The sequence below is a fragment of the Caretta caretta genome, chromosome 2 (genome assembly GCF_965140235.1).
Source record: "Caretta caretta isolate rCarCar2 chromosome 2, rCarCar1.hap1, whole genome shotgun sequence".
In the NCBI taxonomy this organism is placed as follows: domain Eukaryota; kingdom Metazoa; phylum Chordata; order Testudines; family Cheloniidae; genus Caretta; species Caretta caretta.
This window is the reverse complement of record NC_134207.1, coordinates 152,336,412-152,460,875: the sequence shown is the minus strand read 5'-3', so window position 1 is coordinate 152,460,875 and position 124,464 is coordinate 152,336,412. Positions and strand designations below refer to the sequence as shown.

The following is a 124,464-nucleotide window of genomic DNA, read 5'->3' as shown; positions in this document are numbered from 1 at the left end:
CAGATCCTTTTGCGAGCCCATTTCACCTGGGTATTGTTTCCCACAATAGCGGGACCATTCCCCCGCTTACATAATGGCTCAAAGCAAAAGAAAAAAATCATTCTCTGGCACAATAGGGCCAAATTTCACAAGATCCCCTAAAATTTCACAACAATGCTAATCATTTGTATCCATGAAAAATCCTAAGGCTATGTCTATACTTAAACTGCTACAATGGCATAACTAACATGTCAGTGTAGCCACTCACTAGTTAATCCACTTTCCTGAGAGGCAGTAGGCCTTCCATTAACCTAGTGCTGTCTAAACCAGGGGTTAGGTCAGTTTTACTACATTGCTCAGAGGTGTGCATTTCTCACACCCCTGAGTGACATAGCTGGGCCAATTTAGCTTTTTAGTGTAGACCTGACTTTAATTCTCATCCCTTTCACCCCCAGACAGCACTGGATGAAGGCATAGACAGTGTAGGCCTGTGCCTAGGGTCCCAGCTCCTGAAGTCATGTGATTACATCAGTATCTTAGCTTTCATTGTAAAACATTTTTCTAACTCTTGTGGGTGCAAAGGAAAGCTTAAAAATGTGACTATGATATCTGCCTGTGTCTGTGAACAGCCTAGAACAACAGCGCTGATGTGTGAAACACCCCCATGTGCAAGGGCAGAGTGTTAATTGCAAGATTCCCTGCTCAAGAGGTGGGGGACTTGCCAAGACCACCCCAGCAGAGGACTCTGTAAAAGAAGAGCTCTAGAGGCTTTGCCCACCCACTCAGACACATGCTGACTACTGGGACAAGTGGCACTGGGAGGCCCCTGCTGCCGTTACTGGCAAAAGAAGGGGACCCCGTTACACTGTCCCTGACTCTCTGGGAGTGGAAAAGGACACTCTGCCACTGTCACTCCAAGTGGGGGCAGAGCCATGGCGTAAGAATGGATACACCAGAGCTCTTCCCTCACCCATCACTCCCCATGTTTCTTTAGAGTGCCTTAAAGCCTTGCTGTCCCCAAACGCACAAAATGTGGCCAATAGCTGAAAATATTTGACATAACATTTACCATGCAGCAATATTATTTCTGAATAGAGGTTTTCTCTGTAGGTTCTCTAGGATCCATAGGCCTTGGCAGTCCAGGTGGCCTGGCTCAGAATCTCATTGCTCCAAGTTAAAGTGAGGGAGAGAGCTTGCAACCAGTTTCAGCAGCTCATCTTTTGGGTTCCCCTGGCTTCAATTGCTGCATTGTACTATAGCTAGCCCAGCTTACCAACCTGCACTTCTGGCTCTCTGTGATCCCTTGTTGCTGCTGGACTCCAGCTCTGGCTCCCCCAGCTCTCTGCTTCCCTTACTTGCAGAGTGCTGCAGTTTCCTTAGCAGTGTTAAGACAGAATGTCTTTGCAAATACATGACATGGGCAGCAGTCAGATATGCTGATCTGTTAATAAAAAAGAATATGAGATCACTGTTATGGTTTTGCATTAGCGTGCAAGTTTGATGAAGTTAGGATACATATTGTTTTTTGGTATCTGTTGGAGATGTAAGTGAAAACCTTATGGAGCGTTGGAGTAAGTTCTCTACAGTGTTGTAGGCAGCACGAAGGTGGAAAGGAATGTACAAATCTTTCCCCTTATTTCTATTCTTTTAAGGTTTTGCGTGAATGGGGTGTGTTCTGATGCAACCTTCCCTGTCACTAAATGTTAGCAAACGAAAACCATTACAATAAAATCACAGTTTCATTGGAAAATGGTATGTGGGATGACTGTATTGAAGGGACCATCAAAGCCCTATTATAATGAAAAAACAGCTTTGAGGAAACTCCTGTGCAAATATAGGTGACTCGAATACTAAATTCAAGATAACAATTTGATAGATTTGTCTAGGACTATGACTCCTTGTTCAAAGTGGGATGATTTTGGATATCACAGGGTTATAGTAGCTGACAAATTTATATCAGGAGCCCAAAGACTTTGATATATTCTGTATGCAATGATAGAAGCTATGAGCCAGGAATGGAATAAGATGTTAAGTGATGGAATTAATGAAGAAGTGCAAAAAAGGACAACAGGTGCCAAAAGGTCAATTGAAAAAAATAGATTGTGTAGATATAAGAAGTAAATAAAGTTATAGGTATAGAGCACCTGTGCCCTATGCCTAATAATAATAGTATGCTCCAGGCCACATAAGGCTCAAAAATTACATTAAATTATATGCTAGGAAAGGTTTGTGGCAAATAGTCTTCCCTGAATCCATTCAGATCTCAGGGATGCCTTATTCTGCAGTTAAATTCTATAGGTCCTTTAATGTCCTGGGTATTATGCAGGAGGTCAGACTAGAAGATGTAATGGTCCCTTCTGCCTTAAATTCATAAATTGTTACTCACCATTGCTATTACACATTGTGTAAAGTTCCCCTTTGATTTTTCAGTGCTCCTGAGACTTATTAAAAGGCAATGGATTCAGTACTGTATAATTTATCTGGAATGGTGGGTATGAATTAGAACTGGTTGGAAATTTTCCATCTCCACTTAGTTTATTCAGAAATGCAAATTCACTGGAGTAAAATGCTTCAACTCATCTATTGCAGATTTGACAAAATTTTTGCCAAAACATAGGCAGGCTTCCACTGGAAGCTTGATCTTGTTCCAAGGTTAACAGTACTGCTGAAGGGAACCTGTAGGCTGATAGACTCTCCGGTTGCTAGGTTTCCCTTCTATCCAACCTGGGGATGAACTGTGGTTGTATAGATAAGGAGGCTGTTGTCTGTAGAATCCCTGCCTCGTTTGTTGCAGAATTGAGATGTGTGTACTATTTGTGTGTAGTGGGACAGGCAGGTCTATGCCTGACCAAAGCCAGAGGCCCACCCCTCAGCTGAGAGGGAGGAGTCATTGGACCCAGGCCACAAGTCAGTACTGGGGACAATAAATGAAATAAACAGGGACAGGAGAATTAGTGGGTGCTTAGCACCCATCGGCAACCACGCTCCCCTCCCTTCCCCCAATGCCTCCCATCCAAAAATCTGCCAAATTCTTGGGGAAGGCACACACCCAGTTGGATTTTAGGGCATTGTTTATTAGGTGGCCATCTTGGTCTGGATAAGAACAAGGTGACCTCCATGTTGTGACAGTTTCTTGTTCCCCTAATCTGGGCAAAAGGCGTGAAAGTGAAAAGAGCGTGAATCAGTTGTTGCTAAGTAACTGGTTTCTATATAAACAAATGAAGGGCAGGGTCAAGGGCTCTTGAGCGCTGGAATCTTTGGTGCTCAGGTGTCCAAAAGCTCTCTCTCTGTGGGGTGGTACACCTTCCACATTGGTTACTAGTCTGCAGTAGCCACTCACTGAATGAAGTTGTCATCTTGGGGTTTATTAGTTATTTTCCTTTGGGAAGCAGACGTGCACTCTCAGACTAGATCCAGTTAGTCAGATCTGACATTCACCCATAGATGATGCAAAGAGGGATAGGGTGGGTCTGAGATAGGGTTACTTACCTGGCTTCGGCACCTGTGATCTACCGTTGGAGATCGCAGCAGACTGGATTCTGCAGCCTCGCCACCATCAGTACCTGAAGGAGGTAGAAAAACATCTTTGCTTTATTGAGTGTGTGTGTGTGCATGTGTATGCTTATATTCCAAATTTCCAGTGTCCTTAATCCATTTCCCTCTCCTTCCTTCCTTCTCCTTTGGTAAATAAAGTGTTGTTGTGCGTTCATATCCATGTGGTGGTTTCTTTTTTTCCAGCTCCGATAGATGGGCTTAAGGGGGGATCCAGCTGGAGGTATACTGTAAGGCTCCACAAAGTCTTCTGGTCAGATAGGCTCCCTAAAAATCCTTACAACGGGAGTTTGTGAACTGTGCCAGGTACACTCCTGTGCTTACAGCTCCATGGAGGAGCTGCCAACTAATATCCCCAATAGGCTGTGGAACACCAGAGTGGAGTAGAGACTGGCCCACCAGGGTTCCCCACCCTCCTCAGTTGGGGCAGGACATGAAGGCCAGGAAGTGGATGATACGAAGTACCAGCTTGTACAGATGTTTTCTGGGCGTGGCTCAGAGACAGACTGGCTGGATGTCATTCAGCTGACTCAGGTGGCATGTTGGGGGAGGCTTGCAGGACGGAGCTCATTGATGAGTTTTAGGGGGCCAGGTTTAAGGGGTGGGCAGGGAGCACCCTCCCAGATGACCCGATCAAGAAAATCGGGACGCAAGGCTGCCCTCACCTTCCGGAGCACACAACAGGAAACACACACTGTGGGCAGTCCCATGCACTGGCTGAGCACCATGGGGTCCACCCAGTCTCTATGATTGTAGTCCAGGAGATCTCCAATTCTGGTGACACCAGCCAGGATCATCCTCTGATGCACCAAAGTGGACTCCACCACCTGCACACAAAGGTGAGGGTTGTGTGGCAGAGCTTCTGTGAGAAGATTGTCCCCCTCAGTGGCTACAGACTTAGTTACTGAAACTAGCTTCCAGGTCCTAAGGACATCCTGGTAAAAGACTGGCGGCTCAGAAAAGTCTTGAGGGTGACCTCTTGGGTTATGACAAAAGTGCCGCCAGTCATATTGGAGGCATCAGAGGGAGAAGCACACCAGTATGCTCCATGCCGGACTACTTGCAATGTAAAGGAGTCTCTGCAGGGCCTAAAGGTGGAAGGTGTGGACCTGGCTGCAGATGCATAACACGTGATATGCCTTTTGCCCTCCCCCTGTTTTTCTCCAAGGTGTAGAAGAAACAAGACCCACAATCAATCCTCCAAAGGAGCTAGATGCAGAATTGAATGAAAAGCAGCCCTGGCCCAATGGTCATCAAGGGCCTGGAGCTCTTCCTGCTTCTCCTGACACGCTGCAGAGAGATGGATCCCTGGGGTGAACGGACAGGTGCTTCTCCAGCTCCAAAACCTCTCAGCCCCAGGTGTCACTGCAGAAGAGCTGAGCAAGTGCCTTCTCCACATCCTATACCCACTGTGCCAAAGGAAAGGTATGCCTCTGTCTCTGCCAGGCCAGCCAGAACTCCTGGAAGGACGCTGCAAAGTCCATGCCCTCCAACAGGCTGTTACTGAAATGCCAGTAGGCCAGCCCCAGCTGCTCAGGTGTCAGCACCACCATCAGGTGGTGGTCCGAGAATGGGATCAGTTTGAGGCTGGAGAAGTAGGCCTGCAAGTTGTTAAATGAAGAGACATAAATGCATTCCAACTGTGAGTGTGGCATGACTCAGTGTCCTCAGACATAAGTGCTTTTCACTGCAGTATGTAGCTATATGTTCGATACATGCTACCACCAGTGGCATGTAGTGTAGCCATAGGCTCCGGCTGAGTGGGTGAGATGAAATGGTGACCTAAAATTGTGGATCAGCAGTTTAGAGAAAACACTATAGCCCATATCTTCTTACTAACCCTCCCAACAGCCCCCTTTTGTAAAAATTGATGAAGAGAATAAAACAAAACCCTATGCAATTTCACAAGCAAGCTCCCTCACAGAGCAGGAACAGTTTCTCACCATTACCTTTTGAGAATGCTTCACAAGGAAGAAATGGAGCTACTCTAAGACACATGAGCCCCTCTGTGACTCACAGTTGAGTCATCATCTCATAATCAACAGGCAACTGATCATCATCCATTGTCAGAAATAGAGTATCTGCCAATGCAACCAACAGGGTCCCTGTTCTGTACCCAGATCAGTATCTCATTTTACAAAGGCCTAGATTTGATACTAGATACTGTGAGAGTTGTCTTGCCACAACACTTGCAATAATCATAACCAAAAATGGAAGATGGTGATAATTGGTTAGAATGTCAATGTGAAATGAAGATTTCTTGAGCAAGCTGCACAGATGCCTCTTTAAGTGAAGCAGACTATCTCCTCTCCTACAAAGAGGCATTAACCATCTCTACTAACAGTGGGTCCAGCACTTCCCCACAGGCCAGACAGGAATGATATGGATCCCAATCACAAGTTATTGTATAAAGTTCTCTCAACTTCCCCAAAGTGAGACACTGGCCATAACTCAAGCAGAGAAGATTGGCATTTGTCCCCTAGAGAATTTGCCCTACTCCCATGGAGGCATACAGCCATGACTACCTTTGAGTAATTTTATCTGCAAAGTAAGAATAAAATTCCTGACAACAGGATGTACTCACCTCAATAGCCAAGCAGAGGAAACCTGGATTAAACGTGTTGCCCACCATAAAAAAAAAAAAAGATTAACTCACTCTTTGCAGTTGTCTTCTTTGTTTACTGCAGAGACACAGCAAAAGACATTAAAAATCTTTATAATCAATTGGACAATTTAGGTGTGAGACTTCTACTGTTGTTCTAACTGTCTTTGCTCTCAATTTATTTGTCACAGTTAATCTGTAATCCAAGGTGACCTATGAAATTAAACTAGAAAGATGCCATTTAGAGGCCCATCAGGAGAGGTGATCGTCTATCTTAAATAGAACGTCATGACAAGTGTCTAATTTACAACTTTCTCACCTTCAATTCCAATCCCAAAACTAAATCCGAAGTGTGCATGAGGACTGAGATAATCCCATGGTTACTATAGTGACCATGAAATCCTGGGCTGTTTCAGAAGTCATGCTTAACCTGGGCATTGAAGGCACTCTAGTGTCACTATGGGTTGAAGAATATCTGGGTTTGCTGTGTCTCTGGGTGACTGCTTAGATAGAGTTGGCTGAATTCAAGAAGGGATAGCATTTTGGACAGAACGAACAGGCAGAATTTTAAGGGTGTTGGACTAGGATGAAATTGGTCAGATTGGGATAACTGTACTGAAGAAGATGGACTGAAGAGGTTACTGTATGGGGGTAAGTGTGGAAGGAAGAGTCTTGGATGGAGGTAACTGTACCAGAGAAAGAAGAAACTTAATTGGGCAGTAGTTGGATTGGATTGGAGAAGAGGCTGGGGTGGGCTATGATACTGAAATGGGAGAAATAAGGTGAATGAGTTTAGCTATTGGGGTGGAAGTGAGAATAGGGTTGTGACCAGGATCCCAGGAGAGCCAACTGAGGTCACTCAGTTAGGGTGAACTGCAAAGAATGGGGCAGACAATCCACATAAAGCTGGTGGATATTCCAATACCTAGATTTACCAAGACAGCATAAAACAGTTTCTGTTATATCTCACTGGTTACTCAGAATCCATCAACACAGTTCCCTTAAAGTAACCCAGCCTCAGGCCTCCACCCAGATACCCAATTCAAGAATGATGAAGATTACTGACAATCTTATTTCATCATATAAAAAAGAAAAGGTTTTACCAATCCAAAAGGATCAGACACATTACCTCCCAGGTTAATGAATATTCCAGATCTTACCCAAATACATGCTTACAGCCAATTCTTATTAACTAAACTAAAATTTATTAAAAAAGAAAAGAGAGAGTGTTGGTTAAAAGATCATGAGTTCATTTCTTGAGGTCCAGATTCATAGCAGAGATGGTGAGCTTTGTAGCTGTAAAGAGTTCTTTTAGAAATAGTCCAAAGGTTATAGTCCAATGTTTATATTTCAGGGTGGTCCAGTCAGAACTGGGATCTCAATCTTGGACCTCAAACTTTTCCCCGATGAAACTTAAGCAGATCTGAGATAAAAAGGATTGGGACCCAAACATCTTTTATACAGTTCAGGCCTTCTTTGACAGGTTGGAGTCCCTCAGGGAACAATAGGCCCTCATTTCCTAAGCATTGTCAATTATTTACACAGATTAACATAAGGCAATTGCCTTTTTTTCCACCATTCACAAATGATTTGCTATACACTTTAAAGAGAGATGAATACAGCGATTTCCTATGTTTACAGTTCTTTTGATCTCTGAATAAACAGAATACAGCATAGACAGGGATTGTTTGATTACATTATTAATCTTTACCAAAATATATGTGTAAATATACAAAAACACAAACATTATCTCCCCATATGTTTTTAAGGGTTGAATTTGAGTCATTCATCCTGCAGGATGCTTAACCTTTTCTGGTCATGCGTCACAAGAGTGTATCAGATAATTATAGGTACTGACGAGCATGGATTTTGAGGTAACGGGCTTGGGTTAGAGAGGGAAGCAGCAGCATGGGGGATATATATAGTGGGGTGGAGGGAAGTTGTTTGATTGTGGGATTACTGTATTTGGGTGAGTACTGAGGTGGGGACAAGGGGCTGTAGCGTAACAAGGACTCCACAGATGTAGGAAGACAAGGTTATGTTGTGGGAATGGAAGTAATAAGTGGGGTGGGAAAGGAACAGTAATGAAGCTCTAGTGTGGTGGTGACTGTAATGGCTGAGGGAGGGCCTGTAATGTGGGGATGAGAGTACAGAGTTGGAGGAAGAGGCTGTAATATGTCTGTACTGGGTGACAGGAAGAGACTGTGCCATATGCAGAGTCAGATTAACCCATTACTGGACCCTATGCAAACATAAATTTTGGGCCCCTGCCTTCTACTGTGACTAACAACAAACAGCCAATAAATGGAAAGAAGGGGGAAAAATACCCGCCCATGATGTTCCCTCCCATGTGCCACTGCAGTAAATTCCCATCCAGCCTGTTCACTTACTGCTGTTGGAAAAGGAAGCTGTTTCTTTACCTAGTCCCTCCTGTCTCCTTGGCTCTGTTGGGAATGGCACAATGAATCTCAAGCATATGTGAGGACTATCCCTGCCCACTCACGCACAGATGCAGATTTGTGCATGAACTAAAAGAACTTCACTCGAGTGAGTGACATTGGGACCTGGCACATGGGGTTGTAACACCACTCAAGTTTGGTCTGGCTACCCCTCCATCATGATGGAGGAATAGCCAGGCCTAATTTTGAGTGAGTGGTGTTGCATTCACAATGCCTCTCAAATTTGGCCCAGCTGCCCCTAAAGTCATGACGAGGGATAGCAAAGGCAAATTTGAGTGGTGATGTGACCCCATGCATGAAGTCACAACACCACTCATTCAAGTGAATTAAATTATTTGAGTTTGCGTACAAGTCTGCATCGATAAACAAAAAACCACAATTTGCCCCCTTCACTACAGTCTGGGACCGAGGCATGTGCATAGTTTGCCTATGCATTAATGCAGCCTTCACTCTATGAGTGACTTGGGTGGGGAAAAAGGGTTACAGTGGGAGGGTGGTAGGTGGTGTAGATCAGGGGTGGGCAAACTTTTTGGCCCGAGGTCCACATCTGAGTATGGAAATTGCATGGTGGGCCATAAATGCTCACAGTTCCGGGCCAATGGGAGCCACAGGGGTGGTGCTTGGGGCAAGGGCAGCGTGCCCTGACTGCCCCTACGTGTAGGAGCCAGAGGCAGGATGTGCCGCTGCTTCCGGGAGCTGCACAGAGCCACAGCATTGGTAGATCAGGGCAAACCCTGGACCCTGCTCCCCGTCACGAGCTCGAGGGCCAGATTAAAATGTCTGAAGGGCTGGATGCAGCACCCAGGCAGTAGTTTGCCCACCCCTGGTGTAGAATGTGGGGGTGGTTGTATTGGTTTGTGGGAAGAATAACTGATTGAATGAAGGAAAGGGACTGTAATTTGGGGGTGGATGTACTGTATGGAGGAAAATGTCTGTAGTCAGATGGTGAGTGCAGTGAGCTGTGGTGTGGGGGTGAAATGGGGGGAAGAGATAGTAATTTGAGGTGAATGTCCTGTGTTTGGGGGGGGGGGAGGGATAACTCAGTGGTTTGAGCATTGGCCTGCTAAACCCAGGGTTGTGAGTTCAATCCTTGAGGGATTTAGGGATCTGGGGCAAAAATTGGGGATTGGTCCTGCTCTGAGTAGGGGGTTGGATTAGATGACCTCCTGAGGTCCCTTCCAACCCTGATATTCTATGATTCTATGAGACAGTAATGTAGAGGTGACAGTAATGGGCGGGCAGGGGGCTATGGAGATGACTATCACATAGGAAAATAGGATGTAGACAAGTGTGGAAAGAGGCTGTGTGTGAGTGGCTGCACTAGGTTGGGGGAAGGGGTGGTTGTGTGTATGTGTGCCCTGGGTTGGAGGAAGGGGCAGTAGACTGTGCATGTGAGTGTGGGATGCACTGGGTTGGGGGAAGGGGCAAAAGTGTGTGTGTATGCACTGGGTTGAAGGAAGGGGGAGTAGAGTGTGTGTGTGTGGGGGGGGGGGCGTGAGTGAATTCACGGGGTTGGGAGGCAATGGGGAGGCTGTCCTCTGTGTGTGTCTGCACCAGGGTGGATTTGATTTAAATCATGATTTAAATCACTAGTCAGGAAGACTCGATTGAATAGTGGATTTCTACATAAAAGTGCATACTTGTTGGTTGTTATAATCTTAATACATATTCTTCACAACTCAGAGATAGATGTAGGTTTCATTTTTAGAAGGTACACACTATACATTTTTAAAGTGATTTATTTTGAAAACTGTTCAGATTAGTTTTACAGCTATATCAGAAAATGAATGATTGTTTGGTTATTTCATTTACCAAAAGTAATTGAAGCAGATAGTTCACCTCCCAATGACTTCATAAACATCTCCAATTCAACAGGTTAATCATTAATATTTGGAGGATTTTCTTGCCATGCTGTCTTAGGAGGAGAACACCACCAGACGGACATTTAAATTGTTTTATTTAACTAAAACAACAACGTTATGTATTGTGGATTTTTTTCTTCAACAGCAAACATAATATTTTAACAAAACAAGCATATGATTTTTGAATTTAGTTAAACATTCAAGTTTTTTAAAATCACGTTTGGTTTTGTTAAAATTGTTTTTAACTAAAATAGTTAAATGAAATATTAAAAAAAATAATTATTGAGTATGTCAGCCAAGTCAACATGAGAAACTTAAAATATTCGCTTCTGCACCTAATGCCGTTGTCTTCACCTTCATTTTCCTGGTGTTGTTCATAATCTGGAAAAGAAAAACAAGCTTTCCTGCTTTTTGAGGTCCCAAACAATTTCTCAGTTTGGAATGAATTAATCCAAAGGAAGAAAATATTCTTTGTACACGGGCAGAAGAAGCTACTGCTGTTGAAAGTGAGATTATCACTTCAACAGTCTCTGAATCCAAGTGCTTAAGTGACTTCCAGTGACTTCCTCTATTTCACTGGTGTGACTTTCTTTAAAACATCATCAGCAAACATCTATTTCTTGAATGGTTCACCTTTAGCTCTGAAGTTTATTATAGTTGCCATTATGGAGGGATGATTGCTGGATATCCATGTCATAGCCAACTCCTCTTCTTCAGCAGATAAGGTTTGACCCTTGTACTAAGTGTTCAGAATATTTGCAAGAAAATGTGCTTGTCCCATTCGTTTTTTTAATGCTTGTCATTTAACTGTCATTGCATATTTCTCTTTTTAAAATCTCACTCAGTTCCTTCCAAATTTCAACAGCTTCAGCAATAAAAAAGCTATTTCCCTGCATTTTGTTCAAGGCTACAGAATATATCTCTTAAGACCAATGTTGAGAACTTTGGCTGTGATGTTGCCATCTATTTTTTCACGATTTTGTTCATAAACTGTCATCAGATTAGGCCAGTTCTTGCTATAGTGCTCAAAACCGTCCACTACTGAGTTCCATCGTACGTCTTGTGGGAGAGTTAGCTTGGTTCCTCCCACTTTTTTCAGAGCAGCTGCTGCAAAGTGGTTGTTACAGAAGTATTTTGCAATTTCAACATTAGCCTTTATTTCTGGAACACTGAAATCTTTGGCTAGGAGGTTTCAGAGTAGCAGCCATGTTAGTCTGTATTCGCAAAAAGAAAAGGAGTACTTGTGGCACCTTAGAGACTAACAAATGTATGTGAGCATAAGCTTTTGTGAGCTACAGCTCACTTCATCGGATGTGCACTGCACATGAGCACTGCAACCGTACGTTATTCGCTTGGGACTCTCTTCACTCTCTTCTAAATAATTTCTTCTCATGTTGGATACATTTGCACCGTTGTCTGTGACCAAGCTGAGTACTAGACATTTGAAATTTTTTTCACAGTTTGTTATAGCTTTTACTGCTGCAACTTGTAAGTATTCTGCTGTGTGTGCATTTCCTGATGTATCAATTGTTTCGGTAAGGAAAAAGAAAAGGAGTACTAGTGGCACCTTAGAGACTAACCAATTTATTTGAGCATAAGCTTTCATGAGCTACAGCTCACTTCATCGGATGCATTCAGTGGAAAATACAGTGAGGAGATTTATATACACACAGAACATGAAAAAATGGGTGTTGTACACACTCTGAGGAGAGTGATCACTTAAGATGAGCTATTACCAGCAGGAGAGCCGGGGGGGTGGAGGGGGAGAAAACCTTTTGTAGTGATAATCAAGGTGGGCCATTTCCAGCAGTTAAAAGGAATGTCCGAGGAGCAGTGGGGGGAAATAAACATGGGGAAATAGTTTTACTTTGTGTAATGACACATCCACTCCCAGTCTCTATTCAAGCCTAAGTTAATTGTATCCAGTTTGCAAATTAATTCCAATTCAGCTGTCTCTCGTTGGAGTCTGTTTTTGAAGTCTTTTTGTTTTAATATTGCGACCTTAAGGTCTGAGATCGAGTGACCAGAGAGATTGAAGTGTTCTCCGACTGGTTTATGAATGTTATAATTCTTGACATCTGATTTGTGTCCATTTATTCTTTGACGTAGAGACTGTCCAGTTTGACCAATATACATGGCAGAGGGGCATTGCTGGCACATGATGGCATATATCACATTGGTAGATGTGTAGGTGAACGAGCCTCTGATAGTGTGGCTTATGTGATTAGGCCCTATGATGGTGTCCCCTGAATAGATATGTGGACACAGTTGGCAACGGGCTTTGTTGCAAGGATAGGTTCCTGGGTTAGTGGTTCTGTTGTGTGGTGTGTGCTTGCTGGTGAGTATTTGCTTCAGGTTGGGGGGCTGTCTATAGGCAAGAACTGGCCTGTCTCCCAAGATTTGTGAGAGTGATGGGTCGTCCTTCAGGATAGGTTGTAGATTTTTGATGATGCGTTGGAGAGGTTTTAGTTGGTGGCTGAAGGTGATGGCTAGTGGCGTTCTGTTATTATATTTGTTGGGCCTGTCCTGTAGTAGGTGACTTCTGGGAACTCTTCTGGCTCTGTCAATCTGTTTCTTCACTTCAGCAGGTGGGTATTGTAGTTGTAAGAATGCTTGATAGAGATCTTGTCGGTGTTTGTCTCTGTCTGAGGGGTTGGAGCAAATGCAGTTGTATCGTAGAGCTTGGCTGTAGACGATGGATCGTGTGGTGTGGTCTGGGTGAAAGCTGGAGGCATGTAGGTAGGAATAGCGGTCAGTAGGTTTCTGGTATAGGGTGGTGTTTATGTCACCATCGCTTATTAGCACCATAGTGTCCAGGAAGTGGATCTCTTATGTTGACTGGTCCATGCTGAGGTTGATGTTGGGATGGAAATTGTTGAAATCATGGTGGAATTCCTCAAGGGCTTCTTTTCCATGGGTCCAGATGATGAAGATGTCATCAGTGTAGCGCAAGTAGAGTAGGGGCATTAGGGGACGAGAGCTGAGGAAGCGTTGTTCTAAGTCAGCCATAAAAATGTTGGCATACTGTGGGGCCATGCGGGTACCCATAGCAGTGCTGCTGATTTGAAGGTATACATTGTCCCCAAATGTGAAATAGTTATGCGTGAGGACAAAGTCACAAAGTTCAGCCACCAGGTTTGCCGTGACATTATCGGGGATACTGTTCCTAATGGCTTGTAGTCCATCTTTGTGTGGAATGTTGGTGTAGAGGGCTTCTACAGCCATAGTGGCCAGGATGGTGTTTTCAGGAAGATCACCAATGGATTGTAGTTTCCTCAGGAAGTCAGTAGTGTCTTGAAGATAGCTGGGAGTGCTGGTAGCGTAGGGCCTGAGGAGGAGATTGTCTACATAGCCAGACAATCCTGCTGTCAGGGTGTCAATGCCTGAGATGATGGGGCGTCCAGGATTTCCAGGTTTATGGATCTTGGGTAGCAGATAGAATGTCCCAGGTCGGGGTTCCAGGGGTGTGTCTGTGCGGATTTGTTCTTGTGCTTTTTCAGGGAGTTTCTTGAGCAAATGCTGTAGTTTCTTTTGGTAACCCTCAGTGGGATCAGAGGGTAATGGCTTGTAGAAAGTGGTGTTGGAGAGCTGCCGAGCAGCCTCTTGTTCATATTCCGACCTATTCATGATGACAACAGCACCTCCTTTGTCAGCCTTTTTGACTATGATGTCAGAGTTGTTTCTGAGGCTGTGGATGGCATTGTGTTCTGCACGGCTGAGGTTATGGGGCAAGTGATGCTGCTTTTCCACAATTTCAGCCCATGCACGTCAGCAGAAGCACTCTATGTAGAAGGCCAGTCTGTTGTTTCGACCTTCAGGAGGAGTCCACCTAGAATCGTTCTTTTCGTAGTGTTGGTAGGAAGGTCTTTGTGGATTATTATGTTATTCAGAGGTGTGTTGGAAATATTCCTTGAGTCGGAGACGTCGAAAATGGGATTCTAGGTCACCACAGAACTGTATCATGTTCGTAGGGATGGAGGGGCAGAAGGAGAGGCCCCGAGATAGGACAGATTCTTCTGCTGGGCTAAGAGTATAGTTGGATAGATTGACAATATTGCTGGGTGGGTTAAGGGAACCATTGCTGTGGCCTCCTGTGGCATGTAGTAGTTTAGATAGTTTAGTGTCCTTTTTCTTTTGTAGAGAAGCAAAGTGTGTCTTGTAAATGGCTTGTCTAGTTTTTGTAAAGTCCAGCCACGAGGAAGTTTGTGTGGAAGGTTGGTTTTTTATGACAGTATCCAGTTTTGAGAGCTCATTCTTAATCTTTCCCTGTTTGCTATAGAGGATGTTGATCAGGTGGTTCTGCAGTTTCTTTGAGAACGTGTGGCACAAGCTGTCAGCATAGTCTCTATGGTATGTAGATTGTAATGGATTTTTTATCTTCAGTCCTTTTGGTACGATGTCCATCTGTTTGCATTTGGAAAGGAAGATGATGTCTGTCTGTATCTGTATGAGTTCTTTCATGAAGTTGATAGATTTCCACTCCATACTCCACTGCTAAATGCAGTGCCTTGCATAATGACAGGTTTCAGAGTAGCAGCCGTGTTAGTCTGTATTCGCAAAAAGAAAAGGAGTACTAGTGGCACCTTAGAGAAACTATTTCCCCATGTTTATTTCCCCCACCCCCACCCCCCACTGCTCCTCGAACGTTCCTGTTAACTGCTGGAAATGGCCCACCTTGATTATCACTACAAAAGGTTTTCTCCCCGCCCCCCGCTCTCCTGCTGGTAATAGCTCATCTTTAAGTGATCACTCTCCTTACAGTGTGTATGATAACACCCATTTTTTCATGTTCTGTGTGTATATAAATCTCCTCACTGTATTTTCCACTGAATGCATCCGATGAAGTGAGCTTTAGCTCACGAAAGCTTATGCTCAAATAAATTGGTTAGTCTCTAAGGTGCCACTAGTACTCCTTTTCTTTTTGTGAATACAGACTAACATGGCTGCTACTCTGAGTTCTGTAAGGAAGACATTCCCTTCTTCTGTTGTCACACAAGCACATATGTCATAAAAATAAAGGGAAGGGTAAACCCCTTTAAAATCCCTCCTGGCCAGAGGAAAACTCCTCTCATCTGTAAAGGGTTAAGAAGCTAAAGGTAACCTTGCTGGCACCTGACCAAGATACTTTCAAAAGCTGGGAGGAGGGAGAGAAACAAAGGGTCTGTGGGTCTGTCTTTATGCTGCCTTTGCCAGGGATAGACCAGGAATGGAGTCTTAGAACTTTTAGAAAGTAATCTAGCTAGGTACGTGTTAGATTATGATTTCTTTAAATGGCTGAGAAAAGAATTGTGCTGAATAGAATAACTATTTCTGTCTGTGTATCTTTTTTGTAACTTAAGTTTTTGCCTAGAGGGATTCTCTATGTTTTGAATCTAATTACCCTGTAAGGTATCTACTATCCTGATTTTACAGAGGGGATTTCTTTACTTCTATTTACTCCTATTTCTGTTAAAAGTCTTCTTGTAAGAAAACTGAATGCTTTTTCATTGTTCTCAGATCCAAGGGTTTGGGTCTGTGGTCACCTATGCAAATTGGTGAGGCTTTTTATCCAACATTTCCCAGGAAAGGGGGGGGGTGCAAGTGTTGGGAGGATTGTTCATTGTTCTTAAGATCCAAGGGTCTGGGTCTGTAGTCACCTAGGCAAATTAGTGAGGCTTTTTACCAAACCTTGTCCAGGAAGTGGGGTGCAAGGTTTTGGGAAGTATTTGGGGGGAAAGATGATTCCAAACAGCTCTTCCACAGTAACCAGTATTTGTTTGGTGGTGGTAGCGGCCAATCCCAGGACAAAGGGTGGAATATTTTGTACCTTGGGGAACTTTTTGACCTAAGCTGGTAAAGATAAGCTTAGGAGGTTTTCAAGCAGGTCCCCACATCTGTACCCTAGCGTTCAGAGTGGAGGAGGAACCTTGACAACATACAACAGGATCATTGTGGACATTGTTCCACCCATCAAGACTCAGGTTAACAATTTCACCCTCTAGACCTTTTTTATTTTTTTTGGACACTGCTCAATTTCTCTTTCATACACTTTATCCAGCAATTTGCCTGTGACATCTGCTCTGTTGGGTGGACTGTATCCTGGTCTTAATGACTGAACCATGTTAATGAAGTGTGGGTTCTCAATCATATGGAAAGGAGAGTTTGTTGAATAAACAAACCGGGCAATTTTTTCATCAATTACCTCTTTTTGTAATCTGCTGGTTCTTATCACAAACTTATCTATGGTTGTTTCTGGATGATGGAGATTTTTTTTTCTTTTTGCTACAGGTGATATACTGTGGCTATGTGACATACATGATGTGACTGAAACACTATCATTGGCAGATAACTCTGAAACTATAGAAAATGATGGTAATCTTGAAGGTGGATAGTCTTCAGAATCCTGTATGTTGAGGATGGATTCTCCTAAACAAAATAAGTCAATGCATTTATTTAATTATTATTACCATATTGCTCATTTAGTATTACTCATTGCATTCACTGACAGTACTACGTTAAAGGTGAAATTGTAAAAGGGAGATCTGCCTATTTCGGCTATTTTTTTAATCATAACTGCATCTAAAATGTACCATAGAGTAACAATTATATTTTTTGCACAAAAATAAGAATTCAAGAATAGTCCAGAAGGAAGAAGGCAGTCGTTAAGAAAGAAGTATGAAATAAAAAAAGTTTACCAACCTGAAGATCCTGCATGTTTGGACATGTTCCTTTCATCATCTTCAACGCAGCTTCCTCCTGAGAAGGAACACTTCTCATGATGTTATGTTTCAGAGTAGCAGCCGTGTTAGTCTGTATCTGCAAAAAGAAAAGGAGGACTTGTGGCATCTTAGAGACGAACAAATTTATTTGAGCATAAGCTTTCGTGAGCTACAGCTCACTTCGTCGGATGATGCTGTTTCATTCAGGCAACCAGGCCTTGCATTTCTTTGTTGCACTGTTTGCATTTTGCACGCATGCCTGTCTTACCCACAGGTAAAGGAACTTCATTAAAATATTCCCAAACTGGGTCTCTTTTACGGCCTGCTGCCATTATAGGTTTTCCCTTCTAATGAGAGAATGGTACAGTAGATCTCAAATCAATGAAGGCTACTCTCAGAAAGACCTCAAGACTTCTGGAATATGCTGCTCAAACAGTTTCACTTTTGTTTCTAGTGCCTGTCCCTCCCGTCTCACATTTATCTCCAGACTTCTTCTCCTTGTCCAGATCTATTTCATCCCCAACAATCCTTCTATTCATTGAACTTTTTGGAACTTTGCACTTTTAGAGAGAGGTAAGGGATTGACTCTGGATACACAAATTTGCACCTCTATATATTATCTATTTATTTATTTTAAAACATTTTTGCTGTTAACAAGCATGTTACCTCTGGAGACACAAATCCAGTTTGAGAACAGCAAAACTAAGCATCTCTGATGGTATCTTCTAGACTGAGCACTGAGTCCCATTGGGTAGATAGAAAGATTAACCTAAATAGTCTATACAGAAGCCCCTGGAACTCCATGAGATTGGGTCTCTAATCTATGAACTATTGGAACTCATTTACAAAACTTTTCTTACATGAATTGTCTCATACTATAGAATTAGAATTTATAATCCCTATTCCATGATGAGATATCTTTGAGCTATAGTGTATCTTAATTAAAACTATCTTTAGGTAGGTTTTTTCCTCAAAAAGCATTTTATCAAAAAAATTCAATTTAAATAAAAAAAATCTAATTTTTAATTTTTTTTTAAAAAAAGAATTGGTTTTTATCCACCCTGATCTGCATAGATGGGGGGGGGCTGTAGTGTGGGGTGACTAACGATCAGGGGGATTGGATCAGGAGTGAGGGGGGTTATAAGGTGAGTGTTTTCAGCCGTTCCTATTCTGAACGACAGCCACCCCTGCTGCCAGCGGACATAGAAGCTGTGCTCTCCCCTGGCCACAGGAGCAGCCCCGCTCTGCAGCCACCCCCAGGTCATATTACAAACTGCTGCCTGTCACAATTTGCTGTTTTGCTGTTACTGCGCATGCACAGTAATATCTGCTGAAGCCTCGGCCTTCCCTGGCCTTTACAGTCTGCTCCCTCCCTGTTGCTCTTGAGGGCTAGAGGGGTCAGAGGAGGCAAATCGGACGGGAGGGTTGGGCGGAGACTGAGCAAGGGGCTGAACTGAATGGTGGGGGTCAAACAACTGGGGGCAGGGGAAGGAGAAGGGCCAGAGCAAAATCAGTGATGGAGATAGGAGCTGGGGTTGAGTCAGTGGCAGAGGGAAGCCCTGGGATAGGGCGGGGCAGAGGGGATGAAGTTTATCCCCGATGAGGTGAGGTGAGCCATCAGCAGTGTTTCTAAAAATGAGTGTTGAGGGGCAGAGCAGAGGGGCTTTCCCCTCCACACTTTCATAGGACAGTACAGCTCAGCACCAGCTTCCCAGGGCTGTGCTCTTTAAAGGCACAGTGTGCTCCAATGCCTAGGCAATACGGGCTCTTCCCTATCTGATACGATGTATTGAACTGCTGAAGGAAACTTGATTCAGCTAAAATATTTTACATATACTCAACCCCTCCAAAAAGGAAAATTGTCAGTGTTTAATACAATCCCTTATCAGTTTATATGTCTGTTTAAAGCCTCATAGCAGTTCACAAATTTGTCTTAAGTGGTGGTCTGATTGCCTGAACTGGATCGCCTTTTTCTTGTAATCCACTGTAAACAGTGTGTCACGCCTATATTTACTTTTTAAAATGTTATTTTTATTACCCTTAGCACTTCATCATTTACCTTTGTTAACATAGCGTAGATGGATATCTTTTGTGCGATTCAATTGATATTTTTAATAGCAAATAATCCCTGAAAATATGAATAGTTGCTCGTCACCTCAGCAATCACATTTCACGGTAATTCTAGTATAGCTCTTCCTGTTTATATTGGGATATTAGTTATTCATTCTAAATATTTGTTCTTTTTTCATTTTTTATATACCAGTTTATTCTTTGGAATCATATGACATCAAGGCAGGCTGATTTCCTGGTTTGGTGTCAAAACTTCTTAAGTTTCCTTTGATACACCAAAGGGATTGCCTTTATAAACTGTTATTTTGCCTCTCTATCCAGCACCATAGTGCTTTTTCCCATGTCATATGTGTGTAGAACTTGGTTCCCATATATTCACCACAGGCCAGAATTTTAAAGGTTGAAAGCACCTAGATGCTTTTGAAAATCTCACTAGTTGCCTAAATACCTTTAAAAATCTGGCCCGAAGGGCACTATACTATCTTTTATAAAATCCTCCTCAAAGTCAATTTCTACTGTATTTTTTACTTAATATAGGTTAGCTATACAACCCCAAGACAGATTGACAACCACAAGTATTCAAAAATCATGAATTATATTTCCAAAAATCATGACATTAAAGTAGATAGATAAATACGTTTGGGGTTCTTTTAATTTTCCTTTCTGTTTTTGAGCCTTTAGGGCACATTAGCTCAATACTTTTGCTGTCACCTCACCCTAAGAATCATATACCTAAAAGAGTTGTACATTCCCATAACATTCCATACCATTTTGGACTTCCAGTAACATGTGATTTCTACCAACTACAAAAGCAGTTTCTCCTCCCTTGGTGTTCACACCTCAACTGCTAGAAGAGGGCCTCATCCGCCCTGATTGAACTAACCTCGTTATGCCTAGCCTGATTCTTGCTTGCATATTTATACCTGTCTCTGGAAATTTCCACTACATGCATCTGACGAAGTGGGTATTCACCCACAAAAGCTTATGCTCCAATACGTCTGTTAGTCTATAAGGTGCCACAGGACTCTTTGCCGCTTTTACAGATCCAGACTAACCACGGCTACCCCCTCTGATACTTGACTACCTTCTTTTGTAATTGAAAATGTATTAAAATTCCTTATTTCTGTAAGTAATTCCCTATCCTGAAAATACCGAAGTGCACATTTTACTCTCCTATTACTTCATTTGTTGTACAAATAAATGTTGATTTTTCTATGCAATTGTTTATATTTCTAATTGCATATTTTAATTTCATAGCCTTTTATGTATGCTACATATTTGATTATGATACATTTCAGTGATGTTCTTCTTTCTGACAAGTTTACTGTTCTGTAATGCTAAACCCAAGGATTTGTAAGATGATTTATCCAGTTGCACCTTGCATTGGTTGGCTCGGGTGGCATAGTGCTGACCTCACCTATTTTGCCTTTGGTGAAACTATGTCTAGACATGTCTGCATCCGATGAAGTGAGCTGTAGCTCACGAAAGCTCATGCTCAAATAAATTGGTTAGTCTCTAAGGTGCCACAAGTACTCCTTTTCTTTTTGCGAATACAGACTAACACAGCTGTTACTCTGAAATATGTCTACACTGGCAACTGAACGACAAAACTTTTGTTGTTCAGAGATGTTAAAAAAACACACCCCCAAAAGACAAAAGTTTTGCTGACAAGTGCCAGCGTGAACAGCTCTTTGTCCGCAGGAGCACTCTCCTTCCAACAACACTAATGCTGCTCATTGGGGGTGGAAGTTTTATGTCGGCAGGAGAGCGCCTGCTCTGTTCCTCTGGCTCCCAGCCGCGCCGCCGGCGAGTGCTGGGGGGCAATTCCCCCCAAGCCTGAGAGCCAGGGGACTTCAACTTCAACTTCCCACAGGAAGTGGCCAGCCCCTCCACTGCCCATCCCCTGCAGAGGCCTGGGGCCCCACACAGCCCCTCCCTGCTCCTGCCTGTGGAGGCCTGGGACCCCAGGCTGCTCTGCTCTCCTGGCTCCCAGGCTTGGGGGGAGGGGGGAACCGCCCCCCAGCACTCGCCGGCGGTGTGGCTGGGAATCAGGGGAGCGGAGCGGGCTGGAGCCGGGTTGCTCTACTTACTGGTGAGTGCAGGCCCAACTGCTTCTGGAGTCATCAGGGGAGTGGGGGCGGGGCTGGGGTGGAACGGGGCGGAGGCTTAGGGAAGAGCCAGTGCGCGGTCTGGAGCAGCACACAGCTGCGCAGGGCACCAGGGAATTTGGTGCCCCAAATTTCCTGGTGCCCTACACAGCTGCATGCTTCACATATGCGTAAGGACGGCCCTGAACCGTGTAATGCTGTTACAAAAAAGCAAACATCATTCTGGGATGTATTAGCAGGAGTGTTGTAAGCAAGACATGAGAAATAATTCTTCTGCTCTACTCTGCACTGATTAGACCTCAACTGGAGTATTGTGTCCAGTTCTGGGCGCCACATTTCAGGAAGGATGTCGACAAATTGGAGTCCAGAGAAGAGCAACAAAAATGATTAAAGGTCTAGAAAACATGACCTATGAGGGAAGATTGAAAAAATTGGGTTTGTTTAGTCTGAAAAAGAGAAGACTGAGAGGGGACATGTTAACAGTTTTCAAATATGTAAGAGGTTGTTACAAGGAGGAGGAAGAAAAATTGATTTTCTTAACCTCTGAGGACAGGACAAGAAGCAATAGGCTTAAAGGGAGCAAGGGAGGTTGAGGTTGGACATTAGGAAAAATTTCCTGTCTGGGTGGTTAAGCACTGGAATAAATTGCCTAGGGAGGTTGTGGAATCGCCATCATTGGAGATTTTAAAGAGCAGGTTAGACAAACACCTGTCAAGAATGGTATAGATAATTAGTCCTGCCACAAGTGCAGGGGACTGGACTCGATGACCTCTCGAGGTCCCTTCCAGTTCTATGAGTCTATGAAAAACACAGTGAGGACAAGGCACTTCAGTTTGAAGTGAGGAAAAGGCCTGAGAAAATGTCTCTGAAATAAGAGCTGGGGCAATATACTGATATGTTTTGCCAAAGTGGGTAAGCAGATCAGGTTGAAAACTTGATCAGTATGTGTAACTGCCAATAGGGAGGGGGAAGGCTGCATAAGAAACAATGGAAGTTATTCTGCCTAACAGCTTGTGTTTAAAATGTATTTCAAATACTGTTTACAATGCTTTGCACTAGTTTCAGTGTTTCCTGTACATAAAATGTTTGTTTACTATAGAAACTATATGGCCTAATCTACAATGGAAAGAGACTAAGAAAGAACATCTTCATTCAGAGTTTTACATAGGCTAGCCCTGCAGTTTAACTCTGTGGAACGGTTTTCCAGATTACCAAAATGTCTGTCTTTGTGTCCAAATTGAAAATGCAGGTTTCACAGTAGTAGCAAATTGTGACAGTGCACCCCCAACCATCGCAAGGCCCTGCCCCGGGAGCTGGGGAAAGGGAGAGCCAGCTAGTTGTGACAGGTTTCAGAGTCTGTACCCGCAAAAAGAAAAGGAGGACTTGTGGCACCTTAGAGACTAACCCATTTATTTGAGCATGAGCTTTCGTGAGCTACAGCTCAGCATCCGATGAAGTGAGCTGTAGCTCAGGAAAGCTCATGCTCAAATAAATGGGTTAGTCTCTAAAGGTGCCACAAGTCCTCCTTGCCTAATTGTGTCAGGCCTTCCCACCTCAGTCCCCATTCGCCGCCCTGGCCCAGAGGACGGGGAAGGCGAGGGGTAGCAGAGCGCCAAGGAGCACCACGCTGTCAGGGAGCGCGGGGTGTAACACTACACCGGCTGCCCTCCCGCGGGCGGAGCGCCGAGCCCCCCTGCCAGGCCGGCGAGGCCCGCGCCGGGGGCGGACGCGGGGAGCGGGGCCGCCAGCTGCCCGGGGCTCGCACGCCGCGGCGAGCGCTGCCGATGGGGGAATGCGGGGTTCCCACCCAAGTCCAGCTGTTTCTCCGCGCCTGCGACCAGGGCGACTACGAGAGCGCCCGGCGCCTGCTGGGGCTGCCCGGGGGCGGCGCGGAGGCGGCGGGCGGCTCCGCTTGCGGGGCGGAGGAGGCGGCGGAGTTCGGGGCAGGGGAGGCGGCAGCGCCTCCCCCCTCGGTGCCAGTGGACTGCACGGACGAGGCCGGCAACACGGGGCTGCAGTTCGCCGCGGCCGGGGGCCACGAGCAGCTGGTGCGGTTCCTGCTGCGCAAAGGGGCCTCGGTGCAGAGCCGGAACCACTACGGCTGGAGCCCGCTCATGCAGGCGGCCAGGTAGGGCCGGGCCCTGCCCGTATCCGCTCCCGCGCAGCCACTGAGCATGCTCCGGCCGCCCGAGCCCAGCGCTAGGGTGCCTGGGGCTGGGTGGGGACCGCCCTGCTCCGTGGCCGGGGGGCGAGAGCGACTGGAGCGCAGCGGGGCCCTGGAGGGCAGAGGTTGGGTGGCAGCGGCCTGGGCAATGCCTCCTCTCTAGCAGAACGGCTGCTATTGGGGCTGCTCCTCCCCCTTCCCCCCGCCCCGGTTTGACCTGGGTTTGGTGTTCATAAAGGGGCCCTGTTGTTTCTTCATTTCAAGGAAGCCAGTTAGAAAACAAAACAATCCCCACGTGCCCTGCTGAAGAGCAGAGGAAACCTGGGGGAGTGGTCAGCACAGAGCAGAGACGTTCCTTCCTGAGCATCGTCACTTACACACGACCTGGAGTGTGTCTGTTCCTCCACTTACCCGTGGTTAGAGCCCATAATAAACAATAGTCAGTTTCCCTAAGAGTAGCCAAAGTATCATAGACCCAGTCCTTTGGGAGAATCAATCTGCACTCTGGACAGATCAGGGATTCTGTTTTTGATCATTCAAACTATTAGCAATAGCTCCAAACATCTTGTAAATGGGGTCCTCCTGGGGAGCCAGCTGTGGTCACTCAGTTAGGGTGAACTGCAAAGAATGGGGCAGACAATCCCCATAAAGCTGGTGTATATTCCAATACCTAGATTTACCAAGCCAGCATAAAACAGCTTTTTTATTGTTACTCAGAAGTCCAAACAACACAGTTCCTTTAACGTGATCCAGCCTCAGGCCTCAGTCCAGGTACCCACGTCAAATATGATGAAAATTTCTGTAAATCTTATTTAATCATATAAAAGAAAAGGTTCTACCAATCCCAGAGGATCGCACGCATTACCTGCCAGGTTAACGAATGTTTCAGATCTTACCCAAATAGACTCTACAGCCAATTCTTATTAACTAAAAGCTAAAGGTTTATTTATAAAAAGAAAGAAAGGTGACAGTTAAAATTGATTAAAGGAATCAATTACACACAGTAATGGCAAAAATCTTGGTTTAGGCTTGTAGCAGTGATGGGATAAACTGCTGGCTTAAGTCAAATCTCTGGAGTACATCCACATCTTGGATGGGTCATTCAGTCCATTGTTCAGAGCTTCAGTTTGTAGCAAAGTTCCTCCAGAGGTAAGAAGCAGGAATGAAGACCAAATGGAGAAGATGCAGCTGCCTTTTACAGTCTCTTGCCATGAGGCCTGTGCTTCCTTTGTTTCAAACACAAGCTGCCCAGTACATGGCTTGGAAGCCTTAGAGTTCTCTCCATAGGCATGTCCCTGCATGATTTTAAGTTTGAAATACAGACATGTCTATAACTCATAATACAAACATATAAACAAGATTGTCATATCTGGCAAATAATAACATTTTTGCAGATATCTTGCATGGCATATCTGGATGATTACTTCTTGGGTGTTACCTCAGGAGCCAACATTTGAAATCCAGGCATAGAGTCAATACTTATAACTTTAAAAACAAAAATGGTACATGCATACAGATAGCATAATCATAACCAGCAAATCATAACCTTTTCATAGACATCTTACTCTACAACCTTTGTACAACATTTTCTGCAAATATATAACAGTAGTTGCAACAATTATCTATATGGTCAAATTTGTATCTGTACATGTAGGAGCCATAATGTGCACTTCTGTATGCTGGAATATTTTTGCTTTTAAAAAAGTTATTTTAAAATATTAGTTTAAACAATCCCATAACTTGCAAGAAAGTTACATTTTGCTCGTGAGGAAAGGCACAGCAAGTGTGAAATTGAATAAATGTCAGAATTTAGTGTTAGCACATTTCTTTTCTCATTGGCCTTTAGTTTATTATAATTACAGTAAATAGTGGTACAGGTCATGAATAGAGATCTATAAATTACATAAATTTTACCAAATCATAAGTGAAACCTGTATTTTTAAAAGTGATGTACAAATAAAAAATAACTGTTTTGCACCTCTTTCTTCCCCTGTGGGAATACAATATGCCTGAAAGTTTATTTTATTTGGTTTTGTTTCTTTGGTTGACTTAGAGAACTTGATCCAAAGCCCACTAAAGCCAGTGAAAAGACTCCTATTTCAACGGGCTTTACCTAATTTTTCTAAAAGTCTCACTGGACAAAATGGAAGACTATTAGTTTATAACTGTCAATAAAGAGAATCAGATTTCATCTGCTGTATCAGTCATAGAATTTACTATAGCATTTGTCACTGTACTGTCTAAGGCCCCAACCCTGCAAATGTTTGCATGTGTTATCTTTAAATGTGTGAGTACTTCATAGGTCTTAAGTCTTTTGCAGGATTGGATTGCAGAACCTAAGAGTTTACTAAAATAATCGAGCACTTGATTGAGAGGGAAAAATATTATTTTTTAGTCCATTGCTTTAAAACATTTGAAGAAAAAAATCTTGTCAAGAGTCAACAGCTGCAGCTAAAAACCACAGAAAGCTCCCAATGTACAAGTCCTTCAACTAGTTCTCAAGTAAGAACAGGGAAGACAAAATTTAACAATCCTGGTATTTCTGAAATAAAAAACAAACAGAAACCTTCTCTAAAAACAATAACACTGCAAAAAAGGGCACAAGACTTCCTCAGGTCACTTTTTAGAAACTGTCATTTTTTAAAATACTGCACAGAGATTTCTGCTTCATTAAAGCTCATGGAGAAAACTGAAAGTGGCTGGAGAATAGCCTTTGTCTTTAGTGAATTATGTCAGTGGCACAACAAAAAATACTAAGGAAATTTATTGCTTGCACACCCTGTACTTTCACTGACTAATGCTTTCTACAGTCCTTAAAAAGATAAGCTCCAGATCACAGACACTTACTCATATACACCTCTACCCCGATATAACGTGACCCGATATAACACGAATTCAAATATAACATGGTAAAGCAGTGCTCCGGGGTGGGGGGGGCCTGCACACTCCGGTGGATCAAAGCAAGTTCGATATAACGCGGTTTCACCTATAATGCTGTAAGATTTTCTGTCTCCCAAGGACAGCGTTATATCGGGGTAGAGGTGTACTTAACTTTATTTATGTACATAGTCCAGTTGAAATCAGTGGGACTGCCTATGTGTGGAAGTCAGTTGGGTGCACAAGTATGTGGAGGATCAGGGCCATATTGGGGTAATTTATTGCTTGAAGATTATTTTCTCTGATACATTTCTTCCACAACTATTTCATATGTACCAGAGAAATATGGATGTTAAACCCCACCTGTTAGCATAGTTAGTTCCCTTCTCCTCTTTATTCTAATAATATGGTGATTCCTCAAATATATTATAATTGTATTGCTGTAATGCACAAAGGCCCCTTTTGGGTGCAGAGCTCCATTGTACTAAACACTGTATAAACGTATGTAGGAAGACACCTTAGCTGTGTCAAGCAGCTTAAAATAGATATTGTTTGCTGGTTGTTTATAAAAATATGGGCTTCATCTCCATAGCTGAGCAGAGAAAGGGGAGTTCTAACTCACCTTTCGATTTTCACATCATGGGGTCTGCTTTGGCATAAATTCCTGCACAGTAAGTGGAATAGGCCCCTTGGGGGTCATGGGCAGGTAAGAATAACAAGAGAACAGTGGTGCTCGAGCCAGGACATGCAGAGGCAGATAATAGTTTTGTGGGGCCCTGGGCCAGAGCAAATGGGGGCCCCTCCCTACCCCTTCCACGCAGGGTTAGGGTTGCCAACTTTCTAATCACACAATACCGAACACCCTTGCCCCGCCCCTTCTCTGAGACCCCGCCCCACTCCATCCCCCCTCCCTCCGTTACTTGGTGTCCCCCACCCTCACTCACTCACTCATTTTCACTGGGCTGGGGAGGGTCCCTTTTTGACCAGGTGTTGCAGTTGAAAACTGGACACCTGGCAATGGTCCCCCCCACATCCTGGCGCTCCTCCCGGGAAGCGGGGTCAGAGTGCGGGGGCTGAATTGGTGCCTGGGGGATAGATTGGGTTTTATATAAATGGAGAATCAGGCTTATTATAACAGAAGTGCATATTTTATCACAATCTATGATCCAGAATAAATACTTTCCTTAAATCTGTACTCTCAGAGTATAAGCGTAATGTCAAATCCTATGTGGAAAAGGAACAAATTATTTTATGCTAATTGATGATACACGATCACTCTCAAATGCAAATTCAAACACCTTATTAAATTTACCATAAATCAACAAAGTTAAACATTTCTGGTTAACTTTTATATATATACAGTAATACATGAATTACCAAAAAATACTCTTATGTGACAAATATAAAATTATGATCATTTACTGTGGTAAGAAAGGGCAGCATGTTTTATGGGGCAGATGATAATTGTTGTACACTCAGCTACTGGTAGCAAAATCTGACAGGGAGGCATTTTCTGGCTATGCTGTCATTGCTTTTCCTCTTGGAACTTACGAAAACCTCTTTTGTCAGGAGCCAACGGGGGAGATTGTGGGGGAGAGAAGGTGAGGCAAGAATGAGGGAAATATCCTGATTCTTATGATATAAAAAAATATCATGGTAGTGTTTAAACAAACAACAAAACAACCCCCCCTTCCTCCTAACCCTCCCCCCCATACTTGCCTGTTTCCAATCTCCTGCAGGATACTGCGACTGAGATATTTATTAAAAGCCCCACGCATTTGAAACTGAAATTATTGTACTTGAACATTTCCCCCTTCCTTTTGATTTGTACACTGAACGCTAACTTTACCTTTTTTTAGTATCTTTCACCACAGCCAAGCTTAGGTCTTTCTGGTTCATCCCCAATAATAAATATTCTGTAGTTGTAACTTTTTTGTCTCCCCCCCCTCCCCCCCCACAGGATGGTTAAGAATCTCTCTCATTCTCTCAGAGCTATATTGGCTCTGCAGAGCTCACAGCAGTAGAAGCTTATTTATAGGAAGAAAAATTGAATTTGAAGTTTTGAACTACTAGGCCAGTTGTTAATTGGACTGGTAATTTAAAAGAAACAAATAAAACCTCCCTTCTAAACTTTCAAAAGCTTGGGGGTGGGGAGAAGTTTGTGGTGAAGAAAGATTTCTATTTGGAAAGTGAAATAACCCCCCTAAAAGTGACTATATCTGATCATAGGGATTTACAATGAAAACACCTGTGCACAGTGGCAGATCAACCAGTAATAGTATTAAAACAATACTTTTATTTTTTTAGGCCCTGATTCAGGAAATTCCTTAAGTATGTGCAGAATTTTAAGCATGTAAGTTCAATATGGGATTATTCACATGTTTAAAATTACTCATATTCTTAAATACCTTCTTGATCTGGGACATTTGTGTTTTGTTCAGATCTTTACAGTTCTGTGGATTCTTCTAAATCATGGAATCATAATCGGGATTGGAAGGGACCTCAGGAGGTCATCTAGTCCAACCCCCTGCTCAATGCAGGACCAACCCCAACTAAATCATCCCAGCCAGGGCTTTATCAAGCCCGACCTTAAAAACCTCTAAAGAAGGAGATTTCACCACCTCCCTAGGTAACCCATTCCAGTGCTTCATCACCCTCCTAGTGCAAAAGTTTTTCCTAATATCCAATGTCAAAGGATGGGGGCTGGGCAGCGGTGATAGCCTTGAGTCCAGATGGTACATTTTCAGTTGATGTAGGTACAATATGAGAGGTTAGCATACTGGATATCTGCTGTAGCAAAATTTTCTCACATGCTCTCTATAGAAGATATTTGTTACAATAGAATTGGTTCTTTTTTCAATTCTTTTTCCTCCTCTTAAGGTTTGGACATCTAACCGTGGCTCACATCCTGTTGGAGAATGGTGCTGATCTCAATGCACAGAATAAGCTGGGAGCCAGTGTACTTACAATGGCTTCTAGAGGTGGCCACGTCAGTGTCGTGAAATTGTTGCTGGAATCTGGAGCTTTTGTTGATAATTATGACCATTTTAATACCAGTTTGGTTGACAACAGCAAAGAGGAACTTCCCGATATAACACCACTAATAGCAGCTGCACAGCATGGATATGAGGCAGTGGTGCACTTGCTGCTGGACTGGGGAGCTGATTGTAATTACACTGTGAAGACTGTGGGCTGGAGTCCTCTAATGCTGGCAGCTGTTAGTGGAAAGGTGAGCTTGGCACAACAACTCATGGACAAGGGAGCCAATCCTAACCACCTAAATGTGCTGCATAAAACACCTTTTGAAATCTCCAGTGGCTTCAAAGATAAAGACATGAAAGATTATTTGGAATCACTAACAACAATCAGACGCCTGACAGGTATGGGCTACTATTCTTCTGGTTTCCTTGCTGCAGGGCTTAGGTTAGACATTTTGAGACATAAGAATACAGACTAACGGCTGTTCCTCTGAAAAGAATCAAAGAAGTAGTTATTAATGTACATTTTGTACTTCGAGGCGCAGGGATCGTGATCTAGATGTTCTTGGAATGGATTTACTCACCTTCGCCTGCAAGCAGATTTCCTCCAAATAACATGGAGGCATGTTGGTATTTCCATAGTTTTATGGCAACAAGACTGTGAATTTGACTTGAAAAATTAAAACAAAAAAATTGGTGTTCCAAGTGGGATCCTATGTGTGCTCTTTTAGGGGGAAAATAAAAAGATTTACCCAAAGAGGCAAAGATGTTGAAAAACTGAAGACAATTCAGAGAAGCGCTACAAGAATGATTCAAGTCTACAAATCCTGCCTTACAGTGAGAGACTAAAGGAACTCAGTCTTATTAGTTTAACAAAGAGAAGGTTAAGAGGTGACTAGATCAAAATCTAAATACATCTCCGTAGAGACAAGAAATCTTATACTGGAGGGCTCTTCAGTTTAGCAGACAAAGGCATAGTAATGTTGGAATGGAATGTCTAAATGGAAATAAGACAATTTTTTAACAAAGAAAATAATTAACTTTTGGAACAGACCACCAAAGAATGTGGTAAATTCTTTATTGGTTGAAGGCTTTAAAGCAAGAGTGAATGTGTTTTTAAAATATATACTGTAGTTCATCCACAAATTGTTGGGTCTGATGCAGGAATTGTTGGGCAAAAGAAATTACGCCAGCAAAATATATGTTGCTCAGGGGGTGTGTTTTTTCACATAAGTGCTAATGTAGACAAGGCCTTAATCTCTGCCACACACTGGTTCTAGCTATATACTCAGACACGAAGGGCATTTCTCTTGAAAGGGGCAAGGCAGCAGAAAGGGACACTCACATGAGTTCTGCAGCTCTTAAGTCTCTGCTAATATGCTGTAAGATGGCTGGCTGATGCACCTGGAGAGGGAAGGAGAATTCACCCCCTAAACAACAGGACACTTCAAATTTTCTTCTCAGGGTTTTTTTAAATCTGCAAAATTAAAACAAAAAACCCAAAATATTCTGACTGCCCTTCAGGGTGTTGTCTTAACCCTTGTCTCCAGGGCTTCACAGTCCTTATATGCCTTTGTCCAGGGGGTCTCCAGCTGAGGTTTTCTCCCAGCCAACCGCAGTTCCCTGTAGGTGTCTTCCTATCTGGACTTTAACTAGACAGGTGCAAGGAGTTCCCCTTTCCAGGTCCTTTTCTGACCCAGAGTCTCTCCTTTCTGGCCCTTTGCCTCTAGTGCATGTGACTAGAACCAGGTATTACCTACTGCTCCCAGTTTTAAAGAGACCAAGGAATTCAAATTCTTCCTTTGGTTCTTCCTCCCAGCATTTGACGCTATGCAGTATTTTGGAATTACTTCCTGTGAAGTCCAGTTATGGACAGAAAGCTGTCTGTGTAAAAATGGCAACTTCTAACTTAGTAGGTCTGTCCAGCTTTTCTTGATTTCATTTCAAATATGTCATTACTTTATACTCCTGTTAGCACTGACGTGCCAATAACCCTCTGGAAGAGGGAGCTGGATTTATTATCTGACTTGTATACACATAACAGAATATATCACTTTTTTCCTTAATTATGTGGTGCCAACAGTTCCTAGACACTTCACAGAAATTTATGAAGACAAACTCCATGCCCTAAAAAACTTAAAATTGGAATAATTTCATTTGCAGAATTGTGATCCGCTGACTGCTAGATGCTGGGACTGGACAGCAGGGGATGGATCACTTGATAATTGCCCTGTTCTTTTAATTCCCTTTGAAGAATCTTGCACTGGCCACTGTTGGAAGACAGGATACTGGGCTAGATAGACCATTGATCTGACCCTGCCATTCTTATGTTCTTTTATCATTGATAAGGATGGAAATGAAGGCCTTGGAAACGGAGTTTAGAAAAATAATTTTTTATATGGAACTGAGCAAATTTGATGTGGAAATCCATGAGTAGGAATGAAAATGGAATGCCACAAAGCCATTTTTAGTTATGTTTCAGAGTAGACATGCACTTTGGGAATATTTACCCCAGCGCAGAAGCCCATACATTTTATCCCAGAAATTCACACTAATGCTTTGAACCTTATTGTGGACTTTCTGAAGTGAATGTCATCCTTTAACAGATATTTTACTCTTCCAGAGAGTATACATTTACTGTATAAATTTAAAGATTTCTTTCCCTTATACAGAATAGATGTTGAGTGGCAAACAACTCTACTCAGTCTGTAGTCCTGATCCTGCACTGAGAACCTTGCAGGTGGACCTCTGCTCCCACAGGGCCTATATTATTTTCTTTGTGCTGTCTTCTTTACTGATCAAATAGAAGCCGAAATGTACATAATTATACGTAGAATATTGTGACGGCGGTCCCAGGGAGCCACAGTGGGGTACTCAGGGTGAACTGCAAAGAATGGGCCAGACAATCCACAAAGCTGGTGGATATTCCAATACTTAGATTTACCAAGCCAGCACAAAACAGCTTCTCTAATATCTTACTGATTACCCAGAAGCCAACAACACAGTTCCCTTAAAGCAGTGGTCACCAACGGGTCAATCGCGATCAACTGGTAGATCCTAGAGGATCTCCCAGTTGATTGCGATCTCCGGTGGTGTAGCGTGGCTGCCGCTAAGGCAGACTCCTTGCCTACTCTGGCCCTATGCTGCTCCCAGAAGCACCACCCCTGCAGCTCCCATTGGCCAGGAGAGCTGCAGGGGCAGTGCTTGCAGAGAGGGGCAGCGCGCAGAGCAACATGCCCTGCCCCTCTCCCCCCCCCCAGGGGCCCAGAGGTGCATTGGCCCCTTCCGGGAGCAGTGTGGGCCGGCGTAGGTTGGGAGCTTGCTTTGGCCTGGCTGCACCTGCTGCAGACAGGGAGCAGCCGGAAGTAAGTGCTGCCCGGTGGGAGGCCACACCCCAACACCCAGCTCTGAGCCCCCTCCTGGAGCCAGCACCCCAAACCTCCTCCTGCACCCCAAGCCCCAGTCCTGACCCCCCTCCCAGAGCCAGCACCCTGTACCCCCTCCTGAACCCCAACATTCTGCCCCAGCCCTGACCCTCCTCCCAGAGCCAGTACCCCATGCCTCCTCATGCACCCCCTCCCAAACCCCAACCTCCTACCCGAGCCCGGTGAAAGTGAGTGAGGGTGGGGGGGAGCGAGCGACAGAGAGGGGGGGATGGAGTGAGCGGGGCAGGGTTTTGGGGAAGGGGCAGGGCCTTGGGGAAGGGGTGGGGTAGATCCTGGGTTGCCCTTAGACTCAAAGAGTGATCTTGGGCATAAAAAAGGTTAGAGACCACTGCCTTAAAGCAACCCAGCCTCAGGCCTCGACCCAGACACCCAAGTCAAATATGATGAGGATTACTGAAAATCTTATTAATCATATAAGAAAGTTCTACCAATCCCAAAGGATCGGACACATTACCTCCCAAGTTAATGAATACTTCAGATCTTACCCAAATACATGCTTACAGCCAATCCTTATTAAGTAAACTAAACTTTATTTAAAAAGAAAAGAGAGAGAGTATTGGTTAAAAGATCAATGTACATACAGACATGAGTAGAGTTCTGAGATCAGATTCATAGGAGAGATGGCGAGCTTTGTAGTTGCAAAGAGTTCTTTCAGAATTAGTCCATAGGTTATAGTCCAATGTCCATATTCAAGGTGATCCAGATGAGACTGGAGATCTCAGTCTTACGACTTAAGCTTCCCCTGCATGAAGCATCAAGCAGATCTGAGATAAAAAGGATCAGGACCCAAGGGATTTTTATACAGTTCCAGGCCTTCTCTTGACAGCTCAGAGTCCTTAGGCAAACAATCAGTAATCATGGAGATTTTGAAGTAGACCTATTTCCTAAGCATTACCGGTAATTAGCTACATGGATTAACATAATGCAATTTATCCATTAGGCAGTTTATCGCAAACTTTAAAGAGACATATAGACAATGACATTACTTCACCCAAGATTCATCTAAATGTTCATATTCCCTTTTGATCTCTGCATGAATAGCTATAGTGACAGATAGGAAAGTCTGTTTGCATGGATAACATCTAACAAGATATAAGTGAACATATACAATTTGTATCACCTCTAATTCTCTTACAATACAGGTTTGCATTTCACAATTCTAGCCTATCTAACACGGAATGGCTCTAATTACCATTTGCGTACTTTTCTAACATGTCTCTAGGTTGACTCTGGGTCGTTTAGCCTGCGAGCCGCTTAACCCTTTCTGGCCATGCGTCACACTTTGTATAAGATTTGTTGCAATTATATAACAGTGTTAGCAACAATGATTTGCATGGTCATACTCTAATCAGATAACATCACCAATATATTTTTACTTTTTATGCTAAACTAATTGTACTACAAATTTTTGGCTACATGACTCAAATTTTAATACAGATATTTGTATTTTCTCAGATAATGACAAGAGGCAGCCTGATGTCTTTCATGCTTTGAAAATGGGTAAGCATTAAAAAAAATTCACCAGCACATCTGTTTCTTGAGACTGTAGGGCATTGTACTTGCTAACATGGGAAATTGAGACAGTGTGTACTGGAGTTATAGGCTACTTTGCCCTTTCCTTACTATTTAGATAAAGATATGAACAAAAGCTACATCAATACTTAGAGTATCGAAGGACGTAAAATCAGAGGTTCTGACAAGCTAAAAGAGACATTCACTGCCTGTGATTTCTTTTGACACACTGGGAGGATATCAAAATGAGAAATCCACTCCGACATTTTCAGGACTCAATTACAAGGAAATACCAAGGTGGATAGGGTGACAGTCATCAAGAATTCTTCTTGCAGTGTTGCAGGAGGACAGTACTGTAACAAGAGCTGTGCCATGCTGATTCTGTCAGTCTTTCAAAGTTTGTATATAGTCCCTCAGTTCCTGCCAGTAGACTAGATGATGTGTAACTAGATTAATCTACCTTTGCCCTGGCTGAGACTGATGACCAGGCTGTCAGGGGATGATAGGGTGGATGCTGATGTCCCAACTGTTATTGACAATCAACTTCTCTAGATGACAACACTGGAGTATCTTCTGTATCCTCATGAGACCCCAGCAAGTCCAGGATATGGCTGTCAACATGGATGAGACTTTAAACCTGTAGACTCCATCAGTACAGGAAGAGACCCATGCATTCTTGAGCATGGCCCTAATCAAACTGACCATCTACATACACCCTTATCTGATATAAATGTTATCAAGAAGTATAACACTTAGGAACACAGGAAGAACCCACCAGTGACTAGAAAGATAAGCAGATAAGAAATTAAAATCCAGTGTACACAGCAAATAGACTACCCAAACAAAGTCAAAACAGATACATTAAAATATTTCAGCCTTATGCTGATCAGTAGAAGTCAGCAGTCAACCATTCATGCAAAATGAGTTACCTAGTCTACATCATAGCAACCTGGCTTGCTGACACCATTTGTCCCATGCTAGGTCACTTGGGCCCACCAACCCAGTCCACAGAATGCAGATTAGTAGGTGATATAGCCATAATTCTCACTTCCAGGTTCAAGTGCAGGAAAAATATACTTGAAACAAAATCTTTGCAATTCATCTATCTGACCTATAAGACCAGAGACAAATCCAGTGACTTTTTAGAAGAGCAGCTTGTGATGCTATCTGACATAGTAATGAAGAGCTGAAGATCTGTTGTCTTAAAATACCAACATTCAAATGGATGATGCCACAGATGCAGCAGCACAAAATCTCTTATGCCTGCTATCAGGTGGGTTCTTTACCTTTCTTCTGCAAACCTGAGGTGGTGTGGTCTAGGTCATTAAGGACAACAAGTCTGTAATATACTAAGTCATCAAGCAAAGAGGAGCAACAATAGCAAAGTGTTGTGGCACTCAACAGTGAAAAAGTTCTTGAAGGGCCTAGCTAATGCTTTTCTACCAGTCAAAGACCCAGTTGCCGTCTGGGATCTGATGCTCACTATCCTATTGAGAAAAAGAGGCTTCCTGATGACGGTGACATGAATGAGGAGAGTGAGTAAACTATAGAGTCTTGTGCCTGACCCTCCATTTCCAGTTTTTCACAAGGCCATGGTTGTTATATGTACCCACCCCAAGACCTTAATGAGATAATTAACTTTCTGGTGTGTGTGTGTTTCCCATAAGCCTCATGCACCTGATGAAGAAGTTAGACTTTACACTGTGGATTTTAAGAGAGCGTTGAGTTATTACTTAGATAAATGTAGGGTGTTTAGAAAATTACTTAGATTTCTTTTTATTCCATATGAGAAACATTGTAAGGGAAATGTCATTGTTTCTTGACATCTGTCCAGATGGATTAGATTGTGCACAGAGACTTGTTTTTATTTTAGCTAGTGTTCCCAAATTAGAAGGACTTTGTGCCAGTTCAACAGGAAGTACCTCCTGTGGTTGTCTTCATCACATTCAAACTGAGAAGCATAAGATTATGTTTACACAATGATAATACCTAAACTTACCTCCAGATCTGATGCTTTTACAATTGATGTTAAATTAAAAACTCTTCAGCCCACCATTTCTGGAGTTTGTACTGCTTGTCAAACTAGTATTACTGGAAATGGGCAGATATTCCCCTGACAAAGAAAGAGATGATACTTGCCAATAACTGCAGTTCTTCAAGGGTGTTGCTTCCCTACATTCATGCTATCCACCCATCTTCCCTTTTTTCCTCAGAGTCCTCTCAAATCTGTTAAGGTGCTAGAGTACAGTAGAAGTAACACGGCCTCAGAGGCTAACAGGCTCCTTGGTGGTAAAGTTTTGACACCACGTACAGTCATGAAAGTGAAACAGGATTTTAGGCCTGGTTTAAGTGCAAATCAAATTGCAACCTTAACTACAGAGTCAGTACCAATGTCTGCATAATATTTAATATACCATTTAATACACCTGCTCTAGGGATTTATCCTTGGAATTATGGGATAGTGCTGTGGTGCACAGGAAAAGACTGGAGGGAGCAATTTGTATGGATACACTCCGCCAGTTTATGCAAAACAGGACAGATACGCTGATCAGCTGAAGGAACAAATAGCACTACAAATTCTTAGTTGTAACATTTAAACTTGAAATAGTGCAGTTCTCTAATTTAGATGGAGCTATAGTGTATGTGAAGTAATTATATTTCTGTTGATGTTGCTATTTCATTTAATTTTCATAGTACAATAAAACATTTTAAAGGTGATACATATTTTGATTCTTTATTTTTCTTTTTAAGTAAGAATATTTTTGTCAATGTTAGCAAATCAAAATATATATTAATTTAGAGGCTGAGAAATTGTCTAGTCCTAATATACAACATTATTGTGTTTTGTGACTTTCTTCATAGGAAATTTTCAGCTGGTTAAAGAGATTGCAGATGAAGACCCAAATCAAGTTAATATTATTAATGGTGATGGTGCTTCTCCACTGATGATTGCAGCTGTAACTGGACAGTTGGCTCTTGTACAGCTGCTTGTTGAGAGAAATGCTGACATTGACAAACAAGATAATGTTCATGGCTGGACAGCCCTAATGCAGGCCACATACCATGGGTAAGTGATTTTTCCCCTTGATTAGTGGTAGGAGAGGGTTTATTCTACTTCCTAGATATGGACTCAAAAGTAATCAGTTAGATATTGGTTCAGAAAAGCAGAGGGCAAGCTAACTAAAAATTCTAGATACTGATGCCAAGGAACAGTAAGTCCTATGCCGGTGAGAAACAGGCCTCTCTTAGGTGCTGAAACTTGTAGTATTGTTGATGTGATTTTCCTTGGTGCTAGCTTCAAAAGAAGCATCAATTTTGGTATTGGGACCCTCAGGTTTCTCTAGTGGGCCTTGTCTCCAGTAAGTGGCTTGGAGACCCAGGGTACCAAGCTGGTACCAAGTGGAACCCTGTCAGTGCGGATTAGCACTGGGTCAGAAGCCTCAGTCTCTAGTTCCATCAACCACTCCTCACCCCATGGAGAATAAGAGGAGGAAAGTACTTAGGGAGCCCAGTTATTGAACCAGAACTCTCTTCTGAAGAAATAGCAGAAGAAGAAACATTGCGACTATGGATCCAAGAATTGAATGGCAGATCTGGGGACTTCAGTGCTGGAGACCCTGAGTGCCAAACTTGTTCTGCAGATAGCCAGGAGCATTCTAATTTGTTGCAAAGATTTTGATGTGAGGGGTCCACTGTTTTCCCCCCATCAGCAGTGATGCCTCACTTTCTATGTTAGAAGGTTCCTTACTGGCGCCAGTCCCACAGAATTGAGAGCCACCTAGGTTGTCTATAGACAATATCTGGACAAATTCTAATTCAGGAAAAAGAGTGTGGCATAAGAGGGAAGAGATGGAACATTAACACTCTTTCACATATGTGACCAATTCTTTTTTCCTTAAAGAAATAAAGATGTTGTTAAGTATTTGTTGAATCGCGGAGCTGATGTCAATCTACGTGCAAAAAATGGATACACAGCCTTTGATCTGATAATGCTACTGAACGATCCAGGTATGTTATGTCACAGAGCCCAAAGGAAATGCTTGCAATAACAGTATATGCAACAAAGAAAACATCCCTTCTAATTTAGAAAATACACTTGAGTTGTAGAAAATAATCTCCCATGAGTTCCATGTGACAGAGAGAGATTATTTTCTGGAAACAGTATGCTTACTGGATTAAAGGGTCAAATAGAAATGTACGGAAATATATGGGGTATAGCTTGTCCTTTTAGAATCTGTTTATTCCTGCTGCCTGATTTTTCAAGTGTGGTGTAAAAATGCAATGTTTGTGTCACCAATGTCTTTTCAGTGATGTGAATTATGATGGCCCAAAGACTCTCCTGTGATATCACTAAAAATAGAGAGTAAAAATATAGAATAATTATGAAGGTGAAAGCGTCCACTTGCACTGATGTTTTAGTAACCAACAGTAAAAGGAAAGGAAAGAGTGGGTGCCATCATCTGGAAAGTGGGGAACTCCTGGGCAAATCTCTTTTTTAGTTTTGTCAGATCGAGTAAAAGTCACATTTGAGGAGTCCAACATCTTTTTATTGAAAAACATCCTAGAAAGAAAGGAAAAACACCTTAAATGAGGCTTTGTTAAAATGTTTTTAATGTTTCTGTTAAGCTATCAAATAAATGACTTTAGCTTACATTATTTGGCACTTTTCTGTTATTCTTACCTGTATCTGAACTGGCTTTTCTGAAGTCAAAGAATACTGTTTCTGATGGAATTAACCTTTGCTATCTCTGTATTTCCTTCACTCCTTCCAAGAGAGAGAATGAACGAACAGGCAGAGGACTTCAACAAAATAATAATAATAAAAAATAATAATCATAATAGAGAAGGTGAAAAAAACTGAACGCTAAATAGTTCTTAGTTCTGTTATCACCTAGTTGACTAGTGTTGAATGGCAATCAGTAGAGCTGTACTGACATCTTGATTGGACAGTGTTCCAAGCTATACTATGGGTTATTGACAGTACATATTGTGACATGTTGCAGCATCACAGGCAAAAACGTAGAGAAAGAAAATGAATTCAGGAAAGCTACTGCTTTGACAGGTCCTTGGCACTCGTGCTGATACAGTGCAGGCAGGGAGCAGAGAGGAGGACTGCAGCAGAAGGCTGGGTGATCTGCAGGCAGTTAAACCCTCAGGCTCACAGATCCCAGTCAGCCAGGCAGAGCACCTCCCACTCCATGATCTTTTTCATTCTGGGCATCACAACAGAGACTCCTTTCTCAGCTGTGTTCTCTAAAGTTTCCCGCTATTGCAGAATCACTTGTGGGAGCTCTGGTGTACACAAGGGGCTGAGGATTGTCAGTTCTTTAATAACTGACAGGTACCTGTATTTTATCTGGATTGGTGCTCTCACTAGTAGAGCTGCACCCAGGGCAGCAATAGTGGGGAAATTTTGGGTGGGGGGGGGAGGAAATCTACTGAAGTGTTTTTTCTTGTGGTGAATGTCAACTTGCAGAGCTGATGAAGGCTTCTGGTTTTCTACCCAGTCAGGCTACTGTGTAGGCCAGTTCATTCCTTCTGAAAGTCTCTTCTGGTTCTGCTGGAAATAAGAAAGTTTTACAGAACTTTTTTCAAGCATCAGCACTGCAAAGACACACATATTTAGTTCCAAATACAAAATGTCTATGCTCCCCTAAAAGTCATGTTATTCCACTCCTTGTGCTTACTAACTCTGCACACTCAAGTCTCCCTCCCAGCCACTGTCAAATCTTCCACTAGTCCATCTCCCCTTAGATCATCCTGTCCCTTTCCACTGCAGCATGTAAAATAATCTGGGATTAGATTTTCAAAAGCGCTTAAATTAGCAAAACCAGTCCCCACTGAAAGTCCTAGCTCCCTTAGGTGTTCCTAATGCTCTTGGATCTTGTCTTTGTGACACGTTACTGCTCAGCAAACCAGAGTGTGACTCTAGAGTGCACTAGCTTTCTGTGCAGTAACATCCCATATAGACATTGCTACAATACACAAAAGGTCCACAGTGTGCTTTGACATATGGCTGTTTGAAACAGGTGGCCACACAGTAATCCTTAGACACTTTTGCAGATCCCATCTCTAACCCTTGTGTATTTCATTAAAAACTTTGGGTGAAATCCTGACCCCTGTGAAGTTAATACTAAAACTCCTATTGTCTTCAGTGCTGTCAAGGACCCACACTTTGTTTTGAGAATACGTATTGCCAGTACAAAATACTACTTTGCTAATATATGTCTCGCTTATGGTTTATTCTCCTCTATTTTTCCCCTTCCATTCACTCTACTTTGTTTTTTTCTGCTTTGTGTCTTGGTGTATTCTCGATCATTTTCACTATCTTGTTTCCCATAGATTAATTTTTACACAGTTTTTAATGGCTTTTAAAATGTGCAATTTATTTTTTCTCTAGGTTCATTGTCATTTTTTTTGTCTCCCAGATACTTTTTTTTATTCTGTCTCACTCTTCAGCATTTTTTCTCTTCAGCAGTCTCTCTCCCTCATTTTGCCCTCCCATCTTCACCCTTATATTCATTCTTTCCTCTCCCTCTTTTTTCTGTTTTTTCCGTCCTTTCTTTCTTCCACGTCTTTTCATTCTTTTGTTGTGTAATCTGAGCATTGCTCTTCCCTCTGGAATTTGTCTTCAAACTTCCTCCCTCCAGCCTATGCTCAAGGAAAGAGAAGAGAATATCCTTTCTCTCTGCTCTCTTCTTCTGTCTCAGGTAAGAAAAAGTACCTTCTTGATGTTTTTCTTAGCCCACATCAAGCAGCTGTTAGGTTCATTTGTTAAAGTGATTCTCTTGATTCTGACTGAGCAGAGCTCTCTTCTTGCTGTTCAATACTCTTTAGTCTAGTTCTAGTGAATCAAGCACTGATAATGCTTCTGTAGATCGGGTGGTATAAGTACCACGGTGTAAGTCAGCAGCTCACTGCGCGCAGGGCCACCATTCAATATTTGTGGTCAATCCACCTTTGTATCTGAATGTTACAGAAGTTTCACCTGGACAAGAATAAAGAGGGAGGGCAAAACAGGGAGCCCTTGGCACCAGAATTTTAGACCTGTGTGTCTGGTGCTGTTGCCTTACACTCTCACAGAATGCATAGGAGCAGCTTCAGCACATCAATCCTGGTTATACATTTGAGATGAAAGGACATTTACAAGTAAAACAAAACAAAAACTGAATTTGTTTTTTCTAGACACAGAACTTGTACGTCAACTAGCATCAGCCTGCATGCAAGTAGACAAAGACAAGGGTAAGCAGAACAACAAATCATCTTTGCCCTGTTCTAGAAGTAGACAATCTTTAAATACCCCGATGTTGCCAGATGACAAGGGAGGATTAAAGGTAAACAAATTTCATATGTACTCTCTCTTTGATGATTTCTGCATAAATAACAAATGTACAATTTACTCCAAGGTATGAAGTATGGAAAGACACCATGCGAAAGTGTTTGGGACCTAGGACATAACTAACATATTTGCTTTCTGCAAGCCAAGTATACATTAGTCCTCTTTGATTTTCTAAGATGTGGATTGTGGTAGACTTTTTGGCTGCTGGAGTGGTGGTAAGGACAGGGGGTGGAACTGTTTCTTTAATTTTAGAGGAAAGTTGGTATAAGCACCCTTACAAAGAAACTTATTCTAGAGTGGGAAAAGTCACTGTATAGTTAAGGTTATAACTGAGTTTCCATTTCAATCCTGATTTTGGTTCTCATTCTGAAAAAAGTTGTATTGGCCTAAAATTGGTTAGGTTACATCTGCAGCCAAGTTAGAAGTTTTCTACAGCATTCAAAGTGAATGGGATATGGGGTTTAATTAGTATTGTGAGCGGAAGAGGGGGATGTGGGCTGCTCTTATCCTGACAGTAAGATCAGTTCCCTTCACTGCAGCTCCAGCTCTGCCCATCCCCTCTCTGCCAGAGGAGGAGGCTGAGGCAGGGGCAGAGGTGTAGCAGTAGGGAGGACCAGAGCACTGCTTCATGCTCTGCAATAGAGGGAACTGCTCTAAGTATCAGTGCAGGGCCAGCTGTCTGGCTCCAAAGCTCAGGACTTGTGTGAGGAAGGGAGCCCCTGTCCTGAAAAAAAAGGGACATTAGTGGAGTTCATCTCTGAGAGTGGTGTCAGATCTACATGTCATCCTCTTTCTGTGGTCTCACATGCTGCATCAAGGGTAAGGTGATGGGAGCATTCAGGCAGCCACACCAGACTGTCCCCTCGTAGCAGTCCCAAGTGTTGGAGTTATGATTCCCATCCTCTCAGGTAGTGCTGTATTCCCTCTGCCTGGGACTGCAGGTGGGTCACCAGCTAAGGGAAGCTGTTAGAGGAGCTGGGCTGGCACCACAGCACTAAAGTTAGTTTTAGAGGCAAGTCGTCCATGTGCCAGACAGCTGAAGCTGCTGTAGGAGGAATATTGCTACCAGCTCCACTCTGCCAGCAGCAGGCAGGATAGGTCTGAACTCTGCATTCCTTACAGACCCCCAGCTCCTAGCTCCTCCCTCTCTTTGTTCCTTCTAGGCTCCTTGCTAGGCTCTGAGGGGGCAGGGAAAGGAAGAAAGCAGGTGGTAGCAGAGGCATCTCAGCTCTATTATATAATGGAGTCTGTGCACTCATGTTTGCATTCCATGCAGGGATCAGAGTAGAGACTCGAAGATGAAGAGCATAACCAGGAGCTCTTTGAGTGGGACCCAGGATCCCAATATGGTTGCAGAGGAGGCAGCTAAGCTGGGTTGGTAAAAGGAGGAACCTCTGGGTGAAGGGACTGCTGCATCAGATATGCAGCTTTCTATTGTAAAATGTACTGATGAAGGCTAAGTTTTGTAGGCTGGGGAAATATGGATTCCATCAATGGCTCCTGAAAAATTTGGGAAGCACAATTATTTAACTTCCTCAGTATCTGGTGCATTGGCCATCTGGATCACATGCTGCTGTAATGCACTATAGCCCTGCAGACCTTCACCACAACGACACTCATTGCATATTTCAACCCCCAAATGAGACTCACCTGATTGGTAATTATCCAGAACAGCTGGAGCAATTCCCATTTTTTGCAGAATGTCTAGTTGGCAGCCGGTATCAAGTGGAGTGCCCCCAAGGGTCGGTCCTGGGGCCGGTTTTGTTCAATATCTTCATAAATGATCTGGAGCATGGTGTGGATTGCACTCTCAGCAAATTTGCAGATGATACTAAACTAGGAGGAGTGGTAGATACGGTGGCAGGTAGGGATAGGATACGGGGGACCTAGACAAATTGGAGGATTAGGCCAAAAGAAATCTGATGAGGTTCAACAAGGATAAGTGCAGAGTCCTGCACTTAGGACGGAAGAATCCAATGCACCGCTACAGACTAGGGACCGAATGGCTAGGCAGCAGTTCTGCGGAAAAGGACCTAGGGGTGACAGTGGACGAGAAGCTGGATATGAGTCAACAGTGTGCCCTTGTTGCCAAGAAGGCCAAGGGCATTTTGGGATGTATAAGTAGGGGCATAGCCAGCAGATCGAGGGAAGTGATCATTCCCCTCTATTCGACATTGGTGAGGCCTCATCTGGAGTACTGTGTCCAGTTTTGGGCCCCACACTACAAGAAGGATGTGGAGAAATTGGAGAGAGTCCAGCGAAGGGCAACAAAAATCATTAGGGGTCTGGAACACATGACTTATGAGGAGAGGCTGAGGGAACTGGGATTGTTTAGTCTGCAGAAGAGAAGAACAAGGGGGGATTTGATAGCAGCTTTCAACTACCTGAGAGGTGGTTCCAAAGAGGATGGTTCTAGACTATTCTCAGTGGTAGAAGATGACAGGACAAGGAGTAATGGTCTCAAGTTGCAGTGGGGGAGGTTTAGGTTGGATATTAGGAAAAACTTTTTCACTAGGAGGGTGGTGAAACACTGGAATGTGTTACCTAGGGAGGTGGTAGAATCTCTTTCCTTAGAAGTTTTTAAGGTCAGGCTTGACAAAGCCCTGGCTGGGATGATTTAATTGGGGATTGGTCCTGCTTTGAGCAGGGGGTTGGACTAGATGACCTCCTGAGGTCCCTTCCAACCCTGATATTCTATGATTCTATGAATAAGGGGAGCCCTCATATCTGTGATCTGGCACTGTACTGTCAGGACTTGCTCACCACTGAGCTACAGAGCAGACACTTTATTCTGAAGTTACATCGCTGCTACAGTTTAGCCCAGGTTTCAAAAACAATTCTGCCCCACCAGCCTGTGGTTGTGCGCCAAACCCAGAAGTGTCATGCCATCTACAGAAGAACTGCAAATAGCGTATAAGGCCATCTACTCACACCCCAACCACCACTTCTTACCTGTTACATGAATGCTCTGAATTGCTGGTCTTGTCTCTTTCTTGCCAGAGTTGCTCTCAGAGCCACCACCACTGCCAATTTGCCACTCACTTTCAGGGACCTTGCTGAGCAAGGAACAAGAACAGAGTTTTCATCCTGGCTTATATTTTGAGAAAAAGGACAGGAAACAGTGCTGGCATCATGGGATTAACAGGATTTACCCCCAGAGAATTATGGGAGTTTGACTTCTCTTCTGGGTTTTGAGACCCTCAGTAGCTGTACTGGAACTGTAGAGAAGGTAGACAGAGGGCAGATGGACTGCAGTGGTGTAGTATAGTGATAGCGTTGATGTGAGACAAACTGTACCTGAAACTGCCTGGCTCATATGGACATTGTACACTGTAGATACTCACAGGGGAACCATCCCACCAATTTAATTCCCAATTGTTCAATTATTCCATGTAGGCTAGGCCTTTGGAAGAAGTTAATAATTGCACAATATTGCTCCTTATGTTGCTGTGTAATATACCTTATGAACATAAAATTATTCACTTACTATCAAGTGATGTACTATGACCAAGTACTTCCTCTCGTTGTCCTTGTAACAGTGACCAGGCTGACACTGCCCACATCTGCAGGATCCACAGTAGTCAGAGAGAGCTAGGCGTCACTGCTTCCCCTAGTGTCTCTGAACTGTCATATCCTGTTTATCAGGTCCCCAGCTTACTACAAAAAAACCTGTAGGGTTTGCCTGGAAGCTCCAGTCCTTTCAATCCATTTGAAAGCACCAATAAAAGTATATGGATGTTTGTATTTTAATGCTTTTTCTACCATCAGAGCCATCCCTTGGGAAGGGTGAATTGGGGTGACTGCTCCGGGCCCCACGCTTTGGGGGGCCCTGTGGGCCGGTGCAATTGGCCAGCGAGGTCAATCCCGGAAGAGATGAATCTGTGCATTCCACCCCCGGCCCTGCACCCCCCTAGGGATGGCCCTGTCTACCATAATAAGTTCCTTTGCTCAAGAAGTACAAAGAATTTTTTAAAAATAGTCAATACACATCCCAGTTTCATCAGCCTTTGCTCTAATGCAAAACCTTAACAGCCATCTGTGCATTGTTAAAATAGAATAACTTTACACAGATATTGATGTTATGACAGTAAGACGTGCTAGATCTTGATACTGGAGAGCATGACGTTAGAGTATGAAGTTGTGAGTTGATTGGAAGATTAAATTACAGTACTTAGTACTGTAGTTTTAAAACTTCCCACCCAAAGTACCTGAGTAAATGCACATGCTTCGCTTTCGCAGACAAAGTGACTATAGTGGAAAAAAATATGGAAAACTATTTACTAGGTCCAAAAATTGATGAGGTAAATCACATCCCTTCAAATTCACAATTTGACAATGAATTTCCTATGATAGAAAAAATGTGGGGGGGAGACTGAGAGAGATTTTAAAATGGAGCTTGAAAATTCATTCATTCATTTGTTCATTCATTTAGATGTATTCTACTTCAGTGTAGCTTTATATACATAATATTTTGTATGTTAAATTAGTTTTACTTTTTATTAATGTAATAAATACTATAAATCAGATGTTCATGTTAACACAGACAAACCTGTAATTTTTTATACATCTATATCTACCTATATCTGTACATAAAGCTGCAATTCAGTCTAGGGCAAAGGTTCCCAAACTTTTCTTATTGCGTACCCCCTTCCAGATCTACCAGCTGCCCATGTACCCCTACCTTTCTCATCACTGGTACTTTGTGTGTTCTTCTTAACACCCCATGTCTTTAGCCATCTATCCATATTTCACGGTTACATACCGATATCGGAGCTACATATACAACCAAAAACAAAACCCCTGCCTAAGTTCTGAGCTCAGACTGGACAGTTGCTGGGCAACTGAATCCACGCTATACTGTGATTAGAGGTGAAGGCTCTGTACGTCAGCATCTGTATCTGTGTTCTCGTTGGTACATCCTGAAGTAAATTAACTACCACATTTTATGTAACAAATTCCCATGCAGTTTTAAAGCTTCATCTGAGTAACCTATTATGAAAATGTAATAAATTAAATAATTAATAGATAAAATCCAGCATTATACAATTTCTCCCGTGTACCCCCCAGAGATGTCTTGTGTACCACCAGGTCTAGGGTATTGGGTGACATTGATAAACGACTCTGTCAACTCTTGTAGTTTATCACTAAAACTCCTTGTCAGAATTATAGCTTTGTGCGAAGCTGAATTAATGTAACTTTTCTTTTACTTATATGTTAGAACAAAGTTGTCCTGTTTTCTCATCCCCCTAGTCATGGTGGAACAGAATGTCCAATAGATTCCGCAAGCTGAAGTTGACCCAAACATTGCGTCATGGATTTTCCACCAGTCAGTCTGTGCCTTTTACTGATGAGCCCGAGTCATCTCTGAATTCCACAATAAAAGCCACTTCACAGCCAGATGTGAACAACTCTGGAAACTGTGATGCTGCAACAGCTTGGACCACAAATGTCAAAGCTAGCGGTAAAGTCAGAACTGCTTATATGATATATGGGAAGTGTTCTATCATCTGGTAGTTTAGGTGGTACCATATTTAATGTAATGCATTTGCTACAGATGAAAACATGTAATAAGTATGCAGTATGTGGAAAGATGCTGCACAAAGAGTTATTTTATCAGACTTGCACTGTTTTTGGTTAGTGATTGCCGTTGAGCAATAAATTTAGCATCACCCATGCTTAATATCATGTCATGCCATTAGTGCAGTGGTTCTCCAACTTTTGTATTGGTGACCCTTTACACATAGCAAGCCTCTGAGTACGACCCCCCCTCTTATAAATTAAAAAAAAACACTTAATATATTTAATACCATTATAAATGCTGGAGGCAAAACAGGGTTTGGGGTGGAGGCTGACAGCTCGCGACCACCTGAGAGGTCCCGACCCCCAGTTTGAGAACCCCTGCATTATTGTATGCTAGAAAATACCCTTGAAATGGGCAGTTGATTCATATTAGAGAGAGAAGGTGGGTGAGGTAATATTTATTGGACCAACTTCTGTTGGTGAGAGAGACAAGCTTTTGAGCTACACAGAGCTTTTCTTCAGGTCTGGGAAAGGTACTAAGAGTGTCACAACTAACTACAAGATCGAACAGATGGTTAAGCACAGTGGTTCTCAACCAGGGGTACATAGAGGTCTGCCTGGGGGCACATCAACTCATATAGATATTTGCCTAGTTTTACAACAGGCTACATTAAAAGCACTAGCGAAGGCAGTACAGACTAAAATTTCTTACAGACAATGACTTGTTTATACTACTCTATATACTATACATTGAAATGTCAATACAATATTTATATTACAATTGATTTATTTTATAATTATATGGTAAAAATGAGAAACTCAGCATTTTTTCAGTAATAGTGTGCTGTGACACTTCTGTATTTTTATGTCTGATTTTATAAGCAAGTAGTTTTTAAGTAATGTGAAACTTTGGGGTATGCAAGGCAAGTGAGACTCCTGAAAGGTTGAGAGCCATTGGGTTTAGCATAAGTAGTTAGCACGTATTCTAAGGGAATGTGCCAGGATGGGTAAGGAATGGTGTCCCTAGCTTCTGATTGTCAGAGGGTGGAGACAGATGGCAGAAGAGAGATCACTTGATCATTACCTATTAGGTTCAGTTCCTCTGGGGCACCTAGCATTGGCCACTGTTGGCAGACAGGATACTGGGCTGGATGGACCTTTGGTCTGACCCAGTATGGCCATTCTTATGTTCTTATGGGAATATTCAAGGTGAATTGGCCTGTTAACACCCCTGTTAGTCATAGAACAAAAAGGGGGGTTAGTGGGTTTGAACCCTGCAGTTTATGATGTAAAATACAAAAACAACAATGGCCCAAATTCATCTTGGATACGTTGCCAGGAAAGTCAATGGAGTTGCATGAGGGATAAATTTATGCCATTGTATTTACTGAGTGAAACTGTTGTGGCATACAATACATTTGTCAAAGTTATCCTTGGGAATAAGCATTTGGAGTTTTTAAAAATATCCTTGATGTGTTTTTCAGGTGTGTGCACAAGAGCAGGAAAGGATGATGAATTATTGACAACCATGGTATGTTACAGTGCTGTCAATGTGCTCAACACTGAGTAGAACATCATGCAACTCTCACTCAATCATTTACAATCCAAATTAGATAGGCAGTACAGTTCACTCATATTATCATACAAATGATACAGCGGTCACCATTAATAAAATAAACAGCATTTGCTGATGATCACTAGACAGTTGTATCCAAACTGCTGTATTTTTTCTCTTTAGTGAGAACAGGAAATAACTGCAGTATTGCAGATGGTATGGATTGGTAATGCTTGGTAAATATTGACTTTTATAGCAAGTACAATCCATTAGTTGATGGATGAACTTCTTATGGTCAATAATGACTTAAAAAGAGATCACTTGAATAGTTGGTTTATTGCTGAAAAGCCACATGAAATACTGTGTTCTAAGGAGGAATTTGAATGTAGTAAGGGATGTAACTCAGACTTATTTCACAACCATTTACATGAATTAACATGCTCTGTTAGATAAAAGGGTAAGCTATAGTAAAATTCACGAAGAACAAGGCATCGTGCATTTTCAGCAATTTTTTACCTATCTCAAAACCTTCACTTTTTGGAGAAAGTTACAAAGAGGGTATAATATAGATTCCTCCTCTCCTTTGTTATACTCCAGCTTCAGATTCTGTTATAGCCTAGAGACTGCATTATCTTCAGTTGATAACCCCTTCTTGGCAATTGTAAAAGATCAAATTACCCATGTTGATTTCATTAGATCTTAAAGAACCATTTATTTGATATGAGGGACAATGTGTTGACTGAGGGAACTGGGGTAGAAGAGGGCTTCAGTTTTTCTTCTTATTCTTTTTTAGGAGACCCCAAAGGGACAGAGTAAGCAATTGTTCATTCTTTCCCAGGGTCTCATCTAGGAACCCACAGAGTTTTTATCTTGTCACTCCTCCTGTTTATCATTTGGAAGTGACTAATTAACTAGTTAACACTCCTGTTGACTTCACTAGGAGCCAGGATTAGGCCCAAAGGAAGGAATGAAATAGATTTATACTTAACAGGGCAACTTGCACTATTTAAGTGAGCCAAGTTCAGTATATTACATAAAGCTAGTGTATGATAACAGCTTTAATGGTCATTTGCATTGCTTCTGTTTATTATTCTGTATTGTACATCTTCAAAGATGTTTATGTCTTGATTAAATTGTTCTTTTGCCTGTTTAAAATACCCTTACTCCCCCACCATCCTTTTATTCTGATGATGAATATTAAAAGTCTTCCATTCTCTACATAGCTTCATTTCCTATTTTAAATGCATATAATTAGAGTCAAATACATCTTTCTAAAAAGAGGTAATTTCTTTTTCTTCTCAGTTAAGAAGTGGTGCTCCATTTACTAGGCTACCTAGTGATAAACTGAAAGCAGTTATTCCTCCTTTCTTACCTCCTTCAAGTTTTGAGCTGTGGAATTCTGACCGAACACGAATGAACAAAGATGGCAAGACTGAACAGATGAGGACTGCCTTGCCACAACGTGGGATCAAACATGATTTTAACAGCAGTGCAAACTCTGACATAGTAAGTGAATGTATTGTACAACAAAATATTGTATATTGTTACCTCCAGGAAATTTTGGTTGATAAGACACAGTAGTTTGATGCTGTCCCTCAGACTTATGGTCCTCTTGGATTCTTGCAACATGTAGCTGTGAGAACATCTTGTAGAATCATGTATTTTCCATTGCGAGTTTTTTAAAATTTCTATATCTTTAGAATGGGTAGTCCCTGTAAACTCAGCTACTCAGGAAGAGAAGCATTAGTAGAGTAAGAGCTTGCATGCCACACTTTTCCTTGAATACAATAAGCTCCAGCACTAACATGGGTTTGTCACAAAGTTCTGAGGTGATCATAGATTCCAAGTGAGATGGTTTAGTCCTCAAAGTACGCTGCCTCGGTGTATCAGAGCAGGGGTATTTTGAGTTGATAATGAGTTCTAGAAGGAAGGAGGGGGAAAAACAACTGAACTGAAAGAAAACAGATCAGTTACCTGTAAGTCAGTCATTATAAAGATCACAGCAGCATGAGTGGATAATGTGTGGAGGGAGCAAAGCAAAAGAGGACCAAGTATGGAGTCAGGGAGGCATTCACTCAAGGGCTAGAGGAGTGGAGAAAGACCCACCAAACCAGAGACTGAAGGAGCAATCAGACAGGTAAGAGAACCACCATGAGAGGAGATAACTGCAAAAGCCACTGGAAGATGGGATTTCAAGGAGTAAGGAGTGGATATTGATGTAAAAGAATTCAAGGAGGATGTTGATAGAGTTGAGACTTTAGGATTTGGCCAGAAAATCATTAGAGCCTTTAGTGAGAACACTTGCTGTGGAGTGAAAAAGGTTGAAGTGGGATTAAAGAGGTCAGAGGAGAGGAACTCACAGCAGTAGTTGTGGTTTAGTTAGAGGGGATGGTAGTGAAGCAGATAGTGAGCCCAAGGGTGTTTTCGTAAGATGGGGGAATCTAGAGCAGGACTTTGTATTAGATAAATTTTACATGTGATTTTATGTACCGATCTTGAGACTTTGTATTGCTCATGTTATACTGATGACATTTTTAGACAAAAATCAGAAGAAGAGGACTATTTTTATATTACTACTTTATTCCTTGTTGAATTAGGATTTTGTAATGTTCAAGAAAATAATCATATTCATTTCTGATACCCATTTTGATCCTCAGAGAAAGTCACTATCCTTTGTGGTAAGTAAAATTGTGTTTAAAGCTTTATCTGCCATTTCTTCAAGAAAGAAATTTTAAAAGTGTATATATTTCTTGCTCTTTTAGACATCTGTTACCAAAGGAACTAGACCCATCAAATTGCCAGCCTTTGCAAGAAGACCTGCTTCTCCCTCAAATTCAAGCAACTTCAACCACTCGCCACACTCTTCTGGTGGATCCAGCAACATCGCTGGAATTAACAGACATGGTGGAGAACTCCATAATAGATCAGGTGGATATATATTTTTTAATTTCATATATAAAAATTAAGACAGATTCAGCTAGGTAATCTAAATTCACAGGTAAGGTAGAAATTACACAAGTGCCTGCAAAACTGCCATTAACTTTGCTGGAACAGGAACCACAGACAGTCACAGTAGGGGACTGTAGCAGATCGAGCACTCACCGCCACCTCCTGCTGGTTATCCGGGAATTAGCTCATTCCAGCACTCGGAGTGCCTCCTGCTAGCCGGTGTCTCTCCTGCCTCAGGCCCCCGTGTCCCTCCCTGATCCCGGTGCCATCTTATCTTGGGGTGCTGCCCCACAGCAGTGCCCCCACACTCTGGGTCTCCCCTCCCAGGGGAACCCCCAACCCACTAAGCCCACCTTCCTCATCTAGCCCCGTTTCCCTGGGGCAGACTGCAGTCTGTAATGGCCACTCATCACTGGCAAGGGGCTTGGACCAGCTTCCTCTGCCTATCCCCGGGCTGCACCTCTGTAGCCCCAGTCCCTCCTTAAGTCTTTAACAAGGCCTCAGCCTGGGGAGTTGCCTGGCTGGAGCTCCCCAGCTCCTTTTGCCCTTCTCCAGCACTGCTCTGCTTCAGGTACCCTTGTGCTCCCAGGAAGCTAGGTCCTTCCCACTCCACAGCTGAAGTGAGTCTCCCAGCTCCTCCCTTAGCCCTTCTTATGCCAGGCCCTGATTGGCTGCCTCAAGCCCACTTATGATTGGCTCCCAGGGCAGCCCTTTTCCACGGCTGGATTTAACCCGTTCCAGACTGGAGCGGGGTGTCTGCCACGCTACAGGGACTATGGGCCCAGTCATGCATTTGGAACCACAGAAGCTGACCCTGAATCTGAGGAACCTCAGTGACTTTAATTGGGGTACATCCATGTAGCTTAGATTGCAGGAGTGGGTATGCTGTCCTAAAGGACATGTTTCTACCTTAATATTTCTTTAAAGAATTTTAGTCTTTTTTTTCACATATCACTTTTTTTCTGGATGAAAATTTCTGATGTTTTAATTAAAAGAAAGAAAAATCAAACTACCAGCATTCATGCCAAGCCTATCCAAAAGAAGACATTCCAGGCATAAAAGCTATTAAAAATACATGCCTGCTTTATCCCATTTTTGCATATATTATGGTAGACTTTCATAGCATGATCGTATAACATTGGATAGTGTAAGATACTGAAATTGAAAAATATTTATTTTGTAAGTATGGGTTAAGTCTGTGGAGATACATACATATTTCATAAAGTAATTGTGGTAATTTTAACATGCCAGAAAAGATTTTGACTTCAAAACCTGTTGTAGTAATTTAACATGTGACAGGTTCCCAAAACACAAAACAAAAGATCATATCACTAAGAAATGTATCTGATACACATCTCTGGAAAGAATCTAAAGATTAAACCATTTTCTCAATATAAAGAAATATATTTGTAATATTTTGACACAGAACAGAGGGTACTGGCACCTGTCCTCCCAGGGGCATGAACCTGTCTGTAGCCAGCTGAGGATTCTTTACTGATTATCTCCAAAAGAGCTGCATTTACTAGGACGTATCACTACGTGAAATTCTGTGGCCACCGTTATGCAGGAGGTCAGACTGGATTGTTGTAATGCTTCTTTCTCGTCTTGAAATCCATAAAATTAATACTTCTTTTGTCTGCCATTTTCCTCCGCAGTTCAATGGGGTTATATTATTGCAGCTGTAGACTGGGAGTTTTTTCCATGTATTTTCATCTTGAATGTAAAAGGTGTTTTTCACCAAGAGGGGAATAAATGTAGTTTAATCAGAATTGCTAGGGATTTCAGATCTGGGGTGGATAGAAACACCCATTTCATTCTACGCATAGATCAGAAACCACTTCAGCTCATGGTGGAAAAGAGCTGAATTATCCTTCTCCATTGCATCAAGCATTGGCCACCCCATGTCCTCATGAACTGTTGCTGGGTCAGATAAAGCCTAGCCTTACTAGGGGGATGCTATGATTTTTGCATTCAACAACAGATGATCATTGGACATTTTTGGGTTGTTTTAGAGTTTTCTCCTCATCTACCAAATATATTTTATTATTTGTACCAGGGTAGTGCCTAGAGGCCCCAATCAGGATTGGGACCCCATTAAGCTAGGTAATGCACACAGATTAAAAGATGGTCACTGCCCCAAAGGGTTTACAGTGTAAACTCTCAACCATGAGAAGAAAGAACCCTACTGGATACCCTCTGTAGCTCTGAAATGTTACTGCCACTGCCCAAATTCTTCTGACAGCAGCATCTTCTCCCCATATTTTATTATCACCTGAGAATTAGATGGGCTTCTCCCTATTCTCTACCTCTCCCCAGCCAATCTGCTGAGTCAGAAAACTAATGTATAGATGGAGTCTAGCAGCCCTACTCCAGTAGATCTCTGCTTAGTTGATTTAATAGTATGCACCTCCTCCCAAACACAAAAGTGACCCCCAAAGACCTATAGGGAGACCACCAACAGGATCTCCAAGGGGCTGGCCTATAAAAGGTCTCCCACCTTGGGGAAGAGAAGACCAGGAGCAGCAGAGTGGTAGAAACAACGTGAATGTGTTTCACAAGCCCAGTGACCTGGTGGGTTCATCAGAAACATCTGAGTGATTTTCCTGCCTGCAGGCAGTGCCCCTCAGTAGGATTTGAGGAAATACTTGCAGCTAACAATGTTTGTCTGTCATCATCTCGATCACTTTGCTTACATGCATCTCTTTTCTCCACACTTTGTTTGTATCTTTTCATATTAAGAAATTCTTCAGGATAGAGACCAATGGTTCAATTCTGGTTCTGTTAAAACCAGTGAAAATTTTGCATAATGTCAGGTTTCAGAGTAGCAGCCGTGTTAGTCTATATCTGATGAAGTGAGCTGTAGCTCACGAAAGCTTATGCTCAAATAAATTTGTTAGTCTCTAAGGTGCCACAAGTACTCCTTTTCTTTTTAGTGAAAATTTTGTCTTTAACTTCCATAGATCCAGAATTTCACCCTATGTCTTCATAAGGCCCCTCACACAGTAAGACCCTGTTACAGGGAAAGCTGGTCCTTTAAGGAGAATTTAGGTCTATCTCTTAGCAGTGCCTAATTTCGTACTGGATCATGGGACTTCAAGTCCAGGAAGCATTAACTGAGAGTGAGCAAGTCCACTGGGAAGGAAGAAGCATCCTATCAAGAGCTTCATGCTGTCAGTAGTGGGAGAGATTCAAGAAGAGTAGCAGCTGCTCAGGGAAACTCTCCAGGATCTGGTGTCTATATCAAGGCTGACATGTTTCCCTGTGAAGGAGCCAGAAACAAAACCTGTGAGAGGCTTGGCTGAAGAGACCTGAGCAAGACCTGACCAGAGACAGGCATTGTAGGGGATGTCCCAAGGAAGATAATGGAGAATGGCAGTCTTGGGTTTGGAGCAGATTGCTGCTCATGGTGTAGGGGCCTGTAGTAAATGGAGGGCACAAGACACCTCCTAGAAATGTCATGTGCAAGCTCCTGCATTGAGGAGAAAAAGGACTGTTAAGCCTGAGGTATTACAAAGTCTTACTGATCCCTGCAGTGTAGATTATTGTCAGCTCTTGATACAAGGGGAGAAGGAGGTCCCCTGTGTCAAAGGGTGAAGGACTACATAGCCAGTGAGGGGAAAAGGACTGCTGAAGCCAGAAGCACCTATATTTGTGTGTTTGGACTTATTTACCCTGGAAGGAGAGAATTTTTACTTTGACTGTTGGGCCAGAGAACCAGATCATCTTATTAGTCCAGGAAGACAGTCTCCAGTGGAGGAAATGAGGCAACAGCCACACACCTGACACTGAAGAGAGAAACACAACCTCAGCATGCCCCAGTTGTGACTGGGACCTTTTGGCGCAACAAGTAATAGTAAGACCAGCATGACTACTCGTGTGTCAACTAAACACTTCCGCCTTGCTCTCCTCAACCCAGGCAGCATTTTCAAAGACGTTTATGATGCCTGACATCCTTTGTCCAGAAGGCAAACCCATCTCTGTTAGCAGTACATAAACCTGGAACTGGTACCTGGAGCCTGTTGTCCTTTAGGGTTCAGTGACATGGATAATGAAAAAAAGTTTGACTTTGGATAAAAATAATTGAAAAACGTTAAATTTCATTTGTCGGGCATCCCCCTCTTCTCCTGTCCTGCTGGAATCGCAAAACAGCAGGCGAAACCTGGAGACAAAGAGTCGTGGAAGCCCAAGGATATACATAGACTGACCCCCCACATCCAGCCTTTTAGTCTTTGCTTTGCCGCTTTCCTGGAAGCATGGAGAGCAGCTCTCAGCCTTCTGTCTCCAGCGCTTTAGATAGTCTTTGCTGGCTTTATCTTTCCCCTCATTTGTCTGCCTTTCAAGTATTTTCCTTCTCCTGGTGTCTCTGTTCACTTGCGCTGGTGGCAAAACAGGCTACAGCCACTGTGTTGATACTGCCCAAAGGTGGTGGCTGCCTTCCCATATTTTTTGCTCCTACTACACCTGATACGCTAAGGGCTACCACAGGATTTTGGGACCAGCAGATTAATAGGTGGGCAGGTGAACAGTTTCTGATAATAATGCTTTACCATTTATATTGTGCTTCATGCATTCAAAGCACAGTACAGAGATTAACAGATAAATGAGGTGGTGGATAAGTATTATTGTCCTCATTTTACAGATGGGGAAACTGAGACAGAAGGTTGAAGTTAATTACCCAAGGCCACTCAGTGAATCAGTAGCAGAGCCAAGATTAGAATTTAGGAACACCTATACTCATGTATCAAGTCCACGCTGCCTTCAAAGTATCTGCAACTCTTTTTCCCACTCCCCCGCAGCAGTGGGAATTTCTTGCACTGAGACCAGGGATTTGGTGGATTTTCCCATTCTTGCTAGTTTGCTTCTACTTTCCTGCCCCCCACAGGCCAATCCAAGAAAGACAGAAGGCTTTCCTGGGAGCCTAACTTTTCCCCCGGAAGAAACAGTAACTCCTACAAGGACTACCAGCACTGGTGTGGAGAGATTTTTGTCTATGCACTGAAGTTTTTTGGAGGGTGTAGGGCGGTGGAGGAGGTGGCTAGAACGAATCTGTTTTTTTTTTTAATTATATCAATTTATTTAGTATGTTGCTTGTTGGTACCTAACTTTTTTTTTTTTTTAATTTATGGTTCCTCCTCAGGTGGCAGTGCAGATAGTGTTTTGTCTCAAATTGCAGCTCAAAGGAAAAAAGCAGCAGGCTTACCTGAACAGAAACCCAGCCAGCAATATAGCTCAATCCACACAGCTGCTTCATCCACTCTTCCTGAGCTGCAGCAGTGCACTCAGATAGCTGGCAATGGACGTATTGCAAAGGTATATATATGACTTTTAAGTTTTCCTGTTGCTAAAATACCTAATACTTAACAAAGCAGTTAATGAAACATGCCTTAGTTATGTGTGGTAGGAAACACAATTACACAACATATAATGGGGCTAAAATGTGTGAATGTCTGACACAGGGGTAGAAACATGTCAGCTCCACCAAACTTTCCCTTAGTAACAAATCTGTACAAAGGCAGGCAAAAATAAAGGGAAGTTTTTATTTATTTTCTGCTTGGTTCATTTTAAATAAATGTAATCACAGCCCAGACTTTAATAGATTTCCTGAAAATAACTCTGTCAGCCTGACATGGGCCTGCTTAGCATGCAAAGCCCCCTGAATCTGACTCTGCTCAGCAACTAATTCTTTGGAACAAAGTTTTCACAACCAGACTTGAATATGCACAAAGGGGGTTAGGAGGCAGCGTTTTCCTGGAAATTTAAAAATAAATAAATAGCAACGTTGACATCCTTTCTCTGTAGCAGAGGCAGTAAAACAAGATGGGATATGCAGCTGTAGTGGAGTATATGCCCTTTCCAAGAATTAAGGCTCCGATTTGGCAAAATACTTAAGCATATGCTTAACTTTAATTTTGAAGCCAGTGGAACTTAAGAACATGTGTGAGTGCTCTCCTGAACTGGAGCCAGAGAAAAAAGCTTGTGTAATGAGGAAGAGATAACCCAAACATTTTTCTAGGGAAGCAGAATAATATAACTTTAAGCTTTAGCTTCATGAAGAAATTTATCTGTAAGCACTTAGAAAATGTCCAGCTGAAGCTCAAGGTTCATAAACAGCTAATTGTGGCAAACAATTCTGATGACCTTTTGCAATACTATTACGAGTCAGAGCCACAATTCAGCAAAGTACTTAAGCACATACCAAAATTTAAACACATCAGTGGGACTGTTGATGTACCTTACTGAACAGGGGCCTTGGTGGAAAGAGGGAATCCAGATTAAACCCTATTATGTCCGGTGATCTTGTTACAGTTGTTTCACACTGCTTTCACTCTAGTGACTTCAAGACAGTTTTTCTTAATTTACACCAGTCTGTGATCAGGATCAGGTCCAGTATTCTTAGATTTTGGTAAAGTTTTTGATGTGGTCCTGCCTGAGAATCTAATGGAAAAGTTAGAATATTTTTTTGCAACAAATTCCGGGGAATGGATACAAATTGACTGATAGACCATTAGTGGAGAGAGAGAGAGAGAGAATATGCATGTCATTTTGCAGGGATTACTTTAGCACTCAGTATTGTATTAATATTATTATAATTGATCTAGAGCAAGGTTTCTCAACTTCAGGGCTTTGGAGCTGTGCTCCGGCTCCGCTCCAGCTCCAGGCAAAAACCTGCAGCTCCACTGCTCCGGAGCTGCTTCGCACTCCAGCTCCAGGCTCCGCTCCAAAGCCCTGCTCAACTTCTCCTCTGCTACCCCCAAACCACTATTTTTTTTCTTCTGTGATTGTATAAACAAGAATCTTTTATGCAGTTTCAGCTAAAAAGGCCAAAAATGCTATAATAGGAACAGGACTGCATTTGTGATTTGTGTAACTGTAATAATATCTGTAACATCGTCTGGCAACCATATGTCTGATAGTTTTTTGAGAGTGTGTCAATGAGGATCCCAATGTAGGTGCACATGTGGCTCATGCACAAGTCTTTTGAATAGCAGTGTCTATTGAGGCTATGCATGCGCCCTGTGCCTCCTTGTGGTTTTGTGCAAGAGTATAAAGGATGGAGCTGCCACAACCTTCCCTCAGTTCCCTCTTGGTAGCAGGCAAGGAATCCAGTGAGTGTCTGAACCACTGCCCTTTTCAGAGCTTTATAACCTTTGTTTTATTCTCAAATCTACTGTGAGAAGAACACTGTCCTCCCCCTTAATCTGTACTTAGGGTCCTACCAAATTCATGGCTGTGAAAAACGTGTCACAGACTATGAAATCTAGTCTCCCCCGTGAAATCTGGTCTTTTGGGTGCTTTTACCCTATACTATTCAGATTTCATGGGGGAGACAAGCGTTTCTCAAACTGGGGGCCGCGACCCCAAAGGAGGTTGTGGGGGGAGGAGGGGATTGCAAGTTTACTGTATGGGGTCGCCATATTGCCACCATTAGTTCTGCACTGCCTTCAGAGAACGGTGGCTGCTGGGCAGACACCCAGCTCTGAAGGCAGTGCCTCACCAGAAGCAGTGCAGAAGTGAGGGTGGCAATACCATACCATGCCACCCTTCTGTGCTGCTGCCTTCACAGCTGGGTGGCTGGAGAGTGGCAGCTGCTGGCCAGTGTCCCAGCTCTGAAGGCAGCAGCACAGAGGTAAGGGTGGCAGCACTATACCATGTTATCCTTACTTCTGCACTGCTGCTGGCAGGGGCGCTGCCTTCAGAGCTGGGCTCCCGGCCAGCAGCTGCTGCTCTCCGGTGGCCCAGCTCTGAATGCAGCGCCACCACCAGCAGTAAGGCTGGCAATACTGCAACCCCTCCACAATAACCTTGCGACCCTTCCACATCCCTATTTTGGGTTAGGACCCCTATAGTTACAAGAGTGAAATTTTAGATTTAAATATATGAAATCATGAAATTTATGATTTTTAAAGTCCTATAACCATGAAATTGACCAAAATAGTGAATTTGGTAGAGCCCTATCTATACTTGATTGCTATTGGCATTAAAAAATTAATCTAAATTAATCTGACTACTCCCTTGTCCAGCGAAGTGAGACATTTTGCGCCAACCACCTTCTGGACTCTAAACTGTCTGGATTCAAACCTTGTCCATCCTACGATGGCCTTATCCCCCAGACAGATGGACACACTTGATGCCTTTTATGCCTGTCACAGGTACTCAGTTTGCTGGTCTATCTCCTTGAGGACCCGTAAGTCAAGGGACGTTTGTCTCAAGCTATACCTATTGAAGAAGTCCAAGAGGGTCCCTTTGGATCCGGAGGCAGTAACTGCAAAGCCAGAACTGAAGAAGTCACCTGGTGCCCCCTCAAGCAGGCACCATGCTCCGGGATCCAGTAGTGAGAAGAAGACACCCAAGAGGGTGCTGAGAACACTGGGACTGGCTACCTCAGTGCCAATGGCCTCAATTCCACCAACCTTAGAACCAGCAGTCTCAACACTGGCAGCCTTGACATCGACCCAGATACCAAAGGATCCAGCATGTACGCTCCCCACACTTCAGCCCTTACCACCCAAGAGACAAGCCAATATGTAGTATAAAGATTGCTTCAAACATCAGGCTGGTTCTTCCTGAAGGAAGCATACCAAACAAAACTACTCAAAGTATTTTGCCACCCTAAGGGCAGGGGATGCAGGCCAGACCACGAGTGCTGTGCAGGAGTGATGACACTGAAGATGACATCGGTACTGGTGATCAAGCCAACCACAGCCTCAAGATTCATGACACTTGAAGAATCAACAACACCTCCCAAGGCCTGCTGCACATTGAGACCTTGGTGGCATAGGTATCATCAGTACTGGGGCTGTACGTCCCACATCACCACCGTTTGAGGAGGTATATTCCTCATTCCCTTCATCAAGCTATTCATTTTTGCCAGTGTCAAATATGGAATCAGGAAGTGACCCCAGAAGGAGACCAGAGGTCAAGGCTCCGCCTCAAGCCTGATGTGAATGGCAGTAGACTGCCAACTGCAACTGGACCAGTATCCATATGCCACCCTGGCCATTTTGGTCTTACTGGGAAACATCGTCACATGAGTCCTGGAGCAGATCCCCTTTCCACGCTTAAAAAAAGTGAAGGAGTTCTCACTCACTAGTGGTATTGTTTGTTAATGAGGCCTCCCACATCAGAGTGAGACTGGGATCAACCGTAACCAACAACAGAGGGACAAGAGGAACCCCAGACCTTACCCAAGGAATCAGACAAGGCAGTGATACTGGTGTCCACTTCAGTGACTGGTGATTTCATGGTATTCCATGATCCCCTGACCATGGAGACCCTGGGCATTGAAACCACAGTGATACAGTAAAAGTCCCACAACCTCATTGACATCTTGAACTCTATGACAATGGCCAATATCACCCTTTCCATCAGCAAGGGTATACTCAAGCTGGTGAAGGGGCTTTGGCAGACTTTCTGCCACATCCAAACAGGTGGAAAAGAATATCAAATATCTCAATAGGGCTTTGAACACTTCTATGCCCATCCATACCCAGGGTCCCTGGTGGTGTCAGCAGTGCAAGAGAAGTCCAAAACTAGAAAGGGCACCCTGAAGGACAAGGACACTAAGACACTGGACTTCTTCGGACACAAGGCATACTCCTTGACCTCATTACAACTTCACATGGTGAACTGTCAGGCCCTGTTTGAAAAGTATAACTTTCTCACATGGGTGAAAGTGACTCCCTTCCTATCCAAGTTCCCACAGGAGTATAGGGAGAAACTGAAGGAGATTATAAAAGAGGGCCAGAAGTTCATTAGAACAGCATTGCAAGTGGCTATGAATGCATCCAGTGCTGCTGCTAGATCAGTGGTCATGGCCATAGCCATTATATGGGCTTGAAGTGTCTAGTGTCCCCAAAGAGGTCCAATCCACTATAGACTATAGAGGGGATAGAGCTCTGGAGCTCTTCAGCAGCCTCACTGATGAAGTGCGCCATTCACCTAAGGACTCAAGGGCCAAGCTAAGATCCCTGGGGATCTGTACCGCAGCCCCTACCACAAGCCCCATAAATACCAGAACCAACAAAGGCAGTGAACACTGACCTACTCTCAAGAGTGACAGCATCCATCATTCCATCCCTTAAGGCTAAGGACTGGTTTGTGACTTTTGACTTACAGGACTTATACGTCCACATAGACGTCTGTCCAGCCCACAGGATGCACCTCAGAGTCACTGTCACCAGTCATTTGACTTTTCACAAGGACAAGGTGAAACCAGATTCTAGGTTCATCACCACGGGGTCTTTGATTGAGATGGAATTCTATACATTGATTTACCTGTTTTCTTCCTGAAACCTCACTGTGCACTGGGAGAGAAGAAGTTACACACTCTGGATGTTTTCAGAGCCTTACTCTATTACATCAACGGGACCATGCTGTTCAGATGTTTCCCCAGTTATTTCTAGTGTGGCGAGGCACCTCCTTCACTCATCGGGCTCAGCATTTCCCCTTTGCCCATGCGGGGACCTGGTGTAAATCAGTCCCACTCCAGAGAGTTTTTATTCCTCATGGGGGTGGTTATTTTCTGATACTTACAAGTTGGGCCACAGGGTAGGCCAAAGCAGTACTCTTCAGCCAAACAAAAAAAAACAAATTCATAACACGAAAAGGGAATACCTTTCCCTTCTCCCTCACTAGGCTGTTGCCCTGTTATACTGGCTTCTGGGTGCCAGTTCTTCCCCACACAGCAGTTAGCTTGGTTGCTGCCCCTACAGAGAGTAGAGGAGCCTTCCACCCAGGAGAAGCCTTTTCTCCCTGTTGCCACTACCCTTGCTGCATCTTGTCTCTCCTCTCTCTCTCTCTCACAAGAAAGAGGGGGTTTTAAATGTCACAGACAGCCCATTCATTGGACTCAGGTGTCCCTAGTTGACCTGAGGTATTCTCTTTTCGGCTCATAGAGAAAAGGGCCTTTACCATTCTGTTGCTGATACACCTGCCTTCCACCACTCTCTCCTAGCTGTCCAGCCTGACTTTGTCACACTGGGGATGGCCGGCGATTCCATAAGTCAGACCATCTCATCACAAAGAGTATCTATGTTGATAAAAACAGTGCATCTCACTTTGTTACCACTGGTTGGTCTAGACCTATAGAATGCTAAGGGTCACTCCACTAGAGCTCAAGCAACATCCTCCACCTGCTTCTGATATGTATTGCTATCTGAAATCTGCAAGACAGTGATGTAGAGTAACCCACTGACCTTGCTGAACATGATGCATTGGACTTAGATGCTAGGTCAGTTGCTAAGTTTGGGGGAGCAGTACTGATGTTACTATTTGACTAGTGAAGCTGAAACTCCTCAGTCCCACCATCTGACGAGGATACTGCTTGCCAGCCACTTACAGTGTGATCCTCACTGACACACACTGGAATAATAAAGAATGGTACTTTACCCTATAGTAACTGTAGTTCTTTGAGAGTTGTTGGAATTGTGGGATCCACAACTCCCCTCTTTTGAAGCCCATAGCAAACATGGGCTTTGAATTGCAAGGAGGAAACTCACAGAAGGTTGCAGCCACTCCACCATATGTTCCCTCACATGGGAAAATGAGGAGAGACAGGCGCATGTGTGGCCCCAGCTGACGCTGCTATTCAAAAGACACCCCTGTTGCACACATTAAGTGCATGTGCCCCTACCGTCGGATTCAAAATCTTGAAGAACCTCAACTACTTAGGGTAAGTAACCATTCTAGGTTGAAAAAAAAGGGCTCTAACAGTTTTACATATTATAAAAATGAAGCTCGTCTGTATTTCTCACAGAACTACTCAGGGCCCAACTTGAGGGTCACAGCCGCAAATCTGAGAATGACTAGTGTAGGAGGTGTAGTGATTTTACGTTGATCAAGGTTGCAGGCAGTGTCAAACTAGAAGAGATTAGAAAAGCCGCGCAGAAAGGAAAGCAATTGAAGAATAACCTACAGGACTAAGGATTAGAGAACTGAGCATAAATCACTGAGATTGTAATTAATTTAGGTAAATGCAGACAATGCACTTGAAGAAAAAAACCCTCTGAAGAACAAAATGACAGATAATAGGATAGAAAGAGGTAATACAGAGAGGGATTTGGGGATTCAATTTGAGAGAAAAAATTAGATATGGGCTTGCAGCTGCTGCTGCAAAAAAGCAAATATCGTATTAGACCAGCGGTGGGCAAACTTTTTGGCCCGAGGGCCGCATTGGGGTTGCGCAACTGTATGGAGGGCCAGGTAGGGAAGGCTGTGCCTCCCCAAACAGCCTGGTACCTGCCACCTATCCACCCCCTCCCACTTCCCGCCCCCCTCAGAAACCCCGACCCATTCAATCCTTCCTGCTTCTTGACCCTTGACCGCCCCCTCCCAGGACCTCCACCCCAACCGCCCGGGGACCCCACTCCCATCCAACTCCCCCTGCTCCCTGTCCCCTGACTGCCTCCCCCCACCCAGAACTTCCGTCCCATCCAACCACCCCCTGCTCCCTGTCCCCTGACTGCCCTGGGGACCCCCTGCCCCTTATCCAACACCCCCGCTCCCCACCCCTTTACCATGCTGGAGCCAGCCACCCTGCTGAGCTGCCCGGCAGGAGCAGCAGGCCAGAGCGCTGGCAGCACGTCGAGCTGAGGCTGTGGGGGAGGGGCCGGGGGCCAGCCTCCCCGACCAGGAGCTCAAGGACCGGGCAGGATGGTCCCACGGGCCGTAGTTTGCCCACCTCTGTATTAGACTATGTAAATCATGGCTGTTTGACATGCAGGACTAAGGAGGTAATAATATTAATAAGTAATAATACAATTTCCAAAGGACCAGGGAGCAAATTTGTCCCTGCATAAATTCCAAGATGTGCTGGTGGCTAGCTCAGGCTAGGGTGGCCTAAGAGCTTCACTAACTTGCAACCCTATAGCAATGACCTATATGAGCTTCTGCAAAGATACAGAATCACTAGGATATTATGTCTTATGTGTGCCTTATAGCCCCCTTGCATCAGTCTAACTAGCATAAAGGGGCCTTAAGACAACTGTGAATCTAGGAGCCCAGGGGAAAGTCATCTATATTCCTTGGGCCCATATATAATGCAAACTTTAAACTAGGTGGTGCATGGCTTCAGAGTAATTTGTAAGATGAGGTGTAATGGCTCTGTTTGGCAGGGTCTGTTCAGAAACATGTATGCTCACATTCATCATCCATGCCATTTTTCCATTTCCATGCTGTCATATATTTAATAAATATATGTGAAATGAATATATACAGAACAGTTTGTCACTTGCCCTCGTGTTATATAATCATATAAATACTAAGGATGTAGTGAAAAACTTCACACATCATGGCTCCAGTTCAGCAAAGCACTTAAACACATCTCTGACTTCTAAACTTTTAATGAAGTCCTATTGATGGTGTGACCAGGATTCCAGGGGAGCCAACTGAGGTCACTCAATTAGGGTGAACTGCAAAGAACGTGGCAGACAATCCCCAAAGACGGTGGATATTCCAAGACTTAGATTTACCAAGCTAGCACAAAACAGCTTCTATAATACCTCACTGGTTACCCAGAAGCCAACAACACAGTTCCCTGAAAGCAACCCAGCCTTAGGCCTCCACCCAGAAACCAAGTCAAATATGATGAGGATTACTGAAAATCTTATTCATCATATAAGAAAGTTCTACCAATCCCAAAGATTTGGACACATTATCTCCCAGGTTAATGAATATTTCAGATCTTACCCAGATACACACTTACAGCCAATTCTTATTAACTAAACTAAAATTTATTAAAAAAGAAAAAAGAGTACTGATTAAAAGATCAATATACATACAGACATGAGTACAGTTCTTGAGATTAGATTCATAGGAGAGATGGTGAGCCATGTAGTTGCAAAGAGTTCTTTCAGAAATAGTCCATAGGTTATAGTCCAATGCCCATATTCAGAGTGATCCGGGTGAGACCGGAGATCTCAATCTTATGACTTAAGCTTTCCCTGCATGAAGCATCAAGCAGATCTGAGATAAAAAGGATTGGGACCCAAGGCATCTTTATACAGTTTCAGGCCATCTTGGGACAGCTCGGAGTGCTTCAGCGAACAATAGGCAATTATGGGGACTTTTGAATAGATCAATTTCCTGAGCATCTCTGGTAATTATCCACACAGATTAACATAAGGCAATTTATCCATTCGACAATCTATCACAAACTTTAAAGAGACATATAAACAATGACATCATTTCATCTGAGATTAATCTATATGTTAATATTCCCTTTTGATCTTTGAATCAACAGCTATAGTGACAGACAGGAAGTGTCTGTTTACATGGCGAGCATTAAAAAATATATGAGTACACCCATACAATTAGTATCACTTCTAATTTCTAACAATATAGGTTTGTATTTCAAAGTTCTAGCCTATCTACCATGGAGTGGCCTTAATTACCATTTACATACTGTTCTAACATCTCTCTAATGGCTGACTCTGGGTCAATTATCCTGCAGGATGCTTAATCCTTTCTGGCCATACATCGTACTTTGTATAAGATTTGTTGCAATTGTATAACAGTGGTAGCAACAATGATTTGCATGGTCAGATTTTAATTAGATAACGTCAGAGATGGTCAATCAGATGATCTTAAGTATGTTGTTGAATCAGGGCCTAAATTATGTTTTTAAATCAGTAGTGTTTTAGTTAAATCTGTGAATGAAAAACTTGTATCCAAAGTTAAGATAATGTTATCCTTTATAAACAGTTATTTAAATGAACATTTACATCTCTTTTTGTTTGGAGTGGGGAATTACTGCTTTATTCTAGTCCTGAGAGATTAACAAATATCCTTTCCTTTTGGGGTGAGATTTTCAGTTGGTATGAATCAGTGTAGCTCCATTGACTTCAATAAGCACAATCTTAAAGATCTGTTTAAGTGCTTTGCTGAATTGCGACCTTAATTAAAATAATTAATTGAAGGTAGTTTTAGTTAACAAAAACATTTCTGTTTTTAACTGTAGCAGAAACTGGAGATGAACAAAAGACCTCCATCTGGGACCTCATCTACATCTAAAAGCACATCACCAACTCTCACACCATCCCCGTCTCCATCCCCATCCCCTAAGGTTCACAATGCGGAGTCCTCTCTCTCTTCCTTTCACAGACAAGCCAAGAGCAATGGTGGCTCCAGCAGTGGAACTATTACTGATGAAGGTGCGTGGATCACTATTGTCAAGAAAATAAAGTTTTAGAAGCCATAATGATACTGGTTTTGTGTATGAGGGGAAAAAATGAGTCTTGTTTCCTTTTTAGAAATTTAAAAGTATTCTGTTTCTAACAGTTTAAGATTGGCAGCTCCTTAACTCTTAACTCTTCAGCTGCTCCATCCCCCAAAGCCTTTGAGTCCCATCCACATGGAAGAGTTTCTTTGGTGTGTGATGGGCAGGACTGATCATGTAGCAGCGCTACTCTGCCCCACATCCTCTATTATGAATCCTCTTTTCTACACTTTGCACAGTGTAATTTGAGCGTAGCAAGTGCCTTTTTGATTACGTTCCAAATGGAACTGAAATGGATATGGTTCTTTTTATTGAACAAATTCATTTAAACGCTACATTATCTTATGATAGTTTGGGTTGATGATGTCAGCAGGTACTAATAATCTTTAATTAGAGCAGTGCATTATTTTTATTTTATTGATTTATTATTCTTTGAGAGAGTGAGGGTTTTTAAAAAAATGTTTAGGACTTTCCCAGTTAGATTACAACTTTTTAAGTTGAAATTTTGGGCCTAAGCTATTGTCCTGATAAAAATTACCCTGTTACGCTGTTGAAAATAGAAAATAGTTGATTTTGATATTTCTGGAAATTGGATTGTTAATATATGAGTCCTCTTAGAATTTTAGGTAACACATCCTTAAACGTTTTGTATCATTTCTGTTGATGCACTGTATTCATTTTGAGAAAGTCAGGACTGATTCTACTTTCACATATTCTAATTTTATTTTGGTGGTTTAATTCCATTTACTTTAGGGAGTGACTTCCAATTTATATTAGCATAAAGGGGAGCAGAATTTGCCTCACTAACTGTTCTTGTACTGCAGACTGGCTGTTATAGAGAGGACCTACTAATGGAGGAAATCTTTTCATATTTTAGTTCATGCAATTTTAAGGGGACGTCTTAGTAGTGTAAAAATTTTAGGTTTCCAATAACCTAGAGACAAAAGACTCATAGACTTTAAGGTCAGATGGAACAATCATGATCATCTAATCTGACTTCCTGCACATTGAAAGCCACAGAACCTCACTCACCAACTCCTGTAATAGGATTGCCAGGCATCTGGTTTTCGACCAGAACACCCAGTCAAAAAGGGACCCTGGCGGCTCCGGTCAGTACTGCTGACTGGACTGTTAAAAGTCCAGTCGTCGGTGCAGTGGGGCTAAGGCAGGCTCTTTGCCTGCCCTGGCTCCGCATGGCTCCCTGAAGCAGTGACATGTCCTCTGGCTCCTAGGCTCAGGGGCGGCCAGGGAGGCTCCTCATGCAGTCCCTGCCCTGAGCGCTGGCTCTGCAGCTCCCATTGACCGAGAACCACGGCCAATCGGAGCTGCGGGGGCAGCGCCTGCAGGCGAGGGCAGCACACAGAGCCTCCCTGGCTAGCCTTGTGCTTAGGAGCCAGAGGACATGTCGCCGCTTAAGGGAGTGCCTCGGGCAAGCGCCGCCCGGAGCCCACCTCGCACCTGAACCCTTCCCCCAGCCCTGAGCCCCCTCCCATACCCCAATCGCCTGCCCCATCCCTGAACCCCCTCCCGCACCCAAACTCCCTCCCAGAGCCTGCACCCTACACTTCCTTCTATACCCCTACCTCAGCCCTGAGCCCCCTCCTGCACCCCAAACCCCTCATCCTCAGCCCCATACTAGAGCCCAGAGCCCCAGTCAGAGCCCTCACCTCCTCCGCCCCACACTCCAACCCCCTGCCCCTGCCCTGAGCCCCCTCCTACACTCTGAACCCCTCCGACTCAGCCCAGAGCCCCCTCCTGCACCCCGATCCCCCTGGCCCAGCCCAGAGCCCCCTGTTGCACCCTGAGCCCACTGCCCCAGCCTGGAGCCCCTTTCCACACTCTGAACCCCTCAGCTCCACCCAGAGCCCTCTCCTGTACCTGAAACCCCTCATCCCCAGCCCCATACCAGAGTCTGTACCCTCAGCCGGAGCCTTAACCCCCCCCGCTCCCCAACCCCCTGCCCCAGCCCTGAGCCCCCTCCCGCACCCTGAACCTCTCATTTCTTGCCCCACTCTGGAGCCCAGCCCCTAGCCAGAGCCCGCACCCCTCCCCCAACCCCGAACCCTTCTTGGCTCCACCCCCTCAGCCCAGAGTCCCCTCCTGCACCCCAAACCCCTCATCCCTGGCCCCACCCCAGGGCCCGCACCCTTGGCCGGAGCCCTCACCCCTTCCCATACCCCTGCCCCAACCCGGTGAAAATGAGCGAGTGAGCAAGACTGGGGGAGAGCAATCGATGGAGGAAGTGAGTGAGCGGCAGTGGGGCCTCGGAGAAGGAGCAGGGCCAGGGCGGGGTAGGGAGTGGGGCAAGAGCGTACATGTTTTTGCAATGAGAAAGTTGGCAACCCTATCCTGTAATGGACCCTGACCACATTTTGAACACTGACTGACAGGTTAACCACATCCCTGAAAGCCTTAGAACCAGCTGAAACTCTTCAAATCTGGCATCCAAACTGCTCCCCCTACAAAATCGTGGAACTGTGTCACAATCCCAGACTTGATGCTTCTGTGCTACAGTAAAATATGTTCACAGTAGGTCTACTCTGAGATTGAGGATTAAGACTCTATGGCTACACCAATAGTGCTGTGGCACTATAAGCTTCCTCACCTCCAATGACATAAGGGTTCAGAGACCCTATGGCAATGCCAGAGCCGCAGTGCTGAGCTTACTCAGTAGTAGTGCACACACACTCAGAAGCCCTATGATAAGTAAAATTAATAAACTAAAAAAATAATAAATTCAAAGGGCTTGTTACAATACTTAAGATTTTCTTTATTTCACACAAAAAAGTAGGCAGTTGATTTGCACATATTCTTATAATATAGTTATGGTGAGCATAGTGTTTAAAAGATTTGTGTGGTTTCTTTTTAGGCAACCAGTTGGTGGACCATCAAAAACCTGTCCACAGTTTGAGAACCTCTGACATAGAGAATCATGAAAGAAGAAACCATGTGAGAGTAAAAGGAGTTTGTGAAAACTTGGAGAAAGGTAATCTCTCCCGTGCAGAATGTCATTGATGGGGCTTTAAATCTGAGCACAGTAGAAGTATTAGTAGATAGATCCCTCAGAGCCCTCTTTCTCTCCAGTGACATAACTGATAAAATTATACATTATTATCAACAAACAAGTTCTGGTGAAAAAGGGCTAGAGAGCACAATATCTTCTGTGAAAGCCCAAAATCCAGATATTTCAGGATTGTTCAGAGAAATGAGAGAACTAGTTAAGGAACTGAGGAAAAAAGGGATATAAAATACAAATGGGGTTTCCTAATTTACCTTATCTTCTCCTGTAAGAATAAAACCTTTAGATTTTACTGCTGACCACTTTTAAGCGTTCACAATCAGTTTTACTGCTGACCACTGTAGTTCACAATCTGACCCTTTGCTTTTAAAGATCTAAGGATGTCTACACTAGACTTTTCCCTGGGATCAGTCTATGGTATAGAACAAACATTTGTAGCCTGGATCAAACGTGTGAGCAGTGTCCTCACCAGCTTTTAGAAATATGTCAAGTATGTTGAATTAATTGGCAGTCAATTAACTTGAGGTAAAAGTGTCTAATGAAGATGAGCTTTAAGATGAGGACTGCTTCCTGAGTTGTCCACAACCTTGAAGCACCCCTCATTTGTAAACAAGGATGCTCCCAAGAGGGACTTAAAGGAGGAATCAGTCCTTCAAGATATCTTTTATTTTAGTTTGAGTTTTTGTAAAACTGAGAGGGATTTCATAACTGCTAAGGCCAGAAGGGACCATTGTGATCATCTAGTCTGACCTCTTGTATAACAAAGGGCCATAGATCTTTCCCAAAATAATTCCTAGAGCATAGAAAAACATGCACCCTAGATTTAAAAATTGTCAGTGATGGTGAATCCACCATGACCCTTAGTAAAATGTTCCAGTGATTAATTACCCTCACTGTCAAAAAATTACACCTTATTTCCAGTCTGAATTTCTCTAGCTTCAACTTCCAGCCATTGGATCATCTTATACATTTGTCTGCTAGATTGAAGAACCCATTATTAAATATTTGTTCTCCATGTAGATACTTGGAGAATGTAATCAAATGACCCCCTTATCCTTGCCTTTGTTAAGCTAAATAGATTGAGCTTTTTGAGATATAGCTATAAGGCATGTTTAATCATTCCTGTGGCTCTTCTGTGAACCCTCTCCAATTTATCAACATCCTTCTTGAATTGTGAGCACCAGAACTGGACACTGTATTCCAGCAGTAGTCACACCATAGCTAAATACAGAAGTAAAATAACCTCTCTAGTCTTACTTGAGATTCCCGTTTATGCCACTCAGGATCTCATTAACTCTTTTGCCACAATGTCGTATTAGAAGCTGATGCTGAGTTGATTATACACGATGACTCACAAATCTTTTCCAGAGTCATTGCTTCCCAGTATAGAGTTCCCCATCCTCTAAGTATGGCCTACATCTTTGTTCCTAGATGAATACATTTACATTTGGCCATATTAACATGCATATTGTTTCCTTGTGTCCAGTTTACCAAGTGATCCAGATTGCTGTTTATCAGTGACCTGTCATCTTAATTATTTACCACTCCCCCAATTTTTGTGTCATCTGAAAACTTGATCAGTGATGAATTTATGTTTTCTTCCAGCTCACTGATAAAAATGTTAAATAGTGTAGGGCCAAGAACCCATCTCTGCAGGACCCCACTAGAAACACACCCACCTAATGATTTTTCTCTGTTTACAGTTAAATTTTGAGAGCTATCAGTTAGCCAGTTTTTAAACCATTTAATGTGGGCCTTGTTAATTTTATATCATTCAATTTTTTTCATCAAAATCTTGTTTGGTACCAAGTCAAACACCATACAGAAGTCTAAGTATAATATGTCAACACTGTTACCTTTGTCAACCAAATTTGTAATCTCATCACAAAAAGATATAGTTAGTTTGACAGGAACTATTTTCCATAAAGCCATTTTGATTTGTATTAATTATATTATCCTCTTTTAATTCTTTATTAATCGAGTCCCACATCAGTTGCTCCTTTATCTTGCCTGAGATTGATATCAGGCTTACAAGTCTATGATTAACCAGGAAATCCTGTTTACTCATATTAAAAATTTGCACATTAGCTTTCTTCCAGTCTTCTGGAACTTCGCCAGTGCTCCAAGACTTTTTGAAAATCAATGTTAATCGTCCAACAAACTCCTGAGTCAGATATTTTAGAACTCTTAGATGCAAGTTATCAGGACCTGCTAATTTAAAAATGTCTGACTTTAGTAGCTGTTGTTTAACATCCTCCAGAGATGTTAGTGGAATGGAAAGAATGTTATCATTACCATGTCATCTATTTTTTCCCCAAATATGGAACAGAAATCTTTATTGAAGATATTTGACTTTTCTGCATTATTACTGATAATTCTACCATTTCCAGCTAGTAATTGACCAATATCATTGTCAGGATTCTTTTTGTTCCTAATATAGTTTAAAAACTCCTTATTGTCCTTAATTCTGCTGGCCATATATTTCTCCTTGTGTCTCTTTGCTTCCCTTATCAGCTTTCTACAGTTCCTAACTTCTGATTTATATACACTACTCTCAACTCCCCCTTTCAGGTCCTCTTTGGTGTGATTATATTAATGGGGGAAAGAAAAAGATAGTTAAAAGTGGAAGAGGAAAATATAAAGAGAAAAATGTTTGTGAGAGGATTGCAAGTCTCATTATTTAAAGTAAGTCTGTAGGATCTCCAAGGGAAATGTTTTTACAATAATATTATTATTATTGTGTAATTCCATAATTTACATTTTTGTAATTTTCAGTTTGGTTGCTTATTTTACTTTGGCTTCTCAAAATAAATTGTCTTTTTTGGTAGAATGGCAGAAAGAAAGTATAAATCAGGTGAGGAGACGAAGCTACAGAAACTTCTAGGACAATATGTCCAGTCTAATATTAGCAGCGATGACTATTTGTAGAACTCTGTTGATATAGTTTAAATATTTAACTAAATTGTGATAAAATTTCAAAGTGTGTTTGAAAAAGATTTGTAGCTATCAAGGCCTCCAAGTTTTAATTTCTCTAGATCTTGCAAGGGAAACCCAAGCCCACAGATTGAAATTCAATAATCGGATTGTGCAGGTCTTTGTTGTGCAGGAGAAAGGGAAGAGCTGTTAGGAAGCCAGTTATGGCTTCTGTATTCTTAATCTGCCCCAACCCTTCACTTACTGGACCATATGCAAACTATGATTGACACCAATTGCACAAAGCAGCTCAGGTGTTGCAAAGAGATCAGAACTTGAACAGGGAATCTGGCCCCAAATATTTAAAAGCAGTTTCCAATAAGATTAGTGTACAGAAGGCAGCATTTTATGTAACAAAGCTGCATATTATGAGAATAAGAAATATGTTTATCTTGACTTTGAAACTTGATATTTTTAATTTTCAAGCTGTCCTAAAACAACTTCAAAGGAGAGTCAGTCGTTTGGAATTATTAATGACTGATTTTTTCAAAAAATAGATTGTTACTATTTTTCTAAGAAGAACAATCCCTTAAGCACTCAAGTTATTGGAGTTTAGAAATTTATTCTTGATGTGTGGAAAATTGATACTGTTTGAGTTATGCAACATATCTCACTTGCAGCACCATGACAGATATTTATTTATTTTTCTTCTGTCCAGCTAAGATATAATTCACTTATTTTTCTGAGGCTATTATAATACGTGTTCTGTTTTCTTCCCATATTTTTGGCTAAAATACATTAGGCTATTTTTTATGTCGTCTTTTAAAACTGAGACATAAAATAAGGAAAGGAAAATCTAAAAGACTTAGGTAAGAAAGTTCTTTGATGCTAAGGGATGCTTGAAGATTCTCTGTAGCCTGGTGAGTAAGTCATTCACCTTGGAGGTAGGAGATGTGGAGTCAAACTGCTCATCTGAGTCAGGCAGAGAGAAGATCTGAATCACATTTCCTGCACCTCCCAGGAGAGTGACTTAATCATCACGCTGTAGAATCACTTACTCTGACCCAGTGAATAATTGTGTCTTTATACAAAGTGGAACAGCTTCAGGGGGAGAAATTGGGAGCAGACCTCCCCAGAATAGCCTATAACCTGGTAGTTAGGCTTCGCATCTGGGAGGAGAGAGATCTGAGTTTAAAAGTCCCTTCTGCAGAGTGGGGATGCTAACATGGGTTTCCCACATCCCAGGCAAGTACTTTAACCATGGGGCTAAAGATTATTGTGGATAGACAGACACACACATACACAGTTTTCTGAAGCTGATCAGACCTTTTCCAATTTGCTGACAAATACCAAAAACATTTTTTGAACAATACTGAATATTCAAGAACAGAAGTACCACAATTCTGGGCCAGACCAATGGTCCATCTTTCACACTATCCTGCTTCTCACAGTGATCAGTACCAGAGTTTCAGGGGAGTGTACAGAACAGGACGGTGGGAATAATCCAACCCGTGTTCCTCTTCCAGCTTTGGGTAGTCAGAGGTTTAGGGTTGTCTGATCATGGGGAGGCATCTTTGACAATCTTGATAATAGCCATTGATGGACCTGTCCTCCATGAACTTATCTAGTTCCTTTTTTAACCCAGTTATACTTTTTGACCATCACAACAGCCTGTGGCAATGAGTTCCACAGGTTAATTTTGTGTTGTGTGACAAAAGTACTTCCTCTTGTTTGTATTAAACCTGCTGCCTATTAATTTCATTGGCTGACTCCTGATTTTTTGTATTGTGGAAAAGAGTAAATAACACTACTCTATTCACTTTTTCTGTACCATTCATGATGTTAGACTTTGATCATATCCCATTTTAGTCTTCTCTTTTCTAAGCTGAACAGTCCTAGTCTTTTTAGTCTCTCCTTGTATGGAAGTTGTTCCACACCCTTTATCATCTTTGTTGCCCTTCTCTGAATCTTTTCCAGTCCCACTGTTTCCTTTTTGAGATGGGGCAACTAGAACTGTACAAAGTGGTGTGGGTGCACCATGGATTTATATAGTGACATTATGATATTTTCCTGCTTTACTTTCTGTTTCTTTCCTAATAGTTTCTAATATTCTGTTAGCCTTTTTTACTGCTGCTGAGCATTAAGCTGAAGTTTTCAGAGATCTATCCACTGTGACTCCAGGATCTCTTTCTTGAGTGGTAACAGCTAATTTAGACCCCGTCGTTATGCATGTGTAGTTGGGATTACCCCGCTATTCTGATTTTTTTGGTTTTCTGGCCAAACTAAAAAATCTATTATCCTCCCAGCCCTAGGTGGACATGATAAGATTTCTCATATTCGGTAGCCCTCAACAATAATAAAAAACAACAACTGTGCCTCTGATATGTGAGTGTTACATAGATTTTTTTTTCTAGCAATCATTGTCTTGGAGATGATTGTTACATGGGAAATGCTCTTTCTGTCATAACATAATTTGAATAGTTATGGAGTCATTGTTAGGCTCAATGGTTGATTGTTTACATTATTAGCAATATATAATTAGAAGTAGCATACTATTCACTTGAATGCATTGTTTGTTTGTGTATTAAAATTAATGGCATGAAAGAAAACACAAGACATGAAAAGTAGTTACTATTATGTGAGGAGTTACTGAGTGGTGCTGTTAACACATAATCTTACAAATTCTTTTTCTTAGCATGTGAACAGTGTATAGTCTTCGAATAAATGCTGTATTTTTGTTACATTTGCAATGGAGATTCTTTGGGGGTAGTTGTTGCAAACTGCAAGTGTGGTTTGCTTTCTGCCCTAATCTCTCTAACTAGAGATAATTGCTTGGAGTAGAGTGGCTTCCTGGGAACCAGGCAGTAGAGTTAGGGCTGAGATTCCTGAGAGAGGGAATTGCATGTATGTTGTTTGTGAACCACTGTAGTTCAAAAGCAAGTGCATAGAGTGTAAATAAATAACTTGAAATTAAGAAAATATCCTGACTTGGCATCCTTGATTTCTCCTCCAAAGGGAAGCCAACCTGCCAGGCCTCAAAGTCTGCTTCCACTTAGCACAGAGGCAACTATCTATTTTCTAAAAGGAGTCTTAGTAGAAGAAAATGCTTCCAGTGGGGCCCATATGTGCTTCTAAATCAAGGGCTGTCAGCATTCAACACCTGTTTTAAGATTCTAGACATGATTAGAGGAGGGCAACTTGTGGTAGGCAGGAGCTTCAGTTGCACTATAGAATCAAAGCTTGATAGGGCTGTGACCGGGTGTCTGGATGGGCCACACTGAGAATGCTACACTCAGGGCAGATTGTAGGGAATAGGGAAGACCATCTCCAAAACTGATAATTTATTCTATAATGAGATTCACCAAGCCAGTAACAAAACAGCTTCTGTAACACCACATTGATTAGCAAGAAGCCAAATACTGTCCCCTTTAAATTCTAATCCTTGGTTCCCATCTAGACAGCCAAGTCTAATATAGTGAGGGGTTACTGAAAACTGGATTCACCATATGTGAGGTTCACCAATCCCAAAGGACCGGACACTTATCCCCAGGTCATTATGAGTCTCAGATCTTACCCAGTAATCGCGCAGATGCCTTTCCTTTAGTAAGTAAAAGACTAAAGGTTTAATAATAAAAGGAAAAAGAAAGAAAAAAGTTGCAAAAGGCTAAAAGATCAATATACATACAAATATGTGTAAAATCCTTAAGTCAGTTTCATAGCAGAGATGGTGAGGCTGCTGATTTATACAAGCCTTTCTGGAATCAATCTAAAAAGTTTTTGTCCAATAGACAGTCCAGGTGTAGAGTACAGTAACTCCTCACTTAATGTCCTCCCGCTTAACGTTGTTTCAAAGTTATGTCGCTGCTCAATTAGGGAACATGATCATTTAAAGTTGTGCAATGCACCCTTATAACGTTGTTTGGCTGCCTGCTCTGTACACTGCATGTAAGATTTTGTGGAAGAGCAGCGACTTTACAAGGGAGCATTGCACAATTCCCTCTTCTCGGCCTCCTCCCCCTCCCTCCCAGCACTTCCCCCACCTCCAAACAGCTGTTTAGCGACGCTTAGGACTTTCTGGGAGGGAGGGGGAGGAGCGGGGAAGTGCTGCATCTCCACTCCTCCCCCTCCTTCCCAGAAAGTCCTAAGCGCCGCCAAACAGCTGTTTGGTGGTGCTTAGGACTTTCTGGGGACGGGGAAGGAGCGGGGATGCAGCATGCTCTGGAGAGGAGGTGGAGTGGAGGTGGGAAGAGGTGGGCCTGGAGTGGAGTGGAGGTGGGAAGAGGTGGGCCTGGAGTGGAGTGGGGATGGGAAGAGGTGGGCCTGGAGTGGAGTGGGGATGGGAAGAGGTGGGCCTGGAGTGGAGTGGGGATGGGAAGAGGTGGGCCTGGAGCATCCCCCAGCAAAGTCAGCGCCTGTTCTTCTCCAGGTAAGCTGCCACTGCTGCTGCGAAGGTGCTTCCTAGTGTCCTTGCCTGCAGCGGGCTGTGCCTGTGTGGGGTAAGCCAGGGGCACTTCCCAACCACAGTACAGTACAGTAGTGTACTGTATATAATGCCTTTTGTCTGCCCCCAAAAATTTCCTTGGAACCTAACCCCCCGCATTTATATCAAATCTTATGGGAAAATTGGATTCATTTAACATTGTTTCACTTAAAATTGCATTTTTCGGGAACATAACTACAACTTTAAGTGAGGAGTTACTGTATGTTCAAGTCTTTCCTTGCATTTCCAAAACGTTATTTGGAAGCTCTCTGTCTTATGACTCAGACTTTCCCTGTTCAGAGTTTAAGCAGACTGTAAATGGCAGGATCAGGTGCAGAGCTTTTCTCTATAGTTCCCTAACAAGCCTCTTGTCACAGCAGGACGTGAATAAGCAGTGCAGATTGTTGCTTTGAAGCTAATCTTCTATTTCCTGTGCATACACAGGTAAACTAGTCACATTCATTCACATAAGGCAATTAGCCGGCAGTTCATTATAGCATAGACAATTAAGTTGAAGAGAATATAGATAATATGATTAGTTTTATGTAGTATCTTACATCTTTGATTTTAAGGTTAACTGACCCATTCACATGCATATTATAAAGCAGTTAAGACATGAAGGGAATTAGCATCTATAAACTAACCTGGTTACATTGTTAAACTTCTAACAAGATACAGGTAAACACAGACAAATACACTTAGCATCTACCCTTGATTTCTATTGCTGCAAATAAATGGGTTCATGATTACTGGTCTAGAGCATCTCTTTGAAATTCATATACAAGTACATTGTCTTGATAACATTTCAGAGCCTCTTGTTAAGTTGTTATGGGTCATACCCAAGTTGACCAGTCTGTCAATGTCACAAGGGCGTATTGCAGAATTCCAAAAGATGAAGGAATAAGCACCATTTAAACTATGCTAGGATATGGCTGGAGAAGTGTAAAAACGAAATATAAAGATTACACTTATTTCTGTTGCCCTATTGTCAAGGTTCCTTTCCCACTCTGAACTCTAGGGTACAGATGTGGGGACCTGCATGAAAGACTCCCTAAGCTTATTCTTACCAGCTTAGGTTAAAAACTTCCTCAAGGTACAAACTTTACCTTGTCCTTGAATCCTATGCTGCCACCACCAAGCGTGTTAAACAAAGAACAGGGAAAGAGCCCACTTGGAGACGTCTTCCCCCCAAAATATTCCCCCAAGCCCTACACCCCCTTTCCTGGGGAAGGCTTGATAAAAATCCTCACCAATTTGCATAGGTGAACACAGACCTAAACCCATGGATCTTAAGAACAATGAAAAAGCAATCAGGATCATAAAAGAAGAATTTTAATTAAAGAAAAAGTAAAAGAATCACCTCTGTAAAATCAGGATGGTAAATACCTTACAGGGTAATCAGATTCAAAACATAGAGAATCCCTCTAGGCAAAACCTTAAGTTACAAAAAGACATAAAAACAGGAATATACATTCCATTCAGCACAGCTTATTTACCAGCCATTTAAACAAAAGGAAATCTAATGCATTTCTAGCTAGATTACTTACTAACTTAACAGAAGTTCTGAAGAGCATTCCTGACCTGGTCCCGGCAAAAGCATCACGCAGGCAGACAGACCCTTTGTTCCCCGCCGCTCCAGCTTTGAAAGTATCTTGTCTCCTCATTGGTCATTTTGGTCAGGTGCCGGCGAGGTTATCGGAGGTTATCCTAGCTTCTTAACCCTTTACAGGTGAAAGGGTTTTGCCTCTGGCCAGGAGGGATTTTATAGTTCTGTATACAGAAAGGTGGTTACTCTTCCCTTTATATTTATGACACCTACAAAATATACACACCGGTCAATACAATTTTTTTTATCACATTCCCCCTTACAGTTAAAAGGGAACATCACAGATCATACCCCAGTCTAAGATCATGCCCCAGTCTCTCTCTGTGTGGAGACCAGTTTTGTGAACCCTTATCAATTCATGATGATTAGATTGCTTAGATAGAATACCTGAAGAAAAAAAGAGACCATTCTAAAGGATAGTTTTCAATATGTTGAACTTAGAAATAAATGTAACATTAAAAGCGGCTTCATGGGACAGGATGCGGTGAGAGAGAAGAAAAGTAGGATGGATATGGGGTATCATAACCATAAAGGCCTCTTTTGTACCTCTGTCATCCCGCCACCTCCAGCCAGTATGAGCTTTCTGTATTTTCTGGTTTGAATGACCCATCCCTCCCTGTTTTGTGACCGGCCTGGAGGGGAGATGAGTAATGGGAAAAATAGCTGAAGTGATTGAACTTCCATACAGGTTATTGGAACCTTAGTTCAAAGAGACAGATAAATTGTAGTCATCCAGGCTTTGGGACTTACTTCCAATTTCCCTCATAACATAATTGCATGTAAAATGTTGTTAAAAGTAAGACTACATGTCTAACAAGTACAGTTTGGTATAGTAGGAGTGAGATGCATTTGAGTGCATGGGAGTGAGATGCATTTGCACCTACAGTATATACATGGAATAAAGACAATCTTGTTTTGCAATTTTATATGAGTGGATTCCTGGAATGTTTGTTTTACTTATCTGTATATCTTCATCAATTAAAGTTTGACATATTTCCCCCACAGGTTACCAAAATTGAATTGTTTTAAACATTGTTTCTTTTTCTTTTCTGTTATTAAAGATGAGCTGACTAGTATCCTTAAAAAATTGTCACTTGAGAAATATCAGCCTATTTTTGAAGAACAGGAGGTAAGTCAGTTTTTTATTTTTGTTTTTTAAGTTTTAAGTGTTTCAGTATTTTATTTCAGCATTTTAGCATGAATAATCTATTGATCTGTTTAAAACCTGTATTTTATTATCCAAGTAAAATCATGGCTCTGTGTTCACTACAGCTGTGCAGTTTGCAGCACAATTTACTCTTTGCTGCAGAATTGTTATCTAAAAATCTCAATTTTCATTAAAAAAAAAGACCTGGATTCTTTCAAGTATTTCTGGTGGCAGCAATAACCCGGAAAATGTGAACTGAATTTTAACAGATACAGCGATGAGTCTGCATAATCAGGAAGACAGCATGAAACAACAAATCTGAGAGGTGTGAGCTACTCCCTTCATCTCAGTCAGGTCTCCCTGGATTCTGTCATCCTGTGGCTGTGGAATGTGACATTTTCCCAGAATGCCATAAAATTCAACATGTTTGCCACTGAATCTGCCATAGTGCCACAAACCAGATGTCCAACTTTTTTTTTTAGTCTGGCACCTGTGAGCAGCTCTCTCTTCCTGTGTATCTCTCCACACAATGGCATTAATTGGGTTATACTCTATATTCCTCTACACTGCTCCACAAAACCAAAGCTGGAATCCAGTGTACAACCAGAAGAGCCAGCAGTGCAGAGAGAACAGTGCTTGGGGAAGCCAAGAAGATGAGCCACTGAAGTGGGCTACTATCTCCTCCTTTTCCTGAACAGATGAGGGATAGGATGTTTGAACTGGACCATGCAGACAGCGCTGTGGCAGCTGAAGAACTGGGCTGCATGGAGAATGCACGAAAACCATCGTTGAAAATAATCATCACATCTTTTTCATCAATGAGTATTTTCCACTCTGAGTCAAAATTGTGTGCTTGTTTGTAGACGGATAGAGGATGAGAATGAAGAGTACTTCATGGACATACAATAAATGAACATTGCCACAGAATGTCTGGGTGCAAGTAGAAGAATTTGGCCCCATTGTACCACAGAGTGTTCAGGGTCACGCGTAAAGGTTATTCAGTTCAGCCACAAAATATTGGGCTTGAATAATATTCACCTATATAATAGGGAAGGTAATTGCCTCCACTGTAAGAATCACTGGGTGAAACGCCATGTTGTGTGTTATATAACACATCAGACTAGATGATCATAATGGTCCCTTCTGGTCTTAAAATGTCTGATCTGAATTTTCGGTAGTGACTCAGTATGTTAGGTGCCACAGTTTCTGGATACCAAACTGAGACACCTTACATGGGCCTAATTTGCACAAAATGCTGAGCACCCAGCTTCTGAAAATTAGGTCCCAAAAACAATTCTGACCATGACAGTTTGAAAAGCTTATGTTTATTTAATCCAGACCTGAAGAAGAGCTCTGTGTAAGCTTAAAAGGTTGCCTCTTTCACCAATAGAAGTTGGCCCAATAAAAGCTATTACCTCACCCACCTTGTCTCTCTAATATTCTGGGACCAACGCACCTACAACATCACTGTGAACAAAGGTATATTGTAACAGACAAGGGTGTTGAGCTAGGCGCACACTAAAGAAAAGTTATTTTGAGAAGTGCAAAAACAGACTATATATTATGGGCAGAAAGGCCCCCTTACACTTCTCTCCACAGCCGCAATTCTATACACACTTGAACACATGCATTTAAGTTTGCACACATGAGCAGGCTCACTGAATGGGACTATTCATGTGCATAAAGGCAATCATGTATTTTCAGGGTCAGTGCCCAAAAATGTAAGTGAATTTTTTTGAGCATTATACTTTGTTGTGAGCGTCTAAAGTTAAAGAAGGAAGAGAAATAGCATGTGGCATTTTGGGTTTTGTGGAACATATTTTGCTATAATATAAATCTGTTTTTTTTCTCCTAGGGAAATTTTGGTTTGTTTTATCCAATTATTTAATGAAAAGGAAAGCTGTGCTCTGCAAGTCTGAGAATAAAGTGATAAATAGGAAAAAACAGCACCAGTGTTTCAAAAAAATCAAAGAATATTAATTATAAAATTAATCAAGAAAGAATATTAATTTTAAAATATGCATATGCTATGTATGTAGAGGTCATAATGTGAAAAATGGAAAACTCATTTTATCACATGCTTATAAATGCATCACTTAACTGTATTCCATTTCCCTGGAGCTTTTTCTGACATTCCATACTCCTCAGCTACTTTAAAGAGCTTCTTTTTTTCCTTAAACCTCCTCCAAGAGAAATATTTCCTTCTCCCCCATGTCTCAAATTGTGTAATTGTCCCCAAAATTATCTACCCAAAAAACTAGAATTGGCAAGATTTTGTCTTCGGCCAGTAACAGCTTTTCTAGATACATAAAAATGTCATAGCTTTGAAATCCAACATTTCACCAACAAGCAGGACTAGAAATGGGAGTTTTGTACCACTGAGTAGGAGTACTTTTCAGCTTGCCAGTGGGATATATAGCAGTTGCTTCTAGCCCTAAGAGGGCCTGATGTAATGGATTTTAAAGCAGTGGTGGTTTTATGTTTAGTTTTTCTATTTTAGTTCATTTTAGCAAGTATTTAGCATTTATTACCTTTAATGTTTCCCTCCTTAGGAGTCTTGCACAGTTTGATACATGATTACCAAGACATCTGCCTTTACGGGTAGAAGGCTGTAAGACATAGTCCCAATTAAAACTCTATAAAATAGTCCTAAAATTCGTTTTTCTGCAATATGTATATAGAGTACATGATGGTATGATATAATATAAATGTTAGTAGCATCTTATTGTTCTGTTAAAATGAGATTGATAGCTAAGAGAGTGATAGAGAGAGATAAGGTGATGATGTCACTAGATATGACCCCATACAGGACACAATGTGGTATCTAATGTGATGTTATGTCCTAAACCAGTCCCCTAATTTGGGATCTAATCTGATACCTTCTTCCACCTGACACTAAATTGGAAGCCCTGCCATACCAAGGGAGCAAAACCACCAGGCTTTGGTTTATGGCCCAGAATTGATAAAATCACTGACTAATTAATGGTGCCACCCCAAGAAATTATGAGGAAAAAATAGGTAAAAGCAAGAAGACAACTAAAATATAAAAAGAGAGGTGTTTTAAAATACTTGCAAAAAGACCTGTTAAGGACATTTGTAAATGTAAATGTTAAATTAAAAACTCCTCTGTTTTTCCCCACATAATAATTGGAGAGTTGTAAAAGAACTACATATTTATAATGATACACTATAATAATCTGAGATACACGTTATATATTTTAATTGTTTTTATTTAGGAAGAAAATTAGATGTTTTAAATTTAAAAATAAACAGAATTGATAATAATATAGAACTCATGAACTGGAGTAACTGTAATTGTGGGAAATAGATATCCAGTGACGGTTTAATAAGTAGAAGGACACATCCAGTCACATCTTTAGAAAATTTTAGGCAGTTATAACTAGACTTTATACAGCACTCTGTGGCTTCAAATTGTGGTAGAAGCTTTAACAATGCCTGTAACATCCCCGTGAGACTGGTAGGTCATGGGTTCTGCATACCCAACTGTAAAAACTGAGGTTTGGTGCAACCTACTCAAGGGCACCCAGTGTAACAGGGCAGAGCAAGGATTAAGAATGGGGATACCCTGGATACCAGACCTGTATTCAGCCATTCTGAGGTTATGAATTACACATGTGTGACAACAAGGCGTGTATCCATGCCAAAAGGAGAGCATTGTGATATGAGAAGTAGCTCACCCAATCACTGCCTTTGCTTTACAGCTAATTTGAATGCAGCAATTCCATTGGTTGTCTGGAGACTGCACAGATGATGGATTTCCTGGCCCAATTGCCACACCTGTTTGAGAACATGGGGTTTCTGCTTTTAGTATATAAGTAACATAAAATAAGTTCATAAAGTTAGATATATATGAGAGAGAACCAATCTGCACAATAAATGTATACCTGTGTATCTTTTTTCCAAAGGTGGATATGGAAGCCTTCCTCACACTTACTGATGGTGATTTGAAAGAGCTGGGTATTAAAACTGATGGATCAAGGCAGCAAATTCTAGCAGCTATTTCTGAACTGAATGCAGGAAAGGTAGGTATGGTTTGAAATAAGAAAACTGATAAACTAGTTTTTCAGATTTGCTTGTGTTTCAGATCCAAACAATGGATGTTGAAAAAAACCTTAGTTTTATAAACAAGCTATTTAATGTAAATTATTTGTGATAAACATTATATTTCTTTGATATTTCCAGGCCTCCTCCATTAATTCCTTCCTTGTTCAGTAACTGGACAGTTATTCACTTTTTGTACTCATTCATAATAATAAGAAGCTAGTGGTGATTTAAATATTGGTCATATTACAGCTATTTGGCCTTCAACCATCATGATGTCAAAAAAAATTCTATAATTTATCCTTCCCTAGAATAAAGTTGTGCCTATCAGCCTTTTGGTCTCCTTTCAACTGGACTCATATAGCATTTCTCTCAGGCAGCACAGTTTTGTTGTCTTCTTGTTTGGTATTTACAGTTAGATGGAAATAAGGAGAAAGGCAGAAAAAAGGAGAATTCCCTACAATGGATTTCTTTAGTCACAGACTGTGAGCTGGTGCATCTCTGCAGCTAAGTCTTATGGTTCTTCTCAAGTCTTTCAACTCCAAGTTCCATTCTGTCTTTGATCTTTTATACCAATCCAGGCATACAGGACATTAAGGACTTGGCTACACTTACATTTTATAGCGCTCTAACTTGCTGGCTCAGGGGGGTGAAAAATCACCCCCCTGAGCACAGCAAGTCAGAGGGCTTTAAAGCGGGAGTGTAAACAGGCTCCGAGCACTGGCAGCCACATTCCCAGCGCTCGGAGCTAATCCCCTCGTGGAAGTGGATTACCAGGAGCGCTGGGAGACCTTTCTCCCCGCGCTTGTGCGCGACCACACTCGCGCTTCAAAGCACTGCCACGGGAGCACTCCCGCGACAGCGCTTTGAAGTTTCCAGTGTAGCCATGCCCTTAGACTTTTGATCACATCAACCCACATTGCGAAAGCACTATTTGTGGTTCCGTTTCAGGAGTGCTCTCTAGCTGTATCTATCTGTAACGAGGTCGAGACTCACCAGCACGGCGCCTCCTGCTGGTCATCCTGGGAATTGCTCAACTCCAGAGCACCTCCTGATGGCCGGTGTCTCACCTGCCACAGGCCCCTGTGTCCCTTCTGGACCCCGGTGCCCCTTTACCTTGGGATTCTGCCCCCAGCAGTACCCCCTTATTCTGGGTTTCCAGGGGAACCCCCAGTCATCTAAACCCAGCTCACCTCAGAGGCTACTGCCAGTCGTCATCTAGCCCCTGTTCACTGGGGCAGACTGCAGTGTAATGGCCACTCATCATTGGCAAGGTGGGTTGGACCAGCTGCCTCTGCCCAACCCCGGGCTGCACCTCTGTAACCCCAGTACCTGCTTTGTCCTTTAGAAAGGCCTCAGCCTGGGGATTTGCCAGGCCTGAGCTCCCCAACTCCTCTTGCCTTTCCCCAGCACTGCTCTACCTCCGGTACCCTGAGCTCCCAGACAGCCAGGTCCTTCTCTCTCCACTGCTAGAGAGAGAGGGACCCAGCTCTTCCCTGAGCCCTTATAACAGGGCCAGGTGTGGCCTGATTGGGGCATGGCCCCAGCTGTGGCTGCTTCCCCCATCAGCCTAGCCTTTCTTTACCCAAGTGGGGTAACTTCCCTGCTACACTATCCTTATGTAAATACTTAAGGTGCCAGTAGACTGTACTGCAAAATATGTAGCCTAGTGTGTAGGTTTTTCATGAACATAAAATTTGTTGTTGTGCACTTGTGACGTTCCCCCTGTGTTATCCAGACCAGAAACCTGCTAGGTCACTCCAATCCTTGACTCTGGGAGCCAGCCTTACCCTGCTCTGCTGTGAGAACCTCCACTCCTGGGCTGTTCACGCACAGCCTCTGGCATGTAAGCTGCTCCTTGGATTGTGCAACCAAATAACACTAGCCAATAACGCTGGTCCCAGACACAGCCCTAGCTAGGAACCTCTGTCTTACAGTGTCCAGTTATGCCCGCTGGATGCTACAAGCTTATATGGGTTCGTCAATTTAACAAAGAAATTGATATGTACCAGGCTTGTTATCCCAAGGAGAGTCTCTGACACACTTCAAACCAAACACACTGCTTCAGGTAGAATTAAGAAACAGATTTATTCACTACAAAGATAAATTTTAAGTGATTATAAGTCAAAGCATAATAAGTCAGATTTGGTCAAATGAAATAAAAGCAAAACATATTCTAAGCTGATCTTAACACTTTCAGTGCCCTTATAAACTTAGATGCTTCTCACCACAGGCTGGCTGGTTGCTCTTCAGCCAAGCTCTCTCCTTTGATCAGCACTTCAGTCGCTTGATGTGGTGTCTGTAGATATAAGTGGAGGAGAGAGAGAGCCCATGGCAAATGTCTCTTCTCTTTTATCATATCCTTTCTTCCCTCTTGGCTTTGCCTCCCTCCCCCTCCTTAATCACTGACAACACCTCTCCTGCCCCTGCACTTGAGGGCATGTTGTCTTCTGCTGGAAAGGAGCAAGTCTCAGCCCCTCCCATACTTGGAAGCACACTGCTTCCCTGTGTTACAGGGTCACAGGAATCCTCACCCACCTTAGTGGTTTCTGGGATCCCCTGCCCCTGCTCTGGGACACATTGCTCTGTGCTCCCTAGAGCCAGTTTTGCCTCTGGTTCAGCTGCGACCTGCTAGCAGCTAACAACTTGGATAGTTCTTTCCCTGGCAGGCATTACACCCCTATCCCTTCCTGATGTGGTGTTGCCTCCAGCTGCAGTGCAGGAGTTGAACTCAACCACCCTCCCACCTGGGAGCATGTGGCTTCCCCCAGCTGCAGAAGAATCAAGGAGACTCTTTCCCATTCTCTCATCAGTTCCTGAGACCTTACCCTTTCCTTCAGGGTCCAAGCATAACACTGCTTCTTGCTGCAGGCAAATACTTTAACCTGAGCTACACAGAAAAAATTATTACCAAGGAGCAGGTCGACTAGGAGGCATTCCATTATCCCCACAGTCAAAACACTTCCCAAATCTTCCCAGAACATATGGATTTTAGCTAGTGGCATGAGGAATCTGCTTTCGCCCACCCCCACAATCTCTGCCATTTGGCCATACTGGCAAATGGCCTTTGGCCTTTGGGACCACACTCTGCTTAACCAGAGAGATCTAGGCCCCTGTATCCCTCTGCCCCAAGTACTCCCTGCCATTAATTTTGACAGCCTTAACATGCCCCATATCTGGTTCTGCAGAAGCTAACCTCACAGAACCAATATGGTAGGGTTCAATTGCTTGGGGGGTTTCTGTGTTGAGGACAGCAGAACTAACATGAGCTATTGGTTGCCTGCTTCCTCCTAGCCCAGGGCATTTATTCCTCAGGTGATCAGTGGAATTACACTGATAGCACCTTTTGGGCTCTTATGCTTTTACAAGAGATTTGGAATGAGAGTTACCGGTAGAGGAATGTTTTTGCGTAAGAGAGTGTTTAGGCTCCCAACCCCCTTCTCTCTTCCCAGGGATCCTCCCTTCCCACCAGTTTAGGGTCGGGGGGTTCTGGTTCTGCTTCTCTAGAAGGTCCAGTTGGTGTTTTCGCTCTCTTTCCCTCTCTCTTTTTCTTCCATGGCCCTTCTGTGTGCAGCCTCCTCTCTGGCTGCCTCCCTGGCTGCTTCTTTTTCTTTTTCTTCTCTCTCTCTCTTTTTGCTTTATCTCCAGTTCTTTCATTTGCAATAATCTCTGGTGCTCCCTCTCCTTTTCTGCAATCTGCAGCCTAAAAAGCTCCAACTTCCCAATCGCTTCATTGCTTTCACTCATTTTCCTGCTTTTCTGTTCCTACTTCCCTTTCCTGAAATAAGCAAATAGAAAATAACAAAACTGTGACCTCCCCCGACTGTTCTTAGCCACTGCACTTAAGACTCACTTAAAATCACAAATATCAGTGTTTAAAGTGTGAACTTCACTTGGAGTAACAAGCTGCACATACACCCTGCTCACTGTGCCACTATGACGTTCCCTGTGGTGTTATCCAGACTGGTGATCTGCTAGGTCACTCCAATCCTTGACTCTGGGAGCCAGCCTTGCCCTGCTCTGCTGTGAGAACCCCCACTCCTGGGCTGTTCACTCACAGCCTCTGGCATGTAAGCTGCTGCCAGCTACTTGCAACCGAATGGCACTAGCCAATATCTCTGGTCCCAGACACAACCCTGGGAATCTCCAGCTTGCAGCGTCCATGGACTGTAGGGCTAGAAGAACATGTTTGCACCTCTATCTACCAGCTATTCCCAATAGGTTCCATGGCCATGAGGCTGGGCACACAATGTCTACAGTACGGCTCTGTGAAGGCAAAGTAAGGAAACAGAATTTCTTTTTTTTGTTTTCAATCCAAGTAAATCTGAATTGTATAATTTCCAAAATTAAGAAAATAAAATAAAAACAATTAAATATATATTGCTTTGTGTTTGCAGAGTATAAGTTTTGATTATGTTCAATTCATATGATAATTGCTTTCCAGGATAGACACAAATTTTCATATTTATGTTTAACCTTTATAAATGTATTATCGAATGAGAAATTTAAGAATGCCTTTTTTGTTTGTCTGTTTCTTTTACAGGGACGAGAGAGGCAGATTTTACAAGAAACTATACACAATTTCCACTCTTCCTTTGAGAGTAGTGTTAGTAATACCAGACCTCCTGGCAATTCTCAGTGTAAGTATTATTCATATGTTGTTGGATCAACTTCAAGCAATTTTTCTTAAATCAGGGTAAAGTACAATATGTGCAAACATACTATGTGTTGGTTTAAAGATTCCTGCATTTCTTTCTCTTTCAGACTGTAGTGAAGATTTCAAAGTAAAAAGGCAGAAAGTTTATAAGATTTTTGTATAGGGATAGTATTTATGTGTTTCAAACACATTAGTGTGTATTTGGTTAATTCAGAACTTTTTAAATTGACAATGCATTGCATTTTACATTGAAAGCCACTGGGGGGGGGGCATGTTTTTCATATGAGGTAGGTCTCAACTGCATAATGAGATAGCTAGGGTTGCTCCTTGTCTAACCCTAGAAGCAGACCAATTTCTCGCCTCTTATGGTCATCAAATAGGCTATGTAGTGGAGTAATGGCTACTGTACTTGTTGTGCTGCATTTTTGCAGTACATGAACATCAGTGCTGAGCCCTGCCTCTTACATTCTGTATGGAAAGAAGAGGAGATCATTTGGACATTGCTAGTGAGTGTCTCCAGACCCACATGGAGAAACTCTGCTTTCTGTAAATTCACGGTTACAGAAACTTTTGGAAGACTGACAATTACTTCACCTCCAGCCAAGGCTAACTGGCCTTATGCAGTTTCTCCTGCTGGGGGTCTTTATGATGGTATAACAGCTCTCTGATCCTTCTATGGCTGCAGAGTCTGCAAATATCCGGGATCCCATGGCAGATTTGCAGTGTAGGTCTGTCCCAAGCAGTAGAATCAGTTATTTTGCCAAATGTAGGAAATAACCAATTCCATTATTTTTCCATGCCCCCAAACCCCTTGTACTGGCCATGAGCAACTTCTGTCACTTGAATGACAATTGGACCCTCTGTATAGGACAGTAACCTCTAGTTCCTCTACCTGAGGACAGTTCAGGCTCCCAGTTTAGCAATTCAGCAACTTGACTCAACTGGCTCTCTGTTATAGACGTTATAGTTTTCTGGGGCGATTACTTTTAGTTGGTGTAGCTGCAAGGTTGCTGTTTTAGTTAGGACAGTGGTAACAATTTCCCCACAAATCCTGGAATCCCCACAAAGCCTCCCAAATACACTAATGAAATCAGAACAATGAGAGAGACATTACTATTACCTAACTGTGCGTATGCTGCCCCCTTGTTACCATCATCCCCAGATGTGAGACTGGTGAACAGTGTAGAACACAACACATGCAGCGGAAAAGAATGCATTTCTCCTGCCAACAAGGTCCAAGCCAGATGCAGAGATGCATTTCTGGCTGTTCTGTCTGTACAGGGTTGGGAGACAGGGGCAAGGCCTGCTCCAGGCAGTGTTTCTGAGCCTGGATTCTTACTTTAAGAATGGTATTCATTGGCCTACAGACATTTACCGTGCTATATACCATGTGTTCCCCTTCAGTTGATTGAAATGCACCTTGCATCTACTCACAAAACTGCTTCAGTCGTTTATTGGTCATACTAAGTAATGTTCAAAGTAGATTTTGCTTTTGCTGGTCTAAATAATGACTGAGTCTCAATCATTCCAGCCTTGATAAATTAAATGATAATGTGTATGGTACCTCATTATGTACCTCAACACAGGTACAAATAGTCCTCCCACTGCCATTTTGTTGTGCACTAGTGTAACAACGCAGCCTCTGGAGGGACACAACTGAGAGTATCCATTCAGGACAAATTGCTTAGAGCAGGGCAGACATAGCCCACGGCTGGGGTTCTTTGCGCACCAAACCAGCCAAACAGAGAGGACTTCAGTTTTACCCCACTAGCTAACCAGAAGTCATACAAGCAATTCCCTTAGACACTCCAGTTTCCCAGTATCACCACCAGCACTGCTCATTATGGGGATGAATGGTTATGAAAACCAATACCCCCATAAAAGAAAAAAGGTTCTCCTGATCCCAAAGGACCAAGCCCCAGACCCAGGTCAATATACAAGTCAGATCTTACCCAGAAATCATGCTGTTGCCAATCCTTTAGAATCTAAAATCTAAAGGTTTATTCATAAAAAGAAATAAAGATGAGAGCTAAAATTGGTTAAATGGAATCAATTACATACAGTAATGGCAAAGTTCTTGGCTTGGCATAACTGTGCGTATGCTGCCCCCATGTTACCATCATCCCCAGATGTGAGACTGGTGAACAGTGTAGAACACAACACATGCAGCAGAAAAGTATGTATTTCTCCTGCCAACAAGGTTCCAGCCAGATGCAGAGATGTATTCAGGCTTGTAGCAGTGATGGAATAAACTGCAGATTCAAATCAAAATCAAGTCTCTGGAGTACATCCACAGCTTGGATGGGTCATTCAGTCCTTTGTTCAGAGTTTCAGTGTAGCAAAGTTCTTCCAGAGGTAAGAAGCAGGATTGAAGACAAAATGGAGGGGTTTCCAGGACCTTTTATGTCCTCTGCCATGTGGAAGGACACCCCTTTGTTCTTACTGTGGAAAATCACAGCAGCAAGATGGAGTTTGGAGTCACATGGGCAAGTCACAGTTCTTTACATGGAGAGCAACCATTGCTCACATGCTACCTTGAACGTTCCCAGGAAGACTTTTCATGTGAATTGGAGTCTCCCAAGGTCCATTGTCAGTTAAGTGTTTTTTGATTGGGCACTTAAGCTGCAAATTCCTTTCTCAAGAAGCTGACCAAATGCTTCACTAATGCTACTTGGAATCAGACACATTGAGATACAAGTAGATAGCCAATATTCATAATTTCAACTACAAAAATGATACACACATACAGACAGCATAATCATAACCAGCAAATTTCAACCTTTCTATAGACACCTTACTGGACCTCCTTTGTACAGGATTTGGTGCAACTATAGGACCTTGGTTGCAACAATGATCTATATTGGTCACAGTTCTTGTCAATAATGTCACAACTAGTGATTGCTGAGGTAGTCTGTCTGGTCCGTTTTCTACTCTCCACTACACAAGGGTCAACTTGCCCAAAAGCTTCTTTTTCAGTACAAATATCACTGAAAACATGAGGGAGCTAAGTTTTCATTTTCAGAATAGAGAATTTCTGGTGATATACCCGTGGCAACTTCTGGATAACTTTATTATCAACATCTCAGGCATGAAAAGCATCTTATGAGCATAGTGCCAGATGGGCAGAGGCTGATGTTTGGATTCTGATATGGAGTGAGCTGGAGATTCAGGCGGAGCGGAGTGACTGCAGAAGAAACACTTGGGTATATAGCCTTACCAAATGGCCAGTATTTGACCAGCCTGGCTGTTATTTATGGATTTGCCAGTTGCCAGAAAAATAATTTAATCTGCCAGGTTTTTTTTTACATAGGTTTAAAGATTTTCATTATTATGACAATACACTGGGATATCTAATGTTAAAAGTTTCTGTGTCCAGCTCAAGATGTTGCAATGTTCCCACTTCCGTAGTATAAACAATAACAGATCAAAAACTGTTGAAAATACAGCAGCTGTCTGCCTGAAAACATGCAAGCACATTGTGGTCATGTGTGAGAGAGGATTTGAGTCACGTGAGAGTGATAACATTGCACGTCTCCTTGATCTTATCTATATGTGTTATCTCTCTAGATAGTATAAGTGGCTGTTCAAGGGACGAGGGGTTGCTGAGTTGCCTTATGGTTGGTGGTTGAGGTTGCTGTGGGCTTGCCTTGGGGAGTTGAGGCGGGTGCCAGGGTTTTTTTCCATTTCAGAGGTGGTAACCCTAGGGTATATCATCATATTTAGGTCTTGTGATGGGGTATACTGGGTGCGTTGAGGCTCCCTGCTGGAGGCCTCATGGTCCTACCACACCCTGCCCCAGAAAAGAAGCAGGGAAGGTGGGTCCTCCAGGCCTGCCTAGAAAGCCTGCAGGGAAGCAGCCAATCTGAGTTCAGCAGGCTCAGTTAAAAGTTGCTGCAGGGCCTGAGCCGGTCAGTTCCTGGCTGGCACCAGAGGAGTAAAGACGGATGCTCCTTGCTGGAGCTCAAGGGAGAACCAGCAGATGGGTTCTGGTGGCATTGGCATTTGGTGAGTAAGGAGAAGAGTTGAGAACTTCAGCCCTGAGTTAAGAGTGAAGCGAAAGAGGGTAAGTGGAAAGTGGCCCAGGGAATAGCAGCAGCAACTATTGGAGGAAGCAGTACATGGCTGCTGTCTGTAGGATCCCTGGGTTGGGACCTGGAGTAGTGGGTGGGCCCAGGTCCCCTCAGTGGCCAGTGATGAAGTGGCCTAAGCCCCAAGGAAGGGATAAGACTCTGCATTAAAAGCCCAAGAAAGGGGCTGGGAGTTTAAACAGGCCCAGGGACAGGGCTGAAGCTCCTGAAGAGGTCTAACCATTGGTTGTAACTTTGTTACTCCAGAAGGAGTTCCTTCATGCAGTGGACTGTTTGTGATTTGGCCGGAGGGCTGAGCCACTGAAGACTCACCTGACAAGGCCTAGAGCTGATGGAAGGTGCTCATGAGAGGTGAGCACGTCCTGTCACACGTCTCCAAGCAACTTGCTAAGCTCAGCACTATCCAGATTGGAAATCTGTGTTGGCAGAAAATTAAAAGTTTAAAAGTCCTTTTGAAGAAAACAAAATGTAATAATGAAAAGTCTAGGGTTACATGAAACACTACAAGGAGTTGGCCAACAGTTGCTGTTGAACAATCAACCAACAAGATGCTGGTGGCTAGATCCCCTGGGAGGAGTGGAGGCTGCAAACAGCCAGGGGATCAGGGATCCAAACCTGCTAGTCTTGCAGATCCTCTTTGGGGAAGAGAGGCCAGGAAGCAGAGGTGGCTGTGGACTAGTAGCAGAAATATTAGCTGTCGAGGAGGAAGACAAATCAGATTGTGAAGGAACCTCTACACTAGGTCAGTAGCTTTGTATGGTAAAATTATTCATTGGACACTTTTATGCAGCCTCTAAATCGTAGGGAAGTGATTTCTGGGACCTCACAGGCATTAGCGTTTGTAAAAGGATGGGTGTAGGTTCACAAGTGTCCACTTCTTTTCCTACTCTGTCAGTACCAGTGTTGTCAACTCTTGCAATTTTATCATGAGTCTCGCAATATTCAGTGTTATTCTTAAAGTCCAACCGTTGGAGTCAGGTCATTATAGGAGAATCTCAGCTTTCATTAAAAAAGTAGGTTTCAGAGTAGCAGCCGTGTTAGTCTGTATCCGCAAAAAGAACAGGAGTACTTGTGGCACCTTAGAGACTAACAAATTTATTAGAGCATAAGCTTTCGTGGGCTATCGCCCACTTCATCGGATGCATAGAATGGAACATATAGTAAGAAGATAGATAGACAGATAGATACATACAGAGAAGGTGGAAGTTGCCATACAAACTGTAAAAGGCTAATTAATTCAGATGAGCTATTATCAGCAGGAGAAAAAAACTTTTGTAGTGATAATCAAGATGACCCGTTTAGACAGTTGACAAGAAGGTGTGAGGATACTTAACATGGGGAAATAGATTCAATATGTGTAATGACCCAGCCACTCCCAGTCTCTATTCAAACCCAAGTTAATGGTATCTAGTTTGCATATTAATTCAAGCTCAGCAGTTTCTCATTGGAGTCTGTTTTTGAAGCTTTTCTGTTGCAAAATTGCCACCTTTAAGTCTTCTACTGAGTGGCCAGAGGGGTTGAAGTGTTCTCCTACCAGTTTCTGAATGTTATGATTCCTGGTGTCAGATTTGTGTCCATTTATTCTTTTGCGTAGAGACTGTCTGGTTTGGCCAATGTACATGGCAGAGGGGCATTGCTGACACATGATGGCATATATCAAAGCAGTAAGTTTCATTGAAACTGGCACAATCCTGCAAAATGTTTGTCTCAACAAATTGGCATTTTCTGCCAAAAATAGTAGTTTCCTGACTCAGAAATGAGAATGCACAGAAAAAGAACACATAATTTGTCATTAAAAAAATCTCATGACTTTTAAGCCAGTCTCACCCTTTGAGGAGATCTGACTCATAGTTTTGGAATACTTAGGACTGGCAACACTGCAGCACTCAGTGTTGCCCTCTGCCATTCCTCGCTGCTCTCTCAACCTCTGCACAAATAAGAACTCTACAGTAATTGTCCTGTTCCAATCCATCCTACCCCAGCCACCCCTATTTGAATCATGGACTGCCATTACCAGTCAGGACTGATCCAAAATGGCAGACAGTGTAGGGGAGGAGGATGGATTTAAAAATGTATTCACTGTCTGCAATGTAAAAGAGTTAGCAAAAAACAAAATGTAATTTTAATCCTAGAAAATAAACCATTGTCACTATGACCAAAGTAATTTCATCAGCTTGTATCTGTTGGTATTTGGTTCCTCTGAACATGCAGACACAATCACATCTTTGGTTTGCAGGCATGAAGAGCAGCATCGTGCTGGCATTTCAAACAGCAACACCTGAGCAATTGCAAGACAGATAATTTTAGACAATTGTAAACACAATTTTGGAAATCTATTGAGGTGCAACAACCACAAGCGGCCTAGCATAACATTCTGTTTATTTTCCCCTAGACTGCAGCACAGTCTTAAACAGCAATATCAGATAAATGCCTATATGCCAGTCTTTCTCAACAATTCTGTTTTATTTAGATTCTTAGACTACTCCTATCAACAGGGAGTCTGAGCGCCTTCCAGAAGTGCAGTTAGCATCATGAATAGCATCTGTCACATCTGGTGCTCTCCTTATTCTCTAAATGGGGAAAAACTATAGAAAAACTTTCTATTAAATTATATGGCAATGAGTTTATCCCTCGGGACCCTACAGTGGCTAATAAAGTCCCTCCAATCCATGAGCAGCTGTGGGGAAACCATATGGGAAAATAATGCTGTAGCATTTGTGTGAGGATTATCACTAACTCTTTGGAATAATTCCTTTTTTCCTCTGGAGCAAGGTGATATTTCCTGGAGAAATGGCTGCCTGTAACAATTCAACTGCCTACATTTTAAATAATTACTAAATTTGCTCTGATCATAGCATGCCCCCAAACCTCTTCTTGCCACATTAGTAGCTTCCCCTATCACTCCTTGATCTTGCTAGGGACAAGTCCTGAGCATGAGCCCATAAGAAGCGGGCTGACCTTACCATTGCACTCTAGGGACCAGACTATGCTTACACTAAAGCTTGGTATTCAAAAATATATTGGTATTGTTATCTTTCTCAAAACAGTTTGCATTCCCAGCTTGTGTAATGGAGTGTTATAACTACCAACTTCATTATTTTCAATTCAGTCACTGGAATGGATGATCCAGCTCTTGAGGGAAGGTGTGCAGACTGCCCGCCCAGGTTCACACTCCCAGAATAATCAACAACAAGCACAAAAGCAAGGAGGATCTGTGTGTGGAATTAGAGAGAATATACAGATTTAAGGAGATGTAGTACAAGGAAAACAAAGACAGGCAGAAAAAGTATTAATAGGTGACAAATTCAGTTGGGACAAAGACCGAGTAGACGTCTTAAAAGACAAACTCGGCCAACCTAAAATACATAAAATGAGTCGGTGTTCCTTTAGGGAACTGTCCCGACTTAGACGTCTGGTTACCCATACAGGAGGACTTTACACACCAATCACACAAGAAGAAAAGTCGGGTTCGTCAGAGCGATGCCCGGTGCAACACACAAAAGGAGCCCACAGGCTACTGCCTCAATCGCCCTTTCTTTCACACCAAGGGTTTTACCCAAGGCGCGGTGCGGCTGCGATTGTGCAGATTTCACTCACTCAGACCGTGGGGACAGGAACCCTTTGGTCAGCCGATCCCCGAACGGAGACGGCACCCAGACTCAACACACCACAGGGAGGACGGATAGATACAGAGACAAGACAGTCCTCAGTCCGGACAAAACACAGAAATAATTACTTGACCAGTTTCCTGATGTCAGATCCCAGGATCCCTACCAGAACAGAGTTGGAACCAACAGGTTCGATGGCATAAACTTCACTGTGGTCATGCACCCTGACGTTCTGGCGGAGGACCGCTCGGGCCAAATGCCCCGGTGCCGGCTTGCCACGGCCATCCTAAGAATGGTCAGGAGTCACACGGCCCCAGTGAAGATGGTTGCCATCTCGGTGGAACCTCCAAATTGTCAAAGTCAGATTCAAGATTCACTGAATTTGTCAGACCACTCTGTTTATTAGCAAAGCGCTTTGCCAGTGCACCCAGATATGTGTGAGCCTCCTGCGAAAAGCTCAAGCCAACACATTTATACAGACAAGCCAAAGCCAATCCAACATAGGAGACAAAAGGAAGCAGAAACTGACAAATATACATATCTTATTTGCATACTAACGTTTACCAATCTCCTAGCTCAGTAGGAGCTCTAAGTTAATTAGTTTGAGGACCCATTGTCTCACACTCCTTAATGTTTCTCTTCCTGACAACTATATTTCAACAAATCTTTCAAGCAGCATTTCTTTAATGAATTATAATTTCAATATAATTCATTCTACTTTCACATAGGCTAGTAAGAAATAAATGGGTGATTATATGGCTAACTAAATGCAACGTGAGACAGACTTGTGGAGGAAGGCAGATTGTTCCACCTATTGCTTTTTAATGTTTTTTTGGGACTATAAACTCAATTGCTGACTGTGCCCTCAGCCACCCAGTACCTCCTGCCAAGGTCACTCACTGCTTCTGGAAAATATATATGAAATTCACTACAAGAACCTTTGGAAAAGTTGATGTGTATATTATATTTTTGGCAGCCAACCTGTTTCATAATAAAGTTTATTGTTGAAATAAAGGTTTATTTGTACTTAAGTTATGTCATCTCTCCCTGAAAACATTGCATTCTGTAACCTAGCTCATTACAACACAGAGAAACATACATTAACTTACTCCTTCACCCTTAAAATTTAGAACAGAGGACCAAACTATGGGGGCCCAAGCAAGATGGTTGTCTGAGCTCTGAGGGGATTATTCTATTGAATAATCTGTCTCCATCCGTACCCTAACCTCACTGTAACACCCCAAAAGCAGGGCACCAGAAGGCATGGCTCCCATAACAGGCTACAAGGATACAAGGCTAAAGTCATTTGACTACTAAAGCAGATATCAGAGATTTACGGTCTGAATTCAAAGCTGATTTATTCTCCAAGATTTCTGCAATCAAAGAGGAAGTAAGTATAGAATTTGTAGGCTGGATGCTGCATTGGGAGAAATATCAGAGAAGAGAGAAAGCTGCTTCTTCCTTGTGTAAATTTGCTGGAGCCAAAAGAGAGAAGAAGCAACCTGAGAATTTAAAAAGTGTCTGAAAAAGATGAGGAAGGAAATCGTATTATCTTTTTACAAACCTTTATGAATTAGTTGTTAAATTTCATGTCAGTGGCAGAGATTAAAATAGAGTACCCCGCCTTAGGCTGGTAGCAGACCCAGGGATTTCATTATGAGCTTTCACCTTTACCAAAAAAAGTCTTGATTATGAAAAAAGGCTAGATATCACCCAGAGTCTATACTCCAAGGCCACAATCTTCAGTTTCTCCTAGATCTTCTGCTCTAATTTTTAAAAAGAGTAAAGCGTTGAGTAAAATTAAAGCAGCAATTAGAAGGGTAGAGATTCTCTGTAGCAGAGAATTTCCATTCAGCTTCTAACATCGGATTTGTACAGCGAGAGCCTCTCGGGAAGGGAAAACTACACTCGGGATAGAGATCCAAAGCTCTATCATGCAAGAAAAGTCTGTGGTAGTAACTGTTGAAGAGCTGGTCAGAAAATAATGGCAGAGAGTGAAGCTGAAGAAAAGGAGAGCGAGAAAAGAAAAGAAGGACCTTCTCTAGTAGAAGTGGAGCCAAGGGACTTAGATACCAGAAATGTAATTGAAGATTAACTAGAAAGGATTTAAATGAACAGTTGAACATTAGCTATGATTATGGTGAAAAGAAAAGATTGTGCAGTTCAATTTAATTGTGGTAATCAATTAGCAGTAACTGCCCCCCCCCCGAGTAAATTAAAGTTATTAAGGGAACATGCAGTGAAATGGAATTTGTATCGGGGGGGGGCAAGAGAGACCCTCCCCCATAGGGATGGTAAAGATTGGAGAAAATAGATAGTGGGTGTGTAGGGACCTATAGGAAGTTTGTATAATTCATTATGTAATTCAAAATATCAGGTGATAGGCTGTTCTCCTGGGGGTGAATAATGAGGTCTCGGTGGTGGAAAATTTACCTTACTTGGACTGCAAGGGATAAGCAGCACAAGTATTCATGGAGAGAGTATGGGGGTTTGGTGTTCAGCCAAGTATATAATTCATTTAGGGACTGATTTATATGAAAAGTCAAAACAACATATTTGGATTCAAAATTAGAAATATACATGAAATTTATCCAGAGGAGAGAACTGGGGAGGAAGTGAGGGGCTTGATAAAAAAGGGAAACAACTATGAAAACTTACAAGCAGAAATCATGCCATATTCAAGTACAGTTTGACAGTTGTGGGAACAATACATTTAGTAATGAGATGTGTATCATAGAAGGGTTTGTGTCAGTAAATGGCCTCTTCATAGTCAAGTTTAGAGTGTTGGTGTTCCAATTCAACAAGGCACTTAAGCATGTACCTAGTAGCAAATATCTCAGAGCAAGTAATTAATTCCTGGGGGAGCAAACAGCTCTGCATCTCTCTCTATCAGTGTTATAGAGGGCGAACAATTTATGAGTTTACCCTGTATAAGATTTATACAGAGTAAAACAGATTTATTTGGGGTTTGGACTCCATTGGGAACTGGGTATCTGGGTGCTGGAGGCAGGAGCACTTCTTAAGCTGTTTTCAGGTTAGCCTGCAGCTTTTGGGGGACGTGGTTCAGACCTGTGTCTGTGTTTGCAGCAGGTTAGCGTGTCTGGCTCAACAAGGCAGGGTTCTGAACTCCCAAGCTGCCAGGGAAAATATGCTGAGACTACTTCTGAGCCCATCAGGTGGCAGTTCACAAGGGGGTTTCTGTGACCCAACCCGTCACACCTGTTTTTTGGTTGTGTTTTTTTGCCTTCCTCTGCAGCATGGGGCACAGGTCACTTGTTGGTTTGAACTAGTGTAGATGGTGGATTCTCTGTAACTTGAAGTCTTTAAATCATTATTTGAGGACTTTAGTAACTCAGAGGTTAGGGGTCTATTACAGGACTGGGTGGGTGAGGTTCTGTGGCTTGCAATGTGCAGAAAGTTAGACTAGATAATCATAATGGTCTCCTCTGGCGTTTAAGTCTATGTGCTTAACATTAAGTACCTGAATAATCCTATTGAAATCAGTGGGCTACTCATGTAATTAAGTACCTTGCTGGATCAGGGCCCTGGTTAGAGGAAAAGACTCCATGAGCTGGACTCCATAATCAGGGTCTTTTCTCCTACAACTTGTTATTGAGTCATGGGATCAAATAGACCACTGATGAAATCGAGTGCAACAACACTGAACATTGAAGTCAGGAGTTTTGTGTCTGATGACGAATGTAGTCCATTTTCTTTAAAATATTGCTATGATTGTTAGTTGAGCATGTTGTGGGAACTGCCAGAAACTAATAATAAATGATCTCTTTTTCTCTCTCTCTTTCTTTGCAGCATCTGGATACTGGATTAAACCACACGAATCTGTGCCTACCAGGAGGTAGCTTGGATAAAGATATTTTGGTATTTTTAAGCCTGGGGCATGGATGATTGAACTCAAATGTACAGAAGAAAATATGTAAAGCTAGGTGCTAACCACGGTGTCTCAGCACAGAGTGTGCAGGAGGTTGCTGCAGTAACCTTGTTATGGCTCCAGTTCAGCAAAGTATCCCTTTAACTTTGAGAATAAATAGGTTTACTGACTTTAAGGGGACTACTCACATAGTTAGAGTAAAGCACATGGTTAAGTGCATAGCTGGTTCTGGGTCGATAGGAACAAGGCTAGAGAGAATAGTGGCATAGGGAGATGTGTAGGTCACCCTTCAGAAGTACCAGTTTGAAGAGCTCACAGAAGACTTATGAAGGCATAGCCAAGCACCACAGAAATTCAGGAGGCAAAAAAGTTGTTGCAAATTCTGAGAGCTTGTAAATGTGGAAATCTCTAAATTGAATATGCCACTATAGAATGTTATGTCTCTACAAAGGACAGAGGCCACGTTACAAGATTGAATAGTTCTGTGTGAAGGAGTAGAAAGGAAGAATATTGATGCATATTAACTAACTAAAACATATTTAATTTAATCAGTGCTAAGAACACTAAATACAGTTATGCTGATTAAATATTTATTTGTGTAAATATAAAAATATCACTAAGAAAATGCATAATCTGTCACCAATATTTACACAGAAATAATGTAAAAATGAGACATTTTAAATTGGTGATGTTTTGTTTGACATTAAAACCATCTAACTGATTTTGTATTCTCTACTTTTGATTAACAGACATTGTAACAGGGTACAAAACAATTTTTGTATTCCTATAATAATTGTTTTTTAAACCATGAATGCTGAAAGGATTAGCACAAGAATTATGGATGGAGCTATTTGTTAGTATTGTGCATAAGAGTTTTTGTTGAGCAATTAAAATACAAGCTATGATAAACTTCTAAAGTTAGTTTTCTCCTTTCTTAAATTTGCAAGTGACAAATGTTCAAAATTGCACTATTGGCTAGATTCAATGTGAGTCTGAGGGTGTGAATACAGCTAAGGTCAAGCAGAACTTGCTCAGATCATTGGTGCAGAGGACAGAGCTTTAACTAGTTCATTCATTACATGAAGAGGCCATAGAATTCCCATGGGCTTGCTGCAAACTGGTATTTTTAATACAACTGCACATACTGTATAAGTGCCACATAATAGTACTCCCTAGATACCTTGATTACTGACTCCTGGCTCTGGAGTTCCAGTGGGGACCCTTTTAAACTGCTCTTCCCCTAGGTGGGGGCTGGTTATAGTGTGTCAAGGGCACTGAAATTGTTGATGGTGAGCATAGTTGCAGGAAGGGGGGTACAAAAAGGGACCTGTAATGAACAGGGAAGATGGGGGCATAGCACCAGCGGCTGACCCTACTTTCTCTGCTGCCCATCTATTTCAGTTCCGCCAGACTCTGGCAGGTTTGACAGCCTCTTCAGTAATTGCCCTCCACATTTGGCTGTGTAACCTAATGTTCCAAGTAAGGGCAGAAGTAGCCAGCAAATGGAGCTGCTCCGAGTAGGTGGACTCAGCATGGCAGCCAAGTGGAGAAGGATTTTTTTGAAGTCAAACGCTGAAGTACAGACGATGTCAAAGCAAGAGAATATAAAGAATTAAATCTTTGTAAAAATATCCTTTAAATAAGATAACCAGCCTAAGAAGGGGAAACAAATGGCTGGTGAGAGAAACACTAAAATAAAATTATCAAGTAGTAACCACTGATGTGGATCTGTTGGAGGAACACGGATATAAAGAGAAAGATACGGTGGAGAAGGATTCTCTGTAGGGACTTGAATTGCCACTATGATTGACACTGGATAAAGAAAAAGAGAGTGAAGATGAATATAATCTGGTGCTTCGAGCACTCACCTAGAGACTCAAGTTTCCAGTGACTAATTATTTTATAAAAATTGGGAGAGTTTTGGAATGCCCATACTAAAATATCCCATAGCCTAGTGGCTAGGGCACACTCATGTAATGTGGGAAACTCAAGTTTAAATCCCTTTTCTACATCAGGTGCATGGGGGAGTTAAACCTGAGTCTCCGACATCTCAGTTTAGTGCCCCACCCACTCAGCTAAAACTTATGATGAAGGTGGTAGGAACCACCTGCCCCTTCCAGCTGTTTTATGAATCCTTTCTTTTGCTTTTGTCAAAATGCCTGCAAAATTTTAACAAAATGTATGGGTAACACCAAAATGAAATGTTTAATTTCAACGTTACCAGAATGGTTTGCCCTTGTTGTTTTGGACAAAACTATTCTGTGACCATGCCATGAAGTTGCAAATAGTTTTGGTAGAAACTTCATTTTGATTAATAAATTGTTCATCCAAAAAAATTCACCCAGCTCTATTTAGGAGTGAGAAGGGGCAAGTAGTGCTTCACCATTGATTAAGATATTTAAAATTTGTTTGTACACAGCACTAGGAAAAGTGCTAGGAGTAGGTCCTCTAGCATAGACAGAAATATGAACTAGATGGCTTTTCATCTGTACATTTTATACTCCATGACCATTCAACTCTTGGTTACAATCATTGTTTGTATGCTGTAGTCAGTTATCCACTGGGAATTTGACAGAGACCACCTCTTCATTTCACATAGGTCACCAAACAGCCATAATCTAATAAAGACTCATCATTAGTGATCTGTCCTGGATTAAACCAATCTTAGAATATCAGGGTTGGAAGGAGGTCATCTAGTCCAACCCCCTGCTCAAAGCATGACCAATCCCCAATTTTTGCCCCAGGTCCCCAAATGACCCCCTCAAGGATTGAGCTCACAACCCTGGGTTTAGCAGGCTAGTGCTCAAACCATTGAGCTATCCCTCCTCCCAAAAGTGAAAGGCTCCGTGTATCATTCTCCTCTGTGACCCTGGTGCTCCTTTCTATCCTGTTTAGGTGGAAGATTTCGTAAATGTGGCTTGTATTTCACTACCCCGGTTAAAAAATGACTCCTTTAGAGTTTCATAAATGAAAGAAATATTTATTTTTCTCTTCACTCTAGAATTATGGATTCAGCTAAACCATAGCTTCTAACTCATGGCAGTACTGTAACACCAAGTAGCAGGAGTGTAGTTTTATTTTATAATAAGCTTTTACAAAGGTACTTGAAATTTTGTTTTCTTTTTCTTTATTTCTAACATTAATCAAGATCAGATTTTAAATAGAGATGTTTCATTATTTGGAAGTGATTCAGAATGTTGTCTGTAGTTCTTTATGCCTCAGAAAATGCCTCAGACATAGTATAGCTTCTCAGGGGACCAACTCTGGTTTCCAGAGTGAAGGGGGAACATAAAGGCTTTTACAAATTGAGATATTTTTATTGGGATCACCCCTGTTTAGAAGCTGTCTGGCTGAGTTTGCCTCAAACTAATAGCCCCAAATTTACCACTTTTAGATTTTTGTTTGATTTCAAAGTCCTCTTGACAGTACAAGGTACATTTACAGGGAACAGGCTTTGTCCATTAAACCATTAACTGTTGGAAATGTTTAAAGATCATTTGAAACAGTTAACTTCTATAGTTTCTCAGAAGTTTTGGAAAAAGCTCTTCCATTGACTCTGGTACTCCACTGGAATGAGAAGCATAATGTAAGTCGACTTGAGAGTTTCTCCCATCAACCCAGCGCCGACCTAAGATACGTCGACTCCAGCTACGTTATTCACGTAGCTGGAGTTGCGTAACTTAGGTCGACTGTGCCCCGTAGTGTAGACCTGACCTTGGGAAAGGAGGACAGGAAGGAAGAGAATAATGAAGATGAGAGAAAAAAACAAATGTGGGATGAGCCCTACTGAATGAAGAAAGAGAAGTGGGGGAGAGATCCAAAGAAAGGACAGAGGGAAATGGCTGATAGAAACAGAGATAGCATTGATGATCACACCACTGGTTTTCCCACTTCGGGGTGGTATGTTAGTGATGGAGGTCTAATAGAAGTGAAATGTCTCTTTTTAACCTGCTGGTAACCATGCGATAAAGCAAGGAGCCGCTATACATCACTATAAATTCAGCATAACTCTGCTGAAGTCAATAGAGATCCCATACTAAGGATATATGTGGGTATAACAGATTTGAGTCTGGCCCAAATTAGTTGTGACGCTTCCTGGGAGTACTCAGGGCTGTGACAGAGCTCACCACCACCTGCCCTTCACATGAGGTAGCCTTGTCTGTGCCTGCTGGGGGTCAGCTCCCCAACTGCACTGGCTAGCTGTGAGGCAAGCACCCCCCTCCCCGCCTCACAGATCCTGCTGTTGTTTTACAGGTTAGCAGTTGGCACATCCCAATCCTTGAGCCCTCTGTGCCTCTTCCTGGATTGTCCAGCCCCTGGTCCACTGGACACCCACAGATTTCCTGCTTCCAGAGGTGCTCATCTGTTGCACCTCTAATCACCGCTCTGCTTAACTCACAGCACTTAGATTTGTTTAGAGTGAAATCAAATATAAGTTTATTTAACAAAGAATAGAGAGTGAAGTAGAAGTATTGGAAATAGTTACAGATAAAACAAAATCATAACATGCATTTTAGAGCCTAGACTTATTTAAGATACTCATGTCTTGTAGAATATTGCTCACCCAATGTCCTTGCAGCATTTCACAGCCAGGCTGGCCTCTGGCCCTCCTTTCATGAGAGAAGAATGCTGCCAGCTTGCCTCCCAGGCAAAGAATAAGTGTGTTTCTTTGCCCCCAAGGTATACCAGTTCCATTCTTTGTCTTTATTCAGGAACAGGACAACCTTGCTGTTTTGTTTCATCTTGTAGATTTCCTTTCTTATAGATTTCACAATCCTCATTTAGCAACTGGCTCAGTATGTAAATAGGCATACAATACACAATACCCAAATGGCGAGACAGGGAGATAAGTGTCTGCTTCCTTCCAAATGTTCTTTTCAGGCAGGAGGTATGGCAATGAATATGACAACAAGTGGGTTACTGGCCCTCAGTAGTGAGCTCACATGCCACCCTTCAGTGAACCATTATGCATATGTTTGACCCAGGGTATCCTGTAAAACCCTACGAACTCCTGTGCCTCCAAGAGGTCCCTGGACCACAGTAGTTACCCTGGCTAAGATTTTCAAAAGTGACCAGTGAGTCTTAATTTTTTTGATGCTCATCGTGAGACGTCTTAAAAGATCTGATTTTCAGATGGTGGGTGCTCAGCACTTTTTGAAAATCAGGCCCCTTAAAGATATCTCAAATTAGGCACCCAAAATCAATAGTCACTTTTATATCTTTTCCTTTGGCTACAGGGAAGAATCTTGTATTAAACAGTAAGGAGATGGAGAACATGCCTTCGGTCTCCCTTTAGATGGTATCTTAATTTGTTGGGGCTCACGTGACATTTACCCCAATCTTGCTTAAAATCAAGGAAAATCCTGCTACTCTGTAACATTATAGACATTAATCTGATAAAGAAAGTGTTATAAATGTTAATAGCTGCTCTGTGTTATATTGCTTCTCTAACTTCTATTGGATCAGGTTAGCATAAAAAACAGTGTGAATGAAGTGATGCAGTGGCTTATGTAGAGAACCTTTTTGTTCTGTTTGTTTTTTAAACAAAATAATCCAGTTTGGACATTATGCAATGTGAAGTTGGAACGTATACTACAGATTTTTATTTTATCCTGATGCCTTGACCAGTTTCATTTATCTGGCAGGTTGTCATTTATTAGAACTAGCTGAATACTTTAAAACTAAATCATTTATTTGGCAAATTTAACCCTTTTTCTCTTTTTGTCACGTAGCCATGCACGTGTCATGGTTTTATGTTTTTGTTCACTATTTAAATTGTTCAATGGGTCATTTGTGTAAACAGATTTTAGTGTCTAGGTTGTTTGGTTTATAATAGGTGACTTAAATCACATATTGTTTTTTTCCCCTGGCTGAAGGACCTAAGCTACATAAGCAAGGAGTGCACCTGAAGAAATCACTCAGGCTTTAATTGTCAGCAAGAGAATAGGAAGGAGAGTAGAGGAGAGAATATTGGATACGTAGAACTAAAGAATTTTTATATGTTAAAAACAATCTGAAAAGGAAAGAGCATTATATTGCAAAAAGAAAAGGAGTACTTGTGGCACCTTAGAGACTAACCAATTTATTTGAGCATGAGCTTTCGTGAGCTACAGCTCACTTCATCAGATGTATATTGATTATGTTTATATTTGTGTATTTGGCTATGTACAGCTTGGTTCTCTTGTGACTGAAGAAGTTAACATAGGAATGGCCATACTGGGTCAGATCATCTGTCCAGTATCCTGTCTTCTGACAGTGACTGGCGCCAGATGCTTCAGAGGGCAATTTATAAAGCTGTTCTTCAGTCCCAGCTTCTGGCAGTCAGCAGTTTAGGGACACCCAGAGCAAGGGGTTGTGCCTTGACCATCTTGGCTAATAGCCATAATGGACCTATCCTCCATGAACTTATCTAATTCATTTTTGGACCCAGTTATACTTTCAGCCTCCACAACATCCCCTGGCAACGAGTTCCACAGGTTGACTGTATGTTATGTGAAGAAATACTTCCTCATGTTGGTTTTAAACCTGCTGCCTATTCATTTTATTGGGTGAACCCTGGTTCTTGTAAAGGGGTAAATAATACTTATTCACTTTCTCTACACCATTCATAATTTTATTGACCTCTCGCCTATCCTCCTCTTAATCCTCTTTTCCAAGATCAACAGTCCCAGTCTTTTTAATCTCTCCTCAAATGGAAGTTGTTCCATATCCCCAATCATTTTTGTTGCCCTTCTCTGTATTTTTTCCAATTCTAATATCTTTTCTGAGATGGGGCAACCAGAGCTGCACCCAGTATTCAACATGTGGGCAAACTGTGGAAATATATATAGTGCCATTATGCTATTTTCTGTCTTATTATCTATCCCTTTCCTAATGGTTCCTAACATGGTTTGCTTTTTTGACTGCTGGTGCACATTGAGCAGATGTTTTCAGAGAACAATCTTCAATGACTTCCAAGAGCTGTCTCTTGAGTGGTAACAGCTAATTTAGACCCCATCATGTTGTATGTATAGTTGGGATTATGTCTTCCAATGTGCATTATTTTGCATTTATCAATATTGAATTTTATTTCCCATTTTGTTGCCCAGTCACTCAGTTTTATGAGATCTCTTTGTAACTCTTCGTAGTCAGCTTTGGATTTAACTATTTTGAGTAATTTCGTATCATCTGCAAACTTTGCCACCTCACAGTTTACCCTTTTTTCAAGATCATTTATGAATATGTTGAACAGCACTGGTCCCAGTACAGAAACTTGGGGGGGGGGCCCGCTATTTACCTCTCTCCACTGTGAAAACTGACTATTTATTCCTACACTTTATTTCCTATTTTTTTAACCAGTTACTGATCCATGAGAGCATAGGCGCCGACTTCTGCTCACGCCGGTGGGTTCTTGACCCCCCCCTCTCCCCCGAGCACCACCCTGACTCCACCCCTGCCCTGCTCCCCCACCTGCCCTGCCCCCATTCCAACCCCTACGCCAAAGTCCCTGCCCCAACTCCGACCCCTCCCTGCACTCCTTTTCCAAATCCCCACCTTGGCCCCACCTCTTCCATGCCTCCTCCCCTGAGTGTGCCACGTTCCTGCTCCTTCCCCTCCCGCCCAGAGCTTGCTACACTGCCAAACATCTGCTTGGTGGTGGCAAGCACTGGGAGGTAGGTGGAGAAGTGGGGATGCGGCGCGCTCAGGGGAGGAGGAGGAGGTGAGGTGGGGAGGGGATTTTGGTGCCGGTGGGTGCAGAGCACCCACTAATTTTTCCCTTTGGGTGCTCCATCCCTGGAGCACCCACAGAACAGTCACTTTAATCTCTCTGCATCAGTTTTCCTGTCTGTAGTATGAGTTTTGTAGTGAAGTGGTCATGATAGGGTTAAGTTGGTTACCCAGAGCATGATGGGATGGAGCAATTCTCCATCCCTCCCTTCCATTTTAGTCAAGTGGGAGTCCCCACATACACACACACTCTGTTGTGATGCAGTTAAATAAAACAACAAGTTCCCAGCCTGCAGTCCTGTGGTTAGACTTATTTTTGTAGCACTGAGTGGTCTTTCAAAAAGATTAATAACACTTAAGCCAGTCTCCGCCCCATGGCTGGTTGTACAAGGCTAATAGTCCTCAACAAAAGGCTCCAGAGAAGGTTAATATTGGCCTTGTTTCTAAGTTGCCACAAAGTGCTGCCATGCCCTCTTCCGTTCTTAATCTTTTTATCTGCAGATCTGGAGGGAGAGGAACCAAGATCATGACACCAAAAGTCACATCTGATGTGACATTCATAAACATGCTGGTGACCAGGTAAGAATGCCACAAGGGTCAGCCTTCTTTCCGCAGACACCCAACTGATTCTACGATGGATGCAGTTTAATTATCATTGCCTCCACCTCAATACTACACTGAAAAAACTGCCATCAAAAATGGCCCAGCCCTTTTGTATCAATTCCAAAAACCATCAGTCTGACTTTTGGTGGAAACAAGGACTTGAACAAACACTCTGTCATCTTCAGATATACAGGAAAACTGATGCAGAGAGATTAAAGTGATTAAAGGTGGGTAGAGTCATGATCAACTATTCCACTAGCACTTCTACTTCACTAAGCCAGAAGTGGGAAGATAAGCCTTCTCTTAGGCAGAGTGGAGCAAGGTATTACATGGTGCTGCTCTGCGCTCTTAAATAGTTAGCATGTTTCAGCCAAGAGATGACTACATTTCAGTAAAGGGCAAAGTAAATTGCAAGCCAGTATTAATTTGTAAAGTGCTTTAGGATTTGTCTGGATGAAAGGTGCTATGTAGAAATCATTATCATAATTTTAAATTGTGCATTAAAGAAATAGTTTAACAGTTTAGATTTAGTTTCCAAAAGTTTGAGTCTTGTTTGATCTTTTGATACCCTTATCATGGGTCCCTCATACTTTGTGACAACATCTTGAATTATTCATGCTTATTGACAATCAGAGGAATTAACATTTCTCTCAGCAAAAGCAAGAAGATACCCTCTGCATTCCATGATAATAATGATCAAAGATGAAGTGAGATTACTGGTGATACTTTAAGTACTTATAGGAGCTTACACACACGTTTTACCAATTCTTGAGAAATCTTTTTAAGAATAATATCAACCACCAGGGGGCACTCTGAACTAAACTTTGGAACTAGGAAAGTCTCTAGTATGTTAATTGTTCTTTCAAAGACATCTTCAACTCAACCAGAAAGCAGCCTAAATAATAAATAAAAATTGTATCCAGTTTGTTGGTTTTCTTAGAAGGAAAGGATGTCAATCTCCAGCATAAGTATGACATTAACTAGCAGCAGGAGCAGCAGTCTCCTTTGTTTATTGTAAGAATATTTTAAAGGATTGCTTTTTCACAGTTTGACCTATTGACAAGTTGTCTTACTCATTCACTTGCTTGCACAGTGCACTTCTGGAAAGAATTTACAATCACATAGGCCCCAATCCAGTAAAGCACTTACCTATGTACTTAACTTTAGGCATAGTGAATAGTGCCATTGATTTTAATAAGACCGCTCACGTGCTTAAAGTTGAGCACTTTGATTTTGCTGGACTGTGCTCAGAGTAAATAGCATAGGTTTCTAGAGGCTCACCGCTCTGTTTACTAGTTACCCCAGAATGAGGGGTAACGCAGACTTTAGTTATGTTGCTGCTTATTTCATCTGTGCATACTGTGTAAGGTAAAGTGCACATATTCCCTGAATGTTGTCATCCCTGCTAGCAAGCAACATTGTGTCACTGTAGTCAATGTGGGAATTAGAATGAGAGAATGAATGTTTTGTTTTACTATTTTTGGTGTACTGTAAATACAGGAGAAAGATCATTTTAATTTAAAAAGAAAGATGGTTGAAATCTGAACATAATCAAAAAGTCACCTAGCCTGTTAATAATTTTCGAAGTGTGGCTGATAAGCATATCTACATTGACATAACTACTTAAGCCACACCCTTGTTTGGATATTTTGCCAGTAGTTCTCTCATTTAGCTCAGTTATTATATATGAATTGGCTAACTGACAGCTGTCTGAGAAACTAGATGAGTTATCTACACTTTTTAATGTCTGAATCTAAACTTCCCTCTGTGTGGGTGCAAGAGAATAATACCCATACAATATTGGGGAAGTGACTGCGAAATTAACTACTTTAAACTTTAAAACCTGGTATTGCTATGGTGAATTCCCTACTCTGCTCTTTTTGATGGATAGTTACTGTAGCAGATAAGGACAAAGAAGGTGAATTTGTATAGCACTTGGACTTGATCCATCTGGATGTCTTGGAATCAAAGGTTCAAATCCCTGCAGGGTCAACTCAGCTCTTCATTTTTCTAGGGTAGATAAATTAAGTCCCTTGCAACCACTGTGGGTAAGTTTTTTGAATGAAGTGTTAAAAACAGAGGCCCTCTTTGTACTATGTAGACACTGATGATCTCCTGGTCTTTTTTGTAAGGGCATAGATGTGCCCTGGGCCAAAATTTCTCTTCACATTGTTCTGTGCTAACTGACATGTAGAAATTCTTGCAAGTCATAATCCACTTATTTCCTGAGAGATATTTTTCTGCTGCTAACCACATGGGTTTCAAAGTATGCTAATGTTAGTCTGCGTTGCATTCAGCATGACAAAACCTTAAAAGTGGTCTCTTCAGGGCTCTTTAAAATGTGTGTGTATTGGCTTAAGTTATATAAAATGCACCATCACAAAGGTATGTTTAAGTCTGCTTAGATCCACCCAAATTTGTTTTTGAAATCGATTCATCATGTGGCCTTATCTCCTGTCCAATTGTTTTATGGAGTCACCTAATATAATGAGATGTGATCTGCCTAGAGACATCAAGAATTAGAAAGGTTCATGGCAGCAGACATCGTGGGAAAGTGTGGCTTTTCCATTAGAAGCCTCTAATTAGAAAAGAATGGGTCAGATATCAGGACAATGTGGGGAGACTACAACTATCCATAAAAGGAGGACAAATAGCACAGATGACAGTCCCCACAGAAATAAAGTGATTTAAATACTTTATAATGAACTGAACTGAAGATGCTTCATTTCATCGTTTACAGTGTTTGGCTAGCCCTTTCCCTTTTAGGGAGGCAGCCCAAAAATGTATTAAAAACAGAAAACAAAACAACACCACAAATACCAAATTCCACAAACGTTTTATAACACTAACTATAATAATATGGGGGGAGTTGGTTATTCTCAACATACCTGTCTTTCAACAGCATCTCGCCCAGGTGGGAAGCAACCTAAGCCAGCCCTTTATAGCACATGGGGATATTGCTCCATGGATTGCTTAGCAAAGCTGATAGGGTGAGAGAACACAGTGCACAAGCTTAAGAAAATTATGCATTAGAAATACAAGTACCCAGCAGTTTGGCAGGAAAATGTATTCCTGAACCAAGGATCATATTAGCATTAAATCCAATACCATTATCACATCTAGTGCTTACTGCTAGCTAAGATAATCAGAGTTGAGAATGTACCTTTATGCTGTTATGATAATGACAGAAGTTCTATAATTCCAAGGAGAACAGTGGGGGCAAAAAACCTAACTGGTTTCAAGACTGAGCTTGGTAAGTTTGTGGAGGGGCTGGTATGATTAGACTGCCTACAATGACATGTAGCTGACCTACAACTGCTAGCCGCAAATATCTCCAATGGCCAGTGATGGGACACTAGATGGGGAGGACTGAGTTACTACAGAGAATTCTTTCCCAGGTGTCTGGCTGGTGGGTCTTACTCACATGCTCACAGCACAACCCAGGCGGGAAAAGTGACCTGGATGCATGGAGCCCAGACCTTGCTCTGTGTTCCTCCCCTCACAGCCCCCTAGGGGTGTGGGGAGGAGCAGAAATGCCAGCTGCTCTTTGCATTCTGGTCAGTTTCCCCACATGGGCGCAGGAGAGGAGTGCAGGGTTTATGGGTGAAGGGTTAGGGGAGAATGGGGTTGGGATACAGGAGGGGGTCAGCGGTTGTGGTGCAGAAGAGGAGTGAAGGGGGGACTGCAGGGGTTAGTGGCAAAGGGAGCACATGTAGGGGTTAAGGCACAGGAGGGGAGCAGGGGTTAAGGGTGAATGCAGGGATTAGGTGCACAGGAGGGGAGTGCAGGGGTTGGGGTGAAGCAGGAGCTGGGGAGCCCACATGAGCCAGGGGCAATGCAGGGGGGCAGGAGCACTGCACCCACGGGTCCAGGAGCGCCAAAATACAAGTTTGCCCAAGGTGTCATTTTTCCTAAGGCTGACCCTGCTCAAAACAAAACATATTAGCGACTTATTTTGTAAGTCATCTAGTATGTACATGGCAAAATCAGAAATGTTATTTTTTTCTCTATCCAACAACATAAAAATGACTTTTCTTGGTTACCTGAATGTGGGAGGGATAAGACACAGGACTGCCAGTGCCAACCCTCGGCTTCAAGATGTCCCCATATTTTGGGTGGTATTTTTCTGCCAGCTGACTATAATAAACAATGAAGTAAGTCTGATATTTTTCTGTAGTGCACATGTATGTTTGTAAATGTCCTTGTTGTGTTCTACCAGTAAGATTTATCTTGGTGACAATTACAGACATTTGCTTTATTTAATAAAAGCACCAATCCATAGATTGCTCCTGAATACCACAACATATTTACAATCAGTAGTGCAAACCAACAGTTCCTTCTTCAAAACTCTGTGAACACGTGGTTCCAATATCATGAATTCTTTGTCTAAGTGCATGTTTCCTTCCTGTTACTTGATTAGTATATGGACACACATTATAACCAATCCTGAAAGCATTCCCCCCCCAATGATCTCAAAACCAACACAATTTTAGAGAGAGAAAAGAAAGGGTTTAGCAAACATATTCCCACAATTTCTTTTAAATTACAGCAACTGGATGATCCAAGGCATGAAATAAGAAGCATATACATTAGTGCAACGAGGCTTTCCCCCTTAAGTTGTTGAATAAAATTCAGCCCATGTCAGTAGACCTGAGAGTGATTACGATCTGATGTCTTTTCTATGGCCCTTGTGAAACCAGTTGGTAGCCTCAAATCAACTCTTATATATCGCCACATTTGATATCACCTTGGTGAGAGTTTCATTGGAGAGGCCAAGGATGGAAGAGACACTGAAACTGAACTAGCTTCTCACAGCTAGAAGAGGTCCTTCCATTACAGGGTTGAGACACACAAGGAGGGATGCATGTGAGATTTAAGTGTTTGTGTGGCCAAATTGTACCATTTGACTGCAAAAGTAAAAGACTTCTGTTTCTAGCACTCTCAGTCTGACTCTTCCATAGACATTATGGCAGGCATTACAAAGGAGCCTAATGGAGTTAAGTGCCCCAAATCCAATTAAATTCAATGGGGTTGAACATAGCCTACATTTCACACAAAAAATAATTAAAAAGTAAACAATCGGTATAGTACTTAAGGTATTTTGTAACTGTCCCTTTAAATTGTTGCATTGAAGCTTTTATCCCATTGTTAATTTATCCTTCTCTTTCTTAAATTGAACCTTTCACCACTTATTTAATCCAAAGAGATATAGGGGGCCTTCGGAGGGGATTATAAAATTCACCTTACTTTCGTAAGTCATTAGTATCCTGCATGTGTGCTTTTAATGAGCTGAAATGAGAAGCCTTGTAAACTAATTTGAACAAACTACAGTGTATTACTCACAGCAGGAGATCTCAAACATCAATCAACTCATGAAAGTTTGGTTGCAAGATATTTCTGTAAGAATCTTTCATCCTCAAAATGATACTGAGAACTCTGCAATAGAGCTTGACAAGATTCTCATGTGTGAATGCCCAAGAGATAAATGATGCATTGTTCTACTGTGTAAGGTGATAAAAATATTCCACTTCTAAGACTATGTCTAAACAAAGCCAACCTGCTCATTAAAACATAATGCAATCTGACTGTTTTACATAATGTTTTGTAAATTAGGCTTCACAAAACAGACCTTTATTTTAAGTTTTCCCTGAAAACCCCCAGAGGAAGACAAGTTTGCAAAACAGAAGATTTCATACAAGTTTAACAGCTAGAATGCCTTCTTCAGAAGTGTGCTATGTAGAAAGATTCCATGCTGCCATCAATGAACTAGACTTTTTAAAAAACTTTAGTTTCAAGTTAAAATCTTCCTGAAGCCACAAATGAGGTCTCAGCTCAGTGCTTTGTGAATACAAATACAAATCAAAATGGGCACTTTCCTCAAAAGGACACTTTGAAGATTAGCTGTCCACTTCGAATGAATGAAGCACCTTCAAATGTAAGCATATTCTAGTGCTACAGGACCTTCAAGGTTTGGAATACCCTCAAGCATTTCAGAGGAAGAGTATTCTACAGCATTAAACAGTAGCTGTTCAGTGCCTTTAAAATCTGGGACAAATTACATGAGAGGAAAAGATAGAGAAAGCACTTGGAGCAAAATGGTTGTTTTTTGGCAAACAGAGGTCTTCACTTATCTGAATGGCATTATCCTAGGGGGTCTCTCTCACATTTTAAAAGTCTCAGTTCAAATATATGTAATTCATACTACAGCTGCTTGACCTTTAGATATATGGGCATAAAGGCCCTATTTAATATCAGCAAGAAGTGTATGGATACCCAGGCTTTTTATTCGTTTGTAATTTGCTACACAAATCAAAATAGATAAAAGGCCGACCTTTATTTTGTTCTGCAACCATCTCTGCTAACGTCCAGGCAGTTACTGGATCCTCAGTCACTCAGGGACAGTTTTCTAAAGGTCTTTTGGTGCCTAAATATGCAGATGTGGAATTTTCAAAAGCACGTGGGTACCTAACTCTCATTGATTTCAGTGGGTAACTCACTAAGGTGCCGTCAATCCAGCTAAGTGGAAAGGAAAAAAAAAAGTCTTTTGAAGGGTGAAGCAGTAACTGTACATTAATTACTAGTGTGTTGGTACTAAGCTACTTTGGTGCTAAGAGGAGGCAGTATGGTCTATTGGGTTCGAAGCTTGGATCTGCCACTAGTCAGGTTTGTGACTCTGGGCCTGAAATACAACTAATAATAAGATGATGAGTGCTATGGAAATGCCTCACATCCAAAGAAAGATTAGATAGACATTGCTACTTGGTGTGTAGAACTGAATAAAATTAAATTCAGAAAAATGTCAGGGTACCATAAAAAGTAACTCCTAGCCAGACATCTCCAAGAGTACACAAACATCTGTGTCATTTCACTTTCAATGGATGTAAATGACTAAATAAGGTGCAACACAGTAAAAGTTCAGGCCCCAAGCCAAGAGATGCATGTGCCACCTTCAATTAAAATGGGGCAAAATAAGAGATGAAAGGTCAGGGATATGAAGTAGATTACATTTTAGATTAAACAGACTGGATATGTCCCCATGGATCCTATCTACAAACCCTGTGAGCAAGGTCCCAGCAATTTGCCGACTTCCTTTCACTGTGCAAAGTTGCTAGTTCCATCTGATCAGGACCATCTTCAGCCATAGAGTTTGGGGGGAAAGAGCAGGATTTATCCCTTTGTGTGTGTGTCTCTCTGTGTGTGAGCGAGCAAGATTTTAAAGCTTGTGAAAGATACTGGACTGACTGTTCAAAGACTGAAGTGCTAGTTCTTCACAGAACAAGTGTAACATTAGCAGCCATACTGAAAGCTTCCACACATTTCCCTGCTAAATATATCTTAGGCCACTTACAGCTAGATTGGCACTGCTGCAATCTATGCATCAGTGTCAATTTAGCGGGTCTGGTGAAGACCCACTAAGTCGATGGCAAAGCGCTCTCCCATCAACTTCTGTAAGGTAAGTTGGCAGGAGAGCATCTCCCGTCGACACAGCACGGTGTAGATACCGCTATAAGTCGACCTAAGTTACACTGACTTCAGTTACGTAACTTATGTAACTGAAGTAGTGTAACTTAGGTCAACTTACAGCTGTAGTGTAGACCCACCCTTAGTCTTCATCTCTAGGGGTTAAAGTTCATATTCCCTCTCATTTTTCAGGGAGTCCAGAGAAAATTATGTTTTCAGAATAATTAAAAAAAAATCTCATTATTGGTACATTTTTACTGAGCACCTGTGAGTAAAAAATCATGCCAAAATGGATGCAGTCCATGATAGCAGATACCTGTGCTTATTATCTATTCACATTTCGTACTGTAAATCAGTTTGCCACCCTGCAATCATTAAGCTCTTTTCATTGTTCTTGGGGAAGGACATTGACATTGCAACAGCATTTCCTTGATATCATATCCCCATAACTGCCATAATTCCAGCTTCATCATCTCTGCCCCTGCACAGATCCTTAGCTCTCTCACCCTGCTACCCATTCTGCTCTCACTGCTTCAGTGGCCCAAGTTCGAGTTCACATGTTAGGAGCAGACTGCAGGCAGAGCTATATGCACCTGGTCCTGGAGAGGCATATGTTCCCCTCTCGTTTCCTTATTACTGCTTCTTTACCGACAGGACTGCAGCCTGTCCTCCTTCTAGGCCTGAAAACTGTTTCTCAGGGCCTGGATGTACTGGAGATATGCATATCACTGCAGCAATATTAATGTAGGAACACCAGTGCTACATCAGTGCAAACTTCCTGTGTAGGCAAGCCTTAAGACTGTAAGGCAAATGGGTAATGAAAAATGGCATTATAGTGACAGGAGGTGGGGGGTTAAAGTGTGCAGCTGGATCATGTAGAAATTGGGATCGAGACAAGTTTATTTAACATCTGCATTTAATGATTTGGATCAGGGAGTAAACAGCACATTAATGAAATTCACAGCGAGGCCTTATGAACACAAGTGGGATAGAGAAATGCCGCACAGAGAAGACTCTGCAAGGAGCTCCTAGACTGCTGCACTGGCTTTTGACCCTCAACAGCTCTCTACTAGCACAACTCCACTGGATTTGCAATGCCAGAGCCTATCACTGACTGCAGTAGTCCCCGCTGTGCTGGACAACCAGACTGGCCCAGTTTGGGGAGAGAAGAAGTTGGTGGAAACAATTAACATTAGGTGCCCAGAGTCTTTTTATCTGACTATAAGGAGTACTAGTGGCACCTTAGAGAGTAACAAATTTATTTGAGCATAAGCTTTCGTGAGCTACAGCTCACTTCATCGGAGGCATGCATCCAGTGAAGTGAGCTGTAGCTCATGAAAGCTTATGCTCAAATAAATTTGTTAGTCTCTAAGGTGCCACAAGTACTCCTTTTCTTTTTGTGAATACAGACTAACACGGCTGCTACTCTGAAACCTGTCTTTATCTGACTATGGTAGAGATGTGTTTTTAGAAGACTATAATTTAGAGATGCTCCCTCATAAGGACAGTATTGTGAACATGGGAGTTTGGAGATGTGCCCTGGAGGCAGGGGTTGGGTACACCACATGGCTGTATGCAGCCGTTCAACAGAGATGCTCTCTGTTGGGAGGGGGGAGAAGGAGGCAAGGAGGGAGAGTGTGGGTGTGGAGCACCCGCTAATTTTTCCCCGTGGATGCTCCAGCCTCGGAGCACCAACGGAGTCGGTGCCTATGGTTATTACCCATTACCTTGTACATGTTGGTTTGAATAAAACAGTTTTATTACTTACTGTCATTCTGACCTTATCTTTTAGGCAGGGTCAGTGTGTTTCTGTTGTCCTTGGGAAATGTTTTTGTACCAGCCTTAACATCATCATGCTCTGGTTACCACTTGATACTGGGATGTGTTTGCATGAGTACTCTGTGACTAGCATTACTGGTTTACCAAAGTACACCTCTGGAGAATGGGGCTTTTCTCCCGCTCGGCTGTTAATGGGAAGAAGAATCAGATTTAATTGACTAATTACTGATAACTTGCTATAATCTCAGAACAACGAAACCATATGGAAGATGAAAGAAAATCAGAAGTGGAAGCCGAAATATTATTTTGAGAAAAGGTCCCATGAGATCGTCTCGTTTAAGCCAGGTGACAGAGTGTGCCTGAGGGCCAAAGGGGTACCATTAAAGAACAGCTACATCTCAGATTTTATATAGTGCAGATAGACAAGGGCGACACATTTTGACATAATCGAAAGGATTTACGAATAATCCCAGAAAGTTCCAACACGTTGACAGTAGTTGTGGACTCTGGCATTTCCCGTATGACTGATCCTTTATCATCAATGCACAGAGGAGAAACTGTCAAGGAACAAGAGAACAACTCAGATGCTAATGAAAGGCTGATACTGAGAAGATCAGAGTGGGAAATTAAACATCATGAAAGGCTCATAGAGAGTTGCTAACATGCTGGAGAAGGGGTCTAGGTCAGTGGTGGGCAACCTGTGGCAGGCCACGAGACAGTTTGTTCCTGGCAAATGGGCGCTGTGGGAAGTGGCGCGGCCTTTGGGCAGCAGGTTGCCCACCACTGTTCTATGTAGTTGACGCATTGGGTTTATGGAAATGTACTACATGGGTTGAGAATTTAATGCATGTATTATTAGATAATTATCAGCTGTTTATATATATGTATATACAAGTTAATTTGTTTTTCTTTGGGAGGGAAGATGTAGCGATAGCTTTGTAGAAGATTATAATTTAGAGACGCTCCCTCATGAGGGACAGTATTATGAACATAGGAATTTGGAGATGTGCTCTGGAGCCGGGGGTTGGGAACCCCGCATGGCTGTATGCAGCAGTTCACCAGAGATGCTCTCCAGTTTATTTTATTAAAGTTTTATTTCTTTCTCATTCACTGGTTTGTTATTTAATGAACCCCAAGATCTTTACAAATATAAACATCAATAAGTATTAGCACAATTTTTGTATATTTTTCCAGTTACTGTGGAACTGAATATTTCTGCAGTGGAAGTAGTTTCATGCATTTGCCTTTTGACTGAAAATAAGAAAAATAATCAGTATTTAAAACATAGAAAAATCAGCCAGTGTTCATGTCAATTAATATAGATATATGCTATAATAAGATCCTGGAGCTAGTTCTGGCAGGTCTCATTTACCTGGTTTCATTGTAATTTTAATTAAACACAATGTGTCTGTATATTTTTATTTCCATACGCAATAAGAATTTGTTTGAAAGGATGCAACTATTAGGTATGTCCTATTAAAAATGGTCTCAGTTATAGATATATATGAAACAGTCCAGATGGAATTATTACAAATATGCACAAAGACATCAAAGAGTTTTCTATTCTATTTGACTGACAAGGCTGAAGTGGTCATAACTGTGCTAGATTGCTGCAGCTTCTACTTTGCATCCCATGTTCTTTCAAAGCAATATGCAGTTTCTATTTCCCTAGCACTATGTTGTTGTTATGATTGTATGAGACAATTCCTAGCTTAAAGAAAAAAAAAGGGCAGCGAGTCAGGGCATTAAAATTAAAGGGGAAAAAAATCTACACAAACCACTTAAGTACATTCATTATTATGGCCCTTGCTACCTCGGGCCACTGGAGAACTTATAATTTAGTCAGCATTATGCAGTTTGAAGTGTTTTATGTTCTGCATGGAAGCAGGCTGCAATTCAAATATCAGTGGCCATGAAAAATATGCACATACATTTAGTATGAAAATCTCCGCGGGCATAACAGAAGAGATGGGCACATGTCGCTGTAGTGTGATGGAGAATTTCTGTGAATTAATCATTTGGACATAGTTTATCACCATTTTATATTTTGCCAGAGACACTTCCTCTCCATTTGTTGGTAAAGCTTATTATACATGCACATCTTAGAAAGCTAATAAGGCCAAAGCCTTTGATGCTTAAAGGCAACAGGCTTTGTTAGATTCTGTTATGACACAGACAACTTCTCCACTGACAGAGCCATTCAGATAACAAGAGTAATTGCTTATTTTATTGAGTTTAGGGAATTGTGCTTTATTCTCCCTCCTTGCCTATTACACCAGTTATTATGACCCGTCTTCTATCATAATTTAGAGAGAGCAGAGTATATGCATTTTGAAAGCATTTCTTGGAAGAACAGAGTGCTCTGTTTACATGTTTCTTTCATATTTCCAAAGTGCACATATTTAATACATTTCTTATAAAGCAGCATCATGGTGGTTTTGTGTGTGTGTCCCAGTATGCAAAGTGCAGAGGAGCAAGGGGACTCACCTGCTTGTTTCTGTCTATCCTTTTCTGATTGGAGACGCTGCCATTGTAATAGCAAAACTACAAACAGAGCAATTGCTTTTGACACTTTAAAAGAACATTATTGACATTCACAAACACATTGGGAATTTTAAAGTAGAACTTTTCCATCTGTAAGACTTGGCATGATCAAAGATGACATAGCAACTTGAGATTAGTGAAAATGAGGCTACAGAGCAGAGTTTTCTGTTCCTCTTGGAGAAAAGAGCTTGAGTTTGAGTCATGTTAATCCTCCCCAATCTTTGCGGAAACTACCATCAGGTGGAAACATTTTTTACTTTTATTTCCTTCAGTTTTTGCAGCCTTCAAAATATTTCCAAAAGTACAAAAACATAATTTTGAAATTCGATTCAATATTTAAAATGTTACCTTCATTTTACATTTTTATCACATAGTACATCACTTGTTATTTTTTTCTAGCATCAAGGTGTATTTAAGGAAACTAAGGTTAACACGTAAACAAAACACACACTGTAGAAACTTATAAAATGTTTCGTGGTTGGTATCTAAAACTGTACAAAACAATATTGAGGTTAACAGGAGAGTAACTTTAAAATTTGGAGGCAACAATAATGAAAATAAATGGAATGGAAAATAAAGTGAACCTACACCATCCTGAGCCACAGTCTCTCTCAGGTAGTTCACTGCCTCTCTCTTCTTGGGCTTCTCAGCTGCAAACCCTCCCTTCTCTTAGGTTTAGGAGTCTAAACTGGTTTTTCAAGAGGGCATTAGCGAGAGACCTCCTTCACAGCTTTTATCCCAATGGTTAGGCTAGACACCTGGGATGTGGGAGCAGGGCTGGCTCTAGGCACCAGCAAAACAAGCAGGTGCTTGGGGTGGCACATTTCTAGGGGCGGCATTCCGGCGCTGGCCATGCCACCCCTAGAAATGTGCCCCCGCCCCAGCTCTCCTCTGCTCTGCCTCTGCCTGCTCCCCTGAGTGCACTGCCACGGCTTTGCTTCTCCCCCCTTCCTCCCAGGCTTGCAGAGCACCAAACAGCTGTTTCGCGTGGCAAGCCTGGGAGGGAGGGGGGAGAAGCGGAATGGCGGCGGCGGCGCGCTCAGGGGAGCAGGCGGAGGTGAGCTGGAGCGGTGGGGGCACATTTCTAGGGGCGGCATGGCCGGCGCCGGAATGCCACCCCTAGAAATGTGCCGCCCCAAGCACCTGCTTGTTTTGCTGGTGCCTAGAGCCGGCCCTGCCTGAGAGGGAGGGGGTAGAAGCGGAGCGGTGGTGTGTTCAGGGGAGCAGGTGGAGCGGAGGTGAGCTAGGGCGGGGAGTTGCGAGGGGGGGAGCCACAGGAAGCAATGTATGTGTGGGGGAAATGCGGCATGCCTGCGGGAGGAAGTGGGGCCGGGGATTTGGGAAAGGGGTTGGGAAACGGCGGAGTTGGGGTGGAGCCTGGGGTGCGGGGGCGGGGGGGGGACGAAAAAAAAGCTGGCACGGCCAAAAATTTTTTTGCTTGTGGTGGCAAAAATCCTAGAGCCAGCCCTATGTGGGAGATCCTAGTTTAAGTCCCCTCTATGATTGATAGGAAAAAGGATTTGAACAGAGCTCTGCCATTTCTTAGGGGAGCACCTTAGCCATTGGTCCATAGACTAGTCGGGGTGCAGGAGGGGATGGGACAGAGGCTCTCTCAGACTCTCCTGTTGAAGCAGTTCCACTGTGGCAAAGTAATTTTGAACAATCATTGGTATAGGACTGGATTGTGGGTCCTCCACTTCCCAGATGCATGCTTGAATCTACAGATTCATTCTCATATGTTCACTCTCTCTCGCTCACCCATTGAGTCTTTCATTAGTTATTCACAGCAGAACAGCTTCAACAGGAGAGACTGAAGACACCCTACATCAGACTATCTTATATCTCTTTGGCCCTGGCACTCACATAGGAAATGGCAGAGCCCCATTTAATTACCCCCCTTTTTTCTCCCTCAGACAGAGGGTGGATTTGAACTTTGGGCTTCCCACATCCCAGGTAAGTATCTCAATCACAAGGCTAAAAGTTAGGAGGTAGCCTTTTCCCACCCAGACTTTTTGTGTGAGCTCGCTTGTCGGGAGACAATTTGGTAGGTGAGCTCTTTGCATGCTTGCAAGATACTGTGCCACAGATGATTAGTTGAAGGAATGCCTTCTTCCCCTGGTTTGTGCATCACTCTGGGGATTAGGCATCTGGAGACTTAGAGGGGAGCAGCAGTGTGCATGTACACAGGCAGAAATATAAAGCCCTTTACTGCAAACATGTAGGCACTGAATGAGTTTAGGCACCTACAGTGGTCAGGAGCAGCTGAGTGGGGGTTTTGTGAATCCCAAAGAGGCTGGATTCTGGGATTTAGGCACCCAAAGCGGCATTAAGGTGCCTAAATCCTTTTGTGAACCTTGCCCATAGTCTGACATTATAAACTATGGCCCTGATACAGCAAAGGATGTGCTTAGAGTTATGCACTTCCCCAAGATCTTTGTAGGATCAGGGGCCATACATCTTGTATTGATTTTAAAGTCATATCCAGATTTTAATCAGAATATCACATACATCTACAATTCAGTAGCAGGCAGTGGTATACCCACACAACAGCCAATATCTCTAGATTCATGATTCTCAGGCTGGAAGGGACCATTGTGATAATTTTGTGTGACCTCCTGTCTAACACAGTCCATAGAACTTCCTCAAAATAATTCTTAGAGCATATCTCTTAGAAAAACATCCAATCTGAATTTTAAAACTGTCCGTGATAGAGAATTTGCCACATTCCTTGGTAAATTGACCCTCACTATCTACAATTTGGGAGCTCATATTCAGCTGATTATCCACCTGGACCCCCAAATCTTTTTGTGTGTCACTGCTTCTCAGGATAGAGTAGGTGTAAGAATGTCCTACCTTCTTTCTTTCTAGTTGTTTATATTACATTTAGCCATAATAAAACATATATTCTTGCTTGTGCCCAGCTTATCAAGTGATCCAGATTGCTCTATATCATTGACCTGTCCTCTTTATTATTTACTAATCCCCCAATTTTTGTTTCATCTGCAAACTTTATCAGTGATGAATTTATGTTTTCTTTCAGGTCATAGATAAAAATGTTAAATAGCACAGGGCCAAGAACTGATACCTACGGGACCTCACTAGAAACACATCCATTCAATGATGATTCCCCATTTACAGCTTAATCCATTTAATATGTGCCATATTAGTTTTATATCTTTCTAGTTTTTTAATCAAAATGTCATGTGGTACCAAGTCAGATGCCTTACAGATGGGTAAGTATATTACATCAACACTATTACTTTTATCAACCAAACATGCAATTTCATTAAAAAAAATATCAAGTTAATTTGACAGGATCTATGTTCCATAAAACCTTGCTGATTTGCATTAATTATATTACCCTCCCTTAATGCATTATTAATCCGGTATCATATCAGATGCTCCATTATTTTGCCTAGGATTTATATCAGACTGTCAGGCCTATAATAAACTGGGTCATCCCATTTAGCCTTTTAAAATATTGACGCAACACTGGCTTTCCCACCATCATCTGGAACTTCCCTGATGTTCCAAGACTTTATTGAAAATCAACAACAACAGTCCAGTGAGCTCCTCAGTCACTTCTTTTAAAACTCCTGAATGAAAGTTATCTGGACCTGCTGATTTAAAAATGTCTAACTTAAGTAGCTGCTCTTTAACTTCCTCCTGAATGGAAGGAGTCTTATCATATAATGATATGAGTCTTATCATGAATGAGTCTTGTCATATAATATGTCTTCACATCTTTTTCTTTCCAAATAGAGAACAGAAATAATTATCGAATGCTTTTCTGCATGATAATTTATGATTCTACCTTTTCCATCTAGTAATGGACCAATAACACTTTAGGGGTTTTTTTGTTCCTAATATGCTTAAAAAAATCATTTTCCTTAACTCTGAAGGCTATAGATGTTTCCTTGCATTCCTTTTAATTCCTTTTCAATTTTCTACAATTCCTAGCTTCTGATTTATATTCATTATTATCAGCTTTCCCATTCTTCCCTTTGTTTTATATAT

General features: G+C 42.3%; 1 protein-coding gene across 7 annotated transcripts; it reads left to right on the top strand.

Annotated features, from left to right (window-relative positions):
• Positions 1-23,047: 23,047 nt before the first annotated feature.
• ANKS6 (ankyrin repeat and sterile alpha motif domain containing 6) lies at positions 23,048-101,270 on the top strand. Of its 7 annotated transcripts, none has more exons than XM_075125487.1 (18): positions 23,049-23,458; positions 29,252-29,751; positions 34,251-34,295; positions 37,170-37,374; positions 38,209-38,315; positions 40,958-41,017; positions 41,493-41,641; positions 46,897-47,107; positions 48,651-48,697; positions 50,024-50,227; positions 51,484-51,649; positions 56,808-56,980; positions 66,630-66,819; positions 69,754-69,870; positions 79,964-80,031; positions 83,976-84,092; positions 88,655-88,751; positions 100,275-101,270. In XM_075125487.1, the coding sequence occupies exons 1-18, from the start codon at positions 23,115-23,117 to the stop codon at positions 100,322-100,324; spliced, it is 2,850 nt and encodes a 949-aa protein (XP_074981588.1). In that variant the 5' UTR covers positions 23,049-23,114; the 3' UTR covers positions 100,325-101,270. The 7 variants fall into 7 exon arrangements, with proteins under 7 accessions (XP_074981589.1, XP_074981588.1, XP_074981590.1 ...); XM_048839473.2 differs by having other exon boundaries at positions 23,050-23,458; positions 66,627-66,819; XM_048839475.2 differs by lacking the exon at positions 100,275-101,270 and adding an exon at positions 93,103-95,020 and having other exon boundaries at positions 23,050-23,458; positions 66,627-66,819.
• Positions 101,271-124,464: the final 23,194 nt, after the last annotated feature.

Excerpts from the sequence above, each read along its gene's own strand:
- ANKS6 (XM_048839473.2), top strand. The coding sequence starts at position 23,115 with ATGGGGGAATGCGGGGTTCCCACCCAAGTCCAGCTGTTTCTCCGCGCC. Across the intron at positions 34,296-37,169 it reads CTTTCATGCTTTGAAAATGG|GAAATTTTCAGCTGGTTAAA; the intron begins GTAAGCATTAAA and ends CTTTCTTCATAG. Across the intron at positions 38,316-40,957 it reads AATGCTACTGAACGATCCAG|CCTATGCTCAAGGAAAGAGA; the intron begins GTATGTTATGTC and ends TCCTCCCTCCAG.